The 121,896-nt window shown below is 49.2% G+C and overlaps 2 protein-coding genes across 9 annotated transcripts in view; both read right to left on the bottom strand.

Annotated features, from left to right (window-relative positions):
• Positions 1–674: 674 nt before the first annotated feature.
• TMEM51 (transmembrane protein 51) lies at positions 675–61,245 on the bottom strand. 5 transcript variants are annotated; one of them, XM_078330422.1, is made up of 6 exons: positions 61,055–61,245; positions 21,943–22,050; positions 21,081–21,202; positions 10,028–10,102; positions 4,567–5,105; positions 675–1,740 (listed from the first exon to the last, which is right to left on the bottom strand). In XM_078330422.1, exons 5-6 carry the CDS (start codon positions 4,905–4,907, stop codon positions 1,326–1,328), a joined length of 756 nt encoding a protein of 251 aa, XP_078186548.1. In that variant the 5' UTR covers positions 4,908–5,105; positions 10,028–10,102; positions 21,081–21,202; positions 21,943–22,050; positions 61,055–61,245; the 3' UTR covers positions 675–1,325. The 5 variants fall into 5 exon arrangements, with proteins under 5 accessions (XP_078186548.1, XP_008998691.1, XP_054114749.1 ...); XM_009000443.5 differs by lacking the exons at positions 21,081–21,202; positions 21,943–22,050; XM_054258774.2 differs by lacking the exons at positions 21,081–21,202; positions 21,943–22,050; positions 61,055–61,245 and adding an exon at positions 36,134–60,978.
• Positions 61,246–104,898: 43,653 nt separating this feature from the next.
• KAZN (kazrin, periplakin interacting protein) overlaps positions 104,899–121,896 on the bottom strand; it is a 1,282,700-nt gene continuing 1,265,702 nt past the window's right edge. For 3 of the 4 annotated variants that reach the window (XM_035252956.3, XM_035252958.3, XM_035252961.3), the window contains 6 exons: positions 119,530–119,761; positions 117,583–117,684; positions 116,877–117,043; positions 110,648–110,762; positions 108,586–108,746; positions 104,899–108,429 (listed from right to left, as the gene is read on the bottom strand). In XM_035252956.3, coding sequence (XP_035108847.2) covers positions 108,237–108,429; positions 108,586–108,746; positions 110,648–110,762; positions 116,877–117,043; positions 117,583–117,684; positions 119,530–119,761 — 970 coding nt within the window. In that variant the 3' untranslated portion in view covers positions 104,899–108,236. Of the gene's footprint in view, positions 108,747–110,647; positions 110,763–116,876; positions 117,044–117,582; positions 117,685–119,529; positions 119,762–121,896 lie in introns of all 4 variants that reach the window. The other variant, XM_035252957.3, reaches the window with a different exon arrangement.

Raw genomic sequence — 121,896 nt, 5'->3', positions numbered from 1 at the left:
CAAGACCCTGACCCCAAAGGTCTCCATTCCCTTCCTCTGTCCCATCTTCAACCGTGTGTGATCCCCTGGGCATTTCTTATTCACTGCACTGCTTTTCTGGGCTGCACAGAGTCACTTTCCCCCTCCAGGGGGACATGCTTACCCACCCGTACACTTACACAGCCTGTCAGTTCTGGGGGCAGAGGACAAGCTGCACGGAGCTCCCTCCTGGGCTAGTTCTCAGGAGAGGGAGATAAGAAGGATTCCTAGACAGGTAGAAAGCTGCTGTTTAAACAACCAAAACTTTCTTTTGGGCACATGGGTCGACAGGGACAGCCTCTGAACATGAGAAGTACAAGTCCTCATTCAGAGTCTGGAAAAGCTCTTTACACTGAGCCATTTGATGGGGTGTGTAGGAGCCTAGGTCTTGGAGCCAGGAAACCTGGGCTCAAACCCCAGCTCTACCGCTTACTGGCAGAGTGACACAGGGCACTTACATTAACCTAAATCCTCTGTGAGCCAACCAAAAATGGCGTTATTACCAGACTTGGGTCTGGACGAAATGGCAATGATGTGTGAAATGCTCAGCACAACACCTGGCATAGTGTTCAGTACACATTAGCTATTATTATTGCTGTTTTTCCCTAAGAAAGTCAGTACTGGAAGAGCTGCTAAAGTAACTCAGCACTCAAATGTACTACATATAAAATATTTTATTATAAAAAGCTCCACTGCATGGCATTTCAAAAAGAACAGAACATTTCCTACAGTTTTTCTTTTTTCACTATTACACAGAAGAGACTAGTTAAGTGTACCAATTAAGACTATCACGTGCCTAAGTTCATCAGGCCTTAAGCCCTCAACAAAAGACAGCACCAGGGGCTCTGCAAGGGCCGCCACCTGAGCCACCACTTAATTCATAAAACAGCCTGTGTCCTTCCTACAAAACCAGGTCCTGCAGTTCAGGACTCCAGCGAAGACAGCAAACACAAAACTTTTTTTTTTTTTTGAAATAAAACAACCACAGTCTAAACCAGCTGCTAGGAACCCTTTCCTAGTTGGAAAGGAGAATGTGACCTGTGATTCAGTTAAGAGGATTAGGAGAGGCCTGTGGTGAGTATGGTCCACAGATTCACCAGCTCCAAGGCAGCATCCCTTTCCAAGGCACCTGCAGCAGGAGGCAGTGTGGGACCACAAAGTCACTCCTGATACAGAGAATCCCCTCCCCCCATCCAAATGGCAGAGCTGGCATCTCCACTTCTTCACCGTGGCTCACGTGGCTTTGTTAGGGTCTTGAGGGCAAAAGGTGTGAGAGACAGGAGGGAGTGTGGCTCAAGTGGGGCCGTTCAGTCGGGTGGCCGGGTGTCGGGGGCCTTCTCCTGGACTTCATCATACTGTGGTGGAGGAGTCAAAGGCTCTATCGAGGGAGGAGGGACGTTTTTGTCTGGGAGGTTGATCCTAAAGTCTTTGAGGTGAAGCTTTTCGGATTTAATCCTACGAACTTTGAGCGGTTTCAGTCGTTTGGCCAACTTAGAGTTCTGCCTGTCAGGGGTGTTCCCATGGCTGGCCTCCACATCAGCCCTGGTGGTTGTGGGGGTGTTCTCATCGAGCCCTGTCAGTGACTCATAGGATGGGAGAGAGATGCTCAGCCTTGGGTTCTGCTCCACTCCCCTTGCTTCTGAGTAGTTTGTGTTCATCACTTCCTCGTAGCTGGGGACATAGTACCTTGAGGCAGCCTCCTCCTCCTCTTCTTCCTCCTGGCTGCAAGAAGACACACAGGCAGGGAGTGTTAGCATGCACTCAAGTCATCTAAAATCCCAAAGAGATGGGCTCCAAAGAGTCCACACACAGCAGCCTTGTAAATAACAAATGGGTCTTAGAGGCAATAAAAGCGAAGATTCCAAGTGTTTACTATGAGCTGGGCTCTCTTCTAAGTACTTTAACTCATAGGAACCAATTTCAGATTCCTAACAACACTCTAAGTATTATTCATGCAAGACAGGTGAGTCCCCAAACCAGGGTTTAGCCTGGGAGGGTTCTTGCCTTCACCCAGGAAGGAATTCAAGGGTGAGCCAGTGACATTAGACAATCATTCTTTACTGAAGGGCGGGCACTGCTCCTTGTGGATGAGGGCTAACTCACAGGCAGTACACCCAGAGTTGGCAACATAGGGGCTCTTGGAAACTGCCTTTATACTCACTTATACCCACTTTCAATCACATACAAATTAAGGGGTGGGTTAATGCAAATTGAGGGGCAAACTATTTAGAACTTTCTAGGAAAGGGATGGGAACTGCCAGGTTGTTGCCATGGCAATTGTAAACTGTTATGGCACTGGTGAGAGTGTCCCATGCTGATGAACAATGAGGGCAGCCACGTTATCACCCTCATCGGTTTGCTGGTTTTGGTTAGTTTGTTCTAACCTCATCTGGACCACATCCTGTTTTGGTCAGCAGGGTTATGACCAGAAAACAAGTCCTGCCAGTTTCCATCTCACTATTATTATATCCAATTTATAGATGGACTGGGATACACCAAGATTAAGTGACTTGGTCAGACCTTCAGGAAATGGGAGGCCGGGACTGAACACTGTACTCCCGACTACTGCAGCATGTTATCTGGGTATTAAACTTCCTTTGCCTTGAGTCTGTCTCACTTAGCAACATGCCGGGTGAGCATGCGCAGCTGGGTCCTTTGGCCAAAGGCAACACAAAATGTACAAAGTAGCTACCAACTTTCAGTAAAATGGTTGCCTCCAGGTAGAGGAAGAATATCTGAAATGTAACATTTAAGTGTGTCTCAAATGATTCTGTAATTTTATTTTCCAAGTTTACCCACGACTCAAAAAGAGCAGGTCCTCTCAGCCTTATTCTCATTTGACTGTTGAAAGAGAAAACCAAAAGTCGGGACGTTTTCTCCATATTTATAGGAATTAACGCCAATAGGCACTTTCCAGGACCCTACACTTGAACCTGTGGAGTGATCCTGGCCAACGTCGGAAACCTCAACGTCTGCCTTGGTTCTCCTCCCACCCTCCTTTAGGAATGAGCTCAATGTGCTCACAGCTAGGGTAGGGGATGATGAGTATTTAATATTCCTTCTTTGTTCTTTTCTATATTTCTCAAGTTTTCTAGAATAAGCATGTGTAATGGTTAATTTTAGGTGTCAACCTGACTGGCCACGGTTGCCCCTTATGGTGAAACTCTTCAGAAAGTTTATAGCAGTCAACATTCCATCAGCCATCCATCTTCTCTACAACTCTCCAACAGTAGGGGCTGTCTATCTTGACGAATATGATGTGCAAAAAAAAAAAAAAAAAAAAAAGACATCTTTTTGCTTGCATTTCATGATTAATGAAGTTGAACATCTATTGGTTGAACATCCAGGGAATATTTATAACCTTTGTCTGTTTCCTATTGGCGTATTCATCTTACATATTCATTTGTAAGAGCTTTTTTTTTTTTTTTTTTTGAGACGGAGTTTCTCTCTTGTTACCCAGGCTGGAGTGCAATGGCACAATCTTGGCTCACCGCAGCCTCCGCCTCCTGGGTTCAGGCAATTCTCCTGCCTCAGCCTCCTGAGTAGCTGGGATTACAGGCACGCGCCACCATGCCCAGCTAATTTTTTGTATTTTTAGTAGAGACGGGGTTTCACCATGTTGACCAGGATGGTCTCGATCTCTTGACCTTGTGATCCACCCGCCTCGGCCTCCCAGAGTGCTGGGATTACAGGTGTGAGCCACCGCGCCTGGCCCAAGAGCTCTTTTTATAATAGGGGCATCAACTATTATCATATGTTCCCCAGTGTATCACTTATCTTTTAAATTTGTTGGTGGCATTTTTGCACAAATGGAAAATTGCTTCCCAGCCATTTCAAATCAAAGCATATACACAGCATGCTGGGGTAAAGGGACAGGCACCGAGTGTGAAGGCACTGGCCACTCCAGGCCCTGCTCAGTGGCCCTGGGCAGGTCAAAGTGTTGGCTCACTTAAGATTAATGGACTCTAGCTCCACTCAAGTTGCTGCAAAAGACAGGGTTTTTTTTTTTTTTTTTTTTTTTTTTCTGAGGCAGAGTCTTGCTCTGGTGCCCAGGCTGGAGTGCAGTGGTGCTATCTCGGCTTAGTGCAATCCCTATGCCTGGCTACTTTTTGTATTTTTAGTACAGATGGGGTTTCGTCATGTTGGCCAGGCTGGTCTCAACTCCTGACCTCAAGTGATCCAGCTGCCTTGGCCTCCCAAAGTTCTGGGATTACAGGCGTGAGCCACTGCACCTGGCCCAAAAGACAGTATTTTGTTCCTTTTTATGGCTGAATAGTATTCCATAGTGTAAAAACCTATTGTAATAAAATTAAAAAAAAATCTTGGTTCACTGTAATCCATTGTACCACTCTATTTGGGAAGCTCTGGTAGAAAAGTCTAAAGTTATCTATAAAATGATAAACTCTTTACAGAGTCTTCATGGGTAAACATGGGACAGTAAAGCCTTGTAGATGACAGTCTTTTCACCACAGAAAGGTGTGCGCATGTGTGTGCATGCATGCGTGCCCATCCCCGGTCTAGGGAGGGAAGGGGACAGTCAGGCCTCACCTGTCTTCCTCCTGGGCATGATGCCCAGCGCCTGTCGGGTGCTGGACGTGGGCCAGGTCCTCGCCCTGCCGCTGCTTCCTCTTGTCCCTGATACTCAGGCAGATGGAAAGCAGCAGCAGCATCACCCCTGCCCCGACCAGCACGTAGGCCACGGAGAAGGTCTTGCTCTTGAGGATGCTGCTACCCACTTCGGTCTTGTTGCTGCCCTGAGCTGTTGGCCTCTCCGCTGCACTGAAACCAGGTACCAGGTTCCACATGGCCATGATCACCCCAAGGACCAGCATCCCCAAGCCGATGGCAGTCAGTGCATAGTGAGAGCCGTTGGCCTTGGACTGGGCCATCGTGTCAGTGGGAGGAGGGCGAGGCCCGGTTCCAAGAAAGAAAATAAATATACAAAAAGGAACAGTTGCAACAAAGCCCCCTTAAATGCACCCCCACAAAATTGCTCGCCCCACGCTAGAAAAATATCAGCCAAACTCTGGAGGGATGGTTCTGAGCAATCATGAGGACTCCTGTGTAGATGGCTGTGGTGGAAGGGCCTGCAAGGAAAGCAGAAAGAGTAGAGAGAACCATCAGTTCCGATTCCAGACGCTTTGTGAACGGGGCGGCTCTGCTCTTGAAGGAGTTAAGCCACAGTACCGAGCCCGCTGACTCTGGCTGGGCCTCGCCTTTGATGCATTCCAGATGTCTTATGTGTGAGGCTGCAAGAAGGGAGGCTGGTCTGCCTACCCTCCTACTCCCTGAAAAGGAAAAACCAGACCTTACCCTGCAGGAGGCCAGAAAGGTCAGAGCTCAGGTCATTAAAACATTGTGTGGAATTTAATGAAAGGCAGTAAAATCTCAGCTCTGGATGGAGGCTGCTCTCAGAGAGTGAGGGATAGGATGAATGGGCCACCATGATTTTAACAGACTTGCCTGGGGGACAGGGCCTCAGCCAGTGGTATGTCCAGGCCAAACAGCCTACTGCCCTCTGTCTACCACTCTCAGTGGCTCCCTATTTCCTGAAGGAGAAAATCCAGCTTCTTAGAATGTTGCTGCTCATGGTGGCCTTAGCCTGGGTCCTGCCTCTCCTATTGCATCTCCCAGCCTGCCTTTCTTTGCACATGCCCCCCACCACCCTCCAGAACTCCTCAGTTCTCTGGTCACCCCAGCTCAGGTGCCTCTTTCATGTGCTCCCCAAAGCCTCCAGCAACCACTGTGGTGAGTCTCTCTCTTCCCACAGCATCCATCATCATCTCTAAGCCTGGCACACAGCAGGGACTCAAAAAATGTTTGTAGAGTCAATGCTGGATAAAATGAATACAGGCCACGAGAAGCCGCCCAGCAAGACAAGCTTCTCTGAAGCCACACCAAGTTCTCCCTTTGTTAAAGGGGGCAGAGGCCTGCACAGTCTTCCTCTTTGCTCCTGTGCCCAGCTGGACAAAATAAACCTTCTTTCCATGAAGCAGCTCGGAGACCCTGCACTAAGGGGAGCAGCCTGCAGTCTTGAGATTCCACAGCATTTGTCGGTTGTGAGTGAGCCAGAGAAGCAGTCACTTAAGGCTTTAGGTTAGAACATTTTCAAGGATCCAGGAGGAGAAGCTAGCAATGCCCCTGGCTAAACCGCACTCCCCCCACCCCCCACCCCGTAAGTTATTCCTGTGACAGGCACTTTTGTAAAACAGTAAAATTTACAAGATGTTTAGCTGGGCAAGGTCCTGTTTACAATTCTGCATTCTTTCCAATCTCTCCAAAAGGATGGCTGACCAGGCTGCTTGAAATCTGATGCTGCAAAGATATTTTCTTATGAAACTGTGAGTTTATCTGAAATTGACCACTTTGTTAAAAGATACTCTAAAAATATTTGGAATAACATCCTTTATCAGCTTGAAGTCTGTTCCTTCCTTTTTTTTTTGCTCAACAAATATTTCTTCTGCATCTAACTACCCGCTAAGCAGCATGTTAGGCACTGGAGAAACAGCAGCGAGAAAGTTAAGGATTAGCAGAGCTCATGGCTGTAATCTTAGCACCTTGGGAGGCCAAGGCAGGAGGATCACTTGAGGTCAGGAGTTTGAGACCAACCTGACTAACATGGAGAAATCCTGTCTCTACTAAAAATACAAAATTAGCCAGGCATGGTGGCGCAGGAGAATCACTTGAACTTGGGAGGCAGAGGTTGCGGTGAGCTGAGATCACACCATTGCACTCCAGCTTGGGCAACAAGACTCAAACTCCGTCTCAAAAAAAAAAAAAGGATTAGTAGAGCTTCTAGGCCAGCAGGAAAATGATCTATAGGGAATACCAATAAAGTGGGAGGGAAGTATTGGAACTGTGGGATTAGACAGCAGCGTGTCCTAGCTCAGGGCTGTGGGACACACAGCAAGTCCATGTGGGAGAGAAGTCTTACTGCCGTCATTGGGCCTGCACCCTGAATGCACAGCACTACGTGTGTGCATGTGTGTGAACGCACTGGCTCTGCTCTTGGAGGAGTTAGGAAGAAACACCAAGGTATACTGGTGCATGAACACATGGGTTGGTGCATGTGTATGCACACATGAGCACATGTGCATACCTGTGAGCACCTGTGTACATATGCATGCATATGGATGGAATATGAACAGGTAGGTGTGGGCATGTGTGTAGTGTGCAGGGCATTGAATAGGGATCCCACTGCCGACCGCTGCTGCGGTAGGACCAGTTGGGAAGGGCACCATACACAAGGATATTTGTTTCTTACAGTATCACACATGGCAAAAGGAAGGATGGGGGCTCTGGCAGCCTTAGGGATGCACTGGTTCTGCCAAATGGATCCGAGACAAGGTCGGATTTGGAGGGTGGAGAAGTGCACGCTGGGGGCTGGTGCTGGAAGCAGGAGTGATACAACTACCAAGTTCTGAGCACCTGCTAAGTGCCTGACAGGGAGGCCCTGTACCTGAGAAGCTGAGAGTGTGTCTAGCAGACTAGTGATTTGAGCTGCTTTAACCCCCTCCCTGCCTGCTCTTATTAATTCTCCATTCCAGCTTTAGCTTTATGCTGTATGAGAGAAAGACACGCTCCAGATGCGAGTCATGGGCGGAGATGAAAATATCAGGATTGGCTGGGTACGGTGCCTCATGCCTGTTATCCCAGCACTTCGGGAGGCTGAGATGGGCGGATCATGAGGTCAGGAGATTGAGACTAGCCTGGCTAACACGGTGAAACCCCATCTCTACTAAAAAATATATATACATGAAAAATTAGCCAGGCATGGTGGCATGTGTGTGTAATCCCATCTACTCGGGAGGCTGAGGCAGGAGAATCGGTTGAACCCGGGAGGCAGAGGTTGCAGTGAGCTGAGATGGAGCCATTCCCTTCAGCCTGGGCTACAGAGCAAGACTCTGTCTCAAAAAAGCAAAAAAAAAAAGGAGTAATACATTTTTTTTGATCTGATAAACTGTCAGTGATTAAAAACAGGCGATAATACTCATTGTGGAGAAAGATGTTGGGATGGTAGTGTCATGGCATTTTTTTTGGTGACAAGTTTTGGCATCTGTAGAACAAAAGTTTCAAAATGTGTGTACCCTTTGGCTCTGTAATTCCAACGTCTAAGAATGATGTACAGAGACATTCATCACAGCTTTACAGTGGTCAGAAGCTAGAAACCACTTCAACAGCCAATAATCCAGATCAGGGAAATAAATTATGGTTCATGCACTTATGAAATTACGGTCTCAAAGCAGCTAATGTATTTTTAAATCAAACAACAAGGTTAAAACAACAGTATGTTCAGCTTGATTCTAATTTTATAAAAATTCTCTATACACAGATGAATATATGGGAAAAAGAAGCCTGGATGATTGTACTTACATTAAAATAAAAGAGACGATGTAGTTTTATATATACACAGGTATGTAAAAATCCCAGGGGACACCTTCCAGCCTTGTACCAATGATTGCTTCTGGGAATAAAGGAAACTTGGAAAGTGTACCCTTCACTCTCTCTCTTTTGAATTTTTACAATCTGACTGTATTGCTGCAATGGTAGTAGCATCGCTGAGTGGTTAAGAGTGAGTGTGGGACCCAGGCTATCCAGGCTCACATCCTCACTCTATTCCTTCCCAGCTGTGTGACCCCTGGCAAGTTACCTAACCTCTCTGTGTCTCAGTTTCCACAACTGTAAAATGGAGATAAAAACTTTCGGCTGGGTGTGGTGGCTAACGCCTCTAATGCCAGCACTTTGGGAGGTTGGGGCGGGTGGATCCTGAGATCAGGAGATCGAGACCATCCTGGACAATGTGGTGAAACCCCATCTCTACTAAAATACAAAAAATTAGCAGGTGTGGTTGTGCACATCTGTGGTCTCAGCTACTCGGGAGGTTGAGGCAGGGGAAATCACTTGAAGCTGGGAGGCGGAGGTTGCAGTGAGCCGAGATCTCGCCACAGCACTCCAGCCTGGCGACAGAACAACACTCCGTCTCAAAAAAAAACCCCAAAAAATAAAACAAAACAAAGAAACAAACAAAAACACCACAAAACTCTCTAGTACCTACTTCATAGGGGAGTTATGATAAATCAACAATATACATAAAGAACCGAGAACAGTGTGTGAGCAGCCCAACCGTAAGTTCTTAGACAAAAAATTGTGATTTAATATTAAAGCTTGTATTCTCAGTGGGTAAAATCATCCACAAGGGGCAAGAACTGTTTCCTGGGGATGGGGTGAGAAAAATCTTGACTATTACAGTGGTTTGTGGCCCTCCATAGGGCCACAGAACATAAATAGATCCACAGTGCATCCTCGGCGTTAAATTTTCAAGCACTCCAAAAAGAACGTCTAAAAAGGCTTCTCAGGGAGGGCAAGGTGAGGGGAAAGGTTGAGAAACACTATTTAATGTATCGTACTAAGTTTCACAACGGTCCGACTATACATCATGATGTTTATAGTTATTTTCCCTGTGTGATGGAATTAACGATGATTTTCATTTTCTTTTTCTTCCTGGGAGAATAAGAATTAGAAAACAGAAGTGTCTATATGTTCCCTTCATAAACTAGTTTTGGTTTTCTGGGTTCGTGGCAGGGTCACGTGTGCGACGGTCACATACACTTGTTCTTCAAGTTCAGCCCTCTTTGGGGACCGTGATCTTGATGGGTCCCTGGGGAGTGTAGAAACCCGGCTCCCAGAGGGTTAGCTGCTCAGCTGTTTGTCCTGTTTCTGGCTTGTTGACCCTGGACAGCACCCCAGTTATATTTAGCACGATGTTCTTTCCCTTTCAAAAATATGGAAAGAAGCTAATTTTATGCTTAGAGAATTTGGACCACACAGCTTTCGATATGTCCCTAAAACAGAGTAGGCGTGGTGGGCAGTCTGGGGTCCCGGCTTGGCCAAACTCAACCTCTGGAGCCCTATCACTGCTCATGTCTGAGGAGGCCCTAAGGGAGACATGAATGATTCTATATCTGAGTTTTTCTTTAAAAAATTATTAACCAGATAGAAAGGTTCCTACCTGTTGTTACTTGAGGAGACTCAGGGCAGGCCTGAAGGCAACTGTTCATGCTAGAGTCTTGAGTGAAAGATCCACCTGTAGAAAACCACAGAGATGCAGTCTTCTAAGTAAGCTGTGAGCATTGCAATTGGAGTTACCTGTGGGGGAGGCATATGTTTTCTTTGCTTTTAGGGGGAAAAGGCAGGGGTTGGGGTAGGTGTCTGTGTAAGACAAGTGGTACCAAAAGAAGCCAGAATTCTGTATGAAGAATATGAGTTGCAGAAGGATTACATGGTAGCTAACATTTCTCAAGCCCTCTCATGGTTTTATCCACCTTAGACACGTGCTCCAGAGATTATCAGAGGAAACACTCTCAGGTCATCTTATAAGGAATGTATAGATCTTGACACCAAAACTAGAAAAGGACAAGGCAGGAGAGGAAAATGACAGGCCAGTCTGACCCAACAGCCCAAACAAAAATCAGCAAATGGAATTCAACCATTTTTCTTTTAAGATGGAGTTTCACTCTGTTGCCCAGGCTGGAGTGCAGTGGTGCAATCTCAGCTCACTGCAACCTCCACCTTCTGGGTTCAAGTGAGTCTCCTGCCTCAGCCTCCCAAGTAGCTGGACTAAAGGCACACACCCCAATGCCTGGCTAATTTTTATATTTTTAGTAGAGACAGGGTTTCACCATGTTGCCCAGGCTGGTCTTGAACTCCTGACCTCAGGAGATCTGCCCGCCTCGGCCTCCCAAAGTACTGGCATTACAGGCATGAGCACCCAGCCTCAATCATGTTTTTTAAAAAGATAACACATCATACAGCTAGGTGAAGTGGCTCATGCCTGTAATCCCGGCACTTTGGGAGGCCAGTGCGGGCGGATCACGAGGTCAGGAGATCCAGACCGTCCTGGCCAACATGGTGAAACCCCATCTCTACTAAAAATATGAAAAATTTAGCTGGGCATGCTACAGTGCGCTTACAGTCCCAGCTACTCAGGAGGCTGAGGCAGGAGTATCACTTGAACCCAGGAGATGGAGGTTGCAGTGAGCTGAGATCACGCCACTGTACTCCAGCCTGGCGACAGGGCGAGACTCCATCTAAAAAAAAAAAAGAGATAACATATCACAATGAAGATGGGTTTATCCCAAGAATGCAGGGTTTGGTTCAACATCAGAAATTGGTCCCAGGAGAAAGGATAAACCAGAACAGTGTCACTCTGTGCAGTATTACGGAGCAGTGAAGCTGAGTCAACTGCAGCTGTGTGCACCAGTGAGGATAATCCTGACAAACCTAATGTTGAACAGAAAAGCACACTGCAGAAGAAAGCACACTGCAGAAGTCCACTTAAAGGAAGTTCAAAACCAGGCAAAACCAAGCCATATGTTGCTCCATGAGGAAGAAATGCAAAGACTATAAACTAAAATTCAGGACAAATTCAGGCTATCTTCTGGCCAGGCACAGTGCCTCACACCTGTAATGCCAGCACTTTGGGAGGCCAAGGTGGGAGAATTGCTTGAGGTCAGGAGTTTGAGACCAGTCCAGGCACTATAGTGAGACCCCATCTCTACAAAAAAATAATTTATAAAAGCCCAGTGTGTGGCTCACACCTGTAGTCTCAGCTACTTGGGAGGCTGAGGTGGGAGGCTCTGCTTGAGCCTAGGGGGTCAAGGCTGCAGTGAGCCTTGAGTGTGCCACTGTACTATAGCCTGGATGACAGAATGAGACCCTGTCTCAAAAAAACAACAAATAAAAACTAACTCCTGGAGAAATAAAGAATGAAGAATGGTATTGGGGAGGGAACAGCAGAGGGTACATGAGTGTTTTACTATAATATTCCTTAAAATTCATATATATCTTATATATACTCTTTTGAGTGACTGAAATATTTTGTAACAAGAATGTCCAAAAACCCATAGATGTGTTTTTATTACTCTTAGCTTAAAATCCAAACTCCTTGGCCATGACCCTCAAGCCCCATCAGATGGGATAAGGCCCTGTCTTGCTGTCACAGCTTGTATCTCCTGCTCACCAGCCCTCAGTGGCTTCCTTTCTGCTCCTCAGCAGCACCAACCCCTGCCTACCACAGGCCTTGGCACTTGCTATACCTACTGCTTGAAACCACCCTTCCACCTGTCTCTTTTGTCCAGCTATTTATTTTTGTATTGAAAAATTTTTTAAAAATTATTTTTAGAGACAGGGTCTTTCTTTGACACCCAGGCTGGAGTGCAGTGGTACGATCATAGCTCACTGCAGCCTCGAACTCCCAGGCTCAAGTGATCCTCCCGCCTCAGCCTCCCAAGTACCTGGGACTACAGGTGCGCGCCCTCACACCCAGCTAATCTTTTAATTTTTAATCTTTTTGTAGAGATGGGGTCTTGCTGTGTTGCCCAGGCTGGTCTTGAACTCCTGGCCTCAAGCAATCCTCCTGCCTTGGCCTTACCCAAGTGCTGGGATTGCAGGCATGAGCCACCATGCTTGGCCATCTGGCTACTTCTCAGTAGAGACCTCTGTTTTTCAGCTGGAATGCCACCTCCTCAGTGAACACCTCTCTGACTACCCAATGGAAATGCACCCCCCCACACAGCTACACTCAGGTCCCCTGCTGAGTTCCTTGCGTTCCTTCCCATGGATGGCTGATATCGCAGCAGTCAGTAATAATCTCAATTTTGCTTTCTCACTGGCTCCCCATCTCCCCAAATGGAGTATGAATTCTCTGAAACAAGGTTTTTGTCTGTCTTGTCCATGTGTGCTCCAGGCCCCAGCACCACGTGCCAGGAACTACTCAGGTACTGAGTAGATATTTATAGAACAAATACATGAATATCTGGTAAGTTCAAAAGTTGAACCAATGTCTCATTCAATAAGGGGAAATTCCCAGTCCAAGGCTGACCCTGAAGGGGAGAGGATTAGAAAGAGCTAACTTTCAGGAAGAGCCGATACCCAAATCTTGTATCTGTATGCAAATAATTTGCTGGCAACATGAGAAAAATATGCAGAATAAATGTGGTTTCCATTGTGACCTGAGAAAGTGTCTGTATTAGAACTCCCTGGTGGGGCTGGAGGTTTCAGCGGCTGCCTAATATTCGCAGGTGGAAGTCAGCAGGAGAGCATGGGAGCCTTTAGCCTCATCCCTCCATCCTGGGCAGAGGCTCTTTCCACTCCTGTGCATGCCCTTGGCCAACCAGAGCTGGCAGGGAGGGGCTGTGCTGTGGGTGTGGAGGAGTGGGGGCTGGGGAGGTAGACCCAGCTCAGACATCAGCATGGCTGAGACCTGAGTGGGGCCATCACAGCCAGGCACATCTGGATTGAGTCTCCGTGAACTTGAACGTGAAGACAACGACTGAAATAAGATGGCACAATGGAAAGCAGTGCTGCCCGGGCTGAAATAGATAAAGGGCCCAAGCACTGATGGCTGGGCCTTCCCAATGAATTGCAGAAACTCTCCAGGACATAGTTGAGAAACTGGGAATTGGATGTAGAGCCTCACGTGGCCACTGTGTTCTGTGCTGCAGCCCTGGAAGGTGCAGTGGCAGAAGCAACCAGCCCAGTTGGCTTTAGTGGGAGGAGGTCTTGCCAGTTGGAGGCAGCTGGCAGTGCTACCAACCCCTGTGACAAAGGGGCTCCTTGAGCATTCTCCCTGCACCGACCTCTTCCTGCCAAGCTGCATAATTGGGAAAGGGATCCCAGATTCCACCGGGCTGTGCTACATTCTCATCACAAAGGAGGAATTCAGTGGGGCTCTCTGGGCCAAGTTTCAGCCCACAATCACTTTTGTCACAAGTTCCAGTCCCATGCAGTGGGGGCAGGAAGAGAGGCGCTGAGCGGCTGCTCCTGTCCCGCATGGAAGGGAGTTTCAGGCCACTTCCCCAAGGACTAAGGTCAAAGGGTGTCAGGTTCCTGTTTCAACAGAGTGCAGGGAGTCTTTTAGACTGTGCACTCAGGAAAAACAAAAAGCCATGTGCAAATGAGGCATAAAGGCAGGGGAGTGGGGAGGAGGGCTGCCCAGCTGGGGAGAGCTGATGGGAAAAAGAAGAAATGCTGTCAAGTAATACACAAGGCAGGGTAAGAACAATAGTGGTAACAATAATAGTCCCTGCAGCAGCTCTCATGAAAACAGCAGCAGCTGATCCTCAGCATGAATCAGGTGCATTTCTAAACCCACCCGATCCTCACAGCCACCCTTCAAGGAATGATCCGCCCCACCATCTCAGAGTCTCAGACAGGGTAAGTAATCTGCCCTGAGCCACACAGCTGGTAAGCGGCAGGCGACTCAATGAATTCCAGCTGACTGTAAGTCCACCTGTGCCTGCACTGTGTGGGTTCCCACAAAGCTGAGTCCCTGGGGGCCACTTTCTTGGCAAGGCACCCAGGTTTCCAGAGGTGCTTCAGAACAAAAGTACAAGGGGGTGACAGGTAAAGGTTTCTCTCTCTCCTTTCTTTCTTTCCTCTCTCTTTTTCTTCTTTTTTTGACAGGGTCTCACTCTGTCACCCAGGCTGGAGTGGCATGATCTTGGCTTACTGCACCCTTGACCTCCCAGGCTCAAGCAATTCTCCCACCTCAGCCCCCAAGGAGCTAGGACTACAGGCACATGCCACCATGCCTGGCTAATTTTTGTGTCTTTTGCAGAGAAAGGGTCTCACTCTGTTGCCCAGACTGGTCTTGGATTTCCTGGGCTCAAGCGATCTGCCTGCCTCAGCCTCCCAACGTTCTGGGATTACCAGGCATGAACCACTGGACCTGAACACTTCTTTTGAAATGACTTGTTGAAGATTTTGATTTAAACAATTCCTGGTCCCCTCCTGTGTGCCACGGGCTTTAGGAGATAGAGAGATGTGTGAGACAGACCTTTGCAATCCAGCCGGAAGACAGGTGATTCTCCCTAATGGAAGGGAAGTCAACATCAGATAAAGAGGCAAGGTGTGTTGAACGCCGATTCTGTGCCAGGCCCTCTGGGGAGCTCTTTATGTGCATAATCATTTAATAGTTATTGGTTCTATTTTATAGGTAAGGACACAGGTTCCAGGAGGTAAAGTAATTTATCTAAGGTCACACATTGAGTGCACGGCAGGGATAGGGTGTGCCTGACTCTAAAACCCATGCTTTGTTTTTTTTTGAGACGGAGTTTCACTCTGTCACCAGGCTGGAGTGCAGTGATGCAATCTCAGCTCACTGCAACCTCTGCCTACCAGGTTCAAGTGATTCCCCTGCCTCACTTCCTGAGTAGCTGGGATTACAGGTGCAGGCTACCACGCCCAGCTAATTTTTGTATTTTTAGCAGAGATGGGGTTTCACCACATTGGCCAGGATGGTCTCGATCTCTTGACCTTGTGATCTGCCAGCCTTGGCCTCCCAAAGTGCTGGGATTATAGGCATGTGTCACTGCGCCCAGCCTAAATCCCATGCTTTTAAACACCAAGTAGCACTGCGAAATGGAGCATGTCTGAAGAGCTTCCGAAAAGAGTGACAGATTCAGTTTGAGAAGGGGAGGAACAAGGAAGATGCACACGCAGTACTTTGGGGTCTTAAGGCCTCTGTGACCTTCCTCTGGGTAGAATTTGGGGGTAAGAAATCAGGGTATTCCAGGGTGAGGGCTCAGCCTCAGTAATTCCACGGCAATGGGAAAGTGGGCATCTTCCAGAGTATGTCATGGCTGGCAGAGAAAAGAGGCAGCTTCCCTCCCGACTCCAAACACAAGATGTCAGTGAATTTTATGAAACCTGACATCACCAGGGTCCTTGCTAATCCATGTGAGTGTTGGAGAAATTAAGGAAGACAAGTTCATCCTGAAGACGCCAGGGACCAGAAGCAGAAGCAGCGAGTTCTTGAACGGCACATCTTATCTTGAGGAGCTTGACATAGTGTCTTTCTCTAGCAAGTGGCTGGGGTGCAGCCTCATTTAAAAGACTAGCACGGAGGACCCAGTCACATTCAGTATTTCTTGGGAAATGTGACATCTCCGTGTCTCCTTCTGCCAGGATAGCACTGAGGGATTGAGACCTCCTGTCCCCGTCAGCCTGATGTGAGTCTGGCACCTCGAACCTTCTCTAGGCTCTGGCCATGACATCAGCAGCCCCCCGATCCACAGGCTCTGATCACCAGCCAGCCCCCCAACCCCCAGCGCATAGTTAGGGCGCTGACCCACCAAGTGCTTTACACAATTTAGCTCATCTATCCCATCCAACAATCACATAAGGGAGGTAGTGTCATCCCCATCTCTATCCATTTTATCAAGGAATACTCTGAGGCACAGAGCGGTGTGCCCAAAGTCTCAGCTTGCCAAACTCTCAGCTTAGTGAGTGGCAGCCCCTCTCCACAAAGCCCCCTTGTCTAGGCCATCCTCATCCACGGAGCAACAGAAAAGCCAGCCTTTCTGCCAAGGCGGGGCAGAGTTTCCATCAATGAGGTCTCACTCTCTCACCGAGGCTGGAGTGCAGTGGCACAGTCCCGGCTGACTGCACCTTCCGCCTTCCAGGTTCAAGCAATTCTCCTGCCTCAGCCTCTTGAGTAGCTGGGATTACAGGTATGTGCTACCATACCCCGCTTATTTTTGTATTTTTAGTAGAGGTGGGGTTTCACCATGTTGGCCAGGCTGGTCTTAAAACTCCTGACCTCAGGTGATCCATGCTGGGATTACAGGCATGAGCCACTGCACCCAGCCTAGGCGGACAACTTTGGAGGCTTAGTCCTGGAATCTGAAGAGTGGGAGGACCGGGGGCCTGGAAGAGAAGCTGGAGCCCATCCCATGTTACTGCCTCTGGTCAGTGTTCCTGGTGGCCAGCCAGGCTCGTGTCAACCTTGGTGCCATCTGGACACAGCATTTGTCCTTGTGTGGCAGGCAGTTCTGGACACGGACTGGATTCATTTGGTTTGTCTTCCCCAAGGGGCATTTAGCAGCAAAAAAGCAGAGAGGGGCAGAGATGAGAATTTATCAAATCAGGGACTGCAGAGGGTGCTGGTGAGTATCCACTCCACCCGCCATGCCACAGGGCTGGGAGCCTGGGCTCTGGACCAGAGGCCAGGTTTGTATCTCAGCTCTGTAACTTAGTAATTACCCAGACACGACAATTCTTAGGGCTCTCAGTCTCAGCTCAGTCATCTGTGCAAAGTGAGTTTTACTGGGATCTACCTCACTGGGTTCATGAGTTATGAGCTCAGAGTTTTGATTACAGGTATTTATTCATTTATCCAACAAAATATTAACTGAGCACCTACTATGGACCACGGCCTGATCTAAGCCCTGAGGATACAGAAACAATCCAAACAGACAGAAGGCCTTGTCCCCATAGAGCTCACATTAGGGTCTGTGGTATGGTAGAAGGTAACACAAATTAGAAGAAAGTAACACAGCTGTGGGGTGTGATTTTAAAAACGGTGGCCAGGCACACAGTCACCAAGAAAACGATATCTGAGCACAGATTCGAAAGGTGAGGGGGCAAGAACATTCCAGGCGGAGGAGGGAATCACAGAACCAAGGCTGTAAGATAGGAGCCTGCCTGGCAGTTTCCAGGGACCATAAAGCTGAAGAATCCATGAGTGAATACGTGAGGACCTTGACCCAGTGCCGGGCAGACAGTAGCTGCTCTAATTGTAGCAGAAATCCTTTAGAGGCCGTGGAGGAGGTGGGCGTCCATTCCTCTTTACAGAGGCCCAGAAGGGGTCAGAGACGAACTCAAGGCCATTCAAGTTAGGGGCAGAGAAGAAGCTGGGGTCCTGCTCAGGGTTCTTTGCTGCTCACCACCCCGTGTTTCTTGGAATTTGGGAACAGCCACATGGGAGGCTGAATTGTGGTCTTCAAAGATATCCAGGCCCTAATTCCTGGAATTCGTAGCTGTTAGCCTATATGGAAAAAGTGCCTTTTGGGACATGATTAAGTTAAGAATCTTGCGATGGGGAGGATTACTTTGGATCATCCAGGTTAGGCCAATGTGGTGAGTAGTGCCCTCGCTTGGTCCGTTGTAGGTGCTCAGTTAATATTTTGTTGGGTGAATGAATAAACACCCGTAATCAAAACTCTGAGGAAAGCGGAAAGGTCAAAGGAGGAAGCAGGAGATGGGATCGTGGAAGCAGGAGGAGGTGAGGAGGGGTCACCAGCCCAGGGATGCAGGTGGCCTCCAGGAGCTGAAAAGGGCAAGGAGATGGATGCTCCCCTGCGTCACTGCCCGTGAAACTGATGTTGGACTTCTGGCCTCCAGAACTGCAAGATAATAAATGTGTGTTGCTTTCACCCATGAAGTTAGGAGTCATTAGTATGGCAGACTCAGGAAACTCCTGCAGGCGGCGATCCCCTTCATACCTGTGTATGGCGCCTGCCAGCACACAGTTTCCCTACCCGGTAGCTGGTTTGCTTGGACACAGTTCCTTAATCCTGATAAAACCAATCGCTTGATGAACTATGCGCCCTTTCCTCGTGTGGCCAGGTTGGAGGGAGGCTCAGCATGGCGGTGCACCTCTACCGAGTTTGCATTTTAACCCAAGATTATGCTAGCGAGCCAAGTTTACACTTGTTCTAACACTGCCGGGACAAAAACCGTGATAAAGGTATTCTCATGCTTGAGTCAGCGGGCACCCCACTGCCTGGGGGCTCAAAACTGCAGTTCCAAAGTGCTGACGATGGGACAAGACTGATGTTTATTTCAAGTACTCATTAGATGAGGGCTTTTAAGTCCAAACTCGAGGTGCGTGTCGCAGCCAGCCAGCCCACTGCAGGCCAATGAGTCCTGTAGAAGCAAGTCCTCTGAATTCCCAGACTTTTCTTAGACCAGCTCTGCTCCTGGAGATTAGGACACCGTTGGAGAAAGCTTGCCCTGCCCATATCTGGGCATTTTCTTTTTTAGCCACAGCAACGCCGCCTCTATAGAAGTGGTTCCCAAACCTGCTGCCAAGAGCCCTTTTGGTACTGAGCTGAGCTTGTCCAGCCCCCTCCCCTCGCTGCCCCCCTTCCCTTGTCTCCACGTCATACCTGACATTCCTACTTGAGGCATTTTAGCCAGAGCTGCTTTCTTGAGTCCTGGGTTTCCTTCCTGCCTCCGATTTTTAGGAAGTCACTTGTCACACTTGGTTCCTTTTCCAACTGTTACGTTTTGGAATTGTGGCAACTACAGTGACCATTCTCCTGAGCTCCTGTGAAATGCCAGTGCTGGGTGCTTTACGTGCCTTTATTATTACTATTAATTTCATGTATTCTATTTTGTTTTTATTTATAAAATTTTAATATTCATTATATATTTACTTTATTAATTGTGTGTTCTGTTTTTATTTATAAAATCTTAATATTTACGTATATTTACTTAATCTATTATGAATATCATTTACCTAATATAATCATATTCTAATTTATCAGTTATTTATTATCATGCTTAAACTTCCCAAGGACCTGATGAAAAAGTTTCTAGAATAAGTCCCATTTCACAGAAGAGGAGCCTGGAGCTCAAGGAAGTTTAGCAACTTGCTCAGTCACATAGTGAACGGTGCAGCAAAGATTCAAACTAGACACAACTCACTCCGAGCAATTAGTTTGGTTGGTTTTTTTTTTTTTTTTGAGACCAAGTCTAACTGTCTCCCAAGCTGGAGTACAGTGATGCGATCTCGGCTCACTGCATCCTCCACCTCCCGGGTTCAAGTGATTCTCTTGCCTCAGCCTCCTGAGTAGCTAGGATTACAGGTGCCTGCTACCACATCCAGCTAATTTTTGTATTTTTGGTAGCAACAGGGTTTCACTGTGTTGGCCAGGCTAGTCTTGAACTCCTGACCTTGTTATCTGCCCACTTTGGCCTCCCACAATGCTGGGATTACAAGTGTGAGCCACCGTGCCTGGCCCGAGTGATTAGTTTTATCAGAATGAAGGAACTGTGCCCAATCAAACCAACTCTTGGGTAAGCAAACAGCTGGTGTGCTGGCAGGTACCATATACAGGTTTGAGGCACCTGTGGCACACCCCCACTGCCCAGTGACCCCAGGACCCCCACCCCCACGATGAGACCCCTCCCCTGCTGCGGCTGCCAGAAACTCTCCTAGGTCAATTTCAGTCTCTGTGGTCAGGAGAGACACAATTCCCTGCTTTTCTCAGTGTCATTTCCCTTCATAAAAACCAGCTTCTCCGATGTGAGTCACTCAGTCCCCTGCAACTCTGATACTCATCTGGATGTGTGTAAATAATTGACGCTGAGATGTTTAATCATAAAACTGAAATTGAGGTTAAAACGGGACAGCTTCCAGTAGAGGGGAGGGGAGAGGAGATTAAGAGCTTCTATTAGTTTGCTGGGGCTGACATAACCAGCGCCACACATAGGGTGGCTAAAACAACAAAAACCGATTTTTTCACAATTCTATAGGCTGGAAGTCCGAGATTAAGGTTGGTTCCTTCTGAGGCCTCTCTCAGAAGGACTTGTAGACAGCCACCTGTTCCTTGTGTCCTCAAGTGGTTGTCCCCATGTGTGTGTTTGTGTCCTATCTCTTTTTTTTTCTTGAGATAGAGTCTCGCTCTGTTGCCCAGGCTGGAATACAGTGGCATGATCACAGTTCACTGCAGTCTCAATATCCCAGGCTCAAGTGATTCTCCTGCCTTAGCCTCCTGAGTAGCTGGGGACTATAGGTGCATGCCACCAAGTCTGGTGTGTGTGTGTGTGTGTGTGTGTATGTATGTATATATAATTTTTTTGTAAAGATGGAGTCTCCCAGTATAGCCAGGCTGGTCTTAAAATCCTGGGCTCAAGTGATTCTCTTTCTACAAGGACACCAGTGATATGAATTAGGGCTCACTCATGACTATTTCACCTTAATCCCCTATGTAAAGGCCTTATGTCCAAATACAATCCCATTCTGAATACTGGGGACACGGGGCTTCAAGAGAGGAGTTTTAGGGGGAACACAATCCAGGCCACATTTGCTTTGCTTAGCCCCTCTTTCCCACTGGGTAATAAAAAAGATCTACCCTGGACCGAGCGCGTACAACCTCCACGATATTGCTAATGCGTTTCACACATCTCCCAGTAGCCCGAGGAAGGAAGGGCCATGGTCCCCACTTCACAGAGAAGTCAAGCACATGAGTGCACCGGAGGGAACTAAATCCCACCTCTGCCCAGCAGCAGCGAGGATACAATATAGGTCTCGCAGGGTCGAGGGGTGAGCGTTTTCCATGTGGAGGGTTATCCAGTGGAGTGTTTGGCTGGCTCATCATTTCAGAGCTGGAGGACACTGGTGACAGAGAAACATGGAGGTCAGGGAGATGGGGGACTACGGCAGGGACCCTGGTAAGCATCTGCTTCACTAGCTGCTCCTTATGCCCCTCAGAATCTCAGTTTCCTCATCTGTGTTTGGTGCTGCCAAGACATGACACTGTAGGGACAAGCTGGCATTATGATTCTCCGACCCATGGCTAGCCCACCCTCACAACCACCCATTCCCCCAGGTTTTAAGGTCTCCATGAACTGGCTGGGTGCAGTGGCTCATGCCTGTAATCCCAGCACTTTGGGAGGCTGAGGTGTGTGGATCACCTGAAGGTCAGGAGTTCGAGACCAGCATAGTGAAACCCTGTCTCTACTTAAAATATAAAAAATTAGCTGGGTGTGGTCAGGCACCTATAATCCCAGCTACTTGGGAGGCTGAGGCAGAAGAATCCCTTGAACCCAGGAGGTGGATGCTGCAGTGAGCCCGGATCACGCCACTGTACTCCAGCCTGGGCAACAAGAGTGAAACTTCGTCTCAAAAAAAAAGAAGTCTTCCTGAACTAAAAAAAGACATAATCGACTTTCTTCACAGCTAGCATGCCATTCAGAAGTGGCCTCACTGTCTCTAGAGGAGCCCTGGTGAAACTTGAATGCTGGAAACTGCTTTCACAGGGGCTCATTGGGCACAGCTTGGGTGGTTTTCCCTTCTGCCACGTCAGTCTATAAACACCAAGCAGGTCCCAGCTAAGGGCCAGAAATGGGGCTGACCTCCTGAGGAATGCACCAGCAAGATCTGGCCGAGGTGAGATGTCACTTGCAGGGCCTGGCTCACCTCCACGCACAGTGAGCTGCTGATCTTTTCTCCTTCCACCTGTGCTGGAGGGGGAGAAAGAAAGGACAGTGTGGGAGGGAGAGAAAGAAAGGACAGCGTGCTGATTCACTGGTCTGATGTTTTCATCTGGTCAGTAGGGTGGTTTAATTTTGCCTGACCAGGTGGGATGGTTCACATCTGTGATCCCAGCACTTTGGGAGGCCAAGGTGAGTGGATCACTTAAGGTCAGGAGTTCAGGACCAGCCTGGTCAACATGATGAAACCTCATCTCTACTAAAAATATAAAAATTAGCGGGGCATGGTTGCTGACACTTGTAGTCCCGGCTACTCAGAAGGCTGAGGCAGAGGAATTGCTTGAACCCAGGAAGCAGAGGTTACAATGAGCAGAGATTGCAGTACTGCACTGCAGCCTGGGTGACACAGTGAGACTTTGTCTCAAAAAATAATAATAATTTTGCCTAGTTGTGGTTCCCAACATCCATGTTCCTCTTCCTCCATAGTAAGCTGATGATTGGCTTTCCCTGGCTTCCTAGAATAAAGATAACAGTTCCCAGCCTCTTAGGCAGCTTACTAGCTGTTGCATGTGACTAAGTTCTGGCCAATGGGATATTAGCAGGGTGCGTATAGAGGGTGGGGCATATTCAGGAAGTGTTCTTAAATGAAGAGACATGTCTCTCCCTGCTTCCCGTTGGTTGTAGTGCAGATGTGATGGCTGGAGCTCAAGCAGCCAAACTGGGGCATGAGGTAGAGAATGGCAGAGCAACAAGATACAAGGAGCCTAAGTCCCTGAGGATCAAGAAGCTGCCCTTTCAGCCTGGACTGCTGAGCTCTGGACTCTATTTACATAAAAAAAATAAACGTTTATTTTATTGAATCTGCTTTTTTTTTTTGGTCAGGGATAGCCAAAGCTAAGCCTGCCCACACAGCCTGAGACACTCACGGTTGTAGGAGCAAAGGTGGGCAGCTATGCTGGGTGCAGATACCACAAGGAAAGGGACATAGTTTCAGAGCTGGAGGGCCCCGGTGACAGGGACACACGGAGATCGGGGAAGTGGAGGGCTATGGCAGCTGAAGGCAAGGTCCCTGGCATGCATCTGCTTCACTAGCTGCTCCTTCCGCCCCTGAGAGCCTCAGTCTCCTCATCTGCAAAATGGCAATCATGATACCATCCTGACGAGAGAATACACAGATTCTGTGCCCATAATCAGAGCCCTGGTCATAACATACCCTTGGCAGGGATGAGGTGAGTGATTCAGTACTGGGCTTTTAGAGAAAGCCTCAGCCAGAAGCAGGGTAAGAAGATGGCCAGGGTAGAGATTCGGAAAAGTGCTCTTCAGGCAGAGAGGCTGGGAAGCCCTGAAAACGCAGGGTTCGAAGGTCACAGGAGAAGGTGTCCAACAGGGAGGGGCGCCGGTCAGTCTCAAGCGCCCCAGAGAGGTTGAGCAGGTGCTGTTGTTTTACCTGCCCAGCAGCCACTCCCATCCTGCTGGGAACAGTGCCTGGTTTTCCTTCTTTAGTGCCCTCCCCATTCTCAGTCCACAGGGTTGACCTTGATTCTGGCTCAAGGGGCAGGCACATGCCCAGGCCTGGCCAATCAGGGCCTCCCACACTCCTGGGCAAAGTAATAATTTCAGGATGGACACGTGACCCATGCTGGGCCAATGAGTTTCAAATTTCAACACTTTCCCTGGAATTGCTGAGAAAGAGACACTCCTCCATTGCACATGCAGCTCAGATGCGGCTCAGAGTGGTGGGCAGAGAGAGCTTGCCTGGGAATGAGCGAACACAGCAAAAAGCAGAACCAAACAGCAGGGAGTGAGTGTCCTTATGATGCTGTTAGCAAACCTGGATGCTGCCATGTCTGAAGAACAACCCTGGAATGCTCAGTGATAAGAGCTCATTCATTAAGTTGAGTTTTCTGTCCCTTGCATTTGAAAGAGTCCTAGAATGCCAGAACTAGAAACTGAATTCTACTCAACACTCAGCTTTAGAATTCTGCACTACATCCAGGGCCAACTGGCTGAATAAATAAGTGACTTGAAATTACGCTGTCATTGTTTGTTTTTTCTTTCTTTTCTTTTTTTTTTTTTTTCTGAGACAGAGTCTTGCTCTTGACGCCCAGGCTGGAGCACAATGGCACAATCTCGGCTCACTGCAACCTCCACCTCCTGAGTTCAAGAGAATCTCCTGCCTCAGCCTCCCGAGTAGCTGGGATTACAGGTGCCTGCCACCACATCCAGCTACTTTTTTATATTTTTAGTAGAGACAGGGTTTCGCCATGTTGGCTAGGCTGGTCTTGAACTCATGACCTGGTGATCCACCTGCCTTGGCCTCCCAAAGTGCTGGGATTACAGGTGTGAGCCACCGTGCCCAGCTGTCATTGTTTTTCAGTGCACATACTTGTTCATACATCTCTTTAAATTGGAAATTGGGGGAAAAATTTGAAATGATCCATAAAATTGAATGGTCATTCTGGTTCCAGTCTGGACGCACTGAATTCAATAAAACTAAAGGGCTGGGCACAGTGGTACACACCTGCAATGCCAGTGCTTTGGGAGGCCGAAGTGGGAGGACTGCTTAAGGCTGGGAGTTTGAAACCAGCCTGGGTAACATAGCAAGACCCTGTCTCTCGCTATGTATGCTGGTGGCACACATTGGTGGTCCCAGCTACTCAGGAAGCTGAGGTGGGAGAATCACTTGAACCCAGGAGTTTGAGGCTGCCGTGAGTTTTCATCACACCACTGCACTCCAGCCTGGGTAACCATGCTTGAGACCGTATCTCTAGAAAACAAAGTCTCCACATACCCCATCCCAGTGGTGGCTGGTAAACTGGCTCTCTCCCACTCCCCCTCTTCCATATGTGTGTGTGCGCATGCACACACATACACACACACAGACAGCCCGGATTTGTAGTGACTGCCACACTGCCCATTGCTGTGGTATAAATATTCCCACCACAGCACTGTCAAGCTACTGACGTAACGTCACTGAACTCAGAGTAGGAAGGAGATGTACACAATTGGCTGTTGCAAAATGATCCAAGCTCACTGTGGCAAAGCACTGCCAGCTTTCACCTGGGTTCACATCCCACTGAGGGGCGGTGGGTGAGGCTGTGCACTGCAGACTGCTGGAGGCAGTGTGGGTGTCTCTGGTTGGGGGGTGGATGAGCCAGGTGCACACCACGCAGGGCCGTGCTGTTGTCAGATGCAGTGAGTGAGATGCACATGCAGCAAAGTAACAGGAAGAAAAACTCAGGGCTGAGGACTGCCTCCATCTTTTAAGTGAGTGGGAGGGAATGTTTTGCCTTGAATAAGCCATCGAGTTGTAGGTCTCTGAGGACCCACACATAATTGATACTCTCAACACGTCTCAGAAAAGAGAAGTTCAGCCAGGACTGCTTGGGCTTCTTTCCCACAAGCCACATCTCCCGGGAATCCTGCTGGGTCAAGGCGGAGGGCAGTCAGTCGGGCAGCGGACGCTTGTCAGGAGCCGGGCTTTGTGCTCAGGCTGCTGGAGTCTGGAATTAGGCTCTGTAGCTACTAGCTGTGCGACCCTGGGCCAGTTCTTCCCTGAGTCTCAGAATGAGGGTGACATGAGGACAAAGTGATACATGGCAAGCACCAGCAGATAGTAATCTCAGAACTCAAGGAAGAATCAGTGAGTCAAGAGACTCATCAAGGGACTCAGAGAAGGAGTGAGAACATCCTAGAGAATGAGGGCAAAACCAGTTCCTTTGAGATAGCGTAGAGAAGATGAATGAGGGTCGGGGGGGGGGGGTCTCATGGGAACAATCTTTGGAGACAAGAGAGTCCCAATAAACTCTATGGGACTCAAGATGTGGCCAGTCTGCACTGGGATGTGTTATTAAAGTGTAAATCACACAATGGATTGCCAAGACTTATCAGGATAAAAAGAAAATCTCACTAACATTTTCATATTAATGACATGTTGAGATGACATATTTTGGATATATCAAGTAAAATATATTATTAAAATTAATTTTTCCTGTTTCTTTGTCCGTCTGCAAAAAAGATGTGGTTACCAGAAAATTTAAAATTATATATGGGGCAGGCTGGTGCGGTGGCTCATGCTTGTAATCCCAGCACTCTGGAAGGCCGAGTCGGGCAGATCACAAGGTCAGGAGTTCAAGACTAGCCTGACCAATATGGTGAAACCCCGTTACTACTAAAAATACAAAAATTAGCTGGGCCTGGTGGCATGTGCCTATAGTCCCAGATACTCAGGAGGTCGAGGCAGGACAATCACTTGAGCCCAGGAGGTCAAGATTGCAGTGAGCCCATATGGCGCCACTGCATTCCAGCCTGGGTGATTGAGTAAGACTCTGTCTCCAAAAAAAAAAAAAAAACGGTGGTTCCTCAATTCTGCAACAGGCAGTCACAGAGCCCATGGCTGTGGCCAGTGCAGTCCCAAGGTGCACGTGGCAGGAACGGACAGGTGGACAGAATGCGGGGCTGACCTCCACCGGGTGACCTAACAAGTCACACCCAGCTTGCTGTCCGGTGGCCAGAGGGAACTAGCTTTCACCATGTTTCTGAGGCTTTAGGGGACGAAAAAATACCTCACTAACATTTTTATATTAATTACATGTTGAGATGACATATTTTGGACACGTTGAGCTAAATATATTATTATAATCAATTTTGTCTGTTTCTTTGTCCTTTTTAAAAAAGGTATGGTTACCAGGAAATTTAAAATTATATTTGGGCTTTGAATTCTATTTCTGTTGGAAAGCGTGGCTGCAGGAGGTAAGCTTTCAGGGGCATGAATTTTTGTCATTTTTGTTCACTGCTCTCTCTAGTTCAAGAACAAGCCAGGCCAGAGGAGCTTAATAGCTGTTTGTTGAAGGAAGGAATAGCACAGCATAGTGGTACAGTGGAATTTGTAGAGAGAATCAGTAGTTGACTTAGCAGTAGAGTGGAATATAGATGGATTTTGGAGTCTCTGGGATGTAGGTTTAATTCTGTACATCCCTGGCAATGCACTTCACCTCCTCATCTGTTAAAAAGAAAATGCTGTCCAGGCGCAGTGGCTCACACCTATATTCCCAGCACTTTGGGAGGCCGAGCTGGATGAATCACTTGAGGTCAGGAGTTCAAGACCAGCCTTACCAACATGGCAAAACCCCATCTCTACTAAAAAAAAGTATACAGGGCCGGGCGCGGTGGCTCAAGCCTGTAATCCCAGCACTTTGGGAGGCCGAGGCGGGTGGATCACGAGGTCAAGAGATCGAGACCATCCTGGTCAACATGGTGAAACCCCGTCTCTACTAAAAATACAAAAAATTAGCTGGGCACGGTGGCGCGTGCCTGTAATCCCAGCTACTCAGGAGGCTGAGACAGGAGAATTGCCTGAACCCAGGAGGCGGAGGTTTTGGTGAGCCGAGATCGCGCCATTGCACTCCAGCCTGGGTAACTCCATCTCAAAAAAAAAAAAAAAAGTATACAAAAATTAGCTGGGCATGGTGATGCTCACCTGTAATCCCAGCCACTCAGGAGGCTGAGGCAGGAGAATCACTTGAACCCGGGAGGTGGAGGTTGCAGTGAGTTGAGATTGTGCCACTACACTCTAGCTTGGGAGACAGAGTGAGACTCTGTCTTAAAATAAAAATGAAGGTGAAAAGGCTTTCTACTTTCCCAGCCACTCCTGAGAGTCCAGGTCTGGCACAGGGCAGGCACACTGCAAGCTGCTGTTGTCATTTGCTGTGGGAAACCTGGGGAGGCAGGGAGGCCGGAGAGCAGTGCCAGAGGGCTGTTGCCTTTCTGGGTGTGTGAATGATAACCCCAAGTTAGGCACCAGCCTGTGATCTCAAGCAGCTTCTGAGAGGTTTATCCCAAGACAGAAGGGCCCATATCGATCCCACTGCAGGAACCGCAGCCAGTTTCCCCACAAAGACAGGCAGTGGCAGCTTGGACAGGGAAGCCGAGAGCCAGCAGCAGGTGCAATTGGGGACCAGGGGAGATACCTCCATGGGCCACCTGGAATGGCTCCAATTTAGAAACCCCCAGGGTAGGCCAGGTGTGGTACCTCACACCTGTAATCCCAGCACTTTGGGAGGCCAAGGCAGGTGGATCATTTGAAGTCAGGAGTTTGTGACCAGCCTGGTCAACATGGTGAAACCCCATCTCTACTACAAATATAAAAATTAGCTGGGTATGGTTGTGCACACCTGTAATCCCAGCTACTTGGGAGGCTGAGGCATTAGAATTGCTTGAACGGGGGAGGCAGAGATTGCTGTGAGCTGAAATCGTGCCACTGAACTCCAGCTTGAGCAACAGAGCGAGATTCAATCTCAAAAAAAAAAAAAAAAAAAAGAAAAAAGAAAAAAGAAAAGAAAGAAACCTCCAGAGCGACAGTGCAGGCTATTCTATGGGCTTCTCAGATTCCTCCCCAGAGGGGCCCTCTGCGGGCTGCTATGCTGGTGTTGTGCCTGGACACCTCTGTGCTCTCGGCCAATGGCCTCTGAGAGTGCCAGCCTGAGCCTGGGGAGCCGGTGGTGGTGGCCTTTGCTGGGACCCTCCTGTGGGCCCAGGGGGACAAAAGTGGCTCTCAATCCAGCACATGCACATTGAAGCAAGTTAAAGGATTTAGTCTGAAGCATAGAAGCAGATAGGGCCAAGTAGCGAGCAGTAGCTGGTAGACATTTGGTGAGTTGGGCAGTGTCTCCTTCTCCCACTGCCGCTGAGATGCGGAAATCAGTCGAATTCAGTATGAAATGGAATAGACGGAAGGCATGAGTCAGCCAATGAGGGTCCCAGAAAAGTGAAAAGTAGCACCGCCCAATGCTGACCCGGAACAAGGAGTCCAAGAAGGAGTTCCAGACGCTGGTGTGATCATGCAGGTTCCAGGCAGGATTGTTGAGGCAGCGAATAATGAAGATGTCCCATTTTCAAGACCAGCAGATCTTGACCTTATTCAATCAACTCTCTTTAAACCCCTGGCGCTAAAAACACCACATCGTGTACCTACCCTAAGTGAAAGACCCCTAGATTTTCTGGATTTACAAAGACGTCTGGCTGGGTCTCATGCCTGTAATCCCAGCACTTTGGGAGGCCAAGGTGGGCAGATCATGAGGTCAGGAATCTGAGACCAGCCTGGCCAACATAGTGAAAACTCCATCTCTACTAAAAATACAAAAAATTAGCCGGGCGTGGTGGCAGGCACCTGTAATCCCAGCTACTCAGGAGGCTGAAGCAGAATTGCTTGAACGCGGGAGGCAAAGGTTGCAGTGAGTTGAGATCGCATCACTGCACTCCAGCCTGGGTGACAAATAAGGAAAGAAAGAAAGACTTCTTACAATCCCTGAAAATGAAGAAATCTGTGCAGTTGGCAGACTAGAGAGAGCACGGTCTATGAGTGAAATGCTGTTCACTAAAACGGACAGTTGGTCAGAAATGATCCTCTCCGTGTCGTGTGGCGGGTCTGCTGCCGCCACTTCTGACCCTCATCATGACAGTGTCGGGTATGGCATTTCAAATACAGATACAACAACTGAAGGAACGTCGGAAGACCTGACTGCTGTAGATGCTGCTTCAGAAAGCTACAGTAATCTGCTTTTGGCAGATAAGGAATCTCTCTGGGCCTGCGTGTCGCATGAGAATGGCAGTGGTGGCTGCCCTTCCCAGCACAGGTTTCCAGGGGCCAGGTGGGGTGACCTGGACCAGTGACTGTTCCTCAGCTGACTTAAAGTGGGTGAAAACCTGATAACTGGCTACCCACCTCTGCAAGAAGGGATGTGTTACTTTCACATTGTTAATTTCAGTATAGCAAATGCCACCAACTTAGTGGCTTCAAGCCACACAAATGTATTCTCTTGTAGTTCTGGAGGTCAGAGGTCTACAATCAAGGTGACCAAAGGCTGTGTTCCTTCTGGAGGCTTCAGGGGAGAAATCCATTTCCTCGCCTCTTCCAGCTTCTAGAGGCTACCTGCCCTTTTTGGCTGCTGGAGCCTTCCTCCGTCTTCAAAGCACATCCCTCCAACTTCTGCTTTCCTAATCACATCTCCGGCTCTGACTCCAGCCTGCCTGCCTCCTCCCTCTAAGAACTTTTGGGACTACATCATGCTCACTTGGATAACTTGGGATCATCTTCCTGCCTCAAAGTCCTTACCCTAACACCTGCAAAGGCCCTTTTACCATATAATGTAAAGAGTCACAGATTCTAAGATTAGGATGTAGATATTCTTGGGGTGGGGCTGGGAGGCATTATTTAGCCTACTACAAGGGCCACAGGCACAATCCTGTATAATTTAAAGGAAATTCACTGGCTTTTCACAGACCGTCCCTGTGGATAAGATTTCCTACCCTGGTATCTGGCAGCATGGCTCTTGCTTGCTGAGATCTCAGTTGGATCTCAGATGCTCAGTTGGATCTAGACAATGTGTATCAGATTCCAAATTGGAGTACACATTTTCAGAGGGCCTTTTGTTTTTAAAAGCATGCATTAGGAGGCTGAGGCAAGAGAATCTCTTGAACCCAGGAGGTGGAGGTTGCAGTGAGCCAATATCGAGCCATTGCACTCCAGCCTAGGCAACAAGAGCAAAAATCCATTTCCAAAAAAAAAAAAAAAAAAAAGCATGTATGCATCTTTAGATCATCTTCAGAAGAGCTAACACGCACCGAATGCTTCCTCTGAGCCTGGATGATCATCTCATGTCATCATGCAACAACCACCACTGCCATTCCCATGCTAGAGTCACAGATAGGCCCAGAGAGGTTCCTTAAATCTGCCCAAAGCCTCATGTTAATAAGTAGTAGGGCACAGCTGTGAGACAGATAGTGAGTCCAGAGTCCATCCTCTCAACCCCTCTAAAATCCTGTCTCTCACCTGCCCCCAAGCCCTGCTCTAAAAGAAGGAGTTTTTAATCTACGCACCAGTTCCATGACCAAGGTTCTTTTTATCTAAGGTCAGAAGCGGAGATTTGCAAATGACAGAGAGAGGGAAGGGGACGAGGGGTTGTCTCAGGCCGTCAGTAGCAAAGATGAATGCCAATGTGTTAAGTAACCTGCCTTGAAGACAACGGTCAAGGCTGAATGCTGAAAGGGCCTCTCTGACACCTTGGTTCAGCCCCTGCAATCCAGGGCTCACAGGGCTGCCTGAAGCCTTATGTCTGGGAACTCTGCCCTCTCTGGGCTACACAGATGAATCTGAACCCACAGGCCTAGAGCTCTGTCCCGGTACCAGGCTCAGAGCTGGACATTTTGGATGTCATCTTTGTGACTGGAATCATCTCAGTACTCCCTGGCTGCTATCTCATCCCTGCCGTAAGAGGAGGGAAGCGAGCTGAGGTCACAGGCTCATAACCAGCGCTGTGCAGATTCAAACCCAGATCCTCTTCCTGAAAGCCTCATGGTGGGTGTCCCGGCCTCTGGTGCATCAGTGAATGTCCTGGCCTCAGGCCAGGAGCTATGCCAGCCTCACCTCTACCCTCTGGGGTGTTTAGATCCAAAGATGAGCTAAGGAATTATAATTCCACATGTTTAGACATGGAATGGAAGCAGCCAGAGGGGTAAAGACCAGCAAGGGTCAAGACTGCCTCCTGAGCCTGGAGAAACTTCCAGGCTGAACAACAACCACAATAACAATAGTAATGACAATGGCTGGGCACGGTGGCTCGCGCCTGTAATCCCAGCACTTTGGGAGTCCAAGGTGCGTGGATCACCTGAGGTCAGGAGTACGAGACCAGCCTGGCCAACATGGTGAAACCCTGTCTCTACTAAAAAAAAAAAAAAAAAAAAAAAAAGGATAATTAGCCAGGCGTGGTGAAGGGCACCTGCAATCCCAGTTACTCAGGAGGCTGAGGTGGGAGAATCACTTGACCTGGGAGGCAGTGGTTGCAGTGAGCGTAGATCACACCACTGTACTCCAGCCTGGGCAACACAGTGAGATTCTGTCTCTAAATATATATATAATGAGCAAATAACAGCTGCTATTTCCTGAGTGCCCCCTATGAGCTGGGCATGGATGGCTGGATGGTGCTGCCAGGGAGGGTGGGCCCTGGAGGGGCAGGAGCAAAGCTGCTGACCTCTGGTTGCTGTCTCTCCAGACGTCCATTCAGCAAACATCAACATGAAGCAGCAGTCATCCAGGTGCTGGGGAACATGGCAATGCCATCTCGGGGAAATGACCCAGTGCCAGGTCCCCCACAGGTACGCCCTCTCTTTACAAAAGCCTAATATCAAATAGGAATGTCCCAAACAGGTAAACTGAGGGATACTTCTTATCAGAAAAGAAGTCACTGCAGGGACCCTTTACGTAGATGCTATTGTCTTTCCCCGGAATGTAAAGCTATCCAAGCCGTTGTACCAGTGATTCCCAACAAGGGTCTTTGGAGGCCTGAGGGTTTGGCCATGCTGGGCTGGGGGAGCCAGGCTGCCCAGGGTTACCTTGATGAGCACTCAGGTGATGTGGTAGCCATGCCATGTGCTTGCATACCAGGCAGGGCCTCTTTCTGGCAGATTCTAAGGCTGGGCGTGGTCAGGCCTAGCCAATCAGTTCTTCTCTGTCCTAGGGGGCGGGGCTATGGCCCAGGCAGAACCAGTGAGGCTCAGTTCTTTGCTTTGGAGGAAACACTCAGACTCCCATCCCCCTGGGTTTGTGGGAAGCAGACTGGAGCTGCTGGTGGCCCTATCATCTTCGCAAGGGGAGAGGCTGGCTGAGGAGGGGACCAGCAGAGAGGTAACGCGAGCCGAGGTGGAAATTGAGAGAACCTCCAGAGGATACCACTGGACCCAGAAATCCAGCTGGACCTGGCAATGTTTCCATTTATGAACCAAAAACACTCTTTTGCCTAATAAAACTTTTAAAATGAAATAAGTGACTAAAACAGCAAAACAAAACAGGTCAGCTCCCACCCCCCACCCCACTTTTCTGAGGCCAGCTTGGTGTCAACAGCGTGAGCAGCCAACGCCACCTGTGCCCATGCATCCTCTCAGCTTGCACAGTCAGGCCACTAGCACCTGCAAAAGTGGGGGTTAGGGAATGGGAGCTGAGAGTCGGGGCCTGAGGGTTATCAGAGCTCTTTCCTTGGCCGGGGTGTTTTGAGGATGGCTGCTAAGGTCACTCACTAAGAGAGGGCTGTGGCCCCGGCTGTAAGGGAAGAAGGACAGAGTCCCAGGTCTGCAAGTGGGAAATGTCTCCTAGGCCACTGCCCTAGAAGGCACCAGGCCATAGAGAGGATCATAAATCACTGGGTGGGAATGCCTCTGGGCTGTTAGCAGGAAATAGAGGGTGGAAGAACCAGGCCTGTCCTTGAAAACGTTATTGTCATGGCCTCCAGCAAACAGATACAGAAGAAAAGAAAGGAAGCGGAGATGGATTGGTCAGAGCAGGCAGACAGCCCCGGGGCTCCATCTCCTCCCCATGGGCTGGGTACGGTGCCGGCACCCACAGGCATCACCAGCCTCTGCCCTCAGCCTCCTGCATGCCCACGATGGGCAAAGAGAAGAAGCCACAGTGAGACCAAGGGCAGGAAGGAACAGAGAGGCATGGACAGCACAAAGGAGGAAAAATCGAGCAGAAGTGCAGGGGATCTGCGGAAGCTCAGGGGAGGAAGAGATGAGGGCAGGGTGATGGTGGCAGGGTGAATTAAGATCCAGTCCCCGAGGAGGCAAGCGGGGATGGAGATCCGCTGGGGGAGGAGCGGGCCGGGGACTGGGGGGTGGGGATGCTGTGTTGGAAGGAGGGTGACTCAGGCTGCAGCTGCGTGCTCCCACTGAATACTTGTGGCCTCTCTGGTCAAACAGCCCAGCCTCTGCTAGGCCTGCAGTTGCTGGAGGGGCTGGCCCAGTGCAGGGTTTGTGTAGAGATGGGCCATCAGTCACACACCCACACCCACAGTGGGGCTGCCCCACAAGCTGGCCACTTTGCATTCCTCACAGTGGTTTCCCCAAGGACAAAGGGCGGGAGGAGCGCAAGGCAGCCAGTCCGCTTCCGGACAGCCACCCACACCTCACCTGGATACAGGTGGGCCTTCCCCCCCCCCCCATGACCTCTCTGCCCCCTGGTCTGCCCTCTCTCCACTGCTCTCGGAGGGGTCCTTCCAAAAGGCAAATGTGACGATCCCACCCTTGGGCATGATCCCTCCATGGCTCCCTATGGTTGCCCCCAGGATTAAGCCCTGCTCATGAGGCTCTTCATAGTCCTAGTGCCTGCACTCCCCTCAGGCCTGGGTTAATTTCCATGCACAATCTCATTTAATCCTCCCCACTACTCAATACAGAACCTCATTCTACAGCTGTCTTAAGTGAAGCTAGGAGAGGCTAAGTAACCTTTGCCGATTTCCCACATCAGCAGAGTCACCATCTTCCTCATCTGGGCTCAAAACCAAGGTCAGCCATGACCCCTGGCTCTTGCTCACTCACGGGCAAGTCACAAACATCCATTAGTTACAAATGCCCATCTCATCCCCCTTTTCTGTTTCCACTGCTGCCATTCTGGGGTAGACACTTACTCCTCACTGAACCTAACAGGCTTCGTTCCCCATCTTTCCTGTCCATCCAATTCACCCAGCACACTGCTACCATTTTGATCCTCCTGGAATAGCTGTTTTCTATCTGGTTACCCCCTGCTCAAGAACATTCAAAGGCTCCTCAGTGCCAAACTATCAAAGACCAGACTCTTCATGCCCTTTACCCCCAACCTGCGGAGTCTGGGAAAACAAGTGGGGAGGCTTCCCAGGGTGCCTTCCTAAGCCTCTCTCCACTGGCTGGGTGGGAAGAGGGGGCAGCGTCCCTCCCTTGGGCTCAGGGCACAGGTAGCTGGAAGGCAGGGCTGGATTCCAGCTGCTGGGGCCCTCACTGCTGCCATGGAGTAGGCCTCCCTGAGCTGCAGAGTCCTTGCTTGGGGTTCTACAGGAGGTAGACACAGTTCTTTCCACTTGGGGGCTTCTGTGAGGCCTTTAAAGGGATGACAGCATGGATAATAGGAGGACGACCAGGGGCTGCAACACTCCATGTGTGAGCTTGAACTCAAAACTGACCTCTGAATAGCTCAGGTACCCATGGATGGCCACATGAAGATCATGCTCAGTTCAGCCAGTGAAAAGAGATTCAACCGGTCTTCCCAGACTACAGAGTTCAAGTTCACAGATTGGTAAAATTCCTCCCAGTTTTGGAGACCACCTGTCACAGCATTTAGGAAGTACAAGGCTAAGAATGTCCGCTTTGTCAGCCGTCGTAACCAACCTTACATATAGATGTGGCCAAGAAAGATGAATCAGAAACATAATCCATAACTCTGCGTTACACCAAAAATCTGAAATTAATATCCCAGCAGATGAAGAAGGGACTATTTATTATAAGGGGATTTCCCCACTTCCAAGAAGTCTTGGGCTTCAGTTTCCCCCCTGTACAGTAAAAACACGGGTAGGACTATGTTATCCCAACATTTCTTCCTGCACTGAAATTCTCAGGTTTTATGAGTTAGTCCCAGTTACAGAAGTCTGCCCAGGTCCCAAGGACGGCAGTTTTTGGAGAGTTCTTTGGAGAAAAGAAAGGATATCACAACTGATAGAATAGATAAAGTTTTGGGCAATGTGGCAGTCACCTTCTGCATGGGGAAGGAACAGAAGAGATTTGACAAAATGAACAGGCGTCTTTTCCTGCGGTGGGCTCAGGGCTCCTGAATTTTGAGCCTCTCCCAAGCATGACTTCGCCGGTGAGGGAGCTTACAGAAGTCTGCGTATATGAAAGAACGAAGTCTGGACCATCATGCACACTGGGAACAAGTTATCTCTGGGGCATGGGGGTCAGGCGGGGGTGGGGCAGGCAGGACACTTCTGCCTTCCTGTACTTCTACCCCAGGTTTCTTTACTTTGGCTCCACTGACATGTTGGCACATAATTCTTTGTTGGAGGCACCGTGCTGTGCAATGAGGGTAGTGTAACAACATCTCTGGTCTCTACCTACTAGATACCAGAAGCATCTCCACAGCTGGGGCAACCAAGAATGTCTCCAGACATTGTCAAATGTCCGATGGGAGGGCAAAATTACCCCTGCTTTGAGAGCTACTACTCTATACTATAGAGTTTTAAAAACTTAAGCACCTGTGCTAATGTATACTATGAAGAATAGCTACATTTAACCCCTCAGCAAGTGTGGTTGATTTTACCTGTTCAAAGGTCTCAGATCCACCTACTTCCAGCTTCTGCCATCACTGCCACCTTTGTCTAAGCCACCGTCACCTGGACAATGATATCAGTTTCCAACCTGGTCTCTCTGTGGCTGCTCTGGCCCCGGTGAATCTTCACGCAGCAGCCAAAATGAGCTTCTAGAAGCATCCTTCAGTCATGTCACTCCTCTGCCTGGCTTCCTTCTATCCTGAGAACAAAATGCAAACACCCCACTTGCCTTCAAAGCACTCTGCCGTCTGGACCTGGATCCACCCTCTGCCCTCTGCCGGTCCCTGGCCACTCACAGTGTGATCCTGCAGCACCAGCAGCTCTGGGAGCTGGTTAGAAATACAAGGCGCGGTGGCTAATGCCTGCAATGCTAGCACGTTAGGAGGCTGAAGTGAGCAGATCACAGGGTCAAGGGATCGAGACCATCCTGGCCAACATGGTGAAAACCCGTCTTTACTGAAAATACAAAAATTAGCTGGGTGTGCTACTCAGGAGGCTGAGGCAGGAAAGTTGCTTGAACCCAGGAGGCGGGGGTTGTAGTGAGCTGATATCGCCCCACTGCACTCCAGCCTGGCCACAGAGTGAGACTCCATCTCAGAAAAAAAAAAAAAAAACAAAAAAAAAGAAAAAGAGAAATGCAGACACCCTCATGGCCTCCCCGGACCTGCTGGATTGGACCCTGCAGGAGGCACCTGCGCCTTGATGCTTGAAATGAGCGGCTGCGGCCCCACTGTCCTTCTCACTGGCTCCTTCTCATCTGTCACTTAAATGAGACCTCCACAGTGAGGCTTTCCAAACACGACATTTGCAAGTAGGTCCCATGACATTCTCTGTCTTAGCATCTTCCTGGTTTTGGACATAGCTGTGATCACAACAGGTCATCATCTTGTTTATGTTTTTTGCTGCCTGCTTCTAGTTCCATAGCCCACATCCCTGGTGTAAGCTCTAGGAAGGCAGACACAGGGCAGATGGCAGCAGACACAGAGAAGGCGCTCAGAAAATAGCGTTGGGAGGAATACTACCCACATATATTGTGCCTTTTCTTATTGTGGTAAGGTTTTTTTTACAAGAATTATCTTGGTGGTTTATTTATTTGAGATAGAGTCTTGCTCTGTCGCCCAGACTAGAGTGCAGTGGCACAATCTTGGCTCATGGTAACCTCCGCCTCCCGGGTTCAAGCGATTCTCCTGCCTCAGCCTTCTGAGTAGCTGGGATTATAGGCATGTGCTACCATGCCAGGCTAATTTTTGTATTTTTAGTAGAGATGGGGATTCACCATCTTGGTCAGGCTGGTCTTGAACTCCTGACTTTGTGATCCACCCACCTTGGCTTCCCAAAGTGCTGGGATTACAGGCATGAGCCACCGTGCCGGGCTTTGTTTATTCTTCATGCAACCTATAGGTGAGATAGATACCATGTACGATAATCTCCCTTCTACAAATGAGGAAATGGAGGCAAAGGCCATAAAGTTTTGTAGCTGGTAATTGGCAGAGTTGGAGCACCCGGGGCTGGGTGGGGGAGTGATCTCACTCCCGTAACTGTACCTTTTACCTCTGCACGATATACTCCTTTATGTGTAAATCAAGTAGCACATTATGCACATGAGGGATGCTTGACATTGAACAGCATTTTCTAGTGATGCTTCTATAAAAAAAGAATTCTGCTGTTGGGGGATATTTATCCCTTGTGTGCTTTTTTGGGAAATGATATCTTGGACTCAGAAGCTGTTTAAGCACAGTCCACAGAATCATGTGTTCCCAAAGAGTGTTGATTTTACCAGCAGACATAAAACAAGTCTAACCAGGAAGATGCTGAGACTACTCAAATGTAGACGCCATCGGCTGGGCATGGTGGCTCTCATCTGTTATCCTAGTACTTTGGGAGGCTGAGGTGGGAGGATCACTTGAGGTCAGGAGTTTGAGACCAGCCTGTCCAACATGGTGAAACCCCATCTCTACAAAAAATATATAAATTAGCTGGGGGTGATGGCGGGTGCCTGTAATCTCAGCTACTACGGAGGCTGAGGTAGGAGAATCACTTGCGCCTAGGAGGCGGAAGTTGCAGTGAGCCGAGATCACGCCACTGCACTCCAGCCTGGACGACAGAGTGAGATTCTGTGCCCCCCTCAATCCTCCAAAAAAGAAGCAGTCGATATTTCTGTGTCCTGTCAGGCTGACCTTCCCTCCTCACAGCCACCCGGTAAATAATCCTTCAGTGTTGGGGATCTGGTACTTTGCTTCTATGGCCTTTCTGGCCTGTCTTTCTTGCTCTAAGCTACCTTAGATAGTTATTTTCAGAATTTAATATTCAGGACAATCCCTTATAGAGAGAACATGGGGGCCTCAATTTTGCTAATGAGGAACCTGAAACTCAGAGAGGTGAAGTAATTTGCTCAAGGTCATACAGCCAGTAGGCAGGAGCCCCAGCGCTTAAAGAGTTCAACTAGGAGTGGTCCTGGAATACTGACCATCATGTAAGCTGAGGCTTGCTGACGCTGTGCTAAGAGCTTGCCTGCTTGATCTGACAACAGTCCCATCGGGCGGGTGCCATGACCATGCCCACTTTACAGATGAGGAGACTCAGGCTCACAGAGGAAGTGTGACACATTCTCAAGGTCATGCAGCCAAGAAGAGGACCAGGCATTTGACTGTAGAAGGGATGTCCTATTATGTACTGCCATTCTGCTTTCAGCCTATGCAGTCACACATTTTAATTAACTAAATCATTCACTTATTTATTTGAGACGAAGTTTCACTTTTGTTGCCCAGGCTCAAAAGTGTACAATGGCGCAATCTCGGCTCACCGCAACCTCCGCCTCCTGGGTTCAAGTGATTGTCCCGCTTCAGCCTCCCCAGTAGCTGGGATTACAAGTGCTCACCACAACGCCCAGCTAATTTTTGTATTTTTAGTACAGTCAGGGTTTCACCATGTTGGTCAGGCTGGTCTTGAACTCCTGACCTTAGGTGATCCACCCACCTCAGCCTCCCAAAGCGCTGGGATTACAGACATGAGCCACCACGCCCAGCCAGTCACATATTTTAAATTTATAAACGAGCCCTCTGGAGTTTCATGCAGGCAGCTAGATGTCATGGTTTGATGGCTCACCTTTTATTTTTGTTTTTGAGAGCTTGAGAAACCCATGCTGTGGTTCCCACAACACAGGCAAAACACTAAAACAAGCATACAAAATAAACAAACAAAAGGGTTGTTTGTTCACCTTGAGCCCTGTCTGGTCGAGCACCTGCTGCCATAACCCAGAAAGCCAGGACAGTGGGACAGGAAGCTCACTGTTCAGTTAGATATGAGGGTAGCCATCAGCCCGAATCTCTCGCAGGATGGTTAGGAACTGGAGCCTGGGAACGAGGCTTTGGGTTTTTAAAATGAGGGAATCCAAAAGACGCTTTAATTTCAGAGCTTAAGAGTTCCTGGACGTGGTTCAAAAAGGCTTTTTGCTACACCTGTTGCCACTTGCCACCTGGAGGCTATCCTGTCACTTCCTCAAAGGCATGAAGGACAACTTCCCATCCTACTGCAACCGGGAGCCCTGCCCAGCTCAGTCACAAACCTAGAGAGGCGTGTGACCTCGCAGATGACAGCAGTATCAGCTGACAAGTCCGACAGGCTTACGGTGTGCTGGGTGGCCGTCTATGCACTTTATACCTATTGACTCATTGCATCCTCACTGTAGCCTGTTAAGGCTGGTGTTAGCATTCCCATTTTAAAGATGAGGAAACTGAAGTTTGAGGCATTAAGCAACTTGTGTCCCATAGCTGGTAGAAGAGGGATGTGAAATCATTTTTGGAGATGGAGTTTCGCTTTTGTTGCCCAGGCTGGAGTGCAATGGTGCGATCTTGGCTCACTGCAACCTTCACCTCCTGGGTTCAAACTATTCTCCTGTCTCAGCCTCCCGAGTAGCTGGGATTACAAGTGCCTGTCACCACGCCCAGCTAATTTTTTTATTTTTAGTAGAGACAGCGTTTCGCCATGTTGGTCAGGCTGGTCTCGAACTCCTGATCTCAGGTGATCCACCCACCTTGGTCTCCCAAAGTGCTGGGATTATAGGCATGAGCCACTGTGCCCAGCCAGTCAGACATTTTTAATTTATAAACCAGCCCTCCTGGGTTCAAGCAATTCTCCTGCCTCAGTCTTCAGAAAGCACACAGCCTTCCAGAAGGACAAGCTCGCACTCAGCCAGCGATGGAGTCTCCTTCCAGTCTGCGGGGGGTCTTCTGCGTTGATCCCCATCCCACAAAGATGCTGACAGCATGGTGCAGTGAACAGAGTCAGGAGTTGGGCAGACCCAAGTTTCAATCCCAGCTCCTCCACTTCCTAGCTGTATGACCTTGGGCGAGGGACTTGACCTCTCTGAGCCTCTGATTTTGCTCTGCGGATGAGAATAGCACCTTGCCTGGAGGGTATAAGGATTAAATTAGATGATAATAGTTAACATTTCCTAAGTGGTCCCCATGCTAAAGGCTCTGGGAGGGAAGACGTACTGCTACTGTCTTCATTTTACAGATGAGGAGCTGAGCCTCAGAGAGGTTAGGTCACTTGTACAGAGAAACACAGCCAATCATGGAGAAGTGGGGGGCTCCGAGCCCCAGCCCCTGTGAACTACACAATGCATCCGCTCATGCAACCAAAACAGCGAGCACAGTGTCTATAACACAACAGCTTCTCAACACACAGCCAAAATCATTATCTGGAGGGCTTCCAGGGAGACAGAACTCGAGAGTGCCTGTCTGGCTCTGCCCGACGCCCAGTGCCTGACGTACCTCCGCACTCTGCAAGCGAGTGTTGCCTTCTGTTCCCAGCATGGTGGGCCCTGTGATGGCCGGCACATGGCCAGGATCTGTCTGGTGACTGAGGGGGCTTTGTCTGTAGCTTAGAGCTGGACTTGCTGACGATCAGGAGACAGCCCTGGGACCAGACTTTGACCCCAATTAGGTTTATGCTTAAAAACAGCCTAATGGTAAGTGCTCGACAACTCTGCTGGCCGGAAGAGAGTTTAGCATTTAGTGTCTGGCGGTGCCAGCCACAGGCTGGGCATCAACACTCGGCACTTTCTGAGCATGGAGATGCTTGTGGGTCACACCCTAGCCTGCTGACTCAGTTGCCAGGGCTGGGGCAGAGGCACCTGCTCATTTACGTATTTGTTTACTGAAGATGCAGTTTATATATAGTAAAATGTACAGATCTTAGTGTGTGCTTAGATGCACTTGGAGAACTGTACATATCCATGGAACCACTGTCCAGACAGAAGACCTTTCCATGACTCCAGAAACTTCCCTTGTATGCTCATACCTTCTTTTGGTCTACCTTTCTGCCTTATTTTACCATCGGTTAGTTTTGCTTGTACTAGAAGGTTCTGTGTTTGTGTTGCTTTTTGAGACAGGGTCTTGCTCTGTCACCCAGGCTGGAGTAGAATGGATCTTGGCTCACTGCAGCCTCGACCTCCTAGGCTCAAGCCATCCTTCCCATTTCAGCCTCCTGAGTAGCTGAGATTACAGGCATGCGCCACCATGCATGCTAATTTTTATATTTTTTGTAGAGACAGGGTTTCGCCATGTTGCCCAGGCTGGTCTTGAACTTCTGGGCTCAAGTAATCCTCCCACCTTAGCCTCCCAAAGTGCTTTGATTAGGCATGAGCTATTGTACCAGCTAGAAGTTTATAGAAATGGAATCACCCAGAGTGTATTCTGTTTGCCTTCCTCTGCTCATCCATGGCATCGCCTGTATTCCGGTTCCTTTCCTTCCTTTAACTTTTTTTTTTTTTTTTGCCAATCAGTTTGAGCTTATAAGGTTGCTCAGATTAGCCTTGAACTCATGACCTCGCCTTCGCAAGCACCATGACCTCCGGCAGGAGCCACTTTGGACCCCCCTTCCTTTAACTTTCTGAGTAGCCGTCGGCTGTGTGTCTGTATCAGTTTGTTTACCTGTTGGCCTGCTGATGGACAGCTGGGATATTTCCTCCACTAAAGGAAATGCATAATGTCATACATAATGCTGCTATGAACCTCTGTGGACCAGTCTGTGTGAAGAAGGCAGATGTTTGCCTTTCTCTCCATAAATACCCAGGAGTGCAATTGCTGGGTAACAGGTGGAAGTATCATTTAAATCATCTGTCCAGGTGCCACACTGCCCAATTGGGGTGCAACTCTTCAGTCTGTTCTCTTTTAAGCCCCATGTGCAGATGCCAAGCCCGTGGAGGTTCCAAGATCTGCTCTGAGTCACAGAGGAATCAGTTTTCCTAACGAGCAGCCTCTGAGTCATTCCACATTTTGATTCCCATTTAGCTTTGAAAGTTGAACCAATTCTGGGTGGTTTGTTCTGACGAATGAGATCAGCTGTTCGTATCAGGGCTAAAAGCCCATGGAGAGAACACAAGGAAAGTTGCAGCTGCCAAGGCTTCGGCCAGGTTTCATGACCCCTTCCCCTATAGTCTACAGATCGAATGAGCTGCTAAATCGCACCATTCACGGTTCTGCCTCTAAACTCCCTGTTAAGGGACCTCCAGGGGACCAATGCTGATTTAGCAGAGATGGTAGAGCAAGGTGGTTAGAATCCGTGGAGGTAAAAATCTATGTCTGTCTTGATGGTTTTAGGCAAGCTGCTTCACCTTTCTGAGCCTCAATGTCCTCATCGGTAAAATGGGCACACCAGCAGTACTACCTTATGATACTGGAGTGTATGAGGTATACAAAAGGAGATGGTAGGTGAGCCATAGATGGGGGTTGGGAAGCAAAAGGAGCAGCAGTTTGAGACCCTGCTGCCATCTGAGGACCTCTGAAGCACCTCCCTTGTGGTTTGCTAAACTTGCAGATTCTTGGGCCAGATGAAGGACTTACAGAATCAGAATGCGGGGTAAGGCCCAGGATCTGCTTTTAATTAGCCAAGTTATCCTGATGCTCACGAAAACCTCAGAGCACTCATCCTGGGGTGCAGACCCAAGAGGAGTCTGGGGAATAGGCCAAGCTTGAGGATACAGAGATGGGTGGGATAGGAGGACCAGGAACGCAGTTAAGGCTTGGAAGAGCCACTGTGGGCAACCGAGCCAGGGAGGGCCAGGGACAAGTCAAGGGGACCGCTTTACTCCTCTACCAAGACTGTCTCCTGGCTCTGCCCCAGGGAACCCCTCTTCCACCCCTGCTCACCTAGTAAGGCTCCAGCCTGGCCACGTAAGGCTTCAGCCACAAGGCCCTCATGTGGCCTGGTGGTTCAACTCAGGAAAGTGCTAAGTGCCTGTGCAAGGCAGGCATTATCGAGCTGGGGTCAAAAGTTCTGGTTCTAGGTTCGACTCCTAGCTGTGTTCCTTCCTTCCTGGTTGGGTGAATTTGAGAGTGTTATTTCAGCTGGGCCATGAAAAGGGTCTCATAAGTGGTATCTCTCTAATGGAGTTTCCAGCACTCGTGAGCGCGTGTGGGTAGACTTAATGCGACGTTAGACAGGCTATGCACGGTACGTATGTGACAGAGCTGGGCTCATCTCACTTCCTGTTTAGGGATGGGGATGGGGGTTGGTGACCACTGATGATCTGGGAAGATTCTGCAACCCATTCTCGAAGGCTTAACTAAGCCAGTGTTCCTACAGTTGCTTCATACAAGGGTTCAAATCATGCAATCTTAAGCAATCTATCAGTCGAATTAAAAAATCCCCCACTTCTAAAACAATAAAATGCTTAAGAGACGCATAGAGAAGGCCCCAGAGAGGCGCTGCACATCCATCACCAATTAACCACAGAGACAGGCCGTCCCTCCTGTCTGTGACCAACTAATACCTTTGGGATCCAGCTGCTTGCCTGGGAGGAGCTGCTCCTCCCAGTCTGCGTCCTCTTTTGTCAAATGACCATCCCCATTGCCGCAGGATCCTCTACTTTCCCATCCTCCCTGGCCCCTGGTCCCTCCCGACTTCCCCATTCCACTGCCAGGGCATATCATTCTCCTGGTGGCCTGGGCTTGAAATCTCAGTGACCTTGGGCATTCTCTCCCCTCCCCAACCCCACCCCCATAACATACACACACTCTCAGGTTTCAAACTGGCAGCTCCAGGACTATATCTGGCCCATTGAAGCGTCTTATTTGGCCTGTGAAGTGTTCATTACTTATTTTACGTAATATGAAGTAATTGCTAATATTGAGAACAGGGGTGATCTCACATGCCAGACTTGAAAATCTTATCTCTCTAGCCTAAATTCTCACGTGGTGCTGAGTCATGGCTCTGTCCTAGGGAAGGGGCCAGACCCACACTTTGCTACAATCCCCAGCACTCCCTGCTGCCTCCCATCTGGCCAGACTCTCTCCTTAATATCCCCCGCTGGCTCCGTCCACACCTTTGCAACTCCCACCCATATCCGTGTTCACTTGGCTTCCAAACTTGTTACTTCTTTTCCCCAAAGTCCTGTTTAGTGATTCTTCCTGCCTCATTCATGTCCTTCTTACTTCTCAGCCTGGCTGATGGTGATGATAACTGGGTCCTCTAAGGCTTTCCCAGCTTCCACACCTGGCCATGCCCATCCTCCAGACACTGTGTCTATCAAAACTTCAGAGTCCCTCACAGCCCACAGGATGAAGTCCCAGCTCCCCAGGGAGGGTGTGGACCACCTCATCCAACCTGAATCCCTGAATTCCTTGAACGCCCACTTTGTACGGGGCCCTGCACCAGGCACCAATGATCCAGGGCAGAGAAAAATATGTTCTCTCTCAGGGGAAGCCCAGGGTCATGCCATGGACATGTCCAAGGAGGGAAACAGTCCTGGGTCTGTCGTCCAGCCTCTGCAGCCCTCCACTTTTCGTGTTGTGGCTTTCTCTCCTTCCCCAGCCCATCCTGAAGGCCTCCCCTCTTTCCACATCCGGCTCTATTCCCCTTTTTCTCGGAAGCCTCCCGCCATGGCCATCGGGGAGTGGCTCTCGAGTTCTGTTCATGCAGGTTGTTCGTATCAGCCAACGGCTACTGGCCGTTTAGAGACGTCTTGAGGGTGCTGGTTTCATTCCTGCTTTATCTCTCTAACTAAAGTTTAACATGCAGAGTTCAACACCTGTGTTCTCACTGCTGCCTCTGGGCATTTTCATATTTATCTAGGACTCCTCTAACACTGGGCCTAGGACTGTTCACAGGAAGCCTCAACAAATCTCTGTTGACTTCATTCATTCATTTCAACAAACATTGAGCAACCACTGGGTTGTCGGGCACTATGAGCACAGAAGTGAACAAGACAAAGGCCTGTTCTCATGAAGCCTCTCTTTTCCTGAAAGAGACAAACAAGTAAAGGGATAGCCTATCAGGAGGTGTCTGGAAAAGAAAACAGGAGAATATAAGAGTAAAGGTGCAGGATGGTTGTTTTGACTGATCAAGAAAGGGCTTTCAGAGAGGACATTTTCACTGAGACTGACAAGGTGGCGGCAGACTTGGGAGGCAAGGAAGTCAAGCAGAGTGATAAGGTTTGGCTGCGCCCCCACCTGAATTACACCTTGAATTGTACTAACTCCCACGTGTCAAGGGTGGGGCCAGGTGGAGATAATGGAATCATGGGGGCAGCTTCCCCCATACTGTTCTCGTGGTAGTGAATAAGTCACATGAGATCTTATGGTTTTAGAAATGGGAGTTCCCCTGCACAAGTTCTGTCTCTTGTCTGCCACCATGTAAGACATGACTTTGCTCCTCATTCACCTTCTGCCATGATGGTGGGGCCTCCCCAGGATGTGGAACGGTGAGTCCATTAAACCTCTTTCCTTTACAAATTACCCAGTTTTGGGTATGTCTTATGTCTTTATTAACAGCGTGAGAACAGACTAATAATACACAGAGGTAGCCAGTGCAAAGGCCCTGAGGCAGAAATCACCTTGGAGGAAAGGCAAGATAGAAGGGCAACAGAAAACCACTTAGGAGATTACGGCCCTGCTTATTTTATTTATTTACTTGGATGGAATTTTGCTCTTGTTGCCCTATTTATTTATTTAATGAGATGGAGCTTCATTCTTGTTGCCCAGACTAGAGTGCAGTGGTGTAGTCTTGCCTCACTGCAACCTCTGCCCTCAGGTTCAAGTGATTCTCCTGCCTCAACCTCCAAGTAGCTGGGAATACCAGCACCCGCCACCACACCAAGCTAATTTTTGTATTTTGAGTAGAGATGAGGTTTCACCATGTTGGCCAGGCTGGTCTCGAACTTCAGATGATCTGCCTGCTTCAACCTCCCAACGTTGAGTCACCACACCTGACTGTAGTTTACAGTCAAAGTTGACAAATGGAAAAGAACTTGCGATGAGTTTGATTTGAGCGGGAGAGATGAAGGGGACAGAGGATTTTAGTGTCAGCCACCAAAAGGCTCGTAGGGTGCTGTTACAGACTGAATATCTGTGCCCATCCAAAATTTTTATGTTGAAACCCTAACTCCCAACATATTAGGAAATAGGGCTTTGGATAGGTAATTAAGGTTAGAGAAGGTCATGAAGGTGGGGCCCTGGTCTATTGGGATAAGCGCCCTCATAAAAAGAGATCCAGAGTTCTGTCTGCACACATGCAAGGAAAGGCCATGTGAGGACCCAGCACAGTGAGGAGTCGGCCATCTGCAAGCCAGCAAGAGAGCCCTCACCAGAAAATGAACACTACTGGGTCTTAAACTTCAGCCTCCAGAACTTTGAGAAAAATAAATTACTATTGTGTAAGCCATCCAGTGTATGATATTTGCTATGGCAATCTGAGCCCTTTACTGAGATAGGAAAATTTCAAATTCTGAATAAAATTTGCCTAGTTCTCCAGGATGAAACATTTCAGAGTTGAAACCAATATAGGAAAACAATGGGGCTGGTTGTGGTGGCTCATGTCAGTAATCCCCAGCACTTTGGGAGGCTAAGGCAGGAGGATCTCTTGAGCCCAGGAATTTGAGACCAACCTGGGCAACATAGCAAGACCCCATTTCTACAAAAGTTAAAGAGTAGCCATGCATGGTGGCAGCGTGTCCACTGTCCCAGCTACTCAGGAGGCTGAGGTGGGTGGACTGCTGGAGTGCAGGAGGTAGATGCTGTAGTGAAGCAAGATCAAGCCACTGCACTCTGCCCTGGGCAACAGAGTGAGATCCATCTGAAAAAGAAAAAGGAAAATGATGGGATTCTATCAGTGAAGGCTACAGAAGTGTGTAGCTCACCTGTCTCTCAGCCTTTGCCCAGTCCTGACAGCTGCTCTCAAAGGTCCTGCCCTGATTTCTGACCCCCCTCAACCTCCTTCCAGTGGAACTGCAAAACCCTGTTTTCCTTACTGCTGCTTTCGCTTGCTGTGGAAATAACAGCTTATTTACAAGTCGCATTCCCTTTATCAGATGGCCTGGTCCCGGAGCACTGCCTTGACCCACTGAAGAACAGGTTGAAACCTTCCAACTTGCTTTCTGGAAAAAGTAGCTTGTTCTACTCATGCAGGCCACAACCGTCTTACCTAGTTCAGGTGACAACTAACATCAAGGTGACAGGCACAAAAAGAAAGTCATAGAAGCATCCAGCATGTGGTAAAATGTCCAAGATCCCAGGCTGAAGAAAGGGTGCTTTTAGATAAACAGAACTGGAAGTTGGAAGGCTCTTCTTTGACAAATTTTGTGGGGTTTTTTTTTTTTTCAGATGGAGTTTGTAAAATTTGCTTAAAGAAAAAACAAGCAAATGATATTTATATAAAACAATGCCTGGAATGGGAACTGAGACTTTAAAGCAAATATAGTTTTCATCATGGCAGGAAAACAATCTGTATTAAGAATATGATCAGGTTGGCCAGGCATGGTGGCTCACGCCTGTAATCTCAACACTTTGGGAGGCCAAGGTGGGTGGATCACTTGAGGTCAGGAGTTCAAGACCAGCCTGGTCAACATGGTGAAACCCTGTCTCTACTAAAAATACAAAAAATTAGCCGAGCATGGTGGTGTGCGCCTGTATTTGCAGTTACCCAGAAGGCTGAGGCAGGAGAATCACTTGAACTCAGGAGGCAGAGGCTGCAGTGAGCTGAGATCGCACCACTGCACTCCAGCCTGGGCAACAAGAGTGAAACCCCATCTCAAAAAAAAAAAAAGAATTTAATCAGGTTAAGCCCCAGATTCCAAAGTAAAAAGAAGAGATGCTGGGCCCATCTGACCTACTCCCAGGCATGTCTAGGCACAACTAGCAACTGGATTAAGCACAATAATACTTCGCCTGCCAGAAGTTTGTTACACATGGCCTCATTCGGTTCCCACAACCCTCACCAGATAGGCAGGCATTGAGCCCATTCATTTAATAGCTGAGCACATATCCTCGGGGGATATATTCCAAAACCCCAGTGGAGGCCTGAAACGACAGAGAGCACTCAACTACATTTTCTGATCTGATAACCCAGACAGCTCCTAAGTGACCAATGAGCAGGTAGTGTCTACAGCACTGATCTGCTGGACAAAGAGACAATTCACTATGGAGCAGGACAGAGTGGGGCAGTGTGAGACTTCACCCACATCAGATGGTGCACAATTTAAAACTTATGGATCATTTCCTTCTGGAATTTTCCATTTAATATTCTCAGGTCATAGTTGACCATGGGTAACTGAAACATATGAATATGATCAGGTTGGCCAGGCATCATACTGTATAATTCCATTTACACGACATCCTGGAAAGGGTAGAACTATAAGGACAAGAAACAGATCAGTGCCTGCTGTGGGTGGAGGCAGGAGAGACTACAAAGAAGCAGCAGGAGAGAATTTTGGGGGGTGATGGAACTTTTCTTTATCTTGATTGTGGTGGTGGTGGTTACATGACTGCCTGTGTTTGTGCTCTAATGGAAAATTACATATATGTATACAAAACATAAAATACAATGCTGGGCGAGTATTTCCTTTTCTTTTTCTCTTTTTTGAGGTGGAGTCTCACTCTGTCATCTAGACTAGAGTGCAGTAATGTGATCTTGGCTCACTGCAAACTCTGCCTCCTGGGTTCTGGGTTCAAGTGAGTCTCCTGCCTCAGCCACCCGAGTGGTTGGGATTACAGGTACGCACCACCACACCCAGCTAATTTTTTATTTTTAGTAGACATGGGGTTTCACCATGTAGGCCAGGCTGGTCTGGAACTCCTGACCTCAAGTTATCTGCCTGCCTTGGTCTCCCAAAGTGTTGGTATTACAGCATGAGCCACCACACCCAGCCCTGGGAGAGTATTTTCTCATAGTTGCCTGAGTCAGGTGCTGTGGCTTTCATGCTCCTATCTCAGCTTCCTAAGTCTAAGAAGAGAGGCCAAGGGTAAACGAACCACCAGGAGTGGCAGCTGATGTCTTCAAACCTCTCTACAGTTCACAAAGTACCTTGCCTGGCCGTAATCACTGTGGGGTGCCAAACAAGCCTTTGGGTCTTCAGCACAGGTCATCAAAGTTCAAAATGGGAGGACAGGGTGTTATCAACAACAGTTTTCTCTTGTTATGAAAACAATGCTTGTTTATTAAATAAAAATTAGTTAAACATGGATTAGCAGAAAGAAAATCCAAACCCCTCACTGCCACCCCCATCCATAACTACTGCTGATAAATATCCATGATGGTCTCTATGCTTTCTTGTGAGCTGTGTAAACAAAACACTTTTTTTGTTTTTTTCAAAAATGGAATATTACTGCAATATGGTTTTATAACACCCCCCCTTTTTTTTTGAGGCAAAGTCTCACTCTGTCACCCAGGCTAGAGTGCAGTGGCGCGATCTCAGCTCATGGCTACCTCTGCCTCCCAGTATAACCCTAATTTTTAAAAATGTGATGTATATGGACAATCTTTCATATCATCAGTATTCATTGACACTGGAATTTTCAGTGGTTGAGAACCACTTCAGTATGTGAAAGAGCTGCAATTTACATCAGCAATTCCCTGTTGCTGCAAATATATTTGATTTCTAGTTTTATTGCTGTTATAAAAAATAGTGTTGAAATGAATTCTTATACAACCATACATTGTTACCTCGGGATAACGAGATAAAATCTTGGCATCGAAGATTTTTAATACGGAGATTAAAATCTTGGAATTAAGTGTCTTAAAGCTAAGTGTTTTAAAGGTTTGGGCCTGCATTTTCAGACTGTTCTCCAGTGCACACTTTCACACTGAGCTCCTGAAAGCACTACCTCCCAGCTGCCATTCTTTATTTAAATTAAAATTTTAAAACTTTTAAAATGTTTTAGATTTCCTGTGTGAAAGATGGCATTGTTTTAATTGGCATTTCCTTTACTATGATGGAGTTGCATAATGATTCTTTTTTTCCCATGTACTAATTGGCCACCAGCATTCTTTCTTCTTCTTCTTTTTTTTTTTTTTTTGAGACAGGGCCACCGGGCTGGAGTGCAGAGGCATAGTCACTGCTTACTGCAGCCTCTACCTCCTGGACTCATGCAATCCTCCCATCTCAGCCTTCCAAGTGACTGAGACTACAGGTGCATGCCATCATGCCCAACTAATTTTGTTCATTTTTTTATAGAGACGAGGTCTCACCACGTTGCCCAGGCTGATTTCTAACTCCTGGACTCAAGCAGTCCTCTTGCCTCAGCCTTCCAAAATGTTGGGATTGCAGATGTCAGCCACTGTGCCCAGCATCAGCATTTCTGCTTTAGCCCATTTCTCAACTAGGGCATTCAACTTTTCCTTACTCACTAGAAAAGCTCCTGCATGTGTTCAGAACAAAACCTCTTGTCTGTTCTGCGTTGCAAATATTGTCTCCAGTTTATCATTTGATGTATCAAAGTTTTTAAATTTTAGGAGTCTAATCTATCAATCATTTTCAATAATTTCTTTTATAATTTTGCCTTTCACTATCATGTTTAAAAAGACCCTTCCAAAAAAGGAGTTGCAGTAACTTTATAGCGGAGACACGTGGCAGACACCACCTTAACCAAGTGACCAAGGCTGACGTCACCAATAAGAAGTTACACTGATATTATGTCCATCCTAACATGATTCAATGAGAAGCACACTTCATCTTTGCAGGATTCTTTCTCAAAACCCAAAGGTCCAGTCCAGTCACGAGAAGACATCAGAGAAACCCAAATTCAGGGAAGCTACAAAACACTAACCGGTACTCTTCAAAGTTCTCAAGGTCATGAAATTTAAGAAAAGACTGAGAAATTGTCGAGACAGGATGATCAAATGCAATGTGGGATCTTGAATTGGATCCTGGAGAATAAACATGCGGTGGGAAAACTGGTGAACTATAAATCAAGTCTGTAGTTTAGTTAGTTGTGATATTAATTTGTTAGCTTTGATAAGTATACTACAGATATGTAGCATGCCAATATTAGCCAGGTGCCGTGGCTCACACCTGTAACTTTGGGAGGCTGTAACGGGTGAATCACCCGAGGTCAGGAGTTCATGACCAGCGTGGCCAATGTGATGAAACCCCATCTCTACAAAACATACAAAAATTAGCCAGGTGTGGTGGTGCATGCCTGTAATCCCAGATATTTGAGAGGCTGAGGCAGGAGAATTGCTTGACCCTGGGAGGTGGAGGTTGCAGTGAGCAGAGATCGTGCCACTGGGTAACAGAGTGAGATTATCTTAAAAAAAAAAAAAAAAAAAAAAAGATGCCAACATTAGGGGAAGTTGGGTAAGGGGTAGACAGAAATGCTCCATATTACCTTTGCAACCTTTTTTTTTTTTGAGACAGAGTCTCACTCTATCAACCAGGCTGGAGTGCAGTGGCACGATCTCAGCTCATTGTATGCAACCTCTGCTTCCTGGGTTCAAGTGATTTTCCTGCCTCAGCCTCCTGAGTACCTGGGATTACAGGTGCGTACCACCACACCCGGCTAATTTTGTATTTTTAGTAGAGATAGGTTTTACCATGCTAGCCAGGCTGGTCTCAAATTCCTGACTTTGTGATCCACCTGCCTCAGCCTCCTAAAATGCTGGGATTCCAGGTGTGCGCCACTGCACCTGGCTACTTTTTTATAAATCTAAAATTATTCCAAAGTTAAACAAAATTTTTTTTTTTTTTTTTTTTGAGACAGAGTTCCACTCTTGTTACCCAGGCTGGAGTGCAATGGCGCGCTCTTGGCTCACCGCAACCTCTGCCTCCTGGGTTCAAGCAATTCTCCTGGGACTACAGGTGTGTGCCACCATGCCCAGCTAATTTTTGTATTTTTAGTAGAGACAGGGTTTCACCTTGTTGACCAGGATGGTCTCGATCTCTTGACCTCGTGATCCACCGGCCTTGGCCTTCCAAAGTGCTAGGATTATAGGTGTGAGCCACCGCACCCTGCCAACACATTTTTTTTTAAGACTCTTGGGTAGGACTGTCGTTGGAGGGATTAGAAACAAAATGGGTTTCTCGTTTGTTGCCATTATTATGCAAAATAACAGTGTCCAAACTAACTCCTTATATTCATTAATTGTTTCCTTAGGATAAACTTCTGGAATGGAAATAATTGTGATTTTTCAAGCCTGTGGGCAGTCTAGAAAGACAAGTAGAAAGAACAGGAAGGAATAAAGCCACCAAAGATCCTGGCTTTGAGCAGGGGTACGAGGAAGGTGGTGGGGGAAAGTAGTTCCTTGTGACTGATGGCAGTTGAAGTGGGGGTAAGGCAGCAGTAATAGGTCTGGAAAGATTAACCGAGGCCGACTCCAAAAAGCCCAGGCTTTATAGTGTTGAAAGTTAAAGAGCTTAGCCTCGGCTTGATCCTGCCGGCAGTAGGGAAGTGGCACGGATTTCAGATCAGTGCATTTGACAGGGTTATTGATTTGTTATTTTACTTGTTGGTTTCCTAGTTGACTGACTCCTCCCTGCCGCCTAATAAGGTATAAGCTCCAAGAGGGCAGGAACTGAGCCTGTCTTAGGCAGTGTTTTCCCCCAAAGCCTGGAAGAACACCTGGCCGGTAGAGAGAACCCAACGATGTGGCTGAATGACTATCTGAGTCTTGTTTCCAAAATGACTCCCGCCCCCCCCACTGGACCCCCACCACCAATTTTTATGGTGATAAAATGCATATAACATAAAATTTACTATCGTAACTATTTTTACATGAACAGTTTAGCGGCATTAGGTACATTCATACTGCTGTGCAACCATCACCATCATTCATCCACAGGATGCTTTCACTTTACAAAACTGAAACTCCTTACCCATTAAACCCTAACTCCCCATTCCCCCTTCCCCCACATCCCACCTCTGGCAACCAACATTCTACTTTCCATCTCTATGAGGCCGCCTGCTCTAGGTTCCTCATACAAATAGAATCATATAGTATTTGTCTTTTTGTGACTGGCTTAGTTCACTTAGCATAATGTCCTCAAGGTTCCTCTGTGTTGCAGCCTGGTGTCAGAATTTCCTTCCATAGTGAGGCTGAATAATATTCCATTGTATAGATAAACCACATTTTGCTTATCCATTCATTCTTAGATGGACACTTGGGTTGTTTCCATATTTTAGCTCTCATGAGTAATGCCCATATCAACATGGGTGTACAAATACCTCTTCAAAAACCTGTTTTCAATTCTTTTGAGTATTGATATAGTTTGGATATTGGTCCTCTTCAAATCTCATGTTGAAATTTGAGCCCCAGGCTGGGCATGGTGGCTCATGCCTGTAATCCTAGCACTTTTGAGAGTCGGAGGCGGGTGGAATAATTTGAGGCCAGGAGTTCAACACCAGCCTGGCCAACATGGTGAAACCTCTTCTCTACTAAAAATACAAAAATTAGCTGGGCATGGTGGCACATGCTTGTAATCCCAGCTACTAGGGAGGTTGAGGCAGGAGAATCACTTGAACCCAGGAGGCAGAGGTTGCAGTGAGCCGAGATTGTGCCGCTGTACTCCAGCCTGGGTGACAGAGTGAGACTCTGTCTCAAAAAAGAAATTTGGGCTGGGTGCGGTGGCTCACACCTGTAATCCCAGCACTTTGGGAGGCCGAGGCGTGTGATCACGAGGTCAAGAGATCAACACCAGCCTGGCCAACATGGTGAAACCCCGTTTCTACTAAAAATACAAAAAAAATTAGCTGGGCACGGTGGCGTGTGCCTGTAGTCCCAACTACTTGGGAGGCTGAGGGAGGAGAATTGCTTGAACCCAGGAGGCGGAGGTTGCGGTGAGCCGAGATCGCGCCATTGCGCTCCAGCCTGGGTAACAAGAGTGAAATTCCGACTCAACAATAAATAAATAAATAAATAAAATAAAATGATGGTGCCTGTGTTTAGCTACAGACAATCTCCCCCAAAAGAAGAGAATTTGCATCTGTCACTGTTTGAAAACAGGCAGTTCCAATGCCTAATTGCTTCTCTCCAAATTGCAGGCAGTTTTAATGACACTGTATGTGAGGTCTCCTACGGTAACTTAAGAAAGTTTGAGTATTGTTTTTTTTTTTTTAAATTATTTTCTGGCTGGATGCAGTGGCTCACACCTGTAATCCAAGCACTTTGAGAGGCTGAGGCGGGTGGATCACTTGAGGTCAGGAGTTCAAGACCAGCCTAACCAACATGGTAAAACCACTATCTCTAATAAAAATACAAAAATTGGCCGGGGGGTGGTGGCATGTGCCTGTAATCCTAGCTACTTTGGAGATTGAGGTAGGAGAATAACTTGAATCCTGAAGGCAGAGGTTGCAGTGAGCCAAGATCCCACCACTGCTCACTCCTGCAATCCCAGCACTTTGGGAGGTCAAGCTGGACAGATCACGAGATCAGGAGATCGAGACCATCCTGACTAACACGGTGAAACCCCATCCCTATTAAAAATACAAAAACTTAGTGGGCTGTGGTGCCTGTAGTCCCAGCTACTCTGGGAGGCTGAGGCAGGGGAATCGCTTGAACCTGGGAGGCAGAGGTTGCAGTGAGCCGAGATCATACCACTGCACTCCAGCCTGGGTGATAGAGCAAGAAACCAGCTCAAAAAAAAAGAAAAAAAAACCCAAAAGAACTGTGGTGAGTTCTCATTCTGCCAGGTTCTGCCAGGATTTGGTGACCCTGGGCTTATCATCTCGAAGGCCTCTAAGGCCAGGAGATTAGCCTGGGAAGCTTCCATTGGTAAAGCTCTGGGGACATTAAAAAACGAAGAAATGCCAGAACAGGGTTATTAACACTGTGCTGTTCGAAATGTGGCACTGAAAAAAATTAATGCTTTGTGCATCTCAGCAATATTAATTGAGTTGTTGGCACGAGAGTGACGAGCTTCAGGATAAACATTAATTCCTAGGGCACACAACAGTGTGGCCCATGGGGTCACAGGCTGCACCGTGAACGTGTGTTTTGAGTCACTCATTTGGAGGAGTCAAGGGTCCACATTTGCAGATTCTCCTCCATGTGATGCCTGAGCGCCACCTCCCCCGCAGCAGAGACCCCAGCCTGTGTGTTTTGTAGCCTCAGTTTCTTCTATGAATTAAGGAGGGTAGACCAACAACGGCTTTCAACTTCCTGTTTTATGTTTAAAGACACAGAGGTTTACAAATGGATGTTTTGTGTCCTTAGCATCTGGTGTGTTTGTGAGTAGAGTTTCCTTCCTGCTGGCCCGGCCGCCCCCACTCAGCTCTGACCCTGCAAACCCGAGTTGCTTCTGGGACCCATCCAAAGAATCCCGGGTTTCTCAGGATCACAGTATAAAAACCAGTGAGCCAGAGCTACACTGCCCAAGTTCTTACTGTGCAGTTGGAGGTACATTTTTACCTAGTGACTCAGTACACATTCACAAACAGATAACTGAAAGTTTTACTAAGGCATATTTCTCGTGACAGGAAGTGCACTCTGTTTTCTAGTCTACTTTCTTCTATTTCACATTTTTTTTTTTTTTGAGATGGAATTTCGCTCATTACCCAGGCTGGAGTGCAATGGCACAATCTCGGCTCACCACAACCTCCGCCTCCTGGGTTCAAGCAATTCTCCTGCCTCAGCCTTCCGAGTAGCTGGGATTATAGGCATGTGCCATGATGTCTGGCTAATTTTTGTATTTTTAGTAGAGACAGGATTACTCTCTGTTGGTCAGGCTGGTCTTGAACTCCCAATCTCAGGTGATCCACCTGCCTTAGCCTCCCAAAGCGCTGGGATTACAGGTGTGAACCACTGCACCTGGCCACTCTATTTCACTTTTTAAAAGCCAGCGGGAAACCACTCAATGATATGAAAATCCACTAATAAGTGGCCATCCACAGTCTGTAAACATTAGCTTAGAAGATCTCCAAGATACCAATATTTCTAGTACGGACAATTTCTGGCATTAACAAAGCTGTGATCCTGTTAGAGAGTGGCAGAGACCCCGCCCCCTCCTGTCCCCACAGTGGGGTGTCCTACCTGAATCACCGGACTAGGAAACGAATTCTCTGCACATCTTTGCCATTGAAACGCCTACTCCGCAAGAGCCAGGGTGTGGAGAGGGGCACGCCAAATACTGATTTTTCTAGAGCTCTGCACTTGCCTCACCCCACACCTAATCCCAGGGAGATTTGGGGCAAGGGGCAGTGATGGTGGGGTACATTTGGCTGGGTTAAAACAAACATAGCAAAAATAAACACATACATAAAAGTCAGAAGAAACAAAGCTCTCTCCCTGCCTCTGTGTGAATTTGGGTCACACCCATCATGCCCAGATGGACCATGGCTTCCATTTCTTAGAGTTCAGGGAGAATTGCTTCCCCACACCCACAGTGATGCAGAAAAATGTCCCTCGGGACTCCCATAGTGGTGAATCGGAAATGTCTTTGCACTTTGCACAGCAAAGGGTTTTTACAGGGTTTGGGCCAAGGGAATATGTGGTAGCCATCAAGGGGTGAAAGCGTGTGAGACCCACAGGTTAAAACCTGCGTGAAGTCACTGATATTATTACGTGAAGATAAAACGAACCGTCATGATGAATTGAAAACCCAGGTTACAGGCTGCACACAGTGGCTCTCGCCTATAATCCCAGCCCTTTGGGAGGCTGAGGTGGGAGGATCACTTGAGCCCAGGAGTTCAAGACCAGCCTGGGCAACACACAGAGACCTTGTCTCTATTTTTTCAAAAACAAAACACAACAGCAACAGTAACAAAGCAGGACATAAACAGCTCAGCAAACGAGCAAACAAAAACCTGAATAAAATGTCACAATAAGAAGAGGGGTCGTCAGCCTTCACATGTCATCTGCTCGTTTTTACAAGGAACACGTACTTCTGTTGTAATCTGGGGACAAAAACCACTTTAAAAGCCTGCCATCCAGAGGCACATTATCAAGTCTGGCCAAGGGAGTGCCAGATAAACGCACTTACTAGCTAACGCCGTGGTGTTGATGCCAGTTTGAACAGACAGGACCTGAAAATGTGCAGACACCCTCCTCAACGTGCACCCCTCATCTTTCAGGACCTTCAGCCCTTACTCCTCCTGGCCATGTCACCATGGATGCCACAGAAACACCTCATAGTGTGGAGTGCAGAGAGAAAGGGGATGTTGGAGGAGGAGGGTGCTCTGTTTCGTTTTTCAAGAATCATCCTGAAAATCATTTGAGACAAACGCAGAGCCTCGGGTTCTGGTCCTGACTGTGATCTCAGGCAAGTTTCGTTTCTTCCCCGGGTCTTGGTCTCCCCGTTGTCAAATAAGCAGAGTGGATTTTCTGATGGCTAAGATCCCTCCGGCCCCGATACTCTTAAGATCTAAAGTGACCAGCATTCAGGTTTAAGGGCTGCTAAGTCTGATAAATTCAGGGAAAGAGAGAATGTGGGCACCTTAGGTCGCTCCACCCAAGTAAACACCACAGATAGAAAGTGAGGACCAGCCAGCAGTCTTGAAATGGAAGCTGAGGGGAGGAGTTGAGGGTCAGGGGAGCGTGTGTCCTAGTACCAGGAAACTAAACAAATGGCCTGTTTCTTTCTCAGGAGCGAGAGCTCCCAGGAAAGGTGGCCATGGCAGCAAGCACTCAATCCAGGTGAAGGGAGAATAAAACATTCCCAGGGTAGGCTGGGCCACCTGTCCAGGCTTGGGAGGAGCTCAACTCTAGGAAGCTGCTTGAAAGACTAGGAGACTGAGAAACCTGGGGCCCAGAACAGTCTTGGTCCCAAATGTGGCCAGGCCTCCTGGGTTAATGCAAAGGATGCTAGAAGGGAGTCTGGAGGGCTGGGTTCCAGTCCCAGTTCTGCTGCTGAACTGCTATGCGTCCTTGGGTCAGTCCCTCCCCCTGAGTTTTGTTTGTCAAATGAGAATGATGTCTCTGAAGACCTGAAGGTCCCCTCCACCTGAGACATTCTATAATCTTCCTGTCCCCTCCAAGTAGAGGGAGACTTAAAGCAAGGAAAAGGATATTCTCACAGCCTTCACTGCAAAGAGGATTCCTCCAAGCTTCAGCGCAGAAACAAAAGTGAAAGCAAAAGTCAGCAGCCAGAAGCATCCACATCCCAAGTCAGTAGTCCCCCATACCACATCCCCAGTCAGAAGGCAACTGAGCTTCTGAAACTTTCCTGGTACCCATGGAGACAATGCTTCTCATTCCCTTGACTCCCACCTTAATTTGGGACTGGGGGATGATAATCCACGCTAAAGCTCCTCACACTATGACCTCTCCCAGCCCAAGAGGTCTGCGGGCTTTATAGCCAGCCCTGCAGAGGGAGGGAGGAACATTGACCAGAAACACATCCTACTAAAATAGGAGCCCCCCCAAAGCTCCAGCTGCCTTCCACCTCCAGTCTTCCCATCCCTCACGCAGACAGGGAAACCCCCAGGACTCTGACATCTGGAGCCAGAGAGCCGGAAAGCTGCAGGTGGAGGGGCTTGAGTCCTGCCAATATCTCAGACACTTGCTCACTACTGGCAGAAGACCAGGCTGGCAGTTTGGGCCTCACACAGAACCCCTGAATCTCCCCCTTGTCCAGCAGTCATGGGTGAGGGCCATATATTACTCTCTGCTTCCTGTCTGGGCCTCCCATCCAGCTCCCCCATTCATTCCCACCGCCCCCACCAACCCACAGGCCAGCCTCTCTTAGGAGTCTTCTTGAGAATCCTTGCCAACTTCCAGGCAGCCAGGATTATCTTCTTAACGTATGGATGGGATCAGACGTTTAAGAAGATAATGTCTTCTTATCTTCTGCTTAGAGAACTTGAATGAAAGGGACATCTTTCTCCGTGGTGTTCACCTAGGACACCTAGGACAGTGCCTGGCCCACAGAAGGTTCTCAGTCAACATCTGTTGAATGATTCCAAGATAGCCCCCACCTGTCCAGTCCAGCTTATTCCAGACTTTCCATTCCCTTTACTTTTCCCCACCCTCCACTGCCTGAGCACCTTCACCAGCCCAGCACAGCCAGTGTGCCTTCCTATCTCCGTGCCTTTGCCTGTGCTGTTCCGTCGCCCAGCCACCCTTCCTGCCGTGTCCCCTGGGGAGACTCTAGTTTCCTGAGGAATATTCCAATATTCTTTTCTTCACAGGACCTCCTGAGTTAGTTCCTTTCTTCTGTTCTTGCCTAAGTCCCGTGATGTAACTTACTATACAGTACTTCATGGGCTAGGTATGAATACCCCACCTTGCCCTTGGAGGTTCTCATTCCATTTTACAGATGAAGAACCTGAGGCACAGCCAGAAAGTGGTGTGACCTAACTGTATTGCCAATTCTGTAACACTTGTCATGATTATCTCTGACTCTGTCACTAGGCTGGAGGCTCCCTGAGGCCCCTGGGCCCTGGATCACGGGGGCAGGCCTCAAGACACCCCATCAGGCAGCTGTCAGCTCAGACACCATGAGGAGCAGATGCACCACCAGCCTCCTCTCTTTCTCTTTCTTTGGCCTTTTCTCCCAGTCCGGGGGGTATCTCTCACAATCGGTGGAGGGAGATATTTGGAGAGACAGCGGCTCTGTCCTAACAGGTCAGGATTTCCGGAGTGTGAAAGCTGTTCACGGTCCCAGGGCCCACAGTTCCCTAGACAAGCTGTTCTCCAGGTAACCCATTCAAAAGGAAAGCCAGAAGCCTGCGCTAGAGGGGCAATCCCTCCACCCGCTGCCCTACCTCCGCAGGCTCTGGTCGCGGCCCCGCCCACCTCGTCCCCGCCCACCCGCTCCTGCAGCGCCCGGGTTCCCAGCACCCAGATCTCCAGCGCTGCTGGGAAGGACCCGCAGCCCCACGCACCGTCACAAACACCTCGGAGCGCTGTGCAGGGCACCCCACGGCTGCTCCCTGGGGAAACCGTGCAGGGGTCCAGGTCTCTGGCACCCATCCCTGGTCGGGAAAGAGACCATCATCCTGTAATGCAGACCTGGCGCGCCCGGCCACACACCTCCCGTTTGTGCGCTGACTTGAGATCTGATTTGGATTCTGTTCTCCACTAAGTCCGGTAACCTAACTTACTGCCGAGTGCTTGCTGGGTGCTGGGCATGAATGTCCCGACGCACCCTGGGACGTTATCATGTCCCCTCCACAGATGAAGAAACCGATGCGCTCATGGAGGAAGGTCTCAAGTTTCAATCCACTTTGCTCACGTCCGATTCTTTAACCTCGTGTTTACTGGTAGCGACACACACACACACACACGAATCTAAATCCCTAAAAGGACACACACACAAACACGAATCTAAATCCCTAAAAGGCCACGACTTCCGTAGAGGAGTAAGAGATGCGGGAGCAAAGCGCCAAGGTGGTTTCCCGAGACCTACTGGGAAGTTCTGCTCCTAACCACGCACTGAAGGTACCTCTGGCGAGGTCAAGGGTTCAAGGCCCGCCGGGAGGAGGGCACCTGTCCCCACCAACAGGGGGCCCCCAAGACCAGCTGCCTTTCCCAGGCCAGCTGGTCGGGCGCGGTGACGGAAGGCGAGAGTGTCCCGCACTGGCGGGGCGCGGTCGCTGAGGGTGCGGGGTGCGGAGTCCTCCCGGTGGTCGACCCCAGGCGGGAAGCGCTCGGCGGACGGACGGGCGACCCAGACGGCTCTCGACCCCCTTCCCCGGCCCTGAGGGGAACCCACAGCACTCCGCGGGGCGCGGCGGGCGCCAGGCGCGGCGGGTCAGACTCACCCGGGAGGCGGCGAGTCCGGCTCCGTTTCGGCCGGGCGGCCCGGGGCTGGGGGCTTCGCGACCCCCGCGGCGCCCCGGCCGGCTTACTCCGGGGGCGCCGCGATCGCGTGGCTGGAGTTCGGGGGATTCTCAGCCGAGGGAACGCGGCGGCGGAGAGAGCGCACTGCCAGCTCAGGGACCGGGATGGGGACGCAGGAAGCGCGGCTCCGGAGCGCCGGCGTGCGGGAGGGTGGGACCGCGGGAGGCGGAGGGCGGCGCCGGCCGGGAGCAGCCTCCAGCCCGGAGAAGCACCGCCCACCGGCCGACCCTCCCTCGCGGCCCTCGGCACCACCCCCCAGCCCGAGGCGCGGGATCGCCACTGCTCAGGGCGGGCGCCCACTCCCTAGCGTCCGCCGGGGGAGTGCGCAGTGCGTCTTGGGGGACTGAGCCTAAGTTCTTCCCGACGAGTTGGACGAGAGAGGATCGGGAGAAAATAGAGCCCTGATGCCCCCTCCTCCCTAGGGCCCAGGGAATCGATATGCCGGCGTGTGCGCGCGCGTGTGTGTGACGGGTGGTGGTCTGGGGATGTCTTAAGCCAGGAGTCCCAGATTTTAGGGGTTTAAGTAGAGCTGGGAGACCCGTTTCCTTCCCAGACCAGGCGCAGACGCGGAGGTACAGCTCCACCAGCCGCCGCGCGGCGCCTTTACCTGGCGAGACACTCACCTCTCCCCTTTCCTGGGGAGGCCGCCGCCTACCTCTCCACCTTCTGCCCTGGGCTGGTGCCCGGCGAGGTGAGTGACGGGCAGAGGTAGGGAAGGAGGAAGCGAGTTTTTTAAAAACCGAGTCAGCTCACGCCCTCGGCCAGGGTCTCCACCCGCGGCCTGGTCCCTAGGGCGCCCTCGGGACCGCACGCCTGAGTCCCGGCCCAGGTGGGGCCCATTCCGGGTTCCTGCGCGCGGGCACTGGATGGGGTCGCGTTGCGCCGGAGCCACCCTTGCTGAGGGCTCATCCCCAGGTTTGCCGAGAACTTTCTCGGCGAGGCGCCGGCTGGTGTTCTACCCCGCGAGTGGCAGGCGGGCAGCCAGTCTTTGCTCGAATCCCTGGAGGCCGCGAGCTGCTGCCGAGTCCTGGCTCCGGGGAGGGCAAACCCGAACTCGGCGCGGACGTCTCTTACCCGTGGCTCTGCTTCCGCCCCTTGGAGATTTGCCCTCAGAACCGCGTGGCTGTGGCGCCCGAACTAGGGTGAGCTAGGTTTAGCCAGACCACCAAAAAACGTGGATTCAAAACACAGAGGGAAGAGCCAGCCCCATTCCCTCTCTCAATCTTAGATTTTTATTTTTATTTTTAATTCCGAGAGAGGTCAGGCCGGGTCCCCTTTTTAGGTGAGCGTCCAGCCCTTTGAAGTTCAAACACCGAGAAACCTTTAGGCAGCTGGCGGGCGTCGCAGGATCGAGCCGAGGACTGAAGGCGCCTCCTACCGGGAATCCACCGCCTCCAGACGAAAATAGGCTGCAGTCAAGTTCACTTCCAAAAGCGGAATTCATGGGTACATAAGGTGTCCACGGTGTCCACGTGTGTATACCTGCCGAGTTGTAACATGTGGCTATCCCCGCCCCCCATTCTTGCACCCTAACAGTTCGACAGAACTTGGCGTCCACAAAATGGCAAGTTTGGGTCTGTCTTATGATTTGGGTAGTGGGAAGGCATTTGGGAAACAGTCTCCATGTCTATAACAGCAACTGCTATTCCTCACATTCTTACTATGAACTAGGCACGGGGTTTACCCCTCACATCCTCTGAACCATCTCATTTAAGCCTCAGAACCTGGGAGGCAGTTATTGGTTATGCCCAGTTTATAGAAGAGAAAGCTGAGGCTTAAGGAGGTGAGATCATTTTGCCCAGTGAAAGCACAGCTGGGAAGTGTCAGGATCTAGACCCAAGCTGGTCCACTCTAGAGCTTCTGCTCTCCCTGCTATAGGATAATTCCTCCTGTCTGCACATACTCTCCACCCTGAGAGAACATTCACCTTGCCTGGCTGCCTGCAAATGCTTAATAAGTATTTGTTGGATGAATGAAAGCCCCAAATAATAAGCCATGATTTTAGTGAAAGAGAACCCTTTGTGTAGGCAGGTACATATAATAATATGCTCCCATTTATGAGCTGTGTGTATTCATCCCAAAGTTTAGACAGTGCCTGTGGGGACCTTCTCTGGCTCCAAAGGAGGGGCAGGAAACAGTCACGTAGCTCTCAGATAAGACCAAGAATCTGGTTTTCATTTGACTCTGCAAGACAGACTTTGGAGAGGCCTGGGGGTGGGGGTGGGGGTGATGTTAATGTCAGAACAGCTTCCCTGGCTCCTAATCTGAAGACAAAAAGCTGCTGTACTTTTCCATGCCAGGATCATCCCAGATCCGCCCCACTCTGCTGCAGACCCAACTGGGCAGGTCTTGTTTATCACAGTATATCATCTTCAGAGTGTTCCATTTAAGCAGGCTCACCCTGATCTGGGGAGAGGCTGACAAAATTCTCAGCCAAAGCTGAGGCCTAGGCAAAACTGAAGAAGCTACCAAAGAAAGCGTGTTTCTCCTGATCATCCTCCCCTCCACAGCCCTCTCCCTCTACACGGTTAGTTTCTCTGAATCTTCCCAGGCTCTCCATGGCCCATTGAGCCTCACCTCAGTTAACTGCCAACTCCTTCCATTAATGTCAGCTGACAAGGGCCTGAGCTGTGTCCTTGGAGGAAAGATCCAAAGAAATGAATCTCAAATGGTAGAGGTTCTATTATTATAATAGGCAGTGAGGAGGATGCCAGTTACCATTGACTGAACCCTGTGTTTCACGTGAGCTGCATACATTGTGTTATTTGATCCCCAAAACAGCCCTAGAAGGAAGATTCTGTTATTCCAGTTTTTCAGGTGAGGCCGTTAAGACTCAGAGAAGTTAGGTACCTGGATCTGCTAGCAAGTGATAAAGTATTGGCGGGGTGCAGTGGCTCACGCCTGTAATCCCAGCACTTTGGGAGGGCGAGGCAGGTGGATCACTTGAGGTCGGGAGTTTGAGACCAGCCTGACCAACATGGAGAAACCCCATCTCTACTAAAAATACAAAATTAGGTGAGCATAGTGGCTCATGCCTTTAATCCTAGCTACTTGGGAGGCTGAGGAAGGAGAATCGCTTGAATCCGGGAGATGAGCTGAGATTGCGCCATTGCATAGCAGCCTGGGCAACAAGAGTGAGACTCCGTCTCAAAAAAAAGAGTATTTGAATCTGCGGCCTTTGCAGGACGCTTGCTCTAAATCACTATGCTAGGAAGCCCCTTTTGGAATAAGCAGAATAATGGCTGCCCAAAGATGTTCACAACCTGATCCCCAGAACTGGTTACTTTACGTGCAAAAGGGACTTTGCAGATGGGATCAAGGTAAGGATATTGGGACCGGGAGGTTATCGTTAATTATCCTGGTGAGTCCAATGTTGCAAGCGTTCCTACAGAGGGAGGCAGGAGGGTCAGAGTTAGAGAGGGAGGTGTGATGATAGAAGTAGAGATCAGAATGATACAGTTTCTGGACAAGGGTCAGTAGCCAAGGAATGTGGGCAGCCTCTAGGAGCTAAAAAAAGAAAGGAATGAAGCCTCAGCCAGAGCACCCAGCAGCTCAGCTCTGCAGATCCGTTTTGGACATCAGACCTCCAGAACTGTAAGAAGAGAGTAAATTGTGTTGTTCTAAGCCATGACATTTGGGATAATTTGTCACAGCAGCAGGAGGAAACTAATACATCCTGCAAACTCAGTCACCGAGACAGATATTCATTTCACCTGCCTGCCTTTTTGGTTGACCGTGCGCTGTAAGCCTCTGGAGAGGATCCACGATGTAGCCTACATCATGGATTTAGAAAGAAGACAGGATTCCATCACGTTAGTCCTTGGTTTCTGAATCCTCTGCCATTTGTGAGCTGTGTGACCTTGGGGAGATGTCTTGTCCTCTCTGAGCCTCAGTTTCCTCATGTGTAAAAACAGAGATGCTGATAATACCTATTTAGCAGGACCGACTCGGGGATCAGGTGAACCAGTAGGTGACAATGTGCCCAGTATGATCTGAAACATGAGCTGTTGGGAGCATTAGCCTGTCTAGTTCTGAAAGCCTGACTTCCAAGAGGAGAGGATGCCATTCTGGGAATTCCTGAGGCATTACATTTTTACTCTTTCTGTCTGAATGGGTAAATAACGCCAGGGTTTTTAAGTATTCGACTGTCCCTGGCCAGGACCCCTGTCTGTCATGCCTGATTTTCCAGGCACGCCAATGAAAGTGAGGTTGAAAAGTCAGCTCTTAGAAATAGATCAGCAGGCAGAGCAACTCACACATGTGCTCAGGAATATACATCCAAGAGTTTTCATTGCTGATTATTGTAATGGTGAAAAATGGTCACCAGCCTCAAGGCCCAGCACTAGGAGATATGCTAAGGAGATTGTGGTGTAGTTTCAGGCTGGCACACTGTGAAGTTGCAACAAAGAATGAGGGAGAGCTATCTGATACGGAAGAATGTTCAAGATGTATCATTCACTGAGAAAGGCAAGACACTAAATATGATACTACACAAACAACATTTGTTTTTTTGAGATGGAGTCTCACTCTGTCATCTAGGCTTGAGTGCAGTGGTGCTATTTCAGTTCACTGCAACATCCGCCTCCCAGGTTCAATCGATTTTCCTGCCTCAGCCTCCTGAGTAGCTGGGATTACAGGTGCACGCCACATGCCCGGCTAATTTTTTGTATTTTTAGTAGAGACAGGTTTTCACCATGTTGGCCAGGCTGGTCTCGAACTCCTGACCTCAGGTGATCTGCAAGCCTCGGCCTCCCAAAGTGCTGGGATTACAGATGTCAGCCACCGCACCTGGCACAAATGACTTTTTAAAAAGATGTAGACACATGTATATTTGATTATGCACAGAAAGACTATAGAAGGAATCAAGCCAAACAGGTTACCCTTAGAAACTGGGGAATGTGTGTATTGGGGAGGTAATTTTATTAATCAGTGAGAATGTGTTAATAAGTTGGCTGGGAGCCACCTGTGTTGCCTCCCAGGTGCATATTCTCCCGGGTCCTCCCTTGCTTGCTGTTCTCGGCCATCTGTCACTCTTTTCTCTTGCTTCGTTCTAAGCAGGTAACCCTTTCTTCCCACTGACTTTTTTTTATTTTGAGACAGGGTCTTGCTCTGTCACCCAGGCTGGGGTGCAATGGCATAATCTTGGCTCACTGCAGCCTCCATTTCCTTGGCTCAAGTGATTCTTCCACCTCAGCCTCCTGGGTAGTTGGGACTATAGGCATGTGCCACCACACCTGGCTAATTTTTTATTTTTTGTAGAGACAGGGTCTTGCTATGTTACCTAGTCCAGTCTCAAAATCATGGGCTTAAGTGATCTGCTTGCCTTGGCTTCCCAAAGTGCTAGGATTACAGGTGTGAGCCACGGTGCCTGGCCCCCACTTACTCTTAATGTGGGCTCATTTCTAAACCCGTGAGGAGCTGAGCAATGTCTGTGCTGTATGACTCTTGCCAAAGTCAGCAGTAAATCACGTATGTGCACTTTCAACCTGGCCTTTTCCTGAAGCAGTGCTCATTAGTCACTGGGAAGGGATGTGTCTTGCATGTAGGTTTCACTGGTGACATACTGGCCAGCCTCGCTGAAGGCTGAATCAGGTCTATGTGGCAGACAAATTGTGCTCACATAGCACAAAGCGAAGTTGGATAGTTGGACCATTAGTTGAAATAAAACAGTTTTGTCCCATTTCCTGAAAAATTTTGATTCTGGAAGTGTGTTTCTACCTGAGTTACCAGTGTAACTGGACCTGTGTAGACAGCCCAGAATGGAGCTTCTGAGCATGTCGTAGCGTTGGGGTACACATTCTTGAGACCCCTGATAGCAGCCAGCCAGCAATTCTATCTCCCTATCACTCCATCTTCTCTTGTGCTCCAACTTGTAGAAACTTCCGTCTAAGCCTCAGCATGATTGCAATTCATCTGGCTGCTTCCTAACTGATGTCCCGCTCCCAAACGCTCCCCCTTTAATCCATTCTCTGTATTGTAAAGTCAGCAATTCAGTGGGTGCCATTGTTAACTCGTGCAGTCCAGCCTCCTCTGCAAGGACCTGCAGGACTTCCTAAGTGGGTGGGCCCTTCTCATGAGCTCAGCCTCGTTACTCATCACCCCTCGGGCTCCATGCTCACTCATCTTTCCATGGGTCTCTTTTCCATCAGCAATGAAACCTTTCCCAGAAGCTCCCGGTAAAACTTCCTTGATACCTCCTTTGCCGGAACTGGGTCATATACCTGTCACTGCCAAGGATCCTCAAAACGAGCGTAGACTCTCAGGATTCACCTGGAGTCACCTGGGGGTTGGGGAAGACACCTGAACTAAATGGAGGTTGACAACAGGAAGAATGCCAGTGGCTGTCAGAAGCCCGCAGCGGGTCCCTGCAGCAGGTAACCTCGAGCCCAGGGAGCCTGTCGTGTTGGACTGGCACACACTGAAGCAGGAAAGCCAACCACAGAGGGAGCAGGAGAAAGAAGCAACCTGGATTGCCTCTGGCCCTCCAGTTCTGTTCTTCCCAGGAATTTTCTTTCCTGATGAGTTTCTGTTTCTTGTAATGAAAGGACGCTAAGAGAGTCTCTTTGAAGCTTTGACAAGCAGCTGAAGACTGCCAGAGGCCAGGCCTGGGTGCCCTGACCCTTTCTGCTAGTTAACTAACTGCCCAGGGTCCTGTGGGATGGAATTCCAAGGAAATCCACTTGCCTCTTGGATAAGTCAATGAAAATAATAGCAGCCAACCATCATCCAGTGCTGAACAGGGCCAAGCACACTGCTGCACACTGTACCAGGCCTGATGCATCTGATCAGGCTCATAACCACATGAGGAAGTTACTATATTTCCCCTTTCTACAGATGGGGAAACTGAAACACGGAGAGGTTAAGTGACTTGACCATGAACACTGAGCCAGCAAAGCTGGGGTCTAGGCCTGGCCCCAGGCTGCCTAGAGGCTGTGTTCTCGAAGCTTCTCTACCCTGGCTCTCATGGAACTGGTGCTTATGACACCCTTCAGATGGGACTCCAGGTTTGGAGAATGGATCATAAACCTGGGGACAGAGGGGCCCAAAGGGAGAAGCATGACAGTAAGTCCCACACCCGCCATGACCCTGGTCACCCACAGGCTCTGCCATGCTGCTGCAGTGGGATGATTCTGCACTTGATGAACATCTTTTTTTCCTCCCTTTTGTTCTTTCCAGATGGTGGCTCTTCTTCCTTTAGGGGAAACCTCATCCAGCAGAAAAGCAGAGATGCTTTTGACTTTCAAGAGTCAATACTTTGGCATTGCAAGAGCCTTTGAGTTTCAAAAGTAGAAGTCCCAGACCAGGTACGGTGGCTCATGCCTGTAATCCCAGCACCTTGGGAGGCCAAGGCAGGTGGATCACGAGGTCAGGAGATCTAGACCATCCTGGCTAACACGGCAAAACCCCGTCTCTACTAAAAATACAAAAAATTAGCTGGGGCATGGTGGCATGTGCCTGTAGTCTAGCTACTTGGGAGGCTGAGGCGGGAGAATTTCTTGAACCTGGGAGGTAGAGGTTGCAGGGAGCTGAGATCGCACCACTGCACTTCAGCCTGGGCAACAGAGCAAGACCCTGTCTCAAAAAAAAAAAAAGTAGAAATCCCAGAGTTTTCCAGGAATAAAATTTGTGTCATTAACAAAACATCTGGAAGGCTGAGCAAGATGCAAGAATCGTTTCCCCATGACCGAGATGAGGTCAAGTACCCTGGGCCAGGGGTCTGGGCAGAAGGTCTAAGGAGAATGGACGAGCCATGATGTGATGTGGGGCTCTAGGGAGTTGAGTCCCTCCCAAGCACCAGCCCTGCACTGGCTTCATGGGTAAATGCGACTTGCGGGCAAGCTCAGGAGAGCACCTGCCCCTCCCCAGCAAGGCACAGATGCAGTGGGGGAGGGAGTAATTGGCAGAGGGGTGAGGTAGCCTTGACGAGGTTTACCAAGCTCGGCAACATCTCCCATGTGCCCGAGAGGAGGGAGGAAGATGCTGAGAGAAGAAGAAAGAAGCCAGGCCTGGAGACTTCCAGGAGGCCTAGGCAGCGGCATCTCTCATCAGGAAGACGGCAGTGAGGCCAACACAGCAGCTGTCAGGGGAGACCAGATGCTGCCCCTGCCTGGGCCTTGGACCTTTGTGAGCCTCCTCTGCCCCAACAACAAATCTAGACACAACCCAGGACGAGAGGTAGGGAGGCCCTGATTAAATATGGCTAGGTGTCTTTCCACCAGCAGAATGGGGACTTCAAATAGAAAAGTAAGTACAGTTGTGAGAGTAGAAGTCATGTTTCTTGCACATTCAGATGTGGACTGGTCCTTCTGGTTTCCCTGCTGTTCCTCAAAGGGCTTTGCATGTTCTGCTCTGCTTTCTTGCTCATTTCTACACAAAGGAAGGAGGTTACCAGGTTTCCTTAGGAGAAACAGATGAGGCAGAGTCATAGAGCAGAGCTCACAATATTCTTCCTGCCCTTTCCTTTCTTTTTTTTTTTTTAAAGAGGAAAGAAAGAAAAAAAAAGAATGAAAGAGAGGAAGAAAGGAGAGAGAACAGGAATCTTGCTCTATTGCCCAGGCTAGAATGCAGTCTAAAAATGGGTATTGAAAACCTCTTTAATGCCAATAATTGTGCTTAACAATGGAGACAGGAAGGAATAAGGGAGGAAAATAACAAACAAGCAGCCAACCAATATTTCATTTAAGTCTGTGAAATGCTATGCAATTGCTGAGGAGTGATTTACTTCCAATTATGTGGTCACTTTTAGAGTAGGTGTGATGTGATACTGAGAAAATGTATGTTTTGTGTATTTGGGGTGGAGAGTTCTATAACTGTTTATTAAGTTTACTTGTTCCAGGTCTGAGTTCAAGTCCTGGATATCCTTGTTAATTTTCTGTCTTGTTGATCTAATATTGACAGTGTGATGTTAAAGTCTCTCACTATTATTGTGTGGGAGTCTAAGTCTCTTTATATGTCATTAAGAACTTGTCTTATGTATCTGTATGTATACAGGAGCACCTGTATTGGGTGCATATGTATTTAGGATCGTTAGCTCTTCTTGTTGCATTGATCCTTTTACCATTATGTAATGTCCTTCTTTGCCTCTTTTGATCTTTGTTGCTTTAAAGTCTATTTTATCAGAGACGAGAATTGCAACTTCTGCTTTTTATTTGTTTGTTTTTGCTCTCCATTTGGTTGGTAAATCTTCCTCCATCCCTTTGTTTTAAGTCTTTGTGTATCTTTGCATGTGAGATGGGTCTGGATGCAGCATACCGATGGGTTTTGGCTTTTTATCCAATTTGCCTGTCTGTGTCTTTTGATTGGGGGATTTAGTCGATTTAACTTTAGGATTAATAATAACGTATGTGAGTTTAATACTGCCATTTGATGCTAGCTGGCTGTTTTGCCCATTAGTTGATGTAAATTCTTCATTAGGTTGATGCTCTTTACTTTTTGGTATATTTTTGGAAAGACTGATACTGGTTGTTCCTTTCTATGTATAGTGCTTCTTTCAGCAGCTCTTGTAAAGCAGGCCTGGTGGTAATGAAATCTCTAAGTACTTGCTTGTTCACAAAAGATTTTATTTTTCCTTTGCTTGTGAAGCTTAGTTTGGCTGGATATGAAATTCTGGGTTGAAAATTATTTTCTTTAAGGATGTTGAATATTGGCCCCCACTCTCTTCTGGCTTGTAGGGTTTCTGCTGAGAGATCTGCTGTGAGTCTGATAGGCTTCCCTTTGTGGTTAACCTGACCTTTCTCTCTGGCTGCCCTTAGCATTTTCTCCTTCATTTCAACCCTGGTGAATCTGATGATTATGTGCCTTGGGGTTGCTTTTCTTGCGGAATATCTTTGTGGTGTTCTCCTGGAGTTGAATATTGGCCTGCCTTGCTAGGTTTGGAAAGTTTTCCTGTATAATATCCTGAAGAGTATTTTCCAGCTTGGATTCATTCTCTTCGTCACATTCAGGTACACCTATCAAATGTAGATTAGGTCTTTTCACATAGTCCCATATTTCTTGGAGACTTTGCTCATTCCTTTTTATCCTTTTTTCTCTAATCTTGTCTTCTCGTTTTATTTCATTGAGTTGGTCTTCGACCTCTCATATCCTTTCTTCTGCTTGATCAATTTGATTGTTAAAATTTGTGCATACTTCGCAAAGTTCTCATGTTGTGTTTTTCAGCTTCATTAATTCACTTATATCCTCTCTAAATTGTCTATTCTGATTAGCATTTCATCAAACCTTTTTTCAAGGTTCTTAGTTTCCTTGCATTGTGTTAGAACATGTTCTTTTAGCTCACAGAAGTTTCTTATTATCCACCTTCCAAAGCCTGTTTCTGACAATTCTCCATCAGGCCTTGTTCCCTTGCTAATGAGGAGTTGTGATCCCTTGTAGGAGGAGAGGCATTCTGGTTTTGGATGTTTTCAGCCTTTTTGTGCTGGTTTCTTCCCATCTTTGTGGATTTATCCACCGGTCTTCTTTGTAATTGCTGACTTACAGATTGTGTCTCTGAGTGGACGTCCAGCTTGTTGGTGGTGATGTTATTTCTGTTTCTTTGTTTTCCTTCGGCAGACGCCCCTCCCCCACAGAGCTGGACCGTCCCTGGTTCAGCTGTGCTTGCCGTGAAACTCTCAACCATCAGCGTTTCCAATTACTGTTTTATTGTGGGGGTGGGACCAGCCAAGCCCGATCACCTGGCTCCCCACCTCAGAGCCCCTTTTTTTCTTTTCCTAATTGAACGGTCGATTCTCTCCCAGGTGCCCCAGTCGCCCACTGAAAAGGTGCCGGGATCTATGCAATTTCCCGTGTGGTGACTGTGCCGGCTGAAACAGCGGTGCTGAGATTCGTGGCGCTTTTCTGCCCGGGAATCTCCCAGTCTGGCTCCCGGCTTCAGTCCCCCTCCCAATCAGCTGAATGGGTGACTGCCTTCTTGGAGCTCCAAATGCCAACTAAAAGGGCACCCAGTCCTGCATAGTCTGCTCTGAGAATCGCCGCACCGGCCGAAAGAGTCACGCTGGCAACCTGTGGGGCTCCTGCGCTGGGAATCTCCTGGTCCGTAAGCGACAAAAACTCATCTGGAAGTCTGGCGTCCACGCTCTCCTTGCGCCTTCACTGGGAGCTGCAACCCTGAGCTGCTACTAGACAGCCATCTTGGATCTCTCTCCTCTCTTCCTGCCTTTTCTACCAGTCTCTCCTTCCTACCATCTAAACTGTCCCAATCTCCTCCCCTGCAGAAAAGTCTCCCAGTATTGACACAGCAGAGTGCACGGTTCTTTGTACCTACTTGATAATGACCATAAACCCTGAACCAACAGTGTACCTGCTCTGACCCTACCTGTCATTGTGTCTACTTGGGTGGAAGTTCAGTATTACACAATGTTGTCTAGGTAGCAGTTGTCTTTGTGGTGACTCTGAGATCTTTAGATCAGGGTTTTGCAGCTTTGGCACCACTGGCATTCAGGCTGGGCAACTCTTTGTTGTTACCTGTCTGCTGCATTGCAGGATGCCAAACAGCTTCCCTGGCTCTACTCACCAGTTGCCAGGAGCACCCTCCTCCCCAGCTGTGACAACCAAAATGCCTCTAGACATTTGCCAACTGTTTCCCCTGATAGCAGGGGAACCAGCCCCAGTTAAGAACTGCTGCTTAGCTGGGCACAGTGGCTCACATCTGTAATCCCAACACTTTGGGAGGCTGAGGTGGGTGGATCACTTCAGGCCAGGGGTTTGAGACCAGCCTGGCATGGCAAAACCCGATCTTTACAAGAACAAAAATTAGCTGGGTGTGGTGGTAGGTGCCTGTAGTCCCAGCTACTTGGGAGACTGAGGCGAGAGGATTGCTTGAACTTGGGAGATTGAGGCTGCAGTGAGCTGAGGTGGTGCCATTGCACTCCAGCCTGGGTGACAGACGGAGATCCTGTCTAAAAAATAAAAACCAACCAAACAGAAGAACTGTTGCCTAAAACATTGAATGCGGGATCCTCGGCATTGATGTCCAGGATGGTTTGATGTCCAGGAGGATAGACAGCAAATGTAGTCAGAAAATCAGTGGTCTTGAGGTCTAAAGACCTGGGTTCAAGCCCCAGTTCCATCACTTCCTGCTTGTGTGATTTTGAGCAAGACATATAGCTTTTCTGAGCTTCAGTTTCCCTATATGTGTATTGGGGAATAATAAATGATTCTGTGTTTGTTTTGTTCACTGCAATACTCCCAATACCTAGAATAACGCGGGGCACATAGGAAGTGCTCAATGCAGATGGGTTGACTGATTAACTCTATCTCTGCTCCACCTCCCCCACCCCCAGAGCTTCTGCAGGGTTCAAATGCAAAAGTTTGTAAGAACTTCCATGATGGAGGCGTTGCAGGAAATACTTCATCCCATTCAAATTCAGAGAAACAACAGCCACCAGCTGATAGCTGACATTTTCTAAATTAATTTTATAAACCATAAAGATTTGTAATAGTCAAAAACTGGGAACAAACCAAATGTCTTTCAATGGTAAATGGTAAAACTGTGGCACATCTATACCATGGAATACTACACAGCACACACACCCACAAATCGGCCTGGCAGGATTGCTCACACCTGTAATTCTAACATTTTGGGAGGTGAAGGAGGGTTGATGACTTGAGGTAAGGAGTTGGAGCCCAGCCTGGCCAACATGGCAAAACCCCATCTCTACTAAAAATACAAAAAATTAGCTGGTTGTGGTGGCACACACCTGTAATTCCTGCTTCTTGAGAGGCTGAGGCTTGAGAATTGCTTGAGCCCGGGAGGCAAAGGTTGCAGAGAGCTGAGATCGTCACGCTGCACTCCAGTCTGGGTGACAGAGCAAGACTCTATCTCAAAAAACAAAACAAAACCCCTAAGTGGTTGATAGATGCAACAACCTGGATAGATTTGAAGGGAATTGTGCTGAGTAAAGAAACAGCAATCTCAGAAGGTTACATACTCTATGATTCTATTTATATAATATTCTTGAACCAAATTTTACAGATGAAGAACATTGCCAGGGGTTGGGGATGAAGGTGGCCATGGTGTGGTCACCTGAGGGAGCTCGTGTTGATGGAACAGTTCTGTATTTTTAAAACACGTTTTATTTTTAATTTTTATAGTTATATAACGTATATATTTATGGGATGTATGAGATATTTTGATACATGCATACAATGTGTAATAATCACGTCATGGTGAATGGGGTCTCCATTGCCTCAAGCATGTCTCATTTCTTTGTGTTATGAACATTCTGATTCTCATGTTTTAGTTATTTTAAACTGTACTATAAATTATTGTTGACCGTAGTCAACCTGTTGTGCTATCAAATACAAGATCTTATTCGTTCGTTTATCTCATTCAAACTATATTTTTGTACCCGTTACCCACCCGTCTTCCCCGTCACTCCCCATTGCCCATCCTACTGTCTGATAACCATCATTCTACTCTGTCTCTATGAGTTCAATTGTTTTTTTTGTTTTTATTTTTTGAGACGGAGTCTCGCTGTATCGCCAGGCTGGAGTGCAGTGGTGCTATCCCCGCTCACTGCAACTTCTGTTTTCTGGTTTCAAGCAATTCTCCTGCCTCAGCCTCCTGAGTAGCTGGGACTATAGGCACGCACCAGCACACCCGGAAAATTTTTTCTATTTTTAGTAGAGACGGGGTTTCACAATGTTGGCCAGGATGGTCTCCATCTCTCGATCTCATGATCTACCTGCCTTAGCCTCCCCAAGTGCTAGGATTATGGGTGTGCACCACCACGCCTGGCCTATTTTAATTGTTTTAATTTTTAGCTCCCACAAATGAGTGAGAAGATGTGAAGTTTCTCTTTCTGTGCCTCACTTATTTCACTTAACAAAATGACCTCCAGTTCCAATTATGTTTTTTGCAAAGGACAGGATCTCATCCTTTTTCATGGCTGAATAGTACTCCATTGTGTATGTGCACTGCATTGTCTTTATCCATTCATCTGTTGATGGACACTAAGGTTGATTCCAAATCTTGGCTATTGTGAATAGTGCTTCAGTAAACATGGGCGTGCAGATATCTCTTTAATATACTGATTTCCCTTTTTTTTTTTTGAGTTGAGATAGAGTCTCACTCTGTCACCCAGGCTGGAGTGCAGTGGCGCAATCTCGGCTCACTGCTGCCTCCGCCTCCTGGGTTCAAGTGATTCTCCTGCCTCAGCCTCCTGAGTAGCTGGAGCTACCAGCACGTGCCACCATACCCAGCTAATTTTTGTATTTTTCATAGAGATGGGGTTTCACCATGTTGACCAGGATGGTCTCAATCTCCTGACCTCGTGATCTTCCCACCTCAGCCTCCCAAAGAACTGGGATTACAGGCATGAGCCACTGTGCTGAGATTACAGGCATGAGCTGCTGTGCCCGGCTGATTTCCTTTCTTTTGCCTTTATACCTAGGAGTTGAATTGCTGAATCATGTGGTAGCTCTAATTTTAGTTTTTTGAGGAACCTGCAAACTGTTCTATGTAGTGGCTATACTAATTTACATTCCCACCAACAGTGTATGAGGGTGCCCTTTTCTCCATATTCTCTCATTAGTTTTGTGGGGCTTTTTGTTTTCCTGGAGATAGAGTCTTGCTCTATCTGCCAGGCTGCAGTGTAGTGGCTCCATCTCCGCTCACTGCAACCTCCACTTCCTGGATTCAAGTATTTCTCCTGCCTCAGCCTCCCAAGTAGCTGGGATTACAGGCACCTGCCACCACACCCGGCTAAGTTTTGTATTTTCAGTAGAGACAGGGTTTTGCCACATTGGCCAGGCTGATCTCGAACGCCTGACTTCAGGCGATCCACCCACCTTGGCCTCCCAAAGAGCTGGGATTATAGGCATGAGCCACCGTGCCTGGCCCAGTTCTGTGTTTTGGTTGTGGTGCTGGTTACACAAATTTACACAAATGATAAAACTGCATGGAATCACACACAGGAGTGTGATCTACACAAATGATAAAACTGCATAGCATCATACACACATGAATATAGGTGAAGCATGAAACCGATGCTATAGAATAAGCTCTGTGGATTACACCAATGTCAGTTTCCTGGCTGTGATATTGCGCCATAGCTATACAAGATGTACCACTGGGGGAGGCTGGGTGAAGGGCATGAAGATCTCCCTATATATATATTTCAATTTCCTTTGAATCTGTAATCACTTTACAATAAAGACTTTTAACCCACATAATAAATACATACATACAGAGAGGGCAAAAAATTATCAAAAGCATGTGTGGTGTCAAAAAAGTTAAATTCCCCAAATTACCAGAGGACGGTTGAGACTCAGACCACAAATCAAGCTGGTAGGAAATAGAACTGGTTTTCCATGACTCAGTCTAATTTATCTTATGAGTCCCCGCTCTGCCAGGTGGTGGAAATGTTTCCCTCCCCCTTTGGTTGGAATCCCATCTAAGTTCGGAGGGCCTGCTGCAGCACCAAAGCTGCCCCGCCCGGAGGACACCTGGTCCCTGTTCCTGGACTGGCTGCCAGCCTTCGGTCTCTGCAAGCCTCTGCCAAGCTGTCCTTCTCCCCAAACCCAACACCATGCTGTGCCTGATGGAAACCTTGCAGGAAGACAAGCCACTACCTGGTGTCCAGCAATTCAAATGCAGTCCTCAGATGTTTTGTTTGGTCCATAGAGTACTTTAAGTCACTACTTGCAAATATTTGAAATGGGGCATTTTCACATACAAGTGTAGATATCTGAGCTCCTCCTCTTTGCTCATGTCGCCTGGGGCAGCAATCAGCTGGACCCCACTGTGTGGCACCTGCCCCTTGAACCCAGGCACACCTCCTTGTCGGTTCATCACAGTCCGCACCATGTCTGACCCCTTCATTTGGCTGGATTCATTCTTTTTTTTGAGACAGAGTTTCACTCTTGTTACCCAGGCTGGAGTGCAATGGCATGATCTCGGCTCACTGCAACCTCTGCCTCCTGGGTTCAGGCAATTCTCCTGCCTCAGCCTCCTGAGTAGCTGGGATTACAGGCACCTGCCACCATGCCCAGCTAATTTTTTGTATTTTTAGTAGAGACAGGGTTTCACCATGTTGACCAGGATGGTCTCGATCTCTTGACATCGTGGTCCACCCGCCTCAGCCTCCCAAAGTGCTGGGATTACAGGCGTGAGCCACCGCACCCAGCCCTGGATTCACTCTTTTACAAAACCTGCTGGCAACGTGGAAACTTGAGGTGGCAGCCCTCACTTGTCCTCACTTCTGTCCCACTGTGGGGTCTCTGGGGATCATTTTTCTCCTGCTCCTTGCTGTGGTGCAGAGAAACTTTGCGGCGCTATCTCAGACCCACCTGCTGAGGGATGGCCCTTCGATCTAGGGCCTTGCTGCCTCCTATGCCCACCCGAGCTCCACACAGGAACGGGTCACAGTGGGACACAGCCCAGGGACCTCGCTCTCGGGTTGCCTTGCTTGTTTTCAGACCTTATCCTCCTGATCCGAGAACTTTGATCTCAAGAGGCTGAAGCCTTGCAGGTGTGGAGCGTGCGTCCCCTTCCCTGTAACACCACATCTGTTCCATTGTCAACCTGCGCCAGTCCTTTCTGTTTCTCCCCATCTCTAGACTGTTGAAAATTTAAAAAAACCCAGGACTCTGCCTCCCTTTTCCTACTGTTCACCCCTTCCTGGAGGCAGTAAGCTAACAGCTGCCTGAATTTTAGGATGTTGGGGCAATAGACAAAACTGGAAATGAGACATGCATTGGTTAATTCAAATATATCACCCTCATGATCTTACTCCCCATGCCGGACACTGCGCTAAGCATTTAGACCCATTTTCTCCCATTTCCACGTCAAAGAGGAAATGGGGCTCAGGGAGATAAGTGTTGGCCCAAAGTGGACAGCCAGTGAGGGGCAGTGCTGGGACTTGAACCTGGAGTCCATCCTCTTCACCACTTGCTTCCCACAAAGGTGTGGCTTTATTTCACAGCCCCTCTTATTGCTTCCCACACTCCCAGGTCCCCACGAATCTCCACAGGGCAGAGACCAGTGGGAATCGTTACCTGGGTGAAATCCTTACCTGGTTGAGCTTTTCTTTTCTTTTCTTTTTTTTGTGGGGTAGGGGGAGTCTTGCTCTGTCTCCCAGGTTGTAGTGCAGTGGCATGATCTTGGCTTGTTGCAACCTCCACCTCCTGCCGAGTTCAAATGATTCTTCTGCCTCAGCCTCCTGAGTAGCTGGGACTACAGGTGTGCACCACCACACCCAGCTAATTTTTTGTATTTTTAGTAGAGACGGGCTTTCACCATGCTGGCCAGGCTGATGTCGAACTCTTGACCTCATGATCCACCTGCCTTGGCCTCCCAAAATGCTGGAATTACAGGTGTGAGCCACCGTGCCCGGTCCTGGTCGAGCTTTTCCTAAAGCCCACCTCTGAGGGTGGCTAGCCCATCCCTGGCTGATTGGGGTGGACAGGGTTACTGACACAGTAAAACGTCCTAACCCTTGACATCCCTCCCTCAACCCCAGCGGGAGAGTCCAGCCAGCCAGAGCAGATGGATCAGCTGCCCAGAGAAAGGCAGGGATCAAAATGGACAAGACCAGAGGCTGAGTCAGAGCTTTGGCAAATCTAGTTACAGGGACAGGGGAGAGGCTGGCAGCCATCAATTTGTAAATCCCTGCAAGCTGGACAAAGCCATTTCTCGGAAAATCCAATTAGAATTCAGACCCTTGAGGGCCGCCCTGGATTTTCTGCTCCTCAGCCTCCTGCAGACCCCTTGGGCCGTCCCATGTCAGAGGGCCCTGCTAGTGACAGACGAGCTTGTTAGTCACTGTGCTCCCTGACAGCTGCTGTCTCTGAGCACTCAGGCAGGAAGGCATTCCTTTGTCACACCGGGTGGGCAGGAACACCTGATAAGCCATCTGGCCAGCCTTTTGTGTGCCAGGGGGCTTTGCTTGGAGGCTGGTATTCTGAGCACTGTGCAGCCTGTGGGGCTGGGAACAGTGGCTGAGTCAGTGCAGCCCCAGGCAGAGACTGACACACTCTGATGTGTTCGAGTTCTCTCATTCTTGGGCCCTCACACCTGGGACTAGTTTGGATGGCACTATTGACCTACTGACCCTTTATTTGACCAGAAAGGAGAATGGTTTTTTGTTTTTTTGTTTTTTTTTTTGTTTTGTTTTTGAGGTAGAGTCTTTCTCTGTTGCCCAGGCTGGAGTGCAGTGGCACAATCTCGGCTCACTGCAACCTCCGCCTCCTGGGTTCAAGCGATTCTCCTGCCTCAGCCTCCCAAGTGGCTGGGATTACAGGCATGCGTGCCCCACTACACCCAGCTAATGTTTGTATTTTTAGTAGAGACGAGGTTTCACCATGTTGGCCAGGCTGGTCTCGAACTCCTGACCTCAGGTGATCCACCTGCCTCGGTCTCCCAAAGTGCTGGGATTACAGGTGTGAGCCACTGCGCCCGGCCGATGAATATTTACATATATATATACTCATGTAGCCACCGCCCAGATCAAAACCAAGAGCGTTCCCTGATCCAAAGAAGATTCTCTTGTATCCTCTTCCAGTCAAAACCCCTAAAAGTAATCTCAGCTTGAACCTTCATCACCATAAATTAGTTTTGCCTACTTTTGGACTTCAAATAAACAGAAATCATGCAGTATGTGCTCTTTTATGTCTAGCTTCTTTCATCATCATTGAGGCTGGGAGATCCAGCCAGGGTGTTATGTGTAGCTGTATTTTTCTTCATTGCTGTGTAATACTCCATTGCATGAATATACCATAATTTATATTTTTATGCTCCCATTGATGAGCTTTAGGGTTGTTTCTAGTTTGGGGCTATTACGAATAAAGCAGCTATGGTCATTTTTGCACATATCTTTGGCACCCAGAAGCATTCATTTCTGCCAGGCATGCACGCAGGGGAGTTTTCAAACCTTGTAGTCATTCTACTTGAAAAGGGAAAAGGGAGCAAGTAATGTGTCCCTCACCTCCCCCATCCCATCCCCACTCTACACCAGGCTCTGGGATCCAGGTGTGGGAGCTGAGAGGCAGAAAGAAGAGAGAGGGCACCACGTCGCAGCAGCCACATTCAGAAGAAGATGTAAAAACCCCTCTTGCCAGCCGGGTGTGGTGGCTCACACCTGTAATCCCAGCACTTTGGGAGGCTGAGGTGGGTGGATCACCTGAGGTCAGGAGTTCAAGACCAGCCTGGCCAACATGGCAAAACCTCGTTTCTACTAAAAATACAAAAATTAGCTGGGCGCAGTGGCAGGTGCCTGTAATCCCAGCTACTTGGGAGGCTGAGGCAAGAGAATTGCTTGAACCTGGGAGATGGAGGTTCCAGTGAGCTGAGGCTGAGTCATTGCACTCTAGCCTGGGCTACAGAGTGAGACTCTGTCTTAAAACAAGCCAATGAAGAAACCCCCTTGCCAACAGCACTTCCCCTTTTAAAAACATCCTCTAGTCTTTTGCTGGAAATGTGCATGAGAGGTTTCCTGAGCCTTGGGAGAAGGTTCCCTTCCTGATGGTGCCTGTTGACCTGAGATCACCTAGTCTAATCCTCTGATTCTATAGATATAGTGTCCAGGGCAGGGAAGTGACTCTTCCAAAGCCACACAGCTGGTAAATGACAGGGTCAGGAACACCGTGAGCTTTAGCTTCTAGTGGCTTTGTCTGTAAATTGGGAGAAAGGAATTAGAGGCACTGATCTTCCCCAGAGGTAACTGGGCTATGTTGGAGCCACTGTCCTTAATGTTTAGGGTTTTCTAGTAACTGTCCTTTCATGATTTCTAGATGGAAGTTTTTATTTTTTAAATTTATTCTTTTTTTCAACTTTTATTTTAGATTCAGCGGGTACATGTGCAGGTTTGTTACAAAAGTATATTTCATGATGCTGAGGTTTGGGGTATGATCGAGCTCATCACCCAGGTAGTGAGCATGGTACCTAACAGGTCATTTTCAACCCTCACCCCCTCTCCCCCTCCCCCTCATAGTCTCCAGGGTCTGTTGTTCCCATTTTTATGTCCATGTGTGGACACCAGATTTCATATTTATTCTATTCAACATTCAAGAGACCTTTTTGAGGCCAGGTGCGGTGGCTCACACCTGTAATCCCAGCACTTTGGGAGGCTGAGGTGGGTAGATCATGAGATCAAGAGATTGAGACCATCCTGGTTAACATGGTGAAACCCTGTCTCTACTATTTTGTAAAAATACAAAAATTAGCTGGGCATGGCGGTGTGTGCCTGTAATCCCAGATACTTGGGAGACTGAGGCGGGAGAATCGCTTGAACCCAGAAGGTGGAGGTGGCAATGAGCCGAGATTGTGCCACTGCATTCCAGCCTGGTGACAGAGTGAGACTCCGTCTAAAAAAAAAAAAAAAAACGACTAAAAATACAAAAACGTTAGCCAGTCATGGTGGCGGGCACTTGTAATCCCAACTTCTTAGGAGGCTGAGGTAGGAGAATCACTTGCACTCGGGAGGTGAAGGTTGTAGTGAACTGAGATGGTGCCATTGCATGCCAGTCTGGGCCACAAGAGAGAAACTCTGTCTCAAAAAAAATGGCTTGTTGTAGGCCTGAACTTTACATCCCTTTTCTGCTTAAGTCCATTTGAGACTCATTTTCTGCAACTTGCGAATGACAAAGATGCCCCATGATGTCACTTAATGGCCATGCTCATCTTGGACCATACCCATGTTGGCTACCAGCTTGGAAAAGAACTTGTCTCAGCTGCCCCTACTGGTGATCAGGGCATTACTACCTGATTACAAGTGTCCCAAATGCCAAGTACCTGCCGGGCTACATCCGTTCTGCATGACTGTGCTCTGCTCGCATGTCAGCACAGCCTCCCAGACAAAGAGAAAGTAGAGGAGCAGGTAACAGGACAGGCAAGGAAGAATCAGAGGGACTTCTGCCCCAATCACAGGCACTCTCATGCACACATACACATGCACGCCCACAGATGCACGCACACATGCACACATATTTACATGGTTCCAGAGCTTGGTCCTGTGTTTAGAATCCAATGAGACATTTTCCTGGGCTGACTTTGGGGAAGGGACCTAAAAGGAGGAATCTAGAAGAATGAGGTAGATGTCATACCTGAAGCTCAATGGTCTTCATCTTCATACAGAGCACACCTGCTTTGCATCTAAAGGGATCTTACAGTAGGACTCACATCAACCTGCCAGACGGCCTGTTGGCTCTGCCTACAAAACATTACCAGAACCTGCCTCCACTGCTGTTTCTGCCTGGTCCAAGCTCCGTCATCTGTCACTGGATTATTGTCACAGCCTCTTAAATGGTCTCCCTGCTTCCACCCATCCCCCCACAATCTATTCTCCATGCAGCAGCCAGAGGAGGCTTCAGAAACGTTAAGTCAGATCTCGTCACTCTGATCAAAACTATCTGAAGGATCTGCATCTCGTAAAAGTCAATATCCTTGGCCAGGCACAGTGACTCATGTCTGTAATCCCAGCACTTAAGGCGGATGGATCACTTGCGGTCAGGAGTTGGAGACCAGCTTGACCAACATGGTGAAACCCCATCTCTACTAAAAATACAAAATTAGCTGGGCGTGGTGGCATGTGCTTGTAATCCCAGCTGCTGAGGAGGCTGAGGCAGGAGAATCGCTTTAACCTGGGAGGTGGAGGCTGCAGCGAGCAGAGATTGTGCCATTGCACTCCAGCCTGAGGGACAGAGTAAGACTTCATCTCCAAAAAAAAAAAAAAGTTATACGTTGCCTTATGGTAATCTATAATGCCCTACTGATTCCCTATGCCCACCTCACTTCTCTGCCCTCAGCTCCCACCACCCTTTCACTCACTTCACTACAGCCAAAATGTCCTCCTCAGTGTTCTTCAGCTCTGCCCGCAGTGGCCTCTGACCCCAGGGCCTTCGCATTTACTGCCCCCTCTGCCCAGAATGGGACAAACGGTTGCATCTAGATGAACTCTCTCCAGCTCTTGGCGTCACCTCTTCTGTGCTGTCTTATTCTTAGGCAGCCTCTCTCTTTCATTATAGTGGCTCTGGCTCCTCCAGGCTGTCATCCTGCCAGGTACAAGGGGAAAAGAGAGTACTTCTCTTGGCCAGTAGTTTAATGTAAGTCCTGGAATGGAACTGTATTGGCTCTGATGGGGTCACATGCACATTGCTGACCCAATCCCCAGGGGCAGACGGGAATGGAACACTAACTTAGCTCCCAGGCTCCACCCAAACCACAGGGTCCCTTGTGGGATATGGGGAGGGAGCAGGTGGGCTGAACTTGCAGCTATGATCAAAAACTAACGGCAACAATAAAAATGATAACAACAATAATAGTAATGGCAGCCAGCATTTGCACAGTGCTTGCTCTGGTCTCAGGAGCAGGAAGGATGGAGCGTGTCTAAGAACAGGGCCAGATGCACCTGTCAGGGTGTCTTAGGTAACTTTTACCTTGGAGTGTGCGATTGGGCTGGGAAATCGGTGATGTCCAATCTTGTCTGCATGTTAGGAACTTCTTTTAAAGAATAACTATGGGCCAGATGCGCTGTCTCACATCTGTAATCCCAACACTTTGGGAGGCCAAGGTGGGTGGATCACGAGGTCAGGAGTTCAAGACCAGCTTGGCCAACGTGGTAAAACCCCATCTCTCCTAAAAACACAAAAATTAGCTGGGCATGGTGGTGCGTTTCTGTAATCTCAGCTACTTGGGAGGCTGAGGCAGGAGAATTGCTTGAACCAGGACCCAGGAGGTGGAGGTTGTAGTGAGCTAAGATCATGCCACTGCACTCCAGCCTGGACTACAGAGCGAGACTCTGTCTCAAAAAAAAAAAAAAACCAGCTATGAAACCCACCTTGGACCAGTTGAATAGGAATCTTCTGGGGTGGAAAGGAAGCCTAACATTAGGGTTTTAAAAACTCTCCAGGTGTTTTGAGCATGCCTTGGTTCTGAGTATTAGTCCATTCTTATGCTGCTATAAGGACATATCTGAGACCGGGTAATGTGTAAAGGAAAGAGGTTTAATTGACTCACAGTACAGCGTGGCTGAGGAGGCCCCAGGAAACTTAAAGTCATGGCAGAATGGGAAGGAAACACATCCTCCTTCACAGGGTGGCAGGAAGGAGAAGAATGAGAGCTGAGCAGAGGTGAAAGATCCTTATAAAACCATCAGATCTGGTGAAAATTTACTCTCATAAGAGTAGTATGAGGGAATCGCCCCCATGATTCAATTGCCTCCAAATCACATCACTCTGGTCCTAAGAACTGGCTAGCTCCTTGTGTCTGGGTGTGCCATCTGCAGTTTCAGCAACCACTCGGGTGACTCTCATGCTCATTTATAGCTTGAGGGTCTCTGCACAAGGGCCCTATTTCCCATCATCGCTTTGCACCCTGGGATCAACAGATAAGGCTGGTCCTGACCAGAAGGGACGTACTGGTCATCTGAGATCACCTGTTGGTCACCTGAGGACTGAAAGAAAAACCATCTCAGGCACCTCATGACTATTCTGCAGGGGAACTTGACGCAAGTTGTCTTTTATGAGTCTAAGAATCTTTAAAATTGCCCTGGCTCTTTAGAAAGACCCTAGTTTTATTTCTTATATTCTCATTTTCCTATGAAATTAGTGGTATCTTTCTTTTCTGGAGGGAAAAAAATTAGTCATTGCCCTTAGTTCTCTCCTCCCAGGTGCTGAGTTCTACAGATAAATGGAGGTTCTTTAATAGTGGGGCTGCCTGGGGGAGAAAAAGTTATTCGGGCCTTATTTACCCAATGACATTTCAGCTGACAATGCACGCTGAATACCCTGATTGTGATATTCGGGAAGTTTTATGGGTGCTGGCCAGTCCCCACCCGAGCTGGTTACATTCCAAAAGTTTCTTGATAGGTGGGTGCCTTAAATAAAATTTAAAAATATTTTCTTGACTGGTGTGGCTGGTCATGCCTGTAATCTCACACTTTGGGAGGCCAAGAGGGGAGGATAGCCTGAGGCCAGGAGTTTGAATTCAACCTGGGTATAGAAAGACCCCATCTCTACCAATATATATATGTGTATGTGTATATACACATACGTACAAACACAGTATGTATATATATACACAAATGTACACAGTACGTATATATACACATACGTACAAACGCAGTACGTATACGTATACACATACGTACAAACGCAGTACATATATATGTACACATACGTACAAACGCAGTACGTATATATACACATACGTATAAACACAGTACGTATATATATACACATACGTACAAACACAGTATGTATATATATGCACATACATACAAACACAGTACGTATATACACACATATGTACAAACACAGTATGTATATACGTACACATACGTACAAACACAGTATGTATATATACACATACATACACAGTACGTATATATACACATACGTACAAATGCAATATGTATACATGTACACATATGTACAAACTCAGTACGTATATGTATACATACGTACAAACGCAGTACGTATATATATACACACATACGTACAAACGCAGTACGTATATATATACACACATACGTACAAACGCAGTACGTATACATGTACACATATGTGCAAACGCAATATGTATATATACACATAGATACATGTTTTTTCCTTATAGCAACAGTGTTATTAAAACAAAGGTGGTTTTCCAACTTAGCCCACAAATACCTCTATTCAACTCGTATTCCTTCTTCACAGGGCGGCAGGAAGGAGAAGAATGAGAGCTGAGCAAAGGGGAAGGACCCTTATAAAACCATCAGATCTCGTAGAAAGTAGGCTGGGTGCAGTGGCACATACCTGTAATCCCAGCACTTTGGGAGGCCGAGGTGGGTGAATCACCTGAGTTCGGGACCAGCCTGGCCAACACGGTGAAACCCCATCTCTACTAAAAATACAAAAATAAGCCAGGTATGGTTGTGCACTCCCATAATCCCAGCTACTTGGGAGGCTGAGGCAGGAGAATCACTTGAGTCTGGGAGGTGGAGGTTGCAGTGAGCTGAGATTTCACCACTGTTCTCCAGCCAGGGCAACAGAGCAAGACTCTGTCTTGAAAACAAACAAAAAAGAGAAAATACTGTCACAACATGAACAACTTTTCACTTATGTAACTTACCTAAGATTTTAGACGGGAAAATATGAAAACCGATTTCAGAGTTAGTAGAACTTGTGTTGTGGGAAAACTACACATTTCCCTCTTAGTCCAAATGTTGGCCATACAATACACTTACCTTTTTTTTTTCCAGTTTCTGTCTTCCGAGTCCATTTTATTTTCTGAACCACAGTAATATTAGTTCAGGAAATGGGCGGTGGGTGACAGGTACCTCTGTTGGGTGACAGGGCATGGGGCAGTCCTGAAATGAGAATCCCCTGTGGTTGACAGGCATAAGAAAGCCTGTGAGCCGCAACCCAGCTGTCCCCATCTGCCGAGCCCACAGACGGTGATGGGATCCAGGCCATTTCTGTTCACTCCGGGCTGTGCTAAGGGACTCAGAAGCCCACATGCTGTGTGGCATAACACCACTCGCTGGGGCCTCAGGACATTGGGGAAGGGCCTCTGATGAGTGGGCATCTTGGAGCAAAGGCACCAAACTGGGCTGGGGCTGGGGACCTGGTGCTGGCCCTGCCCAATTCTCCTGGGCAAGGCAGCATGGCTGAGCCACCAAGGTGAGGGTCTGTGTGGCCCAGTGTCCTAACCATAAATGAGATCCCCGTCTTTTCTAGAAGCCACAGCATCAGGGCTGGAAGGCACTGAGTTGTTCAGATGCTTTCCTTTCTAGATGGACGAGAAGCTGAGATCAGCAAAGGTTGTGGCTTACATGGCCAGGATCACACAGCCAGTCAGAGACAGTGCTGGACTTGAACTTGCGTCCTCTGACTGCCGGTCCAAGGCCTGTCTGTTCTGCTCTGATACCTTCTTCTCTTTTCTACATTTTTCTCAAAATCAAGTTAAAGAGGGCAGCGGCTCTGTTATCCCCAGTGCACAAATGAGGCACACTGGAGAGCCTTCCTGAGGCCCCCAGAGGCAGGACACCCCCTTTTGTTCCTTCTGTGTTCTAGGCGCCCCATGTGAGCACCCATGACTCTTTATTTTTATTTTTTAGATGGACTCTCACTTATTCTGTCGCCTGGGCTGGAGTGCAGTGGTGCAATCTTGGCTCACTGCAAACTCCGCCTTTCCAGTTCCAACGATTCTCCTGCTTCAGCCTCCCAAGTAGCTGGGATTACAGGCCTGCACCACTATGCCCAGCTAATTTTTGTATTTTTAGTAGTGATGGGGTTTCACCACGTTGGCCAGGCTGGTCTTGAACTCCTGACCTCAGGTGATCTGCCCACCTTGGCCTCCCAAAGTGCTGGGATTACAGCGTGAGCCACTGCACCTGGTCCCATGACTCTTGGTAAATGTTTGCTTACATGTCTTCCTCTTGTATTAGGTAAGCCCTTTGAGGGCAGGGACCACATCCCATTTGTTTATCTCCAAAGGGAAGCTCGGGGTCCCTTCCAGGAAAGGTGAATGATAAGCGTTTGATGAATGAGTGCACGAAATTAACACCAGGATTTATTTTTATTCCAGAGAGAATCCCATACAGCTTCTCCCCCTCCCCTATCCCCTCCTCGCAAGAACCCCTTTCCATTCTGAGATGCACTGAACAGGGGTGCAGTGAGCTCAGCAGCACCCGTCGCCTGAGGGTGAGTGGTATTGAAGGGCTTTGCTGCTCCAATGCTCTTTTTACATGGGTCTCATCCAATCCCCCAGCAGCCCAGGGAGACAAAGGCACAGCTACTCCCGTGCCCCTTTTCCAGACAAAGCAACTGAGATTGGGTCATCATCGAGGCCCAGGTCATGCAGGTGACCTGCAGGAGTAGTGGCACAAACCTGAAGGCAGGACCCTGGGTGAAGCCTGGTCTCTCTTGGTTGGGCTGGTCGGGAGGGGCAGGGGCTGATGACAGGCAGCCTCCCTGGTCTACCCAGAAGTCCTTCCTGGTCAGGGGTGAGCCGTGGCTCTCTTGCTCCTAGAGAGAGCTTGCATGGGGGTTCCTCCTTGCCCTTTGGGGTTCCATGGAGCACTGTCTGATGAACTTTGCATTGAGGGTTTCTCCTTTAAGCAATGATTATAGAGCTGTTCTATTTACCAGGGTTAAGAAGAGTGAGGTCCCTATGTGAGCTCTAGTCCTGGCTCTGACCACAGCAAGGGACATCTCTCTGGGCCTTGATGTCCTCATCTGTGACATGGGCTTCTCCGACTAGATAAATCCACCGTCCATATGAAAGGAGGCCCACTAGCCTGTTCTACATTCCTGAGCTGCCCCGTCCAGGAAATGAAGCACTGGGCCCAGTACTCTCTGCTGCTTCTGCTGGTTAGGAAAATCTTCTGGTCTCTTCTGGAAGATTCTGGAAAAGCCTCCAGTCCTGCATCTGCAGTGGTTCCAGAGAAAGCTGCTCCTCCAGCCGAGGCATGTCCATTCAGAAGCTCAGGGTGCAGCGGGAAAGGAGGCGGCTGCACCTGCCGTGCTGAAGACCAGCGAGAGGGCCCCCCTCAGGGTGTCCTTTGTCCAGCTCCTCCCTGGAAGTCCCATATCCCATCTCTCTGGGTTTCTGGACTGCAGCCTTTCTTAACAGGAGGATCCCAGGGTATTAGAGCTTTGCACCAGCCCCTTGGCCTCAACCTGGAGGTGACCCCTGCCCCCAGAGGCAGCCACCCGCCCTCAGACTCCAGGGGCTCACTAGGTCAACGTTGTGATGAGGACAAAATGGATAACGAGCGCTGTCACTGATTGTCACTGACAAATCACAAACACCCCATGCAAGACCCTGTGCCAAGTGCTTATGTCCACCTTCCCATCATATCCTCGGGAGGTTACTGTCACCCCAGCCCAGAGAGGCTAGGTGCATGCCCCAGGTCACACTGCTGGTGAAAGACAGATGGGACAGCTGCAGAGCGCGGGGTCTTAGTCACCACATCCCACCCAGTGGAGGGACACCTTCTGCTCGGAATCTCACCTGAAGCCAGACTTGAAGCAATAATTTGGGGAGATGTGGCTCGGTGATTGCAGGCACTTGTCTGCAGCAGGGAAGGCGAACTTTTCTGTCCCATCACTTGTCGGGATGGCCCTGGGCCCCTGGCCACTGCTTGGAAGTGGTTCATCGGAGCAAGACCCGTGGGCAGATATCAAGAAAGGAACGAAAAACATTTTTTCCTTTTCTGAAAAGTGGAGTTCCGCTCTCTTGGATCATACCATTGTGACATTGATCACAAATGTCACTCAAATCTTTGTGGATGCCTGTTCCCTTGTGCCATCAGCTCCCTGAGGGCAGGGGCTGGGGTGACTTTGGTTCAGTGAGGAATGCCCAGTGTCCAGCACGGTACCTGGCATGTAGGAGGCATTTGATGAACCAGCCCCTTGGCAGTGAGGAGGATGACGCTGCCCAGTGTAAGCATCAAGAACCGTGTGTGGATTTTTCTCAGGTGGGGCACTAAGGCATTTACCTGCAGTGCTGGGTGGTGGCTGCTCCTTGGGAGGTGAAGATCCCATGCTCCCTTTGAGTCACAGGGTTTCAGGTTGGGTTGTCTGTGTCCGGGTGCTGTGCTGTGAGGGCCGGGGTGTTTCCATCTTGGGCAATGGCTTCTTGCAGAACCTGCTCAGCCAGGCCAGAGACCCCAGCAGCCAGTCAGCTGCTGCTTCTTGACCTGGTCCCTGCCAGACTGAAGCAGGGACAAGAGAGGAGACAGGTGCCCTTGGGAGATGCAGTTGAGGACAGGGTTGTGCTTAGCGGGGGCTGCATGCTGGCCGGCACAGACTCGCTTTCAGATTCTGCATTTTATCTTGAACGAATTCATGCCACTTTCTCATTCTATGCAACAAAACTCTCACATTTGCAGGGTACGGTGGTACACGGGAGGCTGAGGTGGGAGGATTGCTTGAGCCCAGGAGTTCAAATCTACTCTGGGCAACATAGCAAGACCTTGTCTCTAGAAAAAACAAAACCAAAATGGTTTGCTTTATTACATACAACTTCACCTTTCTGTGCCTCAGTTTCTTCATCTGTAAAATAGTGAAAATAGCAACACCCGCCTTGTGGAATTGCTAGGAGGACCGAATACATTTCATTCTATTTAAATAACTTAGAATAATGCCTGTCACCCAGTAAGCTCTACACAAGGTTAGCTATTATTATTCTCACCAATGTCGTTACTATTATTCATCTCATTAACTTACTAGCTGTCTTGAATCAGTTGCATGGGGGCGGCCCCTACTCTGGTTTCAATGGACTCTTAAGAGCCATCTGCACGCTCCGGGGGAGGAAGGGCGATGTTGCTGAATATTATTGTTTCATGGCATATTACTTATCTATTCCCAGGTTATAAACTACACCAAAACATAGTGGTTCTGTGAAAAACAGTATTTTTTATTTCACAGGTTCAGGCTGCAGTCAAGGTGGCAGACAGGCTGCATTATCCCGAGGGTCAAGTGGGGAGGGACCTGCTTCCAGGCTCACCCGCGTGGTCGTTGGTAGACCTCAACTCCTTGTGGGCTATTGGCCAGAGACCACTTTAGTTCCTGGTCAAATGGGTCTCTTTATGGGACAGCTTACAGCTTGGCAGCTGGCCTTATCAATGCAAGCAGATGAGGAGAGAGAGACACAGAGAGAGAGGGAGAGCACCCACACATACGCAAGCAGGATGGAGGTCAGTCTTTCATAACCTAATCTCAGGAGTGACAGCCCATCATTTCTGCTGGATTCTATTCTTAGAAGCAAGTCATGATCAAGGATAGGGGACTTCACAGAAGGTGGGGTCATTGGGAGCCATTAGAAGCTGTCTGCTCTGTTGGCGGCACACCACCTTGAGATCATGGGCATCAGAAAGTACCAAGTTTGATGCCAACTTTAAAAACTTGTATGATTGATCTTAAGCTCCTAGCCCCAGTGATCATCCTGCCTTGGCCTCCCAAAGTGCTGGGATTAAAGGCATGAACCGCCATGCCCACCCCAAAGCCAGCTGTTTCTCTTACCTAGTATTAAAATAAAATGGGAGACCATTAGGCTAAGGTGGCTCCCATGCCCTGGGTTCCTTCATAAAAAAGGTGAAACTCGATCTTAGCCAGTCATAAAAGACCAGCTAAACATTAACTACATAATCAGGAACTTTCCACCAGGATCATCTAAATGAGGCAACTGCCCAAACCTTAGTCAAATAATTTCTTTATTTTTCACATTCCTTATTTAATTTCTCTGATTTTCACCTTATGAAAACCCTCCCTTTAAACTCCTCTGGAGGAGCCCTGAACCACCTTTGATTTGGGGCTGCCCAGTTCATGAATTGCTATTTACTTGGATAAACTCTTTAACTTTTTAATGTGACATCATTGATCTTTTAACGCCCGTGGTGTGATTCCCACACGTTGCTCTACCTCACCGAGCCTCATCTGTAACTTGGAGCTGAGCTGAGGATCAAATGTTACCCACCTTGATGAGCCACCTTGCCCAGTGCATGAGTTTCCCAGGGCTGCTGGAGGACATTGTCACAAACTTGGTGGATTATTCTTCACGGTTCTGTGGCCAGAAACAGGACATGGGACTCACTGGGCTGAAATCAAAGTCTCAGCAGGGCTGTGTCCCTTTCGAGGGGCTCTAGGGAGAAACCATTTCCTTGTCCTTTCCAGCACGGAGAGGCTGTCTGCACTCCTTGGCCTGTGGCGCCTCCCTCCATCTTCACAGCCAGGAATGGAGGTGGAGTCTTTCTCACTTTGCCTCATTCTGACCTTTTCAGTAGCCACTCTTAACTCGGACCTACTTCTTTCTTCTTCACCAGCATTAAAGACTTCTGTGGCTACATTGGGCTCACCAGATAATCTAATCTATTTTTAGGTCAACTGATTAGCAACACTCATCTCACCTGCAACCGTAGCTCCCTCTCCCTCTTAGATACCCTCTGTAAGGTATCACAGTCACGTTCTAGGGATCAGGGTCTGGGCCTCTTTGGGTACCCATCATTCTGCTGACCACAGAGTCCTTCCTTGAATCTGTTTTCATGTGACCCCAGGGCCTCCCCCTTCCCACTGTACCCTACTTTTAATACTACTAGTTATGTGACTGGGGCCAGTGTCTTCACTTTTTCCTGCTTCTGTAAAGCAGGGATAAGGGTGCCTGTCTGCCAGGATTATAGCAAAGACTAATTAGATCACAGGTAAAGGGCACAGGGCCTGGGCCTTGGGAATTGGGTCCTGTATTAAAGTTTCACTGCTTGGGTCTATTTGGGAGGACCACATCCTTCTATCAGTGATATATTTATGAGAGAATTGTCTGGATGCTGCTTAAATGTCACACCTGGCTGCCTGATTGTCCTTGCGGGGGTCCTGGCCCGGAGGAGAGAGCACTCCCCACATGCCCAGGGGCCAGGAGGAAGGCTCATTAATTGTGTAGGAACATGAAGAGATGGCAGGCGGCTTGCCAAAGTGATGTTCAGGGTCGTGCTTCAAGGTTCCCACGTGTGTGTGTGACTCCCTGGGGCTGCCCACGTGGTCCTGTGGTCCTATGGTCCTATGGTTTCACTCCAGGAGGCCACCTGCCTCCTGAGGCACCCCTCAGAGGAAGAGAAACAGCTGCTACTTCATGTTGGAGACCCCGTGCCTGGCTTCGGGCCATTCCTCAGCTTGTCTCCTGCTGGGTGAGTGTCATTCTCACAGAGTGCTGGGCTCAGGATCCGGGCTCCTGGCTGGAAGGGAACCTGGGTGGGTTAACAGGTTTTATTATTTGTCCTGAGGCCAGCTTTCAGATGTTTCTGGCATCCTGTGGAGGAAACAAAACAAAAACCATTTCCCCATCAAAAGCCACCCTTTGGGATTGCAGAAAGCCTGCAGGGATGGTGCGGGGCCTCTGAAACTTTGTCTACTGGGCCTGGATCTCTGGGTGGCCTGGATTGATTGCTTTGCTCCTTGGGCTGAGCTGGGCTGGACTGGGCTGGTGAGGGCATTTTGTCCTGCCACCTAGTGGCAAGTACTGGGACTGCGAGCTACAATGGCCCAGGCGCTGCCTACAGTGGAGCGGTTCATCCCAGGGTGATGGTCCCAAGCCCCTGGTCAAGCCACAGAATCACCAAAGGAAGTTTAAAAACTACAGAGGTGGCCGGGTGCGGTGGCTCAAGCCTGTAATCCCAGCACTTTGGGAGGTCGAGGCGGGTGGATCATGAGGTCAAGAGATCGAGACCATCCTGGTCAACATGGTGAAACCCTGTCTCTACTAAAAATACAAAAAATTAGCTGGGCATGGTGGCGCGTGCCTGTAATCCCAGCTACTTAGGAGGCTGAGGCAGGAGAATTGCCTGAACCCAGGAGGCGGAGGTTGTGGTGAGCCGAGATTGCACCATTGCACTCCAGCCTGGGTAACAAGAGCCAAACTTCGTCTCAAAAAAAAAAAAAAAAAAAATACAGAGGCTCCATACTCACCTTACGCCTACTGAATCAGAAATCCTGAGGCCTGGAAATAAGCATTTTAGCTTTAGCCTGTGGATTCCCCAGGCCCTGTCTCAAAACTCCAAACTATTGGCTTTGGCGTAGGACCTAGAATTGGAGTTTTTAACAAGAGTGCTCCAGTGACTCTCGTGAGTACCTTGACTTGAACACAGCGATTCAGCTGCCTGCAAGATAAATGAGGCAACTGTGGGATACAGACTATTTTAGAAGTTGATACAATATTTGGTCATATTACTAGAAGCATAAAGTCCAGGTTAAGGGAGGATAGCAGTTAAAAACCTCTGGGTTCAAATTTTACTTTGGATACTACTAGTTATGTGACCTGGGGCCAGTGTCTTAACTTTTTCCTGCCTCTGTGAAGTAGGGATAAGAGTGTCTGTCTGCCAGGATTACAGCAAGGACTCAGATCACAGGTAAAGGGCACAGGGCCTGGCCCTTGGGAATTGGGTCCTGTATTGCAATTCCACTGCTTGGGTCTATTTGGGAGGACCATGTCTTTGTTTCAATGATGTATTTATGAGAGGATTGTCTGGAGAAGGAGGAGATGGAAGGGGAGACCGTGGAAGAAGGACCAAGGGACATGGAGAGGCTTGAGGGCCTGTAGTGGGGTTGGGGGAAGGAGATGTTTTGGGAGGGAGGCATTTATGCTGCTTAAAAACAAAACAAAACAAAACAGCCAGGCGTGGTGGCTCACACCTGTAATCTCAGCACTTTGGGAGGCGAAGGTGGGCAGATCACCTGAGGTCAAGAGTTCGAGAACAGCCTGGCCAACATGGCAAAACCCCGTCTCTACTAAAAATACAAAAATTAGCCAGGCGTGGTAGCGGTGGCCTGTAACCCCAGCTACTCAGGAGGCTGAGGCATGAGAATCACTTGAACCCAGGAGGCGAAGTTTGCAGTGAGCTGAGATCGCGCCACTGCACTCTAGCCTGGGTGATAGAGCGAGACTGTGTCTCCCCAAAAAACAAAACAAAACAAATAACAGAGGGTCAATGTGGAAGAGGGACCAGGAGGTAGAGCAATGGGAAGTCCCCATGAGTTTAGAAGGGCACAAGCAGACTCATGGTTCAGGGAGCTCAGCCACAGGAGCTTGCAGGCCGAGGCTGTGTGAGGAATCTGTTAGGTGCCCTAGAGCAGTGGTCCCCAACTGTGACACTTATGTCCCTCGTGGAGTGTGACCTGGGGGACATGCAGGTGAGCATTTGCAGGAATATTTATATGTATATTTATGTGCATACTTGGCACAGTGAGGCACACATGTCTGTACACACATCTACGTATTAGGAGAAAGAGCCAGTGTCTCAGGCCTGTGGTTACACAGACATAGGCGGTGATGTCAGGTCTGAGCCTGATTTTAAATAGGCAGCTGTGAAGCCCATAATAGTAGAGCTGGGTGTGGATGTGGTCAGAGCAGTCGGCATGGTCCTGAAGAACCCAGCCGCAGAGGAACTTTATTCTTGGGTTTGGTGTCAGTGACATGGAGTGGCTTGCCCGTGAGCTAGGACGCCACCCCAGGACCTTCGCTCCTCTGTCACAAAGAGAGAGGGTGTCTCTGCAAAGTTACCATTTTTAGCAAGGCAGTCTGAAGCCCCTGGTGCCCATGATGCTGGAGTTTGCTGGGTTAAGGGACCACAAAACCAAATGAACCTGCCCACCTGACATGCGTCTCTGTACTCCTCACTTTTTGCTTTGTCTGTTTCTTTTCTTCACAGCACCTGCTGACATGACACATATGTATGTGTGTATTATTTCAGGCCAGAGACTGTTTTGTCAGTAGATTTGTTTCATACAGTGCTGGCATACAGCACACACCCAGCAAGTGTTTGTTGAATGAATACACGATGGAAGCCACTTTGATAAGACTTGCTCCAGTTGTCTGCGGACACCCATTGTGTGGCAATCCACCTCTGAAGGCTCCTGGAAGAGCATCTTGCACCGAGTGCACCAGGGCTCTGTGCTGTCAGGAGGGTGTTGGTGCCATCCTCTTGGCTCTGCTGATCTCTATCCTGAGCTAGAACTGGAGTGATCCTGGAGAGGGGCCTGGCCGGAAAAGAGCCACGTGGAAGCCCTGTGAGGAAACCAGAAGAGGGGCGATGGTCCTGGGGTGTCGAGATGGTGGCAGGGCAGTGAGGAGACACAGAGCCAGGACTTGCCCACAAAAGCAGCTTGGCTTCTGACTCTGCAACCATCACAGGCTCAAGGGGGTGACATTGTAACCAAAATGCACACTCAGTTGCTCGCCACTTGCAGAGTGTAATTAACACTAGTCATTGCTAGTGTAATTAACACTAGCTAGTCGGGTGTAAAGAAAGTGACTATTCCGAAGCTAGCCTAGGGGAAGAAGAACGGGCTCACTGCCTTAAGGGTTCCGCCTTGCCTTTTGAGCAGTGAGTGAGTGATTTTAAAGGGGCCTGCACAGGCGGGTAAGTGGGCAGGTGGGGGTTCCACATGGTAGCTTGGCGCCTTATTAATGAGACTCGAGTTGGCATCTTCATGGGCAATGTTGTCAATGAACTGTTTTCTCAGCAGCCTCCTGGTGAGTGAGAGTTTTGCTTTGGATGAGCTTGCCCTGTAGGCAGGGTGTGGCGAAGAGGAGGTAAAAGGCTGTAACTGCGTTTCTAAAGAGCTAAGTAGGAAATGGAGGCCAGGGAGAAATGGAGAAAAGAGAAAATACTAAAGAATAATAGTAACTCCTTGTCTTTTTCTTAGAAAAATAGGGGCACTCAGTTACGCATTTTAAATTGAGCAGCAAGACTGAGTCAATTTAAAAAAAAACAGAAGAATTTAGGATTCTTTCATGCTTCCAAGTTGTTCTGTATAATGCAGATAGAGTCCTTAAAATGCAGGCGAGAGTTGTGTGTGTGTGTGTATGTGTGTGTGTATGTGTGTGTGTATGTGTGTGTATGTGTGTATGTGTGTGTATGTATGTGTGTATGTTATGTGTGTGCGTGTGTGTGTATGTGTGTGTATGTTATGTGTGTGTATGTGTGTGTATGTGTGTGTATGTTATGTGTGTATGTGTGTGTATGTGTGTATGTGTGTGTATATATGTGTGTATGTGTGTGTGTATATGTGTGTATGTGTGTGTATATATGTGTGTATGTGTATATATGTGTGTATGTGTGTGTGTATGTGTGTGTATGTGTGTGGTATGTAGGAGCTGGGAGAAAGGGTGGGAGTCCCCTCAGTGTCAAGGCCAGTGGACGGTGGGTCACTTGCCTGGGCATCTTGTCCAATCAGGCAGGTGGAATCCAATTCTGGTTGCCTTGAGCTGGTGATGGGGGTAGTGTGTGAAGCTCCTCCGGGCTGAACTGCATGCCCTCCAAATTCAGATGTTGAGTACTTAAGGGTGTATTTGGAGATCAGGTCTTTAAAGAGGTAATTAAGTTCAAATGAGGTCAGATGGGTGGCCCTAAGCCAACTGACTAATGCCTTATAAGAAGAGGTGATTTGGATACACACACGCATAGAGAGGCAGCCATGGGAGGACGGCAAGGAGAAGATGGCCATTTGCAAGCCCAGGAGAGGGGCCTCAGAAGAAGCCAACCCTGCTGGCATCCTGATGTGGGGTTTCCAGCCTCCAGGAACACAGGCAAGTCCACATCTGTCGTGCAAGCCCCGTGGCCTGTGGCACTTGGTTATGGCAGCCCTAGCAAAGTAACACACAGAGAAATGGGAATGGTGGGGTGGCAGTGGTTAGCGTGTCACAACCAAACCACAGAAAGCAGAGGTGGCCGTGGCCTCAGGGCCAATTGGATCTGAGAATAGATCAACTGTCCTTGTCCCCCTCCTCCATCTTGGCATCCGATTCTGGGTGGGCCCCATTCTCTCAGGCAATTCCTTGTGGGTGGGACGTGGCAGCCTGCAGCTCTGGGACCCATCCTACAGCTTCAGATCCAGAAGAAAGCGGGAGCTCACCTCCACCTGTGATTCTGAGCCCCGTCCGGAAAAATTCTGATTTTAACTTCTCAGGTCTGGAGTCTAGTCCTGGGCCTTTCATCATGGGTCAGGGCTGCAGGGCTGGACTGTCCAGTGGGGATCCTGCGACCTCCCTGAAGGCGGGGTTGAGGGTGAGGCAGGGGCACCAAGATCAGTAGGACCCCCACCTCCAAGTACTTCATGGAGTCGAGGCGGAGCAGTTCCCTGAGGCCAGCCAATGGGGAGGCAGTGGTCTCCGCAGGATGCTTTCCCCTCTTCACCCTGATTGGTTCCCAACCAGGAATTTCCCGTGAAATCCAAACCACAGGTCCCTGTGAGTGTGTGGAGTGGTGGTGGCTCGCAAGGCCCTGTGGCATCATGTGATGGGAGGGTTCCATTCTTTTTCTTCCTTCTCTAGGACTTGAGGTGGGACATGGGAGAGCAGGGCCCCCGCCTGGTTTGTCCACATGGCTCAGACCTCCATTCCCCACCCAACCTACCACTTCAGAACCAGGAAAAGACCTCAGAGAACATGTGCTCCAACTCCACCAAGGCTCAGACACGGTGAGGAGTTGGCCCCATGTCACACAGCCTGGTGTATGTGGCAGAGCCTGGGTGACAGTCAGCGCCACCAGGTCTTCCAGCTCCAACCTTGATTAGAAGTGGAGGAAGGCTGCTGCACCCAGGTGCTGACAGGCGCTGCCGCTATGTGCTGTATCAGTGGCAGGGCCCAAATTACTTGCAATTTGGCTGTGTGTGGCCAAGTGTCCAAAACGCTCTGGTTGTTTCCTATTGTCTATTTTTTTAAAATGATGGCTGGGTGCAGTGGCTCATACCTGTAATCCTAGCACTTTGGGAGGCCGAGGCGGGTGGATCACCTGGGGTCAAGAGTTCAAGACCAGCCTGACCAATATGGTGAAACCCTGTCTCTACTAAAAATACAAAAAATCAGCCGGGCGTGGTGACAAGTGCCTGTAGTCCCAGCTACTTGGGAGGCTGAGGCAGGAGAATTGCTTGAACCCGGGAGGTGGAGGTTGCAGTGAACCGAGATCACGCCATTGCACTCCAGCCTGGGCAACAAGAGTGAGACTCTATCTAAAATAGTAATAATAATAATAAATTAAATAAAATGAAATAAAAAAAGATGGTGATGATGCAGGTGTGGAGCAAGATTAGCCATTATAAATACTTACCAAACCAGACCTTTCTAAGTCTCTAAATTATTACTGTAAGTCGGGAGCTCACGGGGCTGATGGGGCTATTTTTACCCTTTAAACTTGTAATTTACAGAGCAATATTCTTCCAGGCAGACGGGGTGGATCTAGCTTCCAACCATGCAGTACTTCATAATGAGGAGGGCTTTTCTGCCCTGGGAACATCTGGCTTCAGGAAATTTTACTGTAAACAGCTGGGTATGACCAGCCAGCTTTAGGCCAGGGCTGCGATGGCCCAGTGGGTTCGAGCCCAGACTCCGCAGAGAGCCAGTCTGCCGAGGCTGAGATCCTAGCTGCCTCTAAGGTGGGATACCGGGAAATGTATGTACCACTTTGTGCCTCAGTTTCCCATCTGTCCGATGAGAAAAACAATGCGTACCCGAGGTTGCTGTGGAGATTAAATGGGCAAACACACACACAGCTGTGATTCTTAGTCAGGGATGACTCTGTTCCCCCTGGGGACATTTGGCAATGTCGGGAGAAACTTTGAGTTGTCATGACTGGGTAGAGGGGTACTATCACGACTGGGTACAGGGGTATTGTCATGACTGGGTAGAGGTCTAGTGAATAGAGGACAGGAATATTGCTAAACATTCTATAAGAATGATCTGGGTTTCGTGTGGTGACTCATGCCTGTAATCCCAGTACTTTGGGAGGCTAAGGTGGGAGGACTGCCTGAGCACAGGAGTTTGAGACCAACCTGGGCAATGAAGCTAGATCCTGTCTCTACAAAAGTTAAAAACACAACAACAACAACAACAATGAAAAACTGGCGCAGAATGTCAGTAGTGCCCACTGAGAAACGCTGGCACGAAGGACAGTGTGACGGTGTCCGTATTGCAGCCTATTAGTCCTCAGTTCAAGGTTGGATGTCGGTGAATTCTCAGTTCTGTTTCTGGCACTAATGTGAGCTGCTGGGTGCTTGGTCTTAGTTTTTCCCCGTCCGAATATCAGGGGGCTCCTTTCCCCTGGAGTCTGCCTGCCTGGCCCCACCTGCAGGGGAGAGGAAGCCCCACCAGGCCACTTTAGAGGATGCCCTGAGAGTTTCACATACCCTAAGGGCTGCAGGGTGCTCTTGGGCTGCTTTTCTCTCACCTCTTAAGAGCTGAAAAATCAGTGCATGCACTGTGTCCTCACGCCATGAGGCCTGGGAGGGCCGACTCCACTTGTGATGAGCTTGCAGTCCTATCCAAGCCCATGGGACACCACCCTGAGACTTGGCTAGACCCACCTGGCAAGAGGGTCTCTCTTGTGCAGGGGCTGCTGTCTGAGACAGTGTTTGTCTAGTGGCCATTTTGCTGACAAATGGGGACAGTCGGTCTGAGAATGAACTGGTATAGCGGAGAGCAAACCCAAGAGGTGAGGAAGGATGAGTGTCTTGAAAGCATCGTCGAACACCCTGGCGCCAGCTGCATCCGAAGCAGCTGTTGACCTGGACTGTTCTTTACATATGCGCTTCATTCCCTTTCACTGTATTTTCAAACCATTCTTTGAGTTGGGTTTCAGTCACTGGTCACTGGCTGTTTAGGCCATTCTTGCATTGCTATCAAGAAATCCCTGAAACTAGGTAATTTGTAAGAAAAGAAGTCTAATTGGCTCACGGTTCTGCAGGCTGTACAGGAAGCATAGTGCCGGCATCTGCTTCCAGGGAGGCCTCAAGAAGCTTCCAATCATGGTGGAAGGCAAAAGGAGAACAGGCACATCACACGGTAACAGCAGGAGCAAGAAAGAGAACATAGGGGGAAGGTGCTACCATTGACAACAGCCAGATATCATGAGAACTCACTACCACGAGGCGAGCACAAGAGGACGGAGCTAAACCATTCATTGAAGATCGGCCTCCATGGTCCAATCACTTCCCACCAGACCTCACCTCCAACACTGGGGATTACAATTCTACATGAGATTTGGGTGGGGACAAATATTTGAATGTATCACTGGCTCATATAAAAAATTCTACCTGCCCTAGCTGGGCATAGCGGCTCACACATGTAATCCCAGCGAGTTCAAGACCAATCTGGCCAAGATAGCAAAACCCCATCTCTACAATGCAAAAATTAGCCGGGCACAGTGGCAGGTGGCTGTAATCCCAGCTACTCGGGAGGCTAAGCCAGGAGAATCGCTTGAATCCGGGTGGCAGAGGTTGCATTGAGCCAAGATTGTGCCACTGCACTCTAGCTGGGAGATAGAGTGGGACTCTGTCTCAAAAAAAAAAAAGAAAAAAGAAAAAAAATTTACCTGGCCTAGAGTCTTTTGTTTTTCTATCTGTGTTTTCTGGAGCCTTAATTTGTTTTCTTTTTCCCTTAGCCAGATTGGAAGTTTCTCGAGGGCAGGGCTTGTATAGTAAACTCAATCCCCTCTGGATGCTATAAGGCAGCACAGTCCAGTGGAACTTTCTGTGACAATGTCTGGTACAGCAGCCACCCACTAGCCACAGGTGGCTTTAGAGCACCTGAAATGTGGTGGTGTAACTGAGGAAGAGAGTTTTAAATTTTAATTTCATTTTAATTCATAATTTGAGTAGCCACATGTGGCCCGCGGCTGCCATATTGGCCGGCACGGCAGGGTAGTGTCTTGCATCGGCAGCTGTTGCTCTGTGAATTTTTATGTATTTCTCTGTTCATTTGCTTAACAGACAACAATTTCCAGAGGCTATAATCTGAGTCTCCTCTGAGACATGGGAAACGTGGTCCAGGCGCAGTCACAGTCCCTACAGGCCCCCACAAGTTACCGTAATGCAAGGGTGAGAATGTGGCACGTCTCAGAGGAGACTCAGATTATAGTCTCTGGAACTCAGTGAGATCTCCTGTGATCTCCCAGAGAAATGTTGGGGCAGGTGGCAGGATTGCATAAGACTCCTCAAGGGCGGTTAGTCAAACACTGAGAGGAACGGATCCATCTGTACTCTGCTGAGGAACCCTTCTGGGATACAGGCCCTCATCTGAGAGGCAGCTGGAGGGGACAGAGTGAATGCAGACAGAGTTCAAGTTCTGGCTCTATTAGCAGTGATCACTTAGGAGAGCTCCTTCACTCACCGACTCTCCTCAGTAAAATAGTAATAGCGTGAAGCCCTCGGGATGGTTTTAGGATTAAAAGAGATACTTGTGCAAAGCCTCAGCACACAGTAAGTGGTTCGAACAAACATATGTACAGAATCTTAGCTGCCCATTATTATGAGGACTCAGCCCCCTCCTCCTGGGGGGCACTGTGAGGCTTAGAGAGATGCAGGGAGACCCAGCCCCTCGCCTCCCCTGATGTGAGGCTCTACCCTTCCACGGGGGGCCAGGTCTTCCTTTCTTGACTCCCCTCAATGCCGGGGCTGCCCGGGCTATAGGAACTCAATTCCTTTCTTGCAGGAAGAAAGAAGCCCTACCTGGTCCAAGTGAACTGAGGGGAGCTGGGCGTTTCCCACCGGTTTGATGCTGCTGCACTCCAGGTTCATTCCCTGCCTTTGGAAATCAGCAGCACAGCTTGCAGCCAGCGTGACTGAAAACAGGCATCTTGGGTAGATGCCACCTGACACCTTAGTCGGCTCCCAATCAGCGATGCCCTGGCTACCCCGGTGCCACTTCATGGGCCCATTGCATTGGGCTGCAGCCTGATCAGTTTGACTTCGCCATGAACCAGAGCAGAGGGAAAGGGCAAGCCTTTTGCAGAAGGCGGCACCTTGTGTCCAGGTGCAGCACTCAGGAAGCACTAATTGCATCAGGGATGACACAGATATGTGGGAGCCAGGTTGAGGGTCCTGGGAGGGGGCAGAGGCCCAGCAGAGGATCTGCTGCCTGATGCCCCTTCTGTACCCTCAGGTGAGCCCCTTGCCCCCAGCACTCTAGCCTCCAACTTCTTTGTAGCCATGGAGTTCTGCCTCTCCTGCCACAGGACCTTTGCACACACTGTCCATGCTGTCTAGAACCCTCTCCACCTGAACTCCCTTCAACCCAGGCCTCACCTTCTCTTTTCCACATTAAATCCCTATATGAAAAGATATGAAAAGCCCTCTGACTCCCAGCTACTTCTACTATCAGACTTAACTACAGTTGGCTGGGTGTGGTGGCTCACACCTGTAATCCCAGCACTTTGGGAGGCTGAGGTGGGGGTGGGGATCGGTTGCCTCAATAGTTCAAGATCAGCCTGGCAACATACTGAAACCTCTATAAAAAAAAAAAATCAATCAGGTGTGGTGGCACAGGCCTGCAGTCCCAACTACTGTGATATAGCTGGCCTAGAATTAGAACCAGTACAATGCCATTTTAAAATGGGAAAACTGTTTCCATTCTCCTCACAATGACTACTAGCCATGGCTTCTGTAAACTACTAAGATTACCTTGCAAAATGCAAAGAGAGGACAAGCTGCATACTTTCCCTTATCTGTAACTGCCAGAATTGCTGGCCTTTGCTTACCAAAGTAAGCACCCCCAGATAATTCCATCCTGCCGCCAAGTAACCTAAAATTATATGGACCCCACACCTGTCCAAATAATGTATAAACTAATGTTTACCTTGACCTCTGTAAACCACTTAAGTGGCAATCGGAATGACAAAAGTTCCCTGGCCCTTGGAATATCTGGAGCCCCCTCACCCTCCTCTCAGCCTAGGAGGTGATTGACAGCTTTCATTCCCATCTCTGTTCCTCACCCCCACTCCCAAGGTGGTTTTGTGGGTATAAAAAGGTCTTGTCACTCTTCTTTCTCTGCCACGGGTTGGAGAGACGTGAGTCCTCCGTGGTCGCCGGCAATAAATCCTGCAATTTGGTATACTTTTGTTCTGGTGTTGACTTTCTGTGCTAAGTTCAATGCAACACTACTCCAGAGGCTGAGGTGGGAGCGTTGCTTAAGCCCAGAAGATTGAGGCTGCAGTGAGCTATCTTCATGCCACTGCACTCCAGCCTGGGAGACAGAGCAAGACTTCATCTCCCCAAAAAGAAAAAAAAAAAATTTAGACCACAGTGACACTTGGCTGAATAATTAATTCATGTCTGTCTTCCCCACCAAGAAGGTAGTGGTTGGGCCATATTTTGTCACTGTGATATCCTCAGCATCGCTCAGGAACTGCCTGACTGCCTGGGACGGTCTTCCCCCAGATCGTTGCAGAGCTGGCTCCTCAGAATTTCGGTCTCAGCTCAAAAATCCTCATATCCTCCGCCCTCTACTTGAAGTTCCTATCACACTTATCAGCACTTGAAATCAATTACCCTGGCCACTGGTGTGTTTCTCATCTCCCTTCATGACGTGTGTAAGTTCTGCCACTGGATCCCCAGCACCAAGGACAGGCCCTGGCTCCCAGGAGGATTTATTACTACAGTATCTGTGGTCAGCCTAGAGAAACTGGCTGACCCCAGCCTGCCTGTCAGCATCTTCTAACTTTTCTCATCTCCTCCCCATTTAATGCACACTTCCAGAGTGCTCAGCCCCTGCTGACGTGAGCAATGGGCGGTGAGTCCGGCTGGGTTTCTGCCCCATGAGAAGCATTCAGCCTGGTTTGGGGGGGTGGGGCTCCCTCAGGGATGTTTGGATACCTGGGTGGAGCTTGCAGACCAGCCCCCACCTTGTGTGATTAGGGCTTTGCTAGGAAGGCCCATCTGTGCGCCGTGACCTTGGAACTCCACGTGAGACCCCTGGACCAGCAGCATCGCTTGGAAGCTTGTTGGAAATGCTGATCTCAGGTGGGACTCCAGAATTCCCAGATCTGCACCTGCACTCCCCAAATACCTCCCACCAGATGATCCGAGGGCATGGGGCAGTCTGAAGAGCACTGTGCTGGGAGCCTGGGGTCCCACCAGTAGAGACCCAGTCCTGCAATCTGAAGATGTAAGTGCCCTGAGGAGGAGTGACGGAGTGATATAAATAACACAAGGGGAGGAGACCTATTAGGTGTCCTCTCCTGACTGCAAGTTCCTGGGGCAGAAGGCCATGCTCGCACAGGGACTTTTCTAGAGGCTGTGAGTGCACCTGAATTGCATTTTGAGTGATGCTACCTGCTACGGTAAAGCCTTTGCTGGAAGGTGGGGGGAGGGGGCGAGGGTTGGGGGAGTATGTAATTGTGAGGATGAGCCTGAGTTTGGAGGCAGATGGACTGGGTTCGAGTCCCTGCTCCAGGACTTTACAGAGCTGGGCAAGCCCCTCCACCTTTCTGGTCTCAGCTTCTGCATCTGCAAAATGGGTTCTTAATCTTGTAAAGAAGCTGCTGGGAACACTCAATGAGAAAACACAGAAAAAACCCTCCTCCTTAAAGCCTGTGCAGTAGTATTTATTGTTACAGTGTTAATATTCACTCTCGGGGAATTGATTCGGGCCGCCGCCCTAGGAACCACATCTTTGTCCAGAGCCAGCTCATTTCATCTGCAGCCACCAAATGCCCTTGTGTGTCAAGGCTCGGGAGGTTCTTCTCGCTGGCCAGCCATCGGCAAGAATGCCAGACTCAGAGGTTGCCATTGCCCACAGGTTTTCTTCCCTCCATTCACAACAAGAAGAGCCTTCCAGAGCCTCAGAATGCAGAGTGGAAGTGGTGGGACCCAGGAAGCCTGGGCTCTGATGGGTGGGCCTGACTATGGACCTTCTTCTCCCTAGGTCAGAGGGGTGTGGGTGCCCCTGGAGGGAATGCTGAGGTCACATCTGGCCAAATCTTCCTGTTCTGCCAGTACCCAGCCCTGTTCAGTGACCTCAAGGTTTTGAGTCCCTGTTCTGGGGCCCTCCACGCTGGCCAGGCTGTGCAGAGATGCCCTTCTCTTCACTTTATTGGGTCCAGGTTGTCATGTGGCTTCTCCCCTCCTCTGTAGCCTGGGGTCTGAAAACAGCGTGAGAGATAGACAGAGTTCTAAAAGAAAGGTCCCACTCAGCCAAGGTCAAAGGGGCCTGGCAGAGGGGGTCAGGAAGCTGAGAGTCTACCAGACAGTGCCTTCTGCGCCCATGGGCACAGCTTTCCAAGAAGCACATCCACATTGTCCCCAGGTCCAGATGCCACATTGCCCTGCAGGGACCAAGACCACACTCTGGCTGCTCAGACAGGCATAGCAGGTCACTGTCCTGTAGCTGGCCCTTCTGTATCCTTTGACAATTAGCTTGAGCCTCTCTGCCAAGTCTCCACCTTCTGTTCTTCTTGCCCACCCTTGAAGCAGACTTGACATTTCGGGTTTTTCCAGCAGTCAGTCAAAGCTCACCCAATCTGACTGTGGAGGTTATTTTATTTTATTATTATTTTTTTTTGAGACGGAGTTTCGCTGTTGTTACCCAGACTGGAGTGCAATGGCACGATCTTGGCTCACTGCAACCTCCGCCTTCTGGGTTCAAGCAATTCTCCTGCCTCAGCCTCCCGAGTAGCTGGGACTACAGGTGCGCACCACCGCGCCCAGCTAATTTTTGTATTTTTAGTAGAGACGGGGTTTCATCTCATTGACCAGGATGGTCTTGATCTCTTGACCTCGCGATCCACCCGCCTCGGCCTCCCAAAGTGCTGGGATTACAGGCGTGAGCCACCGCGCCCGGCCTAGGTTGTTAATTTCACCATCAACCCAACCTCATGTTGAGGAACCAGCTCCAAGTGCTCACTTGGCTGCCAGGGATGGGGAGCCTCATGGGTGAAAGAGGGCTGCGATGGCATAATTTAAATCACAAGAGGCGTTTGCAGTTGCCCGTGTTGCCCCAGGTCTGCTGGCCTCCTGCTGTGAATGTTTTGGGCAATACCGTCTCTGCCAGGGACCCCCAATTGTACACATGTCCCCAGCAGGATCCAGGCTGGAAACAATGTGCCATTTCTGACAACCTGGGTGAATGTTGGTTTCAAATCATCAGCTGATTCAGGTGCTCTGCTCAATGCTGGCTCACTCTTCGAGAATAGCTGCCTGCCTGGGCACGCTGCTGTTGCTGCCTCCCGAAAGACAGATTCCGGGGTGCCAGGTCATCCAGGCTGGATGTGGCTTGGGAGTGACTTGCGGCACCAGGTTGGAGGGAGGTCTCACCTCCCCTCTCTGAGCTGTGGACTGCAGCTTCAGGACCCAGCGGATGAGGCTGGATGTCATGAAGATAATGGAATCTGGAATCTCAGCAAAGCCAAGCCACGTGCCAGAGATTCACCACCTGGGGCCCAGGATTGGAAGTGTGTCCCTTAGGAGGCCAAGCACCTACCTGTCTACCAACTAGGCATTTGGTCTCAAATAGCAAGAAAGGCCATGCTTATGTCGTTGTGGGGAAAGCCATGGTCTTCGGCATGAGAGAGGAGTACTTCTCGAGCTTGTCCCCCACAAGAGGAAACAATTTGGCAGGTTGAAGAACACACGCTTTGGTGGTTCTCAGAGGCTGTTGCGAATCTTGGAAACTCAAGCCCCAGTGCACACGGCCTCGAAGAAGGCCGAGCATCACGGTTCCAACAAGTGACTTGCTTTGATTACCCAATATGTAAGTAGAATTGCGATGCTTCCATCCTTCCCTAATCATCAGGTGGCTGTCGTCTGGTCAGTGAACTGAAGCCCAAAGGCTTGAGTTGCACTGGCTTTCAAGGCCGGGCTGATGGGATTTATGTATTTCTTGAGCCCCATTGGAGGCTTTTGGCGAGTCTGAACATTAAACATTTCTTGTCCTCCTTTTGCACGCTGCTCCAACCGAAACACAGTTGGAGAGAACTAGCTCCATGTATGTCTGTGTTGTAAATGGGAAATTGGCTACCCCGTAACTTCCCATTGTCTCCTGAGAGGTTACAAAGTGTGTTACAGATATTAGCAAGTGTTAATCCTCACAATGGCCCTGGGAGGGAACCAGAAGTATTATAGATGAAGACGTTGAGGCACAGAGAGGTGAGGCCACTGGGAAGAAGCCACACAGCTTAACAGTGGCAGGTCAAGAAAAGGGCTGGGGTTCTCCCCACCAGCACTGAATAACTTTGCTCTGTGGAGTCTGTGTCTCGGCTAGGACCTTGGTGAGCATTCCTGTGTTTCAGGTGACAGGGACATCACAGGTTTGTTGGGTTAACATGTCAAGCATTTCTCTGCCCCAGATCCCAGACTTACCACCACGCTCCATACCATTGTCACTGAGTGAAGATAATGGGGTTTAGAATCTCAACGAAATCAAGTCACAGGCCAGAGATTCACCATATGGGGCCATCGGCCATCCCTGATCTTGTCGTCCCAGTATCTTTAATATTGGTGATAGGATATCTGCATCTCCTAGAAATGTGGCTGCTAGGTCCCACCCCTACACGGATCATTCCCTGGCATCCCCTCAGTGTAGCCACTCCGGGGTGGATCAGCAAACAGCTCTTCAACACATCCACCCCCATGCGTCGCAGAGCTTTTCAGGTGAAAGGAATGACCAGCCCCCATTTTACATTCTCCCAAGAGAGATTTAGGGAGTCAGATCAGGACCCAAGTTCTTGGTCAAGGAGGGCAAGGAGGCTGCAGCGTCCCCCACCCCTGCCCTGTCCGACATCTTGGCAAGAGGCAGCACTTCCTGCACCCAGATCTGCCCGCTCTGAGTGCTGCCAGTGCACTGGGTGCTGGGGTGTGGGGTTGGGGTCCCCCCTGCTCCTTCTAGAAGGGTGTTTTGGGAAACTGTGGGCCTCTTCCCACCTTGGCAGCTCAGTTTAAGGCTCCAGGGACTGCTTGGCTGCTCCACAGTGACGGCCACTCTGAAGTGGGGCCTGCGTATCCTGGATGGAGGCGGGGCTGGACACTGTGACAGGTCCTCTGGGCCAGTCTCCAGTTGAGCAGGGAAGTCCATGGCTCACCCAAGGCAGGTGTGCTGGTGTCTTCTCTCCTGGGCGCTGTGCATCTGAAACCACAGAGTTCGTTGGAATTTTGCCCAGGAGCAGGGGACATCCTTAGCCTGCAGCCGCTATGTACAGTGGGAACGACCCCTGGGGCCATCTGGCTGCTCTTCCTTCCTGGGTCTCTCGTGATGGGTCTGGTGGAACCACCAGGTCCTTACACATTGGTGACCTCCAGGCTGTTGTAGCCTTCCAGGCGGCACTGTTCCAGCCTGCTCTGGGGGTCATCATCTCCGCAATCTTCATTTTGAAGAGAGCCATAGTCGTCATGGAAATCGGGGTCTTTGCTGCTGAAGCCCCTTCCTATCTTCCCCAGGGGCAGCTGAGAAGACAAGAATATGATCAAAGGACAGGAAGAAGAGAAACAAGAATTAAGAATTGAGGTCTGGGAAACGTCTCCCACTCTAATTGCTGTGTGACCTTGAGTAACGGCCTCTGTGTGCTCCTCCTCTTAGTAATAACACTCCCTGCTCAGGGAGACTGAGAGGAGTTTGTGAATGACCACTAGGGGAGAGTTTTGTGTCCCCACCCGGAAGGATTCAGTTGGTTGCCAAGGTTGAGGACAAATGTCGTCGGTCTAATTATTCCTGATTGAAAAAGTCTCCTTCTTCCCTCGTTGGTGGGTAAAGAGTTGAGGAAGTGTGTCCTGGAGACTACCTGTGAGAATGTCTGAGCAGGCCCGTGAGGTCTCACTGCTTTCCCAAGTCAAGGAGGAATATTCTAGATGGCCTGGTGTGGCAGAAAGAATGCGGGTTTTGGAGACTCATCGACCCAGGTTCGGATCCCTGCTCTGCCACTTCTCAGAGGTGTGACCTTGGACAAGTCACTTCCCCTCTCTGAGCCCATTTTCTCAGCTCCAAAATGGGAATAGTCATTTCTAACTCCCAAGTTTGTGGTAAAAAGCAAAGTCCCACCAGTCTGGCCAACATGGTGAAACCCTGTCTCTCCCAAAAATATAAAAATTAGCTGGGCATGGTGGCGTGCTCCTGTAGTCCCTACTACTCAGGAGGCTGAGGCATGAGAATTGCTTAAACCCAGGAAGCAGAGGTTGTAGTGAGCTGAGATCGCGCCACTGCACTCCAGCCTGAAAGACAGGGGGAGACCCTGTCTCAAAAAAAAAAAAGTAAACTCCCGTAGTAAGTGCTTAATGGATAGTAATTCTTCTTATCTCACACAGTAGGCCTTCAAAATCTCTTAACTATTATTATCACACACAGTAGCCCTTCAACATACATCTCTCTTATTGCACATATCTCTGCGTTACAGGAGTCACATTAGTGCCTTGTAACTATTTATTTGACTGCCTTTCTTTCTGGGCCAGTGATTCCCAATCTTCTTTTTTTATTATTATCATGGCTCCCTAAGGAGACCTTTAGACAGCTTCTTCCTCACTGCACCCCAGCTGTGAAATTTTAATGCCACAGACATACTACGCTCTGCTATGTACCACATGTACATTGGTGCTTTTACATAGAAAGAATAAGACTTTTTGCCACCCCCACCACTCCCTGCCACCGCCAAAACAAATTGCACTCTTTTGGGGGCAATATCAGCCCCAGTGACTAGAATGCACATTCTAGAATGTGCTTCTTAAGGGTAAAGTGGCAATGTATTCATGTTTATGAATGAATTCTTCAAACAGAAGAAGTTTTGGATTACCCAGTTCTGCCATCTGTGTCTGCGCATTTCCATGGAGGAATCTGTGTCTGTTGAAGTCTGTGCGATTGAACCTGAGCTGCACGTGTTTTTATACTGTTTGCCTGGAGTCACCACAGGTTCATCTTAGCTATTAGTGAGGTCACGGATGTCCCAGATCGATATCAGTGATTGCAGCTCAGCGTTTGGAGCTGTGCTGGAACCCTCTGGGCAGTCTGGCTAAAAGTGGGATCCACCTTGCCCCAGAGATCTCGTGCTCCAGGAGGCCATGGTGGGTCCCAGAATCTGTTCGTTCAGTAACAGGTGAGTCTGATGCAGGCAGGTGAGACCTGCACCTTGAGATCCAGGCCACTACTCAAAGCCTTGCGGGGGCCTCTGCACTGTACCTGAAGCATCGTGAAGGTTCCTTGAAGGTATATTGAAGTCATCTCTCCTGGATGCCCCCATGACCCAGCCTGGCACTCCACCTTCACAGGCCAACCCAGGAGCCATGGAGGTGCAGCCGGGAGGAGAAAAAAGACCTTTTCTGGGTCTGCAGGATGCAGGCAAATGCATCGAGGCACTTACCCGGCCAGCCTTGTACTTGAGACCGCTGCTGTTCTCCTCCTTCCCTGCCCGTGTGACGCTGGAGGCCCTGCCAGGGGGTGTTCCAAAACGCTCAGCCTCCCGGATGCCAGTGGAGCTGGGGAGAGGCCCATTTTGAGTCAGCAGGGGAGGCTCAATCACCAACCCAGAGACACAAGCACACTGGTGACAATGACCATGGCTGCTGAGACTGACTGATGACCTCCCATGTGCCATCCTTGTGCTCAGTGCTTTATAAGTGTGATTCTCACAATATGCCTGGGGCTTGGGGCTGCCAGCCCAGCATTACAGATGAGGGAAAGGAGGCCAGAGACAGCGAGCAATTTGCCCAAGATGACACAGCTATAAATGGCAGAATCAAGATCTGAACTCAGTCCTCCAAAGTCTTGCTCTTAACTCTTGCAACCCTTACTGCAAAAGACTTGAGATGAGAATCTCAGCATGGTAGCTAACTAGTTGTGCTTGGAGAAGCATGAGGAGTCTCCGTGCTTCAAATTTGCAATCTGTGTTCCCTACCTGACTTTCTACCTGAAGTTACCCCCATGACTCCCTTCTTTGTGCAAAGGCATTGAAGCTTCCATTAGAATAGGATTTAGCCAACTACAGCCTGCCTGCTGGCCAATTGCAGCTGGCAGACTGATTTGTTAAATAAAGTTTTATTGGAACTCAGCTGTGCTCATTTACTTACATGTTGTCTATGACAGCTGTCTTGCTATAAGGACAGAGTTGTAGACTTTTGACAGAGATCATTCTCTGGCCTTTCACAGAAAAAGTCTGCATATTGATGCTGTGGATAAAGAGAGTCGGGGCAAGAGGCCCAGCCAGGAGCCAGACTCTCCACAGAGGTAGAATCATTAAAAGAAATGAAACCTCTAGGCCGGGTATGGTGGCTCATGCCTGTAATCCCAGCACTGTGGGAAGCCATGCGTGTGGATCACTTGAGGCCAGGAGTTCAAGACCAGCCTGGTCAACATGGTGAAACCCCATCTCTGCTAAAAGTACAAAAAGAATTAGTTGGGCATGGTGGTGAACACCTGTAATCCCAGCTACTCTGAAGCTAAGGTTGAACCTCAGGAGAATCCCTTCAACCCTGGAGGTGGAGGTTGCACTGAGCCAGGTTCGCAGTGGCACTGCTCTCCAGCCTGGGCTACAGAGTGAGACTCTGTCTCAAAAAAAAAAAAAAAAAAAAAAAAAAGGCCTGGTGCGGTGGCTCACACCTGTAATCCCAGCACTTTGGGAGGCCAAGGCAGGTGGATCACAAGATCAAGAGATCGAGACCATCCTGGTCAACATGGTGAAACCCCGTCTCTACTGAAAAATACAAAAAAAATTAGCTGGGCATGGTGGCGCGTGCCTGTAATCCCAGCTACTCGGGAGGCTGAGGCAGGAGAATTGCCTGAACCCAGGAGGCGGAGGTTGCAGTGAGCCGAGATTGCGCCATTGCACTCCAGCCTGGGTAACAAGAGCGAAACTCCGTCTCAAAAAAAAAAAAAAAAAAAGAAACTTCTAGCATCTTTTAAGCTGCCTCAGAGAAGTTCTTCTTCTGGGGCAAATTTTGCTGAGAAAGTTCCAGGGAGGGGAGTGGTGTATAGGAGACAGCACTGATTGAATGGAAAGGGAGCCACATTCTCAAACCCACGGATTCCACAGGCTTCCACGTAACAGGGAGGCCCTTGCTCAATGGTGGGTCAGGAAATGAGATCTTCATGAATACCCTCTCTCCTCTACCTGGAGACGAAATTCTCCAGGTCCAGTGAGGAAGCAGTTCTAATGACAGAAGCCACAGAATCTGCCATGTTGCCCAGGCTAGTCTCGAACTTCTGGGCTCAAGTGATCTACTGGCCTCGACCTCCCCAGGTGCTGGGATTACAAGCCTGAGCCACTGTGCTTGGCCAGCCCTGGTCTTAACAAGCTATCCCCTGCATAGAAAGTGGGTGCCTTTCTGTAGACAAAGAGGTATGGAGTGATCTTGGCCCCCACTGTGCCAAAATATTCTCCCTCATTTTTTTCCACCGTGGCTGAAATCCCCCGCCCCGCCCCAATCTAGGCCTTCGGATTAAATCCCATGAAAACACAAAAGCCCCAGGGGATAAGCCAAGCACAGGGCTAAGGTCTTTGGAAGGTTTGAACTGACCTATTAAGTATTTCTAGTCACTTAGACCTCGAGGAAATGGTACGTTGGAAGGAGACCTTTTGATGAGGGAACGTTGTGGAGAACGGGGCATCTCACTGGAATCTCCTGAGTCAACATAGGGCATCCCAGGCACTAAATAGGCATTGTGGTACAGGAAGGAAGGTTAGGGGATGGGAGCCAGCCTCTGCCAGCTGGGCCAGCTGAGTGTTGAGTCTCAACCCATTAGCCAAGGATTTACAAGGCCAGAGAGGTGTAAGATGCTGTAGTGGGGGAAAATGAATGGGAAGGAAAGAGTACTCATGGGCCACCCCCATGTGCTGGCACACTGTCAGCTCCTCACCACAGTGGCTCAGTAAACCCTCTGCAAAGCCGTGGGAAGAAGAAGTGATCATCCCCATTGCAAGCTGAAAAAACTGCGACTCAGAAAGGGTAAGGTTCTTGCCTCAAAGACTGGATAAAGAAAATGTGACACATATACTCCATGGAATACTATGCAGCCATAAAAAGCATGGGTTCATGTCCTTTGCAGAAACATGGATGAAGCTGGAAACCATCATTCTCAGCAAGCTGACACAAGAACAGAAAACCAAACACCTCATGTTCTCACTCATAAGTGGGAATTGAACAATGAGGACGCATGGACCCAAGGAGGGGAACATCACACATGGGGGCATGTTGGGGGGTGGGGGGCTAGGGGAGGGAGAGCATTATGAGAAATACCTAATGTAGATGATGGGGTGATGGATGCAGCTAACCACCATGGCACGTGTATACCTATGTAACAAACCTGCATGTTCTGCACATGTGCCCCAGAACTTAGAGTACAAGAAAAAAAAATGCAGCCTCAAAGACCCCACTGGGCCCCATGACACACAGGCCCACACCTCTGGGCACTGAGCTGACCCAGTGTCTGGAGTCTGGGCTCACATTTCAGGGATGGTCTGAGGGTGGAGTGGGGCAGAATCTCATACAAGCTCAATGTGTCCTTCCACCACCATTTGGGTGGCCTGCTGAGTGACCGGAGAATAAATGTTTTCCATCGCCCCTGTCTTGGGAAGTCTGTCAGCCAAGGAGGTGGAACAGGTGACAAGGTTCTTTTATTCTGTGTTGGAGGGTCAAGTCTATTTGAGTTTGTAATGGAATTGTTCTTCTCCATTGGAATGCTAATGAGAATGCTGGAGCAAATTGACAGGAGACTCCCGTGCAGCTATTCCAGAGGAAATTGTTGACTGCTTGGAGATTCTTCTGTCTCCAGATGAAGGCAGGGGCAGAAGCTGTCAGTTACTGAGGGCATCTATGCATCAAACAGGCTGCATACACTTTGCCTCACTGAACCTTTGTAACAAAGCTACAAGGTCGGTATGAGTCACCTGCCCTATTACAGAGGAAGAAACTGAAGCTCAGAGAGGTAAAACCACTTGCTCATGTTCAACACAGCAAGAAAGCGGTGATGCTGGGACTCGAAGCCACATTGCAGCCATTACCCTGCAGAGGAGGAACGGGAGGCAGCAGTTGTGGGGCTAGGGCTGGGTTTGGAATAAATCGCTTTTTATATTATTGGGTGTCTTTTGATGTACTGGTCCCTTTGCCAATTGCTTTATGTATTGTCTTACCTCATCTTGCTATCTTTGGGTGGCAGATACTGATTACCATACTCATTTTGCAAATGAGGCGAGTAGGGTTCAGAGAAGTTAAGTAACTTGCCCAACGTCACACAGCGGGGATTGGTGCTGCTGGGGTTTGAACCTGGGTTGCCTGGGGCTAGCTAGAGTGCCACAAGGTGTTCTGGATGGGTTTATGTCTTCACTTAGATGTCTATGAAACTAGTCTTGACTGGATGGAAGACAAAGCCTTTCTTGGATGAGCAGAGACCCTCAGAGCTCTATTAAAAGAAGGGAAAGAGAGAAAACCTGGAGTGGGAGCAGGCCCTGGGCTGGAACTCCACACCATCCACCTGTGAGGGCTTCTCCCCTCTCTGTAAGCTTCCTGAGGACAGGACATGGGTCACTCCAAAGCCTGTGCACAGCAGGTGTTCAATGACTGCGCGGGGTAGCTTTCATGGCAAAAGGGGCGCTATTCTAGCCTAGATCCCAGGAGAGAGAAATCAGTTCCATAAAGAGTTTCTGACTAGTAGTCTGTATGTCCTGTCCCTGACTGTTTTAGTGACTGGACCTATTGCCTTCAAGGCACAGGTGGGGACTGATCACGAATTTTCATCGAAATGTTTGTTTTGGCTCCTCCAGTTCCCTGGCAATTGGGATACCCCTGCTCCTCGTGGTATTCTTCCTGCCCACTAAGGACCTGGTTTTATTCTCCAGGCCCTTAATGCACAGTCCTGTGACTGACACATTGTTGGTGCCAGACCAAGGTTTATTGGGAGATGCAGGAAGTCAGTATGTGTCAAAGCAGATACCGTGAGACCGTGGCAGAGACTTCTCCTTGGCGCCTTTGGGTCACGTGCATTGACAAAGTGGTGGGAGGAGGCTGGAGATGACGTCATATTGGGACCCATAAGCTCTTGGTGAATGTGGACATGGGCTAAGTCATTTCCCTCTTATCTTGTCATTGGGAGGTTCTTTGCTTTCATCTCATTCTTGAAGGAGTCCCTGCCCTACAAAAACATAAGAACCCACCCTACTTGTCCCCAGCAGTCCCTTCTCTGGTGCTCCCTGACTAGTCTTAGACAGTCCTGAACACACCGGTCACCCCATGGGTGGTTAAGGGTTTCATCAGATTCATGAATGCCTGCTAATATTTAGCTAGAGCCACCTTTCCAGGGCTCAGAAAAGTCTGTTACAGCTCATGTGGCTCCAGAAGGGAGGTTAGGGGAAGCGGATGATTCTGAGGAGAAAAGCCTTTTTCCTCGGTCTTTTGATTCATCGCTTCTGGAAGAGGGTTTTGTTTTTGTTTTTTCTGTTTTGTAGAGACGGACCCTTGCTCTGTTGCCCAGGCTAGAGTGCAGCAGCAGAATCATAGCTCACCGAAGCCTCACACTCTTGGGCTCAAGTCACCCCCCGCCTCAGCCTCCTGAGTAGCTGGGATCGTATGGGGCACTCCCCCAACCACCCCCAGCTAGTTTTTAAAATTTCTAGTAGAGACAAGGTCTCCCTATGCTGCCCAGGCTGATCTTGAACTCCTGAGCTCAAGCAATCCTCCTGCCTCAGCCTCCCAAAGTGCTGAGATTGTAGGCATGAGCTACCATGGCTGGTCTGAAATAGAGTTCTTATCAAACACTGTCTCCATAAGAACCACCCCAAAATTCTAAAAATGTAGATCCCCATGCTCTGCCAGCTGATACTGGTCCTGCAAATCTGAGATAGGACCAGGGAATCTGCATTTTACAACAGCATCAATGATTCTGCTGCAGGGGTCTGTGGTCCTCACTTTGAGAACAGCTTGGGTGTCAGCCTGCCAGTGGGGAAGAGCAGTGCGGGACACCTGGGCCCTGCCATACACACACAATTTTTTCTTAAGCCTCAGTTTCTCCACCTGTATAACATGGGGAGTGGCCCAGCTGCTCCCTAAGGCCCCGTGTGGTTTGGGGGTTTAGCACTCAGGCCTGAGTTAGAGAGCCCTAGGGTCACATCTGGGCTCTGACAACAAAATCAACAAACCTTTAGATAGGCTGGAAAAAAAAAAGGACAACACTCAAACTCAGATCACTAAAACCAGGAGCGAGTGAATGAGTGACAGAATATGACTATGAGCATTATAGAAATAAGAGGCGTTGTAAGATAACAATTATGTCATCAACTGCATGCCACCAAATTAGATAACGCAGACAAAATGGACACATTTCTAGAAAGATATAAGCTACTGAAACTGCCTCAAGAAGAAATAGAAAATCGGAATAGACCACTAACGAGTGAGGAGATTGAATTAGAAGTCAAAAAGCTTCCCAGAAAGAAAAGCCTAGGACCAGAGGGCTTCTGTAATGCAAAGCACCATGATGCAAAGAATAAGTGGGAGGCAGGAAGTGATGGGCCAGGATGGGGAGCTGGACCATCTGCTTCCAAAGCCCTGAGCTGCTGTACTGTACCCAGCAGCCCACACCACCGGAGCCCGGCCTGTGCTCACTTAGCTGGGTGGAAAATGGCGCTCATCTCCTCCGCCAGGTGTCTCCGGAGGATGTGTTTCCCACTGGGGATGCCCAGGGCTGTGGCCATGGCCTCAGCGTTGAACGTTGGCTCCAGCACCAGCACAGCCCCATGGACACCGCTGTTGGTCAGGTTGTCTGCGTACTCCTGGGGGCAAAGGCAGAGGGCTGGTTAGTCTGCAGGAGCCATGCTGCTGGCCTGAGGGGGCTGCAGTTTTAAGTGGGACTCTGTCCCCAACAGCAAGGGCTTGACTCCCTGGGGACCAGTTAATTTGATGGTGAAGAGAAACCCCTCCCCCATTTTTTTAGAACCACAAGGGCAGGGACCACCTATTACTGAGATGGCCCCTGACCCTAGCAGGAAGTCATCAATATTTATTAAAGAATCTCAACCCCAACTTGCTTAGGAGAGTGGGGCTGGCTCAGCCTCCCTGCCCCATGTGAGAAAAGCATCATGGGTAAGCAGTTCTCTCTTCCTGAGTGACAAGAGGCAGGTAATTCTTGCTGGGCCTGGGTTAAGATGCCCCAGCCCACACAAAGGGGATATTAATTTGTGTGGGATTTGCCTATAGATTTGCATGTGATCTGCATATTGATTTGCATGGGATTTTCATATTGATTGCATGCAGATTTGGATGGGATTTGCATATGGCCAAGAACCAGCCCGGCTCCCACCATCAACCTCACCTTCAGGTCAATGTCTCGAACCCACTTGAGCACCCGCTGGTTGGTCCACACCACAGGGTCAGTGTTCTGCATCTCGCAGCGGGCTCGGCGCTCCTGGAGGGCCTTGTGGGGAGACAGTGGGTCAGTCAGAGGGACAAGGGGACACACAGAGGCCACGTGTAGAGTGGGGGCCCATTGCACCTCTTTTTTCCTGAGATGGAGTCTTGCTCTGTCGCCCAGGCTGGAGTGCAGTGGTGCGATCTTGGCTCACTGCAACCTCAACCTCTGCCTCCCAGGTCAAGCAATTCTCCTGCCTCAGCCTCCAGAGTAGCTGGGATTACAGGTGCCCACCATCACACCTGGCTACTTTCTTTTTGCACTTTTAGTAGCAATGGGGTTTCACCATGTTGGCCAGGCTGGTCTCGAACTCCTGACCTTGTTTGTGATCTACCCACCTCGGCTGCCCAAAGTGCTGGGATTACAGGCGTGAGCCACCAGGCCTGGCCCCTGCACTTCTTTTTACATGTAACTGCTGTGATCTCCTACAACTGCCTCCTCAGCAAACTGAGGCCTGGGGCGAGGGCCCATGTCCTTGTCACTCCTTGTCCTCGGCATGGCATGGAGAAGGCACTGCTGCTTTCTTGCTCCACACCGAAAGCTCCAACTTTGCCCAGAGCCACACAGCAGCACATCTTGGAGTCAGAATGAAAACCCATGTGGCTGATTCCAAGTCCTCCCTCACCACCTCACCGCCATATCACAGGCTTCCTGGGTCCCACAGGGAGTGACCCCAGTGCCATGCACACAGTAGGTACACAGCAAATGTTTTCCAGTGGGTGTTTGAGAAGGGGGACAAAGGACTGGTTGGCCCCCTCTTCTGTTCCTCTTCTCCTGACCTTGAATTGCTTGGGCTCTGACATCACTCTACCTGGACTCAGTGCCACAGGGCCCAGCAGCTCAGGCCCCTGGTGACCTCTGCAGCACCCGCTTCACCACTCCCCACCTCAAAGCCAGCACCCCACCCAACAGGACTCTGCTGCCATGGATCAGTCCTCTGGGCCTTTGCCATGCTGTTCCCTCTGCTGGGTTGCTTTTCCCCTCATGTCTTCTATTGATTCCTGGGCTCCTCCTTCAGATCTCAGTTTACTCATTGCTATCTCTGGGGAGCTGTCCCTGAGTCTGCTCTTTTTTTTTTTTTTTTTTTTTTTGAGACAGTTTCGCTCTTGTTACCCAGGCTGGAGTGCAATGGCGCGATCTCGGCTCACCGCAACCTCCGCCTCCTGGGATCAAGCAATTCTCCTACCTCAGCCTCCTGAGTAGCTGGGATTACAGGCACGTGCCACCATGCCCAGCTAATTTTTTTGTGTTTTTAGTAGAGACGGGGTTTCACCATGTTGACCAGGATGGTCTCAATCTCTTGACCTCGTGATCCACCTGCCTCGGCCTCCCAAAGTGCTGGGATTACAGGCGTGAGCCACTGCACCCGGCCTCTTTTATACATAAATAACAAACATTTAAAACATTTTAAAATTTATTTTTATTTTTTTGTTGGTATGCATAGTAGGTGTGTCTTCTGTAGTGTTCATAAAGCCCCGGGCTTCCCTCATTGGGACAATGTCCCACAATATTGGCACCACCCACTTCCTTGTGGTTCTCTCTGATAAGCAGGGAGCTCTCCAAGGATGAGGGCTCCCATTTCCCTTGCCCTGAGCACAGCGCCTGCCTCATGCCCAGTAGGGGGTTGTTGGAAGGAAGGCAGGCAGGAGAGAGGATGTTGCTGGCTGGCTGGATGATGGATGGATAGGTAGAGGGATGGACAGATGATCAATAGACAATGGATGGCTGGATGATGGGTGGATGGGTGACAGATGAATAGATCGGTGGTGGGTGGACAGATGAACAGACAGTAGATGCCAAGGGGAGGGGTGAGCAGGGGAAGGTGCCCCCACCCTGTGCCCTGGTCCTCACCTCCCTGCTGAAGTTCACTTGGTACAGCAGCTCGATCCCCAGCAGGATGCTGACCTGGTGGAATTTCTTGGACACGTTCAGGTGCTTCTCCAGGTCTCGCTTCATCAGGGAATTCAGCATCCGCCCATCAACCAGGTGGTTCTGGAAGGCCTGGGAGTACTGGGACAGACCGATGTCATTCAGCCAGGCCTTGGCCACCCAGTGATGGTCCAGCTCGGCAGCTTTGGACAGGCTGGGGAGGAGACACCACCAGAGAGTGGATGGGTGGGGAAAGGCGGCAGAAACAGAGGGACGGGTGGAGATGCAGAGAGAAGAAAAGCAATGGGGAAGGGGAGGACTGAGAGAGCCATAGAGACAGACATGGACAGGGATGGAGCCGAGAGATCGAGAGGAAAAAAGAGAACAAAGACAGAGCAGAGATGGGGAGAGAGGTGGATGGAAGAGGAAGACAGAGAGAGAGAAAGGGACGGGGAGAGAAGGGACACAGAAAGAGAGAACCAAAAGAAAGAAGCAGAGGGAGATGGAGAACAAAGAGGAAGAGGCAGAAAGAGAGAAAGAGAGGCAGAAAGAGAGAGAGAGACAAAGAGAGAGAGGCAGAAAGAGAGAGAGAGAGACTCAAGGGATCAACAGAAAAACACAAACAAACTGAAGGGAACAGGAAGAGAAAATCCGAGAATCCCACATGCAGATGCAGTGAGGGTGAGAAGGCACAGGGGTGGGGAGCAGAAGGGCCATGTGCGGCGGGAGGCAGCACCTCTGGGGACCCCGCCCCTCTGCCTAAGCCCCCCTCATTTCCCTGGGGGCCTCCACAGCATCCCCAAGACCCATAAAGCTTGGGCTTGGCCTACTCGATTGGCACATCCCTCCCCAGCGCTCTGTGGTCTGTTCCCCTGTTTTGGGGTTGTTGGGTGTCCCTTCAGGTGCGCCAGACAGTCCCGATCGTGCATGAAGAAGGCACTGCTGCCGTCCTTGCTCTACAGATGGGACGCTCTGACTTTGCCTAGAGCCACACAGTGGCCCATCTTGGAGTCAGAATTAAAGTCCACGTCTGGCTGATTACGAACCCTCTGTCTTACCACTGCACTGCCGGGTCTCAGATTCCCCTGTGCCCCACATATCAATGACCCCTGTACCATGTATACAGCAGGTGCACAAGTGCTTGAATTTTTAAGCCGGTGGGGTGTCTGTGCATGGCTGTCATTCCTCCGCCAGCCACACAGTGGCAGCCTTGCAGAAGGAATGAGGACTACTGCATCACACCTGCAAGGGACTGCAAAATGCCCCAGGCTTGACAGGTGGGAGAGCACTGGTCTAAACTGGAGCCACAGGGGGCCACAAATCGATCAGTACATGAAAGGGAAAGTGGTAGGCTTGCAAAACCACTCCACTTTGCTCCTGGGGCAGCAGCCAGAGATGGCTGGGCATGCCACCCTCCTGCTGAGGGTCCTGGGTGGGTTCTCTCTGTCCTTCCTGCCTTTATGCCTATGCATTGAGCATCGCCTGATCGCCCTGCTGGGGTACATGCTGCTATATAATGCGCTCCTTTTCCTTCCTAACCCCTCCCCTCTTTCTCTGGGCACTCTTGGCTCTGTATTACCTATTGCCAGGGCTCTGGAAGGCAACCTTGAGGGAGGACTCCCAAACTCACCACTCTCTTCTGAGCATCTAAGCTCTGAGCTCTTTTCTGAGCTCCTCTTTCCTCTCTCAGCCTCTAACTGCCCTATCGATGCCTCCTGGCTGTCACAGACGTGTCATACTTAATGGCTCAGCTGTTCCCCTTCACTGTCACTGTCACCAGGGGCCCTTCTCTGTCACCCAGCTCCCAAGCTGGGAGCCCGTCCTTGTCTATCAGTCACTCTGGTCAGTGCATCCTCTGTCCCCTTCTCGCCTGTCCAAGCTCTAAGCCGCAGCCATCTCTGGTGTGGGTTTCTGCCACTGTCCCTGACTGCCCCCTGTTTCTTGCCTTAGCTTCCCTTCTATTCCACACTCCCCAGGACTGTCAGGGGGTCCTTTAAAAATGTCAATCTGATTATGCACTCCCCTGCCTAACACTCCATGGCTTCCCTTTGCAAGAATAAAATTGGAAGTCCTTTGAGTGTTCCACGAGGGTCATCCGCACTGACCCTGGCTGACTTCCCCTCTCCCAACGCACATGGGGCTCAGGCTCTGGGGGGCTGTTTCCTGGAGGCACTGACCTCTTCACCCCCCACTCCCCTCCCCAACCCAGGACTCACTCCTCCTCACCCCTTGGGCATCAAATCTCCCTGTCCTCTGAATCTGCGGTCTAAAACTGCCCCCAAGTCTGCTCACTGTCCCTAGCGCTTTCCTTCAACGCTCTAATCACACATTGAATCTTAGCAATTAACT

The sequence above is a fragment of the Callithrix jacchus genome, chromosome 7, assembly GCF_049354715.1.
Source record: "Callithrix jacchus isolate 240 chromosome 7, calJac240_pri, whole genome shotgun sequence".
Lineage (NCBI taxonomy): Eukaryota > Metazoa > Chordata > Mammalia > Primates > Cebidae > Callithrix > Callithrix jacchus.
The sequence above is the reverse complement of the archived record's forward strand: the minus strand, read 5'-3'. Positions and strand labels throughout refer to the sequence as shown.

Excerpts from the sequence above, each read along its gene's own strand:
- TMEM51 (XM_078330422.1), bottom strand. The coding sequence starts at position 4,907 with ATGGCCCAGTCCAAGGCCAACGGCTCTCACTATGCACTGACTGCCATC. Across the intron at positions 1,741-4,566 it reads CATGCCCAGGAGGAAGACAG|CCAGGAGGAAGAAGAGGAGG; the intron begins GTGAGGCCTGAC and ends GTCTTCTTGCAG.